The sequence below is a fragment of the Lissotriton vulgaris genome, chromosome 6 (genome assembly GCF_964263255.1).
Source record: "Lissotriton vulgaris chromosome 6, aLisVul1.2, whole genome shotgun sequence".
Taxonomy (NCBI): domain Eukaryota; kingdom Metazoa; phylum Chordata; class Amphibia; order Caudata; family Salamandridae; genus Lissotriton; species Lissotriton vulgaris.
Window position 1 is genome coordinate 708983766 of NC_141694.1, and position 144179 is coordinate 709127944.

Below are 144179 nucleotides of genomic sequence, written 5' to 3' on the forward strand. Positions count from 1 at the left end.
TCGCTGCCGCCAGCCCGGAGTTTGTCTCGAGGGCACTGGGCCCGCCTCCCGACCGAGGGCCGCGCTGTCATTGGCGGCCCCCAGTCACAGGAAGACAGGCAAGTTCAGGGAAGACGTGGGCGGGGCCTGATTGAGGCAACTTCCGCTTCCCCCTGCCAGGGGGAATCTTTTGTTTCGTTGCCGGTCTCCCATGCGATGGAGGTAGACCGGAGATGTGCCCGAGGGTAGCAGAGGCCGGCATGAGCTTTCACGGGGCTCCCATGTGGACGGGAGAGCCCCGCGGTGATGGCGGTGATGTGGCAGCTGTAGAGGCAGGCGGGGCTCCGGTGTCGTCGAGAGCCCCGTGCTGCCCAAAGGAGAGTCCCGCAGCCCGGACGGGAGCAGAGCAGCGGAGTCCCCCAAGGAAGCAGCCCGGTGAGTATCCCGGGCTGGGGGGAGCTCTGAGCCCATTGCGAGTGCCCGCGAGGAGGGCCAAGTTATGTTTAGAGCCCCATGTGCTTCAGAGCGCCAGTGCGCTCCACCAATGGGGCATTCTCCTTGTGAGCCCACGAGAGGCTCCAGTGATGGGGGCACTTATTATTGCTTTCAGAGCCTGGTGGCGCCCGGGGCACCTCGGGGCATTGTGTTTATGCCCGTCCCCTCCGGGGCCAGTGTAGTTCTAGTGCCAGTGAAGGCACCATTGTCGATCTGAGAGCCAGAAAGGCCCGGACTCCTGCCCACGCGGGGCATCATAGTTCCTAGAGCCACCCCCCCTATGCTATTTTGAGCTTCAGCCCTTACCTAAGCGGTTTCCAGAGCCTTGATGGCTCCAGCGACAGGCGCAGTTTTGGTTGCAGTTTGGCTGATGTCCCTGCTGCCCAGCAATTAGTGGGAAGCTGCACCGTTTAGGTCTTGTGATTGTCCCCAGGTGCCGAGCAAGTAGTGGGTACCTGCAACGTTTAGGTTTTGCACCGGTGGCGCATCCCTGACTGGCGCTGCATTGGCAGCGCGCCCTGACATTCTGGACGCAGGGCTCTTTTGTCCCTTTATTAGATGGGGGCTGGTATGTGATTTTATTTAGGCGCAATGTGATTATCTATGTGATGGTAATTGCCTAATGTGAGTTTTGCGCAATGTGATGTGGTGCTAGGAAATGTAATGCATGTAATATGATTACGCACCTTGATCTTACACCTCTGAATGTTTTTAGGCATCATGTGTTTTTGCGCTATTGAGTTATGTTCTGGCACCTCTGAATGTTTTTATGCATCATGTGTCTTCCTTGATTTTACACCTCTGAATGTGTAGGTTTATGCATCATGTGTTTTTCCTTCCCTGCACCTCTGAATGTGTTTTTGATGCATCATGTGCCTTGTTATTACACCGCTGAATGCATGTGCATGGCATACAAACTAATCAACGGCTCGGGTCCCGCGATTCTCAGCGGCCTGGTCACGCCATGCAAAGCACCCAGAGCTCTACGGTCCGAGAACGAGCACCTAGCCAACGTCCCCAAATTCAAAAGGACGCGCACCGGAGGCCGACGCTTCTCTGTAAAAGCATCCACTGGATGGAACTCCCTCCCACGTTCCCTCAGACTGGAACCCAGCTATCTGACCTTCAGAAAAAAGCTCAAAACCCTTCTATTTCCCAAATAAAGCCCTCCCCTCCTCTCCCTCTCAGCTGGATACAAATTTCTCATAGCGCGGGGATGCCCTCGGGTCACCAGGCGCTTTACAAATTGCTAATAAATAAATAAAATAAATATGTTTTATGCATCATGTGTTTTCCTTCCCTACACCTCTGAATGTTGTGATGCATCATGTGTAATGTGTTCTTGCTTACCACTAATTGTATTGTGATACTTAGGTGGTTGTTCTTTCTAGTACAGGTGGTCCTAGTGAGGTCCTGGTTCCCTGCGTGACATTCTCCTAACGTGGTTAGGGTTGCGTAGGTGGTACCTACCTGTTACCAGTAGTTACTAGTTGTGATTTATAACTGTTATTTTGTGCTATACTTATTCTAAGTTCTAGAAGTGCTATTTCTACTAAGTGCAGATTCTGGCAGTGGCCCATGTGGCCCTGTCCTGGTGTAAATAATCCCTTGTGAATATTGCCTGTGCCAGTTGGCACAATGTACACGTGTGACTACTATCTGATGTGTTTTGACAATACAAAAGTTATTTTTATATAACCTTGTGTGGAGTTCCTTTTGTGGTGTGCCTAGGATGTTGTTGCTGTTGTGTGCGGGCGCAAATGCTTTACACATTGCCTCCGGGATAAGCCTGTCTGCTCGTGCCAAGCTACCAATGGGGTGAGCAGGGGTTATCTTGGCGTGTGACTCCATTGCCCTGACTAGAATGGTGGTTTCTGCCTAGCTTTGGCGTTAGCCTTAGCCAACCAGAAATAGCCAGTTCTAACATTGTTGGACAGCGGTGAGGATTAGGACTTGTGTTTGCGCAGTGCCACAGCGACAGCTGGCTACATTACAAAACTGCATTTTTTAGATAGTCACATGTTTGGGATTATTGTTTGTGATTTGGTTTTTCCTCAAGAGTGTCATTTTCAGATGTGTTCTGCGCTTTTATATTTAGTGGCAGATGAGAGAAAATGACAGGGCGGGACGCCAGTAGAGGGGGAGGTTCCCATAGATGTGGAATTCCTTGCTGGGTCCAGTGCCCAATCCCTGTTCTTGTCCCCAGAGGTGTGGATAGATGGAAGAGAGGGAGTGTGGAGGAGAAATGGCGAACTCGGGAGGGTGGTTATCCCCTGAGTGTAGTGTGTGTGTCTGGATTCCCCAGTATGGTAGGATCCAGTGGTGGCAGCTAAAATATGTCCAGTGTGTGAAGTCCCATTCCCAGTTCCCAGAGTATGGTGCCTGGGGCTCAGTAAGAGGGGTACAGGTTGAGAGTCAGGGGCAGTGAGGAACTGTCTCACCAGTCTGGAGGGGGAGTGTGTGGATGAGTGGTGTGTTGAACTGGAGGAGTTGGTGTGAGTTTTTTTTGTAATAAAAGAAGCTTGCACAGGAGGTGCACCTCTGGTGGTGTGCAGGAGGTCCTGCAAAGGCACTGGATAAGAAGGTGGACGTCTGGCGGTGTGCTAGATGTCTTGCAGAGGCATTAGGAAGTGATTCTAAAAGTAGTGGCTTGTGTATCTGATGATCCTGTGTAGGGGAAGAGGTTCATGTGTAACCCAGCTAGGTCCCAGTAGGATGTTAGGGGTGTAGGGGCTCACGCCCTGTCTCAGTGGAGGCGGAGTGAGTGTGGGACGGTGTGTCCCACGTTGGCCCGAAACCCTGTCTCAGGGCCTGGAGGGCTCCCTAAGGGAGCACCAGGTCAGGGGCCTAGGCTGTATTTACAGGTCATTTGAGGAGGATCTTCCTGTGTCTAGAGGACGGGGAGTGTCTGTAACCAGAACTCCGGCGGTCCTAGTGTTGGGCAGTACCGCTCCTAAGTGGAGGGTGCAGAAGTCCTGGTTCGCTGGGCATTTGACCGTCTAGAGTGCTTGACCATTTGTGGGGCCTCTGGAGGTCGTTCCCCGAGGAGGGGGAGGCCAGGTTCAGGTTCAGGTTCAGCCTGATCTGGAGGGAAGGGCATCTGTAATCAGTGTCCTGACCGGTTTTGGCTTCCAGGGGTACCGCTCCAAGGTGGGAGGGTGCAGAACTCTGGAAGGGGGTGCAGAGGGACGGTGTACTTCTGACCCCGGTGCAACCTGAGGGTTTAGATCCTAGGTTGGGAGATTAGGAAGCTTCCAGGTCAAGAGGAATCTCTACCAAAGTGGATCAGCTGAAGAGACTGAAGGGGCTGCCCTTGCTGTGTGATCTGGGGCTCACCTGCAGTTTGTTGTTTCCACTAAGGTAGAGGAAAGGGGACTTTGCTGTGTGCTGTGTCCCCCCACCTGCTTGAATAGGGACTGTGCTGTGTGCTTTGTACCTCAGAAGTGAAATTGTTTCCAGGTGGTAGACCAGTGATGGAGTGAGGCCCTGATCTGGTAGGAGAATTGTGTTCTGGTGAGTGCTTCCCTGTGAGGGGGCGGAAACCCAGAAGTAGAGGTAGGGTGGGGCATTCTTGCCCGTGACCTCTGGTCAGCCTGAGGGTATGGTCCCGAGGTTGAAGGATCAGTGGTTGTTGTAGCTACACTGAGAGGGAGAGTGGAGAATGGCTATTGTGTGCCAGGGGTTACTGCCCCCCACTCTGTCGATTGGACAGGACCTGTGACATTTGGATGACTAGGGAGTACCAGTGGGGTATCCTAGTTGGGTCAGAGAGTTCTTGTTTGGAGGAAACCATGTTGGTTCAGAATGGCGAAAAACCAGAGGGTGTCCTTGCCGTGCGGGTCCGTGTCCGTGTTTTGTCGCCCAAAGCAAGGAAGCCCATCAATTGAGTGATTGGTCTACCCTGCGTTTTGGCTGCAAGGGGGTTGTGTTGGACCCGGCCCTTTTGGCAGGTTCACCCCGAAACTTTTTGCTTTTTTCTAGCCTGTTTCTGTGACCTGGTGTTGGTGATTTTAGGCCTCTGCGTACTTTTTCACTGTGGTACAGAGTAAAGTGCGTAAGCTCTCTGTGTATGTGTGGTGAGTGACCTGTTCTCCCATAGGAATGAATGGGGAATATGTATGCCCATGGTAGTTCCTGATGTGTGGGGAGTGCAGGGTTGAGTTTGGTATGTGCGAACTCGTGAGATTGAATGCTGCGCAATGATATATGCGGCATGATTGTGTCTAGTGTAGAAGTGCCACTTCTAGAAGTTGGAATATTTGTGTAATTTGTGTCTGGCGTGTGATTGGCTGAGGCTGGCTGGTGAGCCTGGCTCCAAGAGTCTGGGAGGGTCTGCCCCGGTGGTGAATGGAGTGTTTAGCATGCTGATGTGAGGGGAGGAGTGAGCCTGGGCCTGCTTGTGGATTGACCGTCTGGTTTGAGGGTCCTGAGTGAGGCTGGGTTTTCCCCACACAATGCTGGCTCCACCCCCTGGGGTGCGTCTGATGTCCCTAGCCTGGCCAGTGAAAGGGATTCCCTATAACCAGTTCTAGCTGGTTCTCACACTGCCTGCACCCTGCTACACAAAGGATTTCTCTGTATAAAAAGGGGCTGTGTCCCCTTACAAAATGTTCCTGTTTCTGACTTGAATCGTGCCAGGGGCGTGCTGCTGCTTGGGCCCAGGGGAATCCCTGGGCCCTGCCCAGCCCCTGATGGACTTGTCCTGGACCCCTGAAGGGTTTTTTGCTGGACCTTTGTTGCCCTAGCGCTGGGATCGCTTCTTGGGGGTCTGCCTGATGTCACAGCGCTTGGGAGCGCTTTATTTATGCTTCTAGTGCTTGGAAGCGCTGATTTAGTGCCCTTTTAGCGCTTTGGAGCGCTTTATTTCCCACTAGCGCTGAGGAAGCGCTTTATGACCATAGCCGGTGCCCACCGGCATTTTTGCCCGCTTTTTAATGCCCAGTTAAGCCCCTGGCAGGTGCCCACCCCGCCGGGGGCCTTGACGCTATATTTTTACTTTTCACGAGGGAGCCAACCCCTCGAAATCGCCGCCGCCAGCCCGGAGTTTGCCTCGAGGGCACTGGGCCTGCCTCCCGACCGAGGGACGCGCTGCCATTGGCGGCCCCCAGTCACAGGAAGACAGGCAAGTTCAGGGAAGTCGTGGGCGGGGCCTGATTGATCCAACTTCCGCTTCCCCCTGCCCGGGGGAATCTTTCGTTTCATTGCCGGTCTCCCATACGATGGAGGGAGACCGGAGATGTGCCAGAGGGTAGCGGAGGCCGGCGTGAGCTTTCGCGGGGCTCCCATGTGGACAGGAGAGCCCCGCGGGGATGTGGCAGCTGTAGAGGCAGGCGGGGCTCTGGTGTCGTGGAGAGCCCCGCTCTGCCCAAAGGAGAGTCCTGCAGCCCGGAGAGGAGCAGAGCAGCGGATCCCCCCAAGGAAGCAGCCCGTGAGTACCCCTGGCTGGGGGGAGCTCTGAGCCGATTGCGAGTGCCCACGAGGAGGGCCAAGTTATGTTTAGAGCCCCATGTGCTTCAGAGCGCCAGTGCGCTCCACCGATGAGGCATTCTCCTTGTGAGCCCACAAGGGGCTCCAGTGATGGGGGCACTTATTATTGCTTTCAGAGCCTGGTGGCGCCCAGGGCACCTCGGGGCATTGTGTCGATGCCCGCCCCCTCCGAGGCCAGTGTAGTTCTAGTGCCAGTGAAGGCACCATTGTCGATCTGAGAGCCAGAGAGGCCCAGGCTCCTGCCCACGCGGGGCATCATTGTTCCTAGAGCCCCCCCTATGTTATTTTGAGCTTCAGCCCTTACCTAAGTGGTTTCCAGAGCCTTGGTGGCTCCAGCGACAGGCGCAGTTTTGGTCGCAGTTTGGCTGATGTCCCATCTGCCCAGCAATTAGTGGGCAGCTGCACCGTTTAGGTCGTGTGATTGTCCCCAGGTGCCCAGCAAGTAGTGGGCACCTGCAACGTTTAGGTTTTGCGCCGGTGGCGCACCCCTGACTGGCGCTGCATTGGCAGCGCGCCCTGACATTCTGGATGCAGGGCTCTTTTGTCCCTTTATTAGATGGGGGCTGGTATGTGATTTTATTTAGGCGCAATGTGATTATCTACGTGATGGTAATTGCCTAATGTGAGTTTTGCGCAATGTGATGTGGTGCTAGGAAATGTAATGCATGTAATATGATTACGCACCTTGATCTTACACCTCTGAATGTTTTTAGGCATCATGTGTTTTTGCGCTATTGAGTTATGTTCTGGCACCTCTGAATGTTTTTATGCATCATGTGTCTTCCTTGATTTTACACCTCTGAATGTGTAGGTTTATGCATCATGTGTTTTTCCTTCCCTGCACCTCTGAATGTGTTTTTGATGCATCATGTGCCTTGTTATTACACCGCTGAATGTATGTTTTATGCATCATGCGTTTTCCTTCCCTACACCTCTGAATGTTGTGATGCATCATGTGTAATGTGTTCTTTCTTACCACTAATTGTATTGTGATACTTAGGTGGTTGTTCTTTCTAGTACAGGTGGTCCTAGTGAGGTCCTGGTTCCCTGCGTGACATTCTCCTAAAGTGGTTAGGGTTGCGTAGGTGGTACCTACCTGTTACCAGTAGTTACTGGTAACAGTTGGTGTGACTAGTTGGTGGAGAAGTGTGGCTCAATGGTTAGAGGCAGCAGACCCCGAAGCTGAGATCGGCCCGGGACCAGGGTTCGATTCCCAACGCGGTCTTGGGTCAAATGTCCGCGGGCCTGATAATTCTCGCCTCGGTGCCTACTCTAACCTTGGGTCCCACTCTGCAACTCTGGGCAATAGCTTGCTTAATCTTCACAACGGCCCCTTCAACGGCGGGGATGCCTGGTCTCACCTTGGGGGTGCCCAGAAGGGACCATCTTACAGGGAAAGCCAGGACGGGTTCCCCAGCGGTATACAGCGCCGGGACGCCCGCGGTGTGGGCAGCTGTGTGCTTTACAAGTATACAACATTTACATTTACATTTTACTGGTTGTGATTTATAACTGTTATTTTGTGCTATACTTATTCTAAGTTCTAGAAGTGCTATTTCTACTAAGTGCAGATTCTGGCAGTGGCCCATGTGGCCCTGTCCTGGTGTAAATAATCCCTTGTGAATATTGCCCGTGCCAGTTGGCACAATGTACATGTGTGACTACTATCTGATGTGTTTTGACAATACAAAAGTTATTTTTATATAACCTTGTGTGGAGTTCCTTTTGTGGTGTGCCTAGGATGTTGTTGCTGTTGTGTGCTGGCGCAAATGCTTTACACATTGCCTCCGGGATAAGCCTGTCTGCTCGTGCCAAGCTACCAAGGGGGTGAGCAGGGGTTATTGGCGTGTGACTCCCTTGCCCTGACTAGAATGGTGGTTTCTACCTAGCTTTGGCGTCAGCCTTAGCCAACCAGAAATAGCCAGTTCTAACACTCACCCTATACTTGTCTGTATTCTTTCATTCTCCCTACAAATCTTTATTGGTAAGCATTGGAATATTGTGACTGATGTTAACTATAGTAATTGATTAGCACATAATATTAGTGTTCTTTATAATAAATAGACGATGATACAGTATACATTGCACATTAATTAGAAATCTTTTTTATAGATATATAATTGATTCTTGGCAGATATTTGCGCTTAACTCAAATACTTAAATTGGTTCTACTTTATTTTCTCTTACCTCTACTATTTTCATTTTCTAAAAGCATCATGCCATGATATTGTAGGTTCTTTTCATATTTCCTCTTTCCTCCTTGGAAAAGTGGTATGAATGATACAGATGGTATGACTGCAGTGTATGTGTGCGGAGAGAGTCTTGATATATGACTGATGAGGTGGTCAATGATAAGAAATTATATTATAAATCTAAAAGACACCTACGAATGGCATGTACCTCAGTAAATAATAATGTCAGAAGTTTCTGAAGCAAGACTATCTTTTTATTAAATTCATGACATTCTTCACAGTTCACAACATCTTCAAACACTAAACTTTTCTTACTTAATATAATACAGGACAATTGAAACGAAAGCTACACAAGAGGGTGTTAGTGGCCAATTACTTGTTTTATGTGTATGAGATAGCAATTTTAGCGTTGAAACACCTGCCTTTACAGGGTGAGTAACATGATGGCAATTGCCAAACAACTGAAACATCTTAAAGTTTTATGGGGCACGGATTCTGATTTGCTACTAGATTTAAATGTAGATAGGGGTTCCCATAATGTATTCGCATACAGTCATGATTTCATACCAATACAAGATATATTGACTACATACATCTTTGTCAACCCCTGGTGATCCCCCCCAACCTAATAAAGAGTTGTATTTGCTTTTTTATAAACTGCCACAAATTGCACTAACTTACACTTTAGTGTACTTTTAAATGTTTTGGTATTTGCAAACTACGAGTTAATAGTAAGTTTATAACTTCTGAGATTCCACAGTTTGGCCGGAAAACTGTGCACATAAAAAGATAGGACAGGTCTATCTTTTTATGCGTGGAGTTCTCTGCCCTCGACTGAAGAGTCTTCGTAGTTTTAAACTTACTACTAACTCGTAGTTTGTCATAGTTTGTGAAAATAAAAAAAATTCATCTTAGACAAAAGTGTAAGTTCCCCTTTGTAAACCAGGCCCTCAAGATGATCTTTCTATGATTACCTCTAAACCATTTAACAGATGTAAAGAAGTAAAACACCTCCCATGGACATTAACAGATCACTCCCCTTTAGTCTGTATGCTTACTCAGATGTCTTGACATCAAATAATAACTTAGTCTCATTGATAAAAGACGTAGAATTACTCTTGATTGTCACACACGAGGTACTAATAATATTGCACAGATCAATGCACAACAGCTTCAGACTGGTGCCAGGAATAAAGTTGATAAACTTCTTGCATGGAGATTACAGCTATGCCTGACTCGGTTGATACATTTCCATTCAAAATAATCAATTTGTATATGAACCACCCTCTATCTAAAGGCCTACAATACAATGGCTCAGAGAGAAGCATACATTAATACTTTTACATAAAATTCAATAAGAACTACATCAACCAATTACTCTTACTGAAACTAAAACTGCAATTGATCGATGATGATGTCATAAATTAACAGGACCCAATGGACTCAATGCTGCATTCTAGCACTACCATAAAGCAGAAATTGCACCTTTGTGGACGGAATAGAAAAAAACGACTAATTTTCCAGATTAAGTGATTAATACAAAACATTCACCTGTACTTGATAAAAGGAAAACTTTAATGTAATTTGTATCATCACATTTTATCTTTTAATGAGGGTAAGAAGATCTAGGCTAGCATTCTCGCACAGAGAGTATTATCGCTATAGACATGCCTTGATCTGGAAGACAAATCACAGCATCATGCATGCCCAAGGCATTGTTCTGTGTAGTACCACCCAGAATAAAAACAGTTTGAAGGCAATAAATATCTCCAAAACATTTGATTCAACATCTCAGGGACAATGCTTGCAAATGTGGAATAAGGCAAGTATGTGTGTGTGTGTGCGTGTCTATGTGTAATAACTGAATCAACCTGAGGCGGATTGGAGGGGAGATCAGTTGGCCCCGCGCACGACAAAATGTGGGGTATATTATAGACCGGGAATGAGACTTATTCACGGCTAGTTTTGCAGTGGCAATGAGATTCCAATATATCTTGTTTGATGGTTTCAAAACGAATAAAAATGTATTGTAAAAAAAAAATAACTCAATCAAACTACTCATATTAATGGTATAAACTCTACCTAAAATACAATACAGTGAGGCATTTGTCAAGGACGCTTGTCTTCTCCTTTTATCAGTGTCATACTTTGGAAACCAATTATGACTGGTTTGGCAGTGAACATAGGATTTCATAACAATAATATTTAGTTAACTTGGTGCTGGAATAGTGCAAATACCATTGCATTGTTATGTTGGTGTATATATGTGTTTCTCCTGGGATTGGCCTCCTCACTCATTTGATGCATAGGTATTTGAAAATGTTAAAAATGGATGGGGCGTGGCTAGCAGCTAACGAAGATGGCAGCAGCCTGCGAGAGCTCAGAGGCCGATAAAGTCTCACCCTATCAATCCTGACAAAAATCCGCATACACATTGCCATCCGAACCCGGGAATGGGCACCGTAACGCTGCAGTAACAATCGCTGCCGATTTCAGCGAGCGACGAAAAACCGGAAGAGGGAAACACCGTGTGGAGAGTTAGTGGCCTGTACGGTACTCCTGAGCTGGAACCTGGCATAGATGTGATGCAGCGGTTGAGGAGAAAAGAGATGGAAGACCAAACTGCAACCACGTGGATTGTCCAGTGGAACGGGCACACCGAGTGCCCGGCGGAAGGCCCCGACCGGTCGCCCCACCCAGGCCTATACTGACACAAATGTTTAACTTTCGCGACCGCGACGCAATTCTGCAAGCGGCTCATATTGCACCCCCAATGCAGGTGGAAAACAGCACAGGCAAGCTCCTGGCATGGCTAGAAAAAAAAGAAAGAGATAATAGATGGATAGCCCAGCTGCAGACAGAACAGGGAATTACGACCTCAGATCCCCAACAAATAGTAGACACATTAGCGACCCACTATGAGACAATATGCACACCATTGGCCACGAATACACTGGAAGAGAACTTAGCCTTCCTAAAAGATATCAAAAGGCCAACACTGGACCACGAGGCCTCCCAGTCTTTAGAAGCAGACCTGACCCAGGAAGAGCTCATACGAGCAATCAATACCCTACATGCCAGTAAGGCCAAAGGACCAAATGGTATTCCAGTAGACTTCTACAAAAGAACGGCCACCATTCTCGCACCACACTTACTTAATATGTACGAGGACAGTAGAAAACAGGGGGAACTCCCTAGAGACCAGCACTTGGCCACGATAGTCGCTATACTTAAACCTGGGAAGCCGCCACAAGACTGCATGTCCTACAGACTGATATCCCTCATAAATGCTGAAACTAAGATACTGGGAAAAGCGCTAGCATTATGATTACAACCATATCCGGGAACGGTGATTCACCCAGACCAATCCGGTTTTATGCCGAACTGTAATACGGCATTAAACCTGAGGAGGCTCCACAGTGTGATGGTGCCGAGATCCACTATAGACATAACTATGTCCCTGGATGCAAGAATGGCGTTCGACATGATCGAATGGCCGTTTCTTTTTGCAGTTCTTCACCACCTTGGCTTTGGCCCCAAGTTCTGTCAATGGGTAAAACTGCTCTATACTAAACCCATGGGGCAGGTGGTGGCAAACGGGCGCATCTCGGCTGATTTCCCCTTGGGTAAAGGAACAAGGCAGGGCTGCCCACTGTCGCCGCTCCTATTCGCCATAGTACTGGAGCCACTGGTGGCGTGGGTACGACAAGACCCGGTAGTCCGCGGACTCAAATGGGCCATGGGATGTGAAGATCGCATTTCGCTCTATGCGGACAATGTGTTGTTATATCTAGCTTCACCTGCACGCTCACTTAATAGCCTCTTAAACATCTGTGCGTCATACGGCCGGGTATCGGGTTACACAATAAATTGGGCAAAACCGCTAATTTTTATACTACATCCCCCCCCCCCCCCGAGACTCCCACGTAATTGTGATATACAAATAGTTGACAAAGGGTTTAAGTATTTGGGAATCTCCAAAAAGCACCAAGACAAGCTCTTTACAGAAGAAAATATTATGAAACCCCTGACATGCTTTTGCCGGGATGTTAGCCACTGGCGATCCCTACCACTCACAATGCTGGGTAGGGCGGCCCTCTTTAAGAGGATGGCGCTCCCCAGATTCCTATATGCCTTACAGAACACACCATTCCCATTCCCCCTGCTTATTTTGTAGCAATAAGCTCTGAAGTAAATAAATTACTATGGGATGGCAGATCAACCCGTATAGCCACGCGCAAACTGATAAAGAGCTGGTACGACGGGGGGATCGCACCACCTACTATAAGACATACTACTGGGCGTCCCAACTTACAGTCCCAACTTACAGTAATAAATCAATGGTTGCACGAGCCACAAGGTGAAACGGCCTATCGCATGGACAGACATCTCTTGAGAGTAGACGGGAGGATGAGGGCACTCTATAATAATATCAGGAAAATGACCCTGACAGGACCAACAGCACATACAGATAAGATATGGCATGAGGCACAACGAGCATTGAGATGGGAGGGAGTCACGACACAGGCAACTCCACTATGGGGGGGACAAAAGTTGGGGAAGCTGCGTAACACTAAAGGATTCAGGCAGTGGGACCTGATCAGCATTTCAAGGGTGGGTGACTTGTGGAGAAAGGGTGGGGTTATTCCATTCACACAATTGCAAACGACTTATGGCCTGGCGACGACGGAAACGTTCAGATACATACAGATTGCACATGCACTCAGGGCCCTGATCCCGCCAGGTTTGCAATTACCAGAATCTTCACCCCTGGAAGACCGACTACTCACAGGTCATATGACAAAAAAAGCAGTCTCACAAACATATAAGAAAATAATAAATAACCAGCCAGACCCCACAACGACTCTTAAAACAAGATGGGAGGAAGATATAGGAGGATTACTTAGACAAAGATGACTGGCAGGAAGCAATAGCATCCCCTAAAGAGGTGGCAATCCCTTCTAGGCTGAAACTCATACACTTGAAGGTGCTACACCGCACCTACTACACAAGAATACTGTTACACAAACTGGGCAGGACAGACACCCCTCTTTGCCTGCGACAATGTGATGCGCTTGGCACGTTCTGCAGTGGCGGCTGGTGACATTTGAAATAGGCGGGGCGTAAAATTGGCGGTGGAGAAAAGTCCATACAGGAACAAAAACCAGAGGCTATTAGAATGTTAGAGAAGTTGGCAGGTGATTTCATAATATGCGCCACACGAGATAACAGTCCTGCAGACTTCCCACACACTCACACATGAAAAAGACAGCACATAAAGCAGGGGTACAAGCTTTACAGTCTGTTAAGCCTCCACTGGCTGCCGGGTCTCTGAGGATGGCTGCAGCCCGTTCTGGCACTCCGGAGACTTCTAATTTAAAACCTCTTTTAAATGCATGCCATGTTTTCAAATCTGTCTGACTCTTGCACAAGCTTGCCTTAACACCTTCACACTATTACTGAGGTGAAAACCTATACACGATAAAACGAAGACGATAAAATAAAAACAAACTGCAAACATGAAAGAGGGGCAAACGTGATTTCGAGTCATGGTGCTCAAGTGTTGGTGCAAGTGTTGCATAAGGGAGTTTTCAATGTGACAAGCACAAGGCACATCACACTCAGGCTGCTCTTTTATTCTTTGCTATGGTACATGAGTAATTTATTGAGGAATGGAGAGTAAACAAACAGTTTGTGAGCTTAGAAAAACATATTTTACAATTTAATGAGCCCTACATTCAGCAGTGTTCCGATTTTATAATGAAAATTATGCTCCTCGTGGGTCAAACACCAGTGTGCAAGTGTAAAACAGCACAATTGAAATATATTTTACGATTCCGCGCTCTGTGGGGGGTACATTCACATTTGGACTGTTTTTCCCAGCTGACTGTACCACATCTCGCAGTCAGAGTTAGTATCGCACATTGCCACGCACTTGATTTAAATTATGGGTTTTAAAAAATACTCTTCAAAAACTTCAAAAGAAGCAGCAGTCTGCCGCACCTCATTGGCAAGGGACGCTGCTTCTAATTGGACAATAATAACAGACTCGGACTGACTGACTCATAATAATAAAATAAATGTAAAAAAACTTACCTTGGCTTGGCTTCCCGTTCTGACTCTCGACTCGAGTCCTGTCCCGAGACTGCAGACTCCCGCGCGCCATCCTGGATTTTTTTGAATGCCTCGTCACCAGAGTCGTCACTGAAGGCTGCAGGCAGCCTCCCTCCCCTCCATGGCAGCCGTCGCTGATTGGTTCGGCCGGCTGCCCTAAACACGTCATTTCTCCTAGTCTGCATGCTGCAGAACGGAGAGTGGGAGGTGGCAGGGGGGAGCGGCTTGCCCACAGGCTGTCCAAACAGTCCGTATTCACAACAGTGGGCAAGCCACTCCCCCAAGCCACTCCCCCCTGCCCTGAGGCTCGAGTAAACAGGAAGTTTTGCTGACTGCTTTCTCGCCGTGCGAGAAGGGCAGGCAGAAACAAATGGTAGTTATAAATAAATAACTACCATTTGTTTCTGCCTTCTTCTCGCACGGCGAGAAAGCAGGGGGGGCGGCGCCCAAACGCCCCCATGGTAAAACCGCCACTGACGTTCTGGCATACAATCTGGCACTGCATAGAAATTGTGACATACTGGGAAGCAATCATGCGTACGATATCAGAGGTGACCGGGGTAACGGTTCAGCCGGAACCTAAGAGGTGTCTACTTAACATTTGGGAGCCCACGGACCTTAACCTTGCGGCTCGAGATTGGGTGACCCTGGGAATGGCAATAGCGAAGAGAAATATAGCGCAGCTCTGGGGATCCAGACCTACCCCAACCCTCGGACGGTGGTCCCAGGACATGGATGGTGTAATGATGGCCGGAAAATCTGTATACTTACATAGATGGTGCCCTAAAAAGTGGACCCGGGTGTGGGGAGGATGGAATAGATACCGGGGTAATATCTGCAAACCCCCTCGAGAGAAATCACAATCCGAGGATAGCGAATGATTAGCTATTGAGATTATGTTACAGGAGACGATGAACACTGACATACGTGAGGTGAAGGGTGCCAGAGAAAAACCCTGAAAATGTACCGTTTGAATCTAACGAAATGTTACCAAAAGAATTGTGATCTTGAAATATGTTGTGTGCACAAGCGAATATACAAATTCATTCATCGTTGTATAATAACAAAAATTGTTAATAAAAAGATTTTAAAAGAAAAGAAAATGTTAAAAACTGAGCACTCAGATTACTGGTAGTTAATTCAACTGTTTTATTGTAAATTATACACTTTTGGAAAATGATTTGTATATCTGGTTTTCATCTGTACATTTCTACTAGACATTATGTAAATAATGAGAGGGCTTTAGGTCAAGTCTGTTCATTTGTTGGTTAATTTGGGCCAATATCCTTCAGTCATTGCTTTTGATGCATTATCAATACATTTTGGATCAGTCCAGAGGAATAGTCCTCTCTCACCATCATGCTCCAGGCAGGTTAAAAGCAACACATTCCATGTGATAAAATAACAAACTTGATAACTAATTGTGGCACTTCTTTAGAATGTTCTCAACAAGCATTGTACATGAACTGAAGTTTCAAAGTTCTTGTTTATTCTTCATTTCATAAGCTTATCTTCAACGTCAGAATATTACTTCAGGGTCAATTTTCTTAGAAAGTCACTGTGCATAGGTAGGGATACACAATTTTTAGTTTATTATTGGAGCCTGGAAGATAGGGAGTAGTCAAGAGGTCTTCTTCTTTACTCTGAAGATGGTCTCCATGTACCCTGTAAAAGAGAGAAAAAGGTCTGTAAAGTATGTATCCACCCTATTGAACCCATGGTTAGCCCCACTTGCCTGTGAAAAAGAGAGATCTTGGTAATGTACCTCTACCTTGCTTTGTAACATCTCCCAGAGTCCCATTTTATAGGATGTACATTCCTATGGACCATTCCTTTGTTCCTGTCCATGGTTCTTATTGATAAATGCTGGCGGCTTTGCTTCATTGCTGCAGATGCAGGGGAATATCGCATTATGGGAAGCGACATTATTAATGAGTTTGGGTTTGTCTTTTCTGACCTATCCTTCTTTCCATTGGTTCAGCAGACCTGGTTGGTGCTTCAGCATTGGCTTGTAACAGCGTTTGGGTTCTCCTTCCTTGCACCAGTGAGAGCTTTGTCTTTTAAGAGGTTATTATACACCTAGGGGCAGATGATAGACTGACTCCCTGGCACACCTAAACACAATATTCAAACAATATTATGTGATATGCACTCCTTATTTTTAACAGTTTTGTATAACTTTCAACAATTATACCTGGTGCTGGCCCATATATTGACTAGCCCCTAGTCAAGTTAGTACAAATGAAAGAAATTCACAGAAGCCTGTGTTATGGGGAGCACTATTCACTTATTCACAATTACGTGATTCGTTTTTTCTTATTTTGCATGCATTTTCAATCCAATTTAAACATAGTAAATTTGTCAACCTTACACTTCATCAAAAAGTTCAAACAAGTGTAGTGTAGTTCCTAGTTTCCCACTAGGCCCTGCGCATTGGAATAACATAAACAGTAGTATCGACGTGGAACTGCGGATATTCCAGGCCTCCACTGACTATGCTAAACTTAATTGGGTTGTGTTACCAACTAGCTCAGAGGTCACTGGAAACTTTCTTCTCTGCATAGGAAGTGATCAGCTTCCTTGGCACAGACAAGAAGGGATTCAGTTTTCCAACAACCGTGCAACATGACAACTTTGCTCCTCAGATCAAGAGTCGATCTCTAGGGTCGTGTGAAACAATAGACATGTATTTCACTCAGTCAGTCTAGTGCAGTTTACTTTCACAGTATGTAGAGAATAGAGAGACGGGCGTTTATCAATAAAGGTTAACATTTATTGAACAGTCTTTCTTCTCGTACAAGAGAAATGTATTGCCACAATTGCAATAATTGTTATTATAAAAAGTACGTACAGTAAGATAAGTATTGCGAAATAGAACTGTAAAAGCATTGATATGGTTTCTTAGCCATACAATGGTTTAAAAGTAATAAAACATATATACAGTCTTATATACATTAGGCTAACATACTCAACTGGTGCTTCTAACTAAGCCTACCCCAGTGTGCCTGACCTAAGCCTAACACGTGAGAAGGGGAGTAAGTAAGTAGCTTAAGTTAAGTTGGTTTTGCCAAGGTTTGTTTCAAGAATTCTCGTCTAAGGGTTTAGTCAACACCATACCTCTGAATAGAATGATGGAGGATTGGTATCTCCTTCAGGGGTCTCTCTCGATATCCCAGTCACCTGCGAGGGTAAACCGGAAGCGCCGGGACTGGATTTCTCTGCACGAGAAATGCAGCGGCTTCTCTCAGCGCGTCGAGGAAGGAGGGGTGACAGCGTCCGCGGGCAGCTGGGCTGGATGTCTTCGCAGAGGACGGCTGCACGGCTCCTCAAGCGTACTGCACCATAGTTCGCGCTGTAGCGGCGATAATGGTAATCAGCAGCTTCACCACCACAGGATAGCAGGCTGCAGCGACAGAGTGCTAGTTTTTACCAACACAGGGTCATGCAGGCAGCTGGCATCAGCAACAGGGAACGAACTCGCAGCTCGTATCTCTCTCAGCTCACATTGCTTAAGGCAACGTTGGTAATATTTATACCTGACAGGTGCCGGGTTTGACGCAAGTTTGCTGGACATAAGACGTCAATTAAAGATGTCACTAGGAAGTGACAGTTATCAGTTGCTCATTAGAGTTCCATTACTAATCAAAACATAGCAAGCGGGGATTTCCAGGTTTGCTAAGTTTTTATCTTGTTGAAGAACTCGGAGTGTTATCTAGGAATATCAGATAGTGACTGCTGCTCTGTCATTGCACTAATTGGTCGCAAAGGAAGTAGCAGAGAGTCATGCTGGAATGTGGCTCTGTTCGTGTGAGGCCAGAGATGACTTTTCAGAAAATCGCACTTGAACGGTTATGCCAATATAGGGAATAAATGGATTTATAGCCGAATAGGGGCATAAGGTCACAGTATCGATCAGGAACCTAGATAAGCACGCAACACCCACTCCACGTTTTCATGTCCATCAAAATTACTAAAAATAAAGCAATTAGATGTATGTGTAACATTGCCCACCCCAAAATACATAAATGCATTGGAAATAGGCGTACTTGTAATACATGGAATTTTAGGTACTGTACGTTTCTTAAAGCATAGTAATCATTCAAAAGGTATTGCATATGAAATCAATGAACGATTATGCAAAAGGAATTACACATGAAGTATCTCTGACAGAAGAAATGCGAGATAAATCATCACATAAAAATGCATTGTAATAACATGTGTGCTAGAGGCTGGTGTTATTTTGTTATGTCTCTAGATGTGCTTAGAAATAGAAGTGTGAAGCTTCTGTTCTCTAAGAATAGTTTTTACGTTAAGCAAAGAATTTGTTCGTGCCAAAAAGGGTGAATTATTAAAAATGTCCAATATAAAAAAAAAATTTAATGCTTGAACGGGGAAACATAGAGTTCCAAAGCTTATTGCAGTCTTTGTTGATCAAAACTGAAGGCCGAATTCAGAGTTCATGGGAACGCTGTGTGTCGGAAAGCTTTTCAAAAGTTATTGTTTCTCTATGGGTGAGAACATCGTATCAGACAGGCTCGCAAAGAATTGGTCTACAAAATCAGGTGATAGTTCAACCAAATTAGATAGCGCTGTAACTTGGCAGGTGTGAGAATGATTGCTGTCATCGAAGGCAGGACCAGCAATGCTCACAGAACGTTGTACCTGGATGATGTTGCTTTTGTCACTCGCTCCACTGTTACCACTTGGCTGTAGTACAGGAGTCTCCACAAATGCCGTCATCAGGATTGGTAGCCGCTGGGGACAACACAATGCGTGAGCCGTTATTGGACTGAGCAAAGTATCGACGTCCATTGGTACTGCTGATGGAAGTGAAAGACAGATGTCCAACACGCATTCATCGCCGCAAAGCATACACCGTAGCACAGGTAAAATGCAATTTTGCCATATCGGTCTGAATGAAAGGAACCAGGTCATGTTTAGATCTCTCAGCCTGGCCAATCCGAGGACGTTAGTTATCCTGTCCCTGTAGCGCATTGCTAGGATTGTCTCTTCCATTCCCATGGGAGCTATGTCTGAGCCGAGGCTTGCCATATCGTAGCAGGATGGTCAAAAATAGAATCCCTGCAACGAGTCCCAAAAATAGTGGAATGCCGCCAAAAATGGAGTGCACAAAATTAGGAAAGATTCCCAAAATTGCCTGGAAGGGTGTTAGCAGTCCCGTAAAGACTGTCTTAAATATGCCTGGGATGCTTGTTGCACTAGACATGTTAAGGAGTTGGCTGAACATTTCTACGAAATGCACGGGGCAATTTGTTGATAAAAAGTCATGGACTTCAGTAGCCGTCCTTGCGACTAGAAGATCATACGTCTCTTTAGATGACGTTATAGGCACTGTTGTCTGTAAAAGTACAGATTTCATTTTGCTTAATGTATCAATTCGTATAGAATAGAGATTCAGACGAGGCCAGAGGGGAGTCACTATGTCTGGAGGCCCGCTCGGGAACAATGCTTGCATGCAACATTTGACCATGGACGTAACTTGTACTAGATAACTTTTCCCTGGCGCGAGGCCACAGCACCTGTGATCCGTTCTAAGAATGTAACTCCCGTTTGCGAGTTGCATAAAGAAGGGCTCTATCTGAGTTGCAGGTGTGACTAGCTGGTGGCATGAGAGGTTGTTTGAATTTCCATCACATGCTCCGTGTAGATTAATACCCTGACACAAAAGTATACCGCTTAGTGAGTGTTTACAGTTATTACCACTAAGAAATACATTTTTGTCGCTGTCACTATAGCAAGAATGAGTGTATGGTAATTTCCATTCGGATTTTACATATCCCTTACCCAATTGTTCATATTGGCCAGCAGGTATGTACTCAAGGCATTTATGAAATCGGAAAGTTGTTATCGGAAGTGTGATAATTCCGTGTATTATCCATTCAATGACAGGACTCTCTGACATTGTCAATGATAATCTCTCGAGTTTTTCGATGCTCAGGATTGTATAGTCTGCTCCTTTCTGTGCCAAACTGATCTGTTTATCAGTAAGGTTAAAACTGGAAAACAATGACGTTGTGTTGATTAAACGCCAAGGCACATAGCCTGAACGAAGGTTTTGCAGCGTCCAGCCTAATTCTATAATAGAGCGCAATTGAGATTGGCCATGTTGTAACATTAGCAAATCTCGGTCTATCACATCAAAGGCAGAGGATACAATATTGTCCAAAGAATATATTCTGGAAGACAGAGTCATTAACCCATTGTCTATCACAGAAAGTGATTTCTCCAAATTAATACAATCAATTTCTCGTATTTTTTCAGCAGTTTCAATTTGCTTTACTTTCCAAGCCTCGTTGTAAGCAGCATAGATACTGGTCGCTATGAAACGCTTTTGACGCTGTTTGCGTGGTCCAAAAATGAAGTCGCGCAAATCAGCACCATCTTTTAATAAAGACAAGTGTCGCTTAATTTCAGCCAGTGTGGATGTAGTTAGCCATTCTAGGCAGAGTTTCCCTACACTGTATGTTGTTATAATCCCTGGATGTTGTCTCTGGGAATATCTAGGGTCTAATCTGGTCATTTTTAACCCCTGTGTTTTATTCAGGAACCTATCTTGACAGCTATTTGTGTCTGTAGGCCAGATTAACCACTTTTTCCAATCTGGATGTGTTCTGTCGAAATGTAAAATTTGTGACACGTCTAACTCAATATCAGCTGTTGCATTTTCAGGTATTGGCTTTGGTATAGACGGTGTTTTAAGGTCTTTGTTCTTGGCTAGGCCAAGACAAGATGTTTGGTGTATTGTGTCATTTAAAAATAACATTTGTTCTGGTATCATGCAGGTTCTAAATAGTGCTTCTATGCCTTGCACCTGCCAATCTTTTGTACCCCAAATTGTTTTCGTTTCAATATTATTTTTCCAATAATCAAAACCAAATGTCATCATTTTGTCATAAAATGTTTCTGAATATATCAATTTAGAATTTGTCAGCATTGTTTTCATTCCTGTTTTATCTAACAGTTTATAATAAAATGTTTCTGCATCACTGGTGTTAAACCCTGAGAAGTATTTGAATTTCTCAAAAAATGCTTTAGAACTGCTTTTAGGTGGTGTAGAACAATGTTCCCATTGATTATACATAAAAACATTTCTAGGCTGTGCAGATTTATGCAAGTAATGATCCCCATAATGGGTGTAACAGAATAACTGCTCATAACTAGATGAACCTTGTAAATAATCATGATCTGTGAATCTAGCTGACATTACTAAATCAGACATCATGTCATTAATACTGTTAAAGTCCCAATCATCAGAGAATGTACTAGGTGTCACAAAGTCACTTAAGGAAACCTTTAGTTGATGAGGATACTTCAGGATTTCGACCGGACCATAGATCTCATAGTCTGTTTTCTCCCATACTACCCCACCAGGTATTGGAATTGCTGTGACATTTACTGTTGACAGTTCTCTTTTCTTCACGTGGGATGATCTGTGTGGTTTCAGGACTAGGTTGATGTTCTGACTTGCTGTGTCCATTGTAATATATTTTCCTTCAATGAATTTTCCCAAACACAGTACCATGATGAGCCAAAGCAGGAGGAAAAATACACCTAGACCGAACCAGAACTCTAGCCAAGGGGAAATTAGGTCGATTTCCTTCAGTTGATGAAAGAGTTCCGTTGCTTTTTCTTTAAAAGACTTTTTTGTTTCTGGCATCACTTCGGGGTCGTTTAAATCTTCAGAGAAGTTGTCGAAGTTGATGAAATAACCAGAGGCAGTTCTGTCAATTGATGGGATTGTTCTTTCAATCTGTCTCTCGGTAGCACTTTCTGATGCCACATCATTGTAGACTGGTGCTGTTTCTTGACGAACTGTTTCAATCTGTGTTTCAAGAGGCACGAGTTCCATGGCATTATTGCATAGTCCTTCATTGTGCACTGCAGGCTGATCGAATGTGATTAGTCTTTCAGTTTGAACCTCTTGGATTGTTGCAAGTTTGGGTATTCTGTTGTTTCTTGGGAGTCCACTGGGCCTACTGTTGATTATAGGCCACATGCTTGTGGTTTTACCAGATCGATAGACACGACTCTGTTCTCCTTTTTACCAGCAAGGGGCGGTAGCACAACTGATCTTGTTCCGGTGACTGCTAAGACAGGTACTGCTTTTCTGTAAGAAGGCCCAAATTCCTTCTTCACCGCGATCTTTTCTCTGACTAGATCCCCAATCTTTGGAATCCAGACAGGCCTTGCTGGGGCTGTTGCGGGTGGTGCCTCGTCAGTGGTACTTGGCTGTTGCTTTAACTTTATGTTGCTTAATGATTTTCTTGTTTCATTCAGTTCCTGTAAAACAGCCAAACGGTCTTTTACATCAAAGTGCGTTGTTCCTTTTTGTACCACTGACATCTGACTATCGAGGTCCTGAACGTTCATTCTAATTCCGAACAATAGTTCGTATGGGCTGAAACCTTTTAGAGAATTTCTTGGCATGTTGTTAAGACTAGTCTGGACACTTATTAAATGTTTGACCCACCCAGCGCCTGAAACTAATACCTTCGCTGTTATAGATTGCTTTATGTCACGGTTTTTTCTTTCTACCACACTATTCCCTTCGGGGTGCGACGGACAAGAATACCGCAACCCAATTCCCATGCTGGCCATGGCCTCCTTATAGGCTCGAGAGCTGAAAGCAGGACCCTGGTCAGAATGGAACGTGGTAATTGCGTATGTGCCGATAAAGACTCGCAAATCTTTTATAACCGTTCTAGCGTCAGCCGAGCGCTGGGGACCTCATTTTTTAAGTGCTTTTTGTCTTAACTATTAATAGGACGCAGGATGGGGTGTAGGCAGCGTTACGCTCTTTCTGATGGGTAGCCGGTAGCAAGGTTCGCTACTGCGATCCCTATTGCAGTTTTCACAGTTGTTTGCATATATTTGGTGTTCTACACTCATTCCCGGCCACCAGAATACTGATTGTAATTCAGTCAGTGATTCCTTGATCTCTCTGTGCCTTAGACCCAAACCCATGTGTGCGTCTGCTATTAAAAATATTCTCCTGTTCGTGTTTGGAATTACTCTGTCCCCCACTCCAGGGATTCGAGCAAAAGGAACGGAGTTTGCATCGATTATGTATGCATAATTGAGTGGATAGTTTACGGGTAGTGCTGCACAGTCGCCTTTTACGGTCGTTTTTACTGCCAGCATGGTTTCCCCGTCTATGTATTTATCTGTACGCTTTTTTGTGGCTACGGAAGCCGGGTTAGTTGCTTCCGCTGTGGCTGTATTAGCCAATGAATTCCCTGCAACGTGAACGCCATCACGCTGAAGACTCTGTGCGTGAATCACGTGAGTCTTTTGTAGTTCTTTACTTAAAAGAGCTACCTCGTTCCAGAGCTTTTTATGCTTTATTGTGGCACCTGTGTCATCTTTGTAGTCGTTTTCAATCCAACTCTGCAGTTTATTGTTGTAAGAGTTGACGCAAAAATGAGAATCGCACACTATAAGTGTGGGGAATTCGCGTTCTACATTTTCGAGCGCCATCTTTAAAGATCTGATTTCAGTTCTTTGAGCCGAACAGTACTTTACTGATTCAGTTTTTGTTATTTTCGGTTTGATTTTACCGCACAGCCAACGACATTTAATGATCGCACATGCTGCATCGTAGGATTTTCTCTCTACGTTGAAATGCTGTACAAAGCTATCTGTATAGATTATACAGGCATATAGTGGGAGAGGCAGAATTTCGATTGGCAGAGGATATTCTTCTTCATATTCTAAATCATTCAGTTCTTTGTATTGCGGGGCGAAATAGTATTTCACGTCTTCCGCTCCTAGAGAATCTATGCACTGTATCCATTTCGGATCCAGTGACACTGTAGGCAAGTTTACTGGGCTGAATAGCGCCTCGAAGGCGGATTCCGCTGTGAGGATATTAATCCGTTTGCCGTGTGCTAGTTCTCGTTCATTTGCTAATGCGATTTGCACTGCGTTCACAGTTCTTTCTGTGCGACTGAATGCTTTTTCTGCTTGTGTGTACAAGTGAGATTTAATTGAAATTGGTACCTTTTCTCCCTCATTAGAGGTTAGGTACGTGAATCCGCATCTTCCTTGGATGACTCGGATTACAAGATCGATCGTGTTGTCACGTGTATCTAATTTTGTTTTTGCTAACATGTCTGTTTGCAGTGATCTCAAAATTTCTGTGTGTTTTTGAGTCCAATTGATTTGTTTTAAATCAGGTTTAATTAGTTCGTAGAGAGGTTTAACCCTCTCTGCGTAATTTAGGATGTAAGTTCTTCCGAAATTCAGAAAACCTAGTATTGACTGTAAATTCTTCAGCGTTTTTGGAGCTTGGAGTACAGCGCACTTCTCTAAGAAGTTGTCCGCTAGGCTTTTCCCTTCACTTGATAATTCGTACCCTAAAAACAGTACTGTCAGATGGGCAATTCGGGACTTTTTAAAGTTGAATTTGTAACCCTCTGCTGCGAACCCAAGTATAATGGTGTTCACTCTTTTCAAGTGAGTATCCAAGTCGTCGTCTGTGAGATAAATATCATCTACGTAAGACAATGCTTCATCATCATAGATTTGTAGTAACTCTGTTACCCTAGCTGAGAATAGTCCTGGGCTGTTCTTGAACCCCTGTGGGAGTCGACAGAATTTTTTCTGTGACCCAAATGCGGAGAAAGCGGTCAAGTATCTGCTTTCTGGTGCAATGTTTTGACAAAAGAAACCATTAGAAATGTCTAATGTCGTTTTATATTTTTTCCTAACTATGTTATTCATTAGGGCTGCACTATGCGAGTTTTGTACTGCAAAGGTTTTGCAACAAGTATTAAGGTGTCTGTAGTCCAAAACTAGACGATATGAATTGTCTGGCTTGGAGACAGGAAACAAAGGATTGTTCATTTGAGAGGTGCATGTTTCAATCACCCCCTGGTACTCAAGTTGATCTAAGATCTCCCTGACCTGTTTTTTAGCTTCTTGCTTTATGGGATACTGCCGTTGGGCAGTTGGTTCACTTTTTAATTGGATTTTGTGAGGCGGTGAATCCTCATCCCATCCTACATGATTTTTATATAATGCAGGTGCCTGGGCTACTGCCCATTTCCTTGCATATGTGTATTTTTTGTGAATCGGAATGTGATTCGAGAAGGCAGGCATAATTACTTCTTCGCCACGAGGGCACTCCCTGACAAACTCCGGGGGCCAATCTTTTTCAGCTAACAGAATATCATAGCCTTTTGAGAGCTTATCCCAAAATAGACCCCTAATTTTCCTAGTCTTATCACCCTCCATACGCAATGTTATTTCGTATATTTTATGGGGCTCGCTAAGTCTGGCGTCGGCAGTTTCAACCTGAATGTATTCATTCGTGTCCACTGTCTCCAGATGACTCATCAAGATCTTGCGCGCTATACTGATTTCTGCTGCACTGTCCAACATTGTCAATGCCCACTCCCCGTTTTTCAACTGTGTCCTCAGTATTCTCGGCATGGTTGATTACTCTAATACTGGCTACCTTCTTTTTCTGAAATTGAGATTTCTTATTTTGAGCAGGTTCCTTGTCTTTGGACTTGGTGTGCTCTCCTGGGTCTGACCGTCCTCTTCTTTCCGAATTCTGTGGAAAAGATCGAGAGGGACGTGTATCAATACTTTGATATCTATCAGGTTTTTTTAGATTATCCCTATTTCTAAGGTTATATCTTTTCTCAGAGGGCTCCCGCTGGGGAGACTGGCGTTCTCGAGTCGGAGTTCTTTCCCTCCGTCGAGGAGACCTTCCTCTGGACTGGAAAACTTTTTCCTTGGGAGTGGATTGTTTATTTCCATCCCAGCTCTTTTTAGGAGTGTTTGAATTATTTTTAATAAATAATTTTTCAGGATTTTCGAGCAGTTGGGGCTTAACTGGTTTCCCACCCAAGCTGTCTCTACCTAATTCTTCATAGCATTTTTCTATGATTTTTGCTAGTTCAACAGGATCTTTTATATCTGTTTCCCTCAACTTCTGGCGGATCGCCACAGATGCTGCTTCTCCCTTTACGTTGGCTAATAATATAGCCGTGACCTGCTTGAAGTCTTTCAGTAATTTCATACCTAGATTTAAAGCGGGCTCTGGACCGAATTCATTTTGAATCTGTTTTAGCACTTCTGGTATTACCGCCATAGACGGAACACCGTGTGTTTTTGTGTAAATGGAAGCAAAGACTGTACCCCAAGTGTCACAGTCCTCCACGTGTGGTGCGATTCCCATAGGAAGGCAGATGGTCAAGATTCTGTGTTTCTCAATAGGGGTAGTATCAGGAAATACTGCCTCTATTTGAGTGATTTTCTGGGCTAACCAGAAAGGAATTTGTTCCCGTTTTACGGGTGTTTTACCAAGACATGACTGTATGTTCTGTGGTGTAATTTTATTTGTGTTCCCCTGATGAGGGGTCAGCTGTGGCGTATTAACAGCTGGCTGGACTGTTGCAGTCCGCATTACATATTGGACTAATTGCCTATGTATTTTTATTAATGTGTTTAGCTGTGCTAACAGCTCTTCCTTAGACATTTTTGCAATGTCAGGATGTGGTGTGTAGCTGGCTAGAACCGGCCACGTGGCTCCTGGTCTACCTAGTGGACCGAGCCTAGTTATTTGATCAGTGTGTTTTAGGGCGCCATTAAACCAGAGCAGGTGCTCTTGAAATTTAAGTGGGATTTCAATCTCCTCGAAAGGAGCGTACTCTCCCGGAGGTTCCTCTATTTTGTAATAGTGAAACTCCTGTGTTATAGCGTTTACCGCTGGAAAGTTTATCCATGAATAGAATACCTCTGTCTGCCGATACTCGTGACCCTCTATCACGAAAATTACTGTATCACCTTGAGGTGTCAGTCCGTTTTCTATAAGTTTTAAAGTTATAGATCTTCTTAACTGGACCGGGATGATAATAGCACCCGGGTCTGTGTATTCGGGACCTTGCTGAGTCGCATCTGCTGCGGCCCCAGTGGTGCCGTTGTTTTCTACTGACATTGTATAAATGCAGTTTTTGCAGAGTAGGTCTCCAAGGAGACAAAGATTAGGTGCACAATATTTTGGAACACTGTATCCTTCAACGTTGAATATACCAGAGCTTTACATAGGAATCTCTTCCTACTAAGGTCGGGCGGATTTTAACCTTTCACCCACTCCAGACGTCTATTGGAGTATTTACGGGAGAAAGGGGTCTGTGAAATATGCACGACTGAGTTACTCTATAAGTCTTGCGTTAGTTTATCGCCTTACCAAACGTTTGGGCGCCATGTAGTGTAGTTCCTAGTTTCCCACTAGGCCCTGCGCATTGGAATAACATAAACAGTAGTATCGACGTGGAACTGCGGATATTCCAGGCCTCCACTGACTATGCTAAACTTAATTGGGTTGTGTTACCAACTAGCTCAGAGGTCACTGGAAACTTTCTTCTCTGCATAGGAAGTGATCAGCTTCCTTGGCACAGACAAGAAGGGATTCAGTTTTCCAACAACCGTGCAACATGACAACTTTGCTCCTCAGATCAAGAGTCGATCTCTAGGGTCGTGTGAAACAATAGACATGTATTTCACTCAGTCAGTCTAGTGCAGTTTACTTTCACAGTATGTAGAGAATAGAGAGACGGGCGTTTATCAATAAAGGTTAACATTTATTGAACAGTCTTTCTTCTCGTACAAGAGAAATGTATTGCCACAATTGCAATAATTGTTATTATAAAAAGTACGTACAGTAAGATAAGTATTGCGAAATAGAACTGTAAAAGCATTGATATGGTTTCTTAGCCATACAATGGTTTAAAAGTAATAAAACATATATACAGTCTTATATACATTAGGCTAACATACTCAACTGGTGCTTCTAACTAAGCCTACCCCAGTGTGCCTGACCTAAGCCTAACACGTGAGAAGGGGAGTAAGTAAGTAGCTTAAGTTAAGTTGGTTTTGCCAAGGTTTGTTTCAAGAATTCTCGTCTAAGGGTTTAGTCAACACCATACCTCTGAATAGAATGATGGAGGATTGGTATCTCCTTCAGGGGTCTCTCTCGATATCCCAGTCACCTGCGAGGGTAAACCGGAAGCGCCGGGACTGGATTTCTCTGCACGAGAAATGCAGCGGCTTCTCTCAGCGCGTCGAGGAAGGAGGGGTGACAGCGTCCGCGGGCAGCTGGGCTGGATGTCTTCGCAGAGGACGGCTGCACGGCTCCTCAAGCGTACTGCACCATAGTTCGCGCTGTAGCGGCGATAATGGTAATCAGCAGCTTCACCACCACAGGATAGCAGGCTGCAGCGACAGAGTGCTAGTTTTTACCAACACAGGGTCATGCAGGCAGCTGGCATCAGCAACAGGGAACGAACTCGCAGCTCGTATCTCTCTCAGCTCACATTGCTTAAGGCAACGTTGGTAATATTTATACCTGACAGGTGCCGGGTTTGACGCAAGTTTGCTGGACATAAGACGTCAATTAAAGATGTCACTAGGAAGTGACAGTTATCAGTTGCTCATTAGAGTTCCATTACTAATCAAAACATAGCAAGCGGGGATTTCCAGGTTTGCTAAGTTTTTATCTTGTTGAAGAACTCGGAGTGTTATCTAGGAATATCAGATAGTGACTGCTGCTCTGTCATTGCACTAATTGGTCGCAAAGGAAGTAGCAGAGAGTCATGCTGGAATGTGGCTCTGTTCGTGTGAGGCCAGAGATGACTTTTCAGAAAATCGCACTTGAACGGTTATGCCAATATAGGGAATAAATGGATTTATAGCCGAATAGGGGCATAAGGTCACAGTATCGATCAGGAACCTAGATAAGCACGCAACACAAGATGTCTCCACAGTCTTATTGATCAGACTGCAAACATAAACCAGCAAAAAAAGCAAAACAATAAATTCTCATCAAACGATGATTGTATTTCCTTTCTTCAAGGTTGTTTTTATTCTTCTTTTTTCATCAGTAAATACGACAATTTGAGTTCTTCAAACAACTCTCCATCATTTAACAAATGAAGACATATCCCAATGCATTTCGGTATGCACCTTCGTCAGGGGAATGCACTATAAGTAACAAAAAATCTGTCATATATATATACCAAAGAGGATACATTATTTACAATCACAAACCAACAGTTTCATTATATTGTGAACTGAACAAAAACCAGAAGATCTCCTAGTGTCATAAACACATCATATGTGTGATTAAAAATCATGCTCACAAAAGTTCACCTGTCACCTTATAAACCAAACCGAAAATCAAGTGAGCAACCCAATGTTGACCTCACCTCCTACTAACTGCATGCAAGAAAGTAACCTAGTTTCAACATAAAGCCATGCCAATCACCAAACATTCCGGAATTTCAGAAGTGCTGTATCTATGCACTCTTACCTTCGATTAAAACAATAAAGCCGGCAAAAGTCAAAGTCCGTAATTTACTTATTCTGAAACAACATAGTCGCAAGACACTTAATACGCTGACTTCATAGTAACGTAACTAGCTTGTATATTGCTGCTGGAGCCGGTACGTACTCGGTCTTCCTGATCCCACTTTTGAATCCTTATACCGCTACTCTAGTAGAGTCATACCATAGATCTGTAACACATTGGAAGAAAAACTCTTTAGTATTTACGTAGTTTGTGTTACACTGTATAGTTGTCCCTAATCTTTGCTGCGTGGCCTTACCTTTCTCTTTCTATTCAATTGCGCTCCGTTGGAACTCTGAAGTGCGCTCACTATGTCGCTCTATCGCTAGAACGAACCGCGTTGGAAACGCCAGTATATGGCGTCTGACGTCAAGTTGTTAGAAACATAGAAAACGGACTACTAGCTTATTCGTACTCATCCAAAATGGCGCATGTGTGTTTACTAATCGGGAAAATACGAATGAAAAGTCGCCTAATCCCATTCCATATTGCTAAAAATGAAAATAGAGTTATACTCACATTACAATAGAAAAATTGAAAAATAATAAATGAATATCCCAGTAAAATTCGTGTAATTAAGCTGTGTGAGATTTTATGAGCATGAATGTCAATGACACCTGAATATAGTAGAAAAAACCATTAAAATACTATTACCAAGCATATATATTACAACACAATTTCATAGGAAACAAATCATTTCAATCTTGTCATTGAGACCATAGGGGGTCAGCGTCCTAAGGGACTTTATCCAATAAGTTTCTCTTTGTGCCAACAGTCTAACTGTGTCAACATGAGGTTTTTCCACCAATCTCTCTAACACAGTAAATTTCAATTGAGGTATCGTATGACCCCTCTCATGCCAGTGCACAGCCAAACATGATTTCATGTTTTTTTGTACGTATCATACTCTTATGTTCGGTCATCCGAACCTTCACCTTCCTTGTGGTGCGTCCAACATATACAAGTCCACATGGACATTTAATTGCATATACTAGAACACTTGAATTGCAATCAGATGTATGTCTCAAGGTTATGTGTCTTCCTGTTTGGGGGTGGGCAAATGAATTTCCTACCAATACATTGCCGCAATGGCCACAGTTTTGACATTTCATCATACCTTTCTGACCCAGGTCTGTACTTCCATGCCTACGACCTTTCAAAATCTCCTTAATATTCATTGATCTGGAGTGTGCAAATAGAGGTTTGTCTAGAAATACCTACTTGAAATCGGGTTCTTGCTCAATCATTTCCCATCGTTTCCTTATACATTTTTTTATAGCCGCTGTGGCTGTGGAAAATTTCAATACATAGACTTCCCTATCCTTGAGACATACATCTGATTGCAATTCAAGTGTTCTAGTATATGCAATTAAATGTCCATGTGGACTTGTATATGTTGGACGCACCACAAGGAAGGTGAAGGTTCGGATGACCGAACATAAGAGTATGATACGTACAAAAAACATGAAATCATGTTTGGCTGTGCACTGGCATGAGAGGGGGCATACGATACCTCAATTGAAATTTACTGTGTTAGAGAGATTGGTGGAAAAACCACATGTTGACACAGTTAGACTGTTGGCACAAAGAGAAACTTATTGGATAAAGTCCCTTAGGACGCTGACCCCCTATGGTCTCAATGACAAGATTGAAATGATTTGTTTCCTATGAAATTGTGTTGTAATATATATGCTTGCTAATAGTATTTTAATTGTTTTTTCTACTATATTCAGGTGTCATTGACATTCATGCTCATAAAATCTCACACAGCTTAATTACACGAATTTTACTGGGATATTCATTTATTATTTTTCAATTTTTCTATTGTAATGTGAGTATAACTCTATTTTCATTTTTAGCAATATGGAATGGGATTAGGCGACTTTTCATTCGTATTTTCCCGATTAGTAAACACACGTGCGCCATTTTGGATGAGTACGAATAAGCTAGTAGTCCGTTTTCTATGTTTCTAACAACTTGACGTCAGACTCCATATACTGGCGTTTCCAACGCGGTTCGTTCTAGCGATAGAGCGACATAGTGAGAGCACTTCAGAGTTCCAACGGAGCGCAATTGAATAGAAAGAGAAAGGTAAGGCCACGCAGCAAAGATTAGGGACAACTATACAGTGTAACACAAACTACGTAAATACTAAGGAGTTTTTCATCCGATGTGTTACAGATCGATGGTATGACTCTACTAGAGTAGCGGTATAAGGATTCAAAAGTGGGATCAGGAAGACCGAGTAAGTACCGGCTCCAGCAGCAATATACAAACTAGTTACGTTACTATGAAGTCAGCGTATTAAGTGTCTTGCGACTATGTTGTTTCAGAATAAGTGAATTACGGACTTTGACTTTTGCCGGCTTTATTGTTTTAATCGAAGGTAAGAGTGCAGAGACACAGCACTTCTGAAATTCCGGAATGTTTGGTGATTGGCATGGCTTTATGTTGAAACTAGGTTACTTTCTTGCATGCAGTTAGTAGGAGGTGAGGTCAACATTGGGTTGCTCACTTGATTTTCGGTTTGGTTTATAAGGTGACAGGTGAACTTTTGTGAGCATGATTTTTAATCACACATATGATGTGTTTATGACACTAGGAGATCTTCTGGTTTTTGTTCAGTTCACAATATAATGAAACTGTTGGTTTGTGATTGTAAATAATGTATCCTCTTTGGTATATATATGACAGATTTCTTGTTACTTATAGTGCATTCCCCTGACGAAGGTGCATACCGAAATGCATTGGGATATGTCTTCATTTGTTAAATGATGGAGAGTTGTTTGAAGAACTCAAATTGTCGTATTTACTGATGAAAAAAGAAGAATAAAAACAACCTTGAAGAAAGGAAATACAATCATCGTTTGATGAGAATTTATTGTTTTGCTTTTTTGCTGGTTTATGTTTGCAGTCTGATCAATAAGACTGTGGAGACATCTTGTTTGAACTTTTTGATGAAGTGTAAGGTTGACAAATTTACTATGTTTAAATTGAATTGAAAATGCATGCAAAATAAGAAAAAACGAATCACGTAATTGTGAATAAGTGAATAGTGCTCCCCATAACACAGGCTTCTGTGAATTTCTTACACCTAAACACAATGCCATCCTACTAGTGAGAGTCACAGAAATTTAGGAGAACAGTACCTCTGTTTAATGGCTTCTTGATGGCTATCACCAAACCATGGTATGTGTACACATTATTGATGAGAGTAGATGTTGATACTTTGGTCAGTATCTGCTTAACAAACATTCCTGAAGCCTGCATTTGTCTTAGAAGTGGGTGTCCAAAACATTGTACCTGGCTGCCTGTCTTCGATGTCCATGCTGTGAACTTCTAGTTTTATTACAATGCTTGCAATGGTGGGTTGTCTTTATTTTCTATTAAAAATCAGCACTTGTTTTGTGGTTTTGGCTGGCATTCCTTCTTTTATGCCAATGGTGTGGCTATTTGTTTTGATGTGTAGAACATTTTGGATGTCTATAACATCATCTCTTGTAACTCCCTGTGTTGATGGCTATCTTACCTTCCTATTGGTTGAGAGAAGGTTTTGCTTGCTTTCTTCTTTTGACGCGCAGATAGAAATGTATTAGAGTTCAGACTGAGTTTTGACTCCAACAGGCAGGGGGGGATCCAACAACCTTGACCTAACTGCAGATCTTGCATGTTTTGAAGCATGCTGTGTGTGAGTTACAAACCATCTACATGTTCCTTCTCTACTGTATTTAACCATAAGTGATTTTTTTCAGTTGATAGAGTATTTAATTGTAACAGTTTCATTCCAGAGCACAATTCCTACTTTTCTTTAACCACATCGCTGCTGTGGTAATTTTTGCCCTGTGCTGGAAATTGCCATTTTGCTGGTGTCATGACGAGCTCAGCTCGTCATCAGCACAGCTCAACTGTGCCTCATGGCGAGCTGAGCTTGTCATGAGCATGGAAGGGGTTAATCCAGATAATTAAAAGTGTAAAACATCATTTTTTTCCTGCAAAATGTTTACATTCAATAGGATGAATTAGGTGGATGTAATCAGGGTTTCTTGGCCACTCCTCTAGGCTGCTTTTGTCTGATCAATCCTGAAGAAGGGGCAATCTGCATTGATGTAAAGAGCTAAGGTCTTCTATGTATATCTTCTATAGGTTATTTCCTTCAGTCCAACTCTGCATTCACCAGCTCTTAAGGTTAACTCATACTCCTTAAAACCTCTTAAGAACACTCTTATCCATATCACTATGTAAATTTCAAGATCTGTTATAAATCAATGCGTCATCATCCTGCTAAAACTTCACTTCTTTGGAATCTCCGAGTACTGATGATATACTTCTCTGGAACATAGACACAACTGAGAAAATGCCAAAGGGCATTCTAACAAGCGTTATTCACCCCATTAGAGTTGTGAATAAAGTAAAGTCACATGATTCCTCCTGCAGGTTGATTTGGTGATATGCAGACACCAAATCGAAAGTGGTGAAGATGTTGTCCGCAAACAACAGCAACAAACATTTCCTTAACATAGGGAAGAGGAAAATGTATCTTCCACCACCTCTTTAATGATTGTTCTTAAATAAACACATCTTTTCTCTCCAATAGCATTGCGTGTCACTGCTATTGGAGCCTAACACTCCATGGCTTTCACAGGTTCTATGATCCCTGTCTTGCAAAGTTGATAAAATTCAGCTTCCCCTGCTTTATGCATTGCTACAGGCAACTTCCTTACTGTTGGCATCAGTGGCGTAGCTCCTAATTTGAGCTTTATTCATATCTAAGTAAGATTTTAATCACGCTAACTTTTCACTGACAATTGCAGGAAATGTATGTTCAAAATCAACTTTCCTAACCTTGTCTTGACTATTACTACGGAGTGGCATTGAGAACTAGCATTCCATTATTTTTTTCTGGTAAGGCCAAACTAACATCTCATCATCCTTGACAGGCACATAAACTTTCCCAACAACAAATCTTTCTTGGAACTTATGAGAGTTTGAAAGTACCATAGCAACACAAAGGTATGATGAACAGACGGCTGAACTTGGGAGAATTTTAAAGTGCAGAAACATGTTCTGCAGAAAAGTTCCCAAAACAATCCCATTTAAAAAAAAATAGCTGTATTTTTCAGTTACAAATATGGATGCGCGTCTACCAGACACTGTGTGTAAATGCAACACTTTGAAAAGGGAGAAAATTCAAATGAAGAGTTAACTTAATCATTAAGATAACTCTTCATTTTAATTTTCTCTTATTTAAAAGCATTCAAAGATATCATTTTGTTCTCATGTTCCAATACTGAGTTGAGAATGACGTTTATTTAAGAGTTAAATACCTCAGTGCTTCAGTTCTGAACGTCTGTAACCCACATGGGTCATAAATTTGAGTGGAGCACTGCTCTTTATCTACAGCCGGATAATAATGTAGATAGCTTGGAGAACTAAGCCTATGATTGACTGATTCAATGATGAACTAGTTTCACTTAAAAAAGCAATGTGAACAGTCGGAACGTATGTGGCATAATGTTTTTGATGAGGCTAGCAAAGTCCAGTATCGCAATACTTTCAAAATGTATCATAAGTGTATGTAACAAGTGAGACATGAATTCTATACCAACAAAGTAGAAGGGGCTCAGAATTCATCCTGGGAAATCTTTTCCATTGTAAAGACTCTGTCTTTTTTGGATCGTGTCTTAGCTCACACTCCTAGCTCCGAGGAAAGTTGTAATGTTATGGCTCGATTTCTTAGGGACAAAAATGCACCTGATGAGTTACAATCTTTGATGCACTCTGTTAAATGTAGAACTCCTCTAGATGTGGCTCCTCCTGATATTTTGGAATTGGGAGCCAAGGAGGTTTCCCCTGTATTGGGAAAGTTGATTCATATTTCTTTGGCTTCTGCTGAGATCTCCACCTGTTGGAAGGACGCCTCAGTGGTGCCGCTTTCGACTATGCCTTTGTTGGATCCATTAAGACCTGAGAACTTTAGACCTATTTCATTACCCCCTTTCTCCACCAAGGTCTGGAAAACATTTGTCAGCCACCAACGGTCAATGTTTGTTGAGACCATGAGCCTACTGCATAGTACACAGTCGGACTTCTGCCCTCGGTACAGTACAGTCTGCTCTGTTTCTGGCCTCTGAATCCTTGTGCCATATTCTGGATATAGGTGACACAGCAGAGCTACTGCTGCTGATTTTGAGCACTGACTTTTACACCGTGTCCTAAAGCCTTCTGTTGAAGTGACTGTGGAGCGACAGTTTATGTTATATGGCCCTGCAGTGGCTTGCGCCCTATCTGCAGGGCTGTACTTTTCAGGTCCTGCAGAAACCTTTTGATTCTGAGGTCTTACCACTGCAGCAGGGGGTGCCACAGGGCTCCTCTCTGAGCCCTACCTTATTCACTCTCTACATGCGCCCCCTTGTGGATATCATTGAGCGGTATGGTTTTGATATCACGTCATACGCCGATGATACTCAGATCATTGTCACCCTGTCTAAGAATACAACAACGGCTGGAGCCTCTCTCAGGGCATGCCTGTCCAAGGTGGGCCTCTGGATGGAACTCAGTCACCTGAAACTAAATGCAGGCAAGACCGAGATCCTTCTCCTGTGGGGTCAGGCTTCTATTTGAACGCCCGACTGGTGGCCACCATCAGGTGGCTCCCCTTCAGTGCCAAAGCCCAAGGTCTAGAATCTGGGCATCCTGTTTGACGTGAGGTTGACATTTGATAACCAGATCACTGCCTTAGCAAGCAAATGTTTTGGGATGTAGAAATCCCTTAAATAGATCATTGGAATTCTGCCTGAAGCTGCAAGGAAAGCAGTATTCTAGGTTCTCATCATCTCATGGCTGGATTACTGTAATGTCCTGTATTTGGGAGACTCTCAAGCTCGACTTATGAGGCTCCACATGTACATAACGCTGCGGTTCCACTATTGCTGAACCTTCCAAGACAAGCTTCGATGAGCTCGGCTCTGCAGAAATTGCACTGTCTTCCGATCAAGAAGCGTCTGTCTTTTAAGGCTCTCTGGTATCGATATAGGGCCATTAACAAAGCTGGTGCCAGCTAATTCAATCAGTTTATCAAACCCTACCTTCCTTCAAGGAGTTTGAGGTCTTCAGGTCCTTGCTGGCAGAGATTCCCACTTTCAGGAAGGTTCGAATTGGGGGCAGCTCTTTTAGCTCTCTTGTCTCCAAGTTTTGGACCTCTCTTCTGCTGCATCTCCGACAAGCTAAAACAGAGCTTTTATTTCGGACAAGCTCAAAACATGTTTTTTAGGTAGCTAATTCTTTCTTTTTAGCCCTTTGTTATATCTACATAAAAGTTAGGAAATATAATTTATTTTAGGAATGGGGAGGGAAAAGATGAACCTCTCAGCTGACACCACTCTCTGGGCTGACAGGTCCGCATAGAAGGATATGAGGAGAGACTGCCTCTCTTCTGAGACCTCGGTCTCAGGTGATGTGTAACCATAGTACAGTTTATGGAGGGACTTGCCTCTCCACTGAGACCCTTCTCGTGAATGGCTAATTTTGTAGTAGAGTGTGGGGAGTGACTGGGCTCAGCACGGATATCTGTGCCAATATCTCTCTCCACAGTGATGAGTATACATAGCAGGGTTTGAGGAGCAACTCGCCTCTTGGCTGACACCCCTGTCTTGGATGACTGGTATACGTAGTACGATGTGTGGATGAACTAGCCCCAATGTTGACACTGTGCGTGCTGGATACAGCATGCCATACTTCAGTCCAAGATTCCTCAGTGTAGCTTTCACCCCGTTACATTTCCTTCTGCCTTCCTGCACCATGATTGTAAAATCCGGGAACAGTGATAATTTGGAGCCTTTCCATATTGTTTTGCCGCGTTCATGTGCTATACGAAGCACAGTGTCTCAATCCCTGAAGTTCATAATGCGGGCTATGATAGGTCGAGGCGGGCAACCAGGATTAGGCCTAGGTGCAAGAGAACGATACACGTGTTCCACCACAAATCCAGCTGTAAATGCATCTCTGCCAAAAAGATCAATGAGGACCATTTCCACAAAGGTGTCCATGCGACCGGCGGTGGTGTATTCTGGCACGCCAAGAATGTGCACATTGTACGGCAGCTGCGCGATTCCATGTCCTTGTTTTTGATAGCAACCTCTTTTAGGATTCGTTCCACACGGTCAAGCCTCTTAAGCGTCTGTGCGGTGCCAACTTCTAGATCTGAGGTGCGAGACTCCACAACATCCAGGAGCCTGTCATGTGCTTGAATTTTGACCCCCATGTCTGCCATGTGTTTGTCCAATGAATCAAACCTCACATCCAGCGACCTAAAGCCAGCATGCATTTCTTGCAAGAGGGAGGTCATTTGAGTGGAGGGGTCACCAGTGGTGGACATTTTCTGCCCTCCCTTTGCCATGTCGCTAGATTGCCCCTGTGTAGTGCCTGATACTTTGTCGAATGTAAGTAGGTGCTGTTTCGGGTCTTTACAGCCCATGCCGCAGTCTGGCACACACCTCAGGACTAGAGGTGCAGGAGAAGTAAAGCGGGAAAATATGCCAAATAAAATATGAAAGCCCAACCACTGGGAGAAATGTCACTTTTCCTTTGCGCTGCACAATGGAGAATTATTGGAGACAAGATGACAGTATGCCAAGGCAGAGAGCAAGCAGAGGGAACCAGGGTTCAGGAATCACGCCACTCATGTATATGAGTAAGGCAGATACGTTCATAGTTCTGTGGCCTACCAGCGATAATGACTATATAATGGTTGAACTTTTTCTAATAATAATAAATGACCTTAAAACAAACAAATGAGTATCAATGTTAACTGTGTACCAACATTGGTTCATGCTCATGAAACAAGTTTTTTTTATTCTTTATATATCTAAGTGATTTATTTTTACTCACAATTATATAATGTATTGCATTCCATTAAACTAAACATACTGGTAGTATTCCGGTGTATAGAAATTATACATACTATATCAGGATATACTCAGTGTAAATGCAAACTCCATTATAAAAAGTACGGTCTCCCAAGAGGCCAACAAGAGCATACCAGGAAGCACTGCACCCTCGGTGTTCAAGGAATGGATTTTGTGTTTGACTTCCACAGGCCTCTTGCGAGAGTCACCATCTCTTATCAAAAAAATGAATTAAATAATATTACAACCATATTTTAAGGACTCTCATATTACAGAGTAACATTAAATACTAACTGAACACATGACAAAGAACTCTAAACTGTAGACTAAAACAAACTATAGAACTCTACAATCTCGTGAGCGCATTATGGGAGTAATCACACACTTAATAATTGATTTATATAATGAAAACTGATTACTCTCTTTCTGAATTATAATTATGACTTTTATATAAAAAGATTTACAAGTCAGTCTTCGATGTATCGGCTTGGCTTTGTGACATAGTACATCACCTTTACATCACTACATAAGCCGCTGCAGTTCTTTGCATGGCACTTGTAAAGTCCACTCTGTGCACACTATGCTGCATGATGGAGCCTTGAGACCCTCAGGGTGAGTAGTGCGCTCTATAAATCCCTGATTGATTGATTGATTGATTGATGGGTGTCGCCATGCATGACATTATACCTAGTTGAAGCGCACTGGTACATCTGTTCTACCATTATCAGCTTCTTTTCCTTGTAATGTTGACAATTAAAAACCCATTAGTTCTGATTTTCCATGCTCTGCTACAAAAGTCTGGATGTGCCTCACTGTTCCGTTCTACCCTTTGGCTCTTTACACAATCTCTCCTTCAGTTTCTCGGACAGTAAGCATGTTGAAGTGCAAATCCTAAGACTTCTTCACCAGAGTAAAGTTGGAATTCCAAAAAGTCTGAATAGACTCGCAGACAAACTCGAGTCTTAAAATGTTTATTGCTTGGCCAAGCCACCATCAAGCCACAACCACCTGTGTCTTAGAAGTTGGGTGTTACTTTTTTTCTGGTCAAATATGAAGTACAGTTCCTTCAAGTTTGATCAAATACGTATATACTATCTGGAATTAGAAAATGCCATTTGAAATGCCCGAGGGAAGATAACTAGGAGCAAGTCATGGAATAAAATAGCAAGCATGCCACTTGGTACAGTCTATACAGTGTCTGCCAAGGCAATCTCAAGCCTTGGAGGAGTTGTTCAGCCATGTTTCAATGAAAGACAGAATATCAAAACTGTGTGAGAGAATGAGTTCTACAATTTAACATTTAGGACATGGAAGAGAACCGGCATATAACAGGAGGCAATAAATGGCAAATGCCACAGGGGACGCAGGATAAGGCAGGGGTGCAGTAGAACAAATCATTCTTATTCTTATTACAAGTTTACTTATAGTGCAATAGGAGTTGTATCTATTATTGTATGATCTGAGTGCCTCTACTGTTTCTTATTCATGCACCCAGTCACATAGTTCAGTCACCATTGATGTACACTGTGGTCAATGTCAATGTATGTCTCAATTTTGTTTCTTATTTCTCTTTGTTATTGTAAGCAATATAAAAAAAGGGATATGAGGCACTGAAGTGCCTTGATCCTGCTGGCTGGGTTGGGCCTTCAGTGCACTGTTGTTTGCTTGCACTTGACTTTTGAAGAGTAGGCAGATTGCATGTAAGAAGAAGATTGGATGTACACAAACGCATTAACAGGAGAGTCAGCTCTGCCAGAGACAGTTGAGTATTGGAAGAACAAAGCAAATTAAAATAACAGTGAAAGAAATAAACACATCTTAATTAAAATTACTCCAAGAATTTCAAAACTTAAACATGAATGCACAGTAAAGTGGACACACAGCTGCACAACATCTTTTAGACCAATGTTACATGTTTATTGGTCAGTACAAACTCTTATTTTATAGATTATTCTATACTGTTTTTCACCTACCAAACAAACATGGAGTATCCTTCATGATCAGAACATTGTGCTCAGGTGCTGTGGCAATCCCGTACATATGTCTTGACGTTGTTCAAAGTTGATTCAATTGCTATGCTTTATTAATCAGTACGCAATCAATTGCACTTTTCATTGAGATTGGCCGTCTACCTTATCTTGCAACCCTGAAATTAGATTGATACAAACAGCCTATTAAATATTACTTTCAGTTGGACACCAGATCTTAAAATATTAGATAACTTCAACCCCATTGTCTTTTACTGAATTCAATATTTACTATACATTCAGACATAATATACATTTACCAAATATTCTTTCAATAAGCATGAGACATCTCTCAAAGCAATAGAAATTATTCATCAACTCTACGTGTTAAATATATTGAAACATAATAACAAATTGCATATATGAATGGGATTGAACAAGTGTTGTTTGTTACATCTAGTAATTTAGGTCTAGTTTTGCCTCAACCATATGGGAATGTATTGCCGATTCACATATGTATATCATATTCATTATAAAAGATTATGGGCCCGATGTAGGTAAAAGTCATTTACCGAATTTAAAATACCGATTTTTACCGAATCGGTATTTTGAATTCGGAAAATGATATGTAGGAAAAAAGAAAAATCGGTAAGATACCGATTCGGAAACAATCGGTATCGTGTTTCGATACTTACCGAATCGTTATTCACCGAATCGGTAAATACCGATTTGGTGAATACAGAATCGGTAAATACCGAATCGGTAATGGCAATACAACCCTATGGGCCAAAAGGCCCATAGGAATGCATTGTAAATACCAAATCGGTATTTACCGATTCGGTATTAGCCGAATCGGTAAATACCGAATCGGTAAATACGGAATCGGCGAGCAAGTAAAAGTGAAACTAATGACAACAGCCAATGAGGTGGAACCACCCTCCCCCACCCTAGCAGGGAGTGGCTACCCAGGCAGGTGCAACTCATTAGAACTTTCTGGAGAGGCAGCTTGAGCTGAGCATTCAGAGTGAGCAGCAGAGAGAGTGGTAGCACAATCCTGATCACTGTGGAAATGGCAAGCAGCTCTGAGAGCCAGAAGGCTGAGCGCAAATGCAAAGTCAAGTTCAGCAGCATGGAGCTTCAAGTTTTGGTGGAGGAGGTGGTGAGGGTCCACAGGCAGCTGTTTGGGAGGCTGTCCCTCACAGTCCCTGAGTCCACCAAGAGGAAGCTGTGGAGTGGCATCGGTGAGAGGGTGAATGCAGTTGGTGTCACCCCCAGGAGCCTGGACGACCTCAAGAAGAGGTTTTATGACTTACGCAGCCTCACCAAGAGGAAATTGGCCGAGCTGCACAAGCAGGCAGGTCTAACAGGTGGAGGCAGGAACCCCGCGCCACCCCTCACAGAACTGGAGGAACTGGTGTCAACCACGATTGAGACCGAGAGTGTGGTTGGAGTTGGGGACCTGGACAGCTCAGCCAGAGCTACATCAAAAGGTAAGAAGCATGCGCAGCATGACACACCCTACCAGACACCTCCCCTGTAGCCCCAATGCACAGCCAAACCCCAGCCCAGTACTGCTAGCAACATACATGAGCAATGCATCATGGTAAATATAGTCAGCTATTGTAGTAACAAATGCCAGTGCACATTGAACTGAAATGCACCTAAAAACAGAATCAGAGTATTGAAAATGAGATGTGCAATGCTTTTATTGTAGTGACTGTAAGACATTTGCACTCAGTTCACAAATGCTTCTTTATACCTAGGGGCACCATCAGGCAGTGGAGCAGCAGCTCCACAAGCTCCAGCTCCAGCACCATCGGACAGTGCGGTGGCAGGGCCAAGCAGCATGGTTCCTTCACAGGAGGAGGACAGCAGTGCCGTGGGCAATGAGGATGACACAGGACATACCCTCTCATTTCCCCACTCCCCCCTACTGTCACTAACTCCCCCATTGCAGTTCTCACCGGAGAACTCACCCACACAGACCCAGCCAGCACATGCCACATCTCCTGCCAGGAGGATCATTGTCGCCCCATTGACCATCATGGAGGGAGCAGCGGGTCAGGCACCAGCACCCACACCTGCAACACCTGTGGCACAGCAGCCCACCCAGCAGGGCAGCAGCAATCGGCGCCGGCCACGCACTTCCAGCAATGCTTTACCAGCACGGGAGGGCACCGTATTCCAAGGGCTGGAGGGGAGCATGGTGCGGATACAGCGGATGCAGGCCAAATCCATCCTGGCTTGCCAGCGCCAATTGCAGGAACACAACCTGCAGATGGGGGAGATGACAAAGGGATTTGTGAAATTCGTTGAAAGTAACAGGAAAATAGCTACAGGACTGGGGCGCATGACAACTGCCATAACCCAGCTGTGTGGCAAGATGGAGGAGCATGAGCACAGTAGGCGCAGGGATGCCCGCGTGCAAAACCGGGCAATCAACCGTCTTGCCGCAGCAACCGCCCTGCTATGCCGCCGAGGGGCTAACATGGAGGACTGCCTCACTCAGAACACTGCAGAGGTGACCAGGGGCATGGCCCGCATCACCACTGCCATGGAGGCACTCATAATCTCAAACACGGTGGTGAATCCTGCCCTGGACGTGGCCGAGGCTGGGGACAGCAGCAGCCGCAGCAGCCCGGCCAGCGCTGTGTCTGAGCCGCGCCGGAGCACCAGGCGCTCCGCTGAGGCAGCCGGACGCGCAGAAGGGGGTGAGCCACATCCAAGTGGGTCAGCAAAGCGCAGCAAGAAGTGAGACTGCCAGGGTGGGTGGGGCATCCCGGCCCATTTACATTCCCCACCTTTACTGTACTTATTTAATTTGTTGCACATCAGTGCTGTAACGTTGTGCCAACATTATTAAATTTCTTTTTGTTCACATCCATGACCTGTCTGTGCATCTGTACTCACTCAGAAATAGTTTTCTGTTATCTCCTCACGTCTGTATCTGCCATCACTTGGTGTAGACACCCCAGCAGGTTCTGTTTGTGGCACAGCAACGTCGTCGTCATGGTCCTCGTAGTCTGACAACTCCACCTCAGTGCCCTTCTTCACCGCAAGGTTGTGCAACATTGCACAGACAGCTATGATCTTGCAGCAGGTGATGGGGGTATACTGCCTTGCACCTCCACTCTTGTGCAAGCATCTGAACCTGCTTTTCCAGATGCCAAAGGTCCGTTCTACTACATTCCTTGTGCTTTTGTGGGCCCAGTTATACCTCCTTTGGCTGGGTGTAGAGGGGTTGAGGTAGGGGGTGAGTATGAATGAGCGGAGGGCATATGCACTGTCGCCTAGAAGGAAAAGGGGTAACATTACTCACATGCATACATGTACTTTACAGTGCTACTTTTTGTTATGGGGGTCTTATGATGTGTCTCACCTAGGAGGTATCCTTCACCAAATTCCCCAGCCGTCAGCCGTGCATAGATGCCGCTGTTTTGGAAAATGTACGAGTCGTGGGTACTCCCTGGGAATTTTGCTACCAGGTCTGTGATGGTGCACATAGCATTGCAGATCACCTGCACATTGATGGTGTGCGTAGACTTCCTATTGCGGTATATGTATTCTGTGTCAGCAGGGGGGCAAATCGGAATGTGCGTGCCATCAATGCAGCCGATGATGTGGGGGAATCGTGCCATCTGGTAAAAGTCTGCTTTTGTTTGTACCAGTTCCGCATGGGTTACAGGGAACGAAATGTATTGGTCCATCCTCTGTATCATGGCGTCAAGGAATTTGTTGAAAAACCTTGACAGGCTGCTCTGGGTCACCCCTCCTACCGCAGCGACTCCACTTTGATAGCTGCCAGACGCAAGCAGGTGTAGGCTGCATAGCACCTGCACGTGCGTTGGGATGGCGTGTGCCCTTGGGGTGGGGTGGTCCAACAGTGGTTTAAGGTCCCTGATGAGCTCCAGAATGGTGTCTGAGTGCAGCCTGTACCTCTGTAGGATCTCTGCCTCTGTGAGCTTGAACAGGGTGATCCTCTGTCTGTAGACCTGTTCCTCTCTTTGCCATTCCCTCTCTCCTTCCTGCTGTAGCCGTAGCCGCCTTGCAATGACATAAAATGCCGCCATCCTGCAAGTTGCATTGCATTTTGGGTCTCTTTTTATAGGTTGCAGTTGGTTACCACCTGATTGGAATCCATGGTAAATACCGAATTTGAAATACCGATTTTGAGGCAAAATCGGTATTTCTGTGCTTCCCTACATCTCTATCAGAATTTTTGGCCTGTCCGATTCGGTAATTTACCGATTCGGTAACTCTACCGATTCGGTAGCTAGTCCGATTCGGACTATTTACCGATTCGGTATATCTACCGATTCGGTACATGGTCCGATTCGGTATATTTACCGATTCGGTATGTTAGCGATTCGTTCTTTTACCGATTCGGTGTATTTCCGAATCGGTTTATTACCGATTCGGTACCTATACCGATTTGGTATGAATACCGAATCGGACGGATTTCAGCGTCCTACATCCCGATGGCTGGATACCGATCGGTAAGGGCCGAAAATCGGTATTTTCGGCCGTTACCGATCGGTATTGGGCCACCTACATCGGGCCCTATATCTTTATCACCTTTATTTCTATACCTTATTTGATATATTTGTGGTGTGGGAGCTGTGGCTTGCATCTAGCTAAGATGGGCATATAGGGCCAGATCTACAGCGGTAATCGTTTGCGATTATTAAATTGTGGATTTTTCCTGATTTGATATTAGTTCATCACAAATACCAAAGTATAAATGTGAATGTGACACATTTTGTGAATCCCAGTCGTGAAGAGACTTACCTCATTAATATTCAAGAGGTAGGATCAGTTTGAGACCTACTGAGAGTTGCAAACATTGCAGGGATGGTGGCCTGCTGGGGTCTGTGATTGCTTTTCAATAAAGCAATTTTTTTTCTAATCTAGCCCATTTTCCTTAAAGGAAAATGAGATGAGTTTCAAAAAAGAAAAATGAAAAGTTTTATTTAAAAATTTTTAAGAGTAGGCAGTGGTCTGTGGGACCACTGCCTGCTCTTAAAATGTTTTATTATAAACATACACACAGGGAAAGGGGTCCTTTGAGGGCCCCTTCCCATTTGCGAATGAGTTACCACCTACTTGAAGTAGGTAGGAAAAAGCAAATTTTTTGCGACCGCATTTCAGTCGCAAAACATTCATACATACCATTGCAATTCAGTATTAGGAAGGGCCGCCCTAAACACACCCCTTCTTAATACAGAATCGCAATCCCAATGTGTGAATTGGTAATTGGTTACTGAATCACATTATGGGCCTTTATACATTGAAACATGCTTTTTTTTGTTTGCAAGCAGCCTGACTCTGAGAATCGGGCCACTTGTGAATGAAAAAAACCTTTGTACATGACCCCGTATTCTCTCTGCTCAGTTTCTTCCACCCTGTTATGTGCGTCCTACGTAAACATGGCATACCTCCAGATGGAGAGTAGAAAAACCCTTTGTACCAACTAGTGTGCTGATCTCAGCCTTTAGGAGAGGTAAAAACATATAAACCAGTAAATCCAAATACTGACTGAGGAGCCAAAATAACAATTGGAATGATCTATCCTGTCTGAGCCCGCAAAGAAGATTACTGAGGACTGTAGAGAAAATACCAGATACACTGACAACAGAAAGACTACAATCGAAAATCTAAGTAACATGGACCCTGCATGCAAATATTGCACTAAAGTCCGAATACCATATGCATCAGCGATACATGAATTTATAAGTATCTGCACTGAATTATGTATAACAAATGCTGCTGAGATCGCTACAAACCTACTACACCATCCTCAAGCAATATAAGGAAGAAATATCAGACTGACTTTCAAACATTCTAGAAAGTTTGAAACAAGATGTTTTAACTCAACATGTTAAATGCAATGAAAACAAACTGACGGGCATATTCTCCTAAGCTAATGCCAGTGGTCAAAGTGGGGGAAAAAAAGTAGGGGAACTGTGGGCGGAGAATCAGAGGGCGGGCATAAACCAAGGATTGGATCAGTGGGCAGAGTCAGAGGTGAGGCCAGAATGCGCAAAACGTCCCAATTTTTAGTATTTGTTTGCCATTTCACAGATTAGTTACAGTTTATTAGGTTAGTTAATTCAACTAATGGATACACAATATTTTTCAAGGTTTTATATGAGTTGACATTAAAATACATTCACAAAGTGGGATATGCTTTCAATCATGGAATGTCCCAAATATGCTTAAAAGTGTAATCACAAGCCATTTGTCTCCAAGCGATGGAGTTTCTGTCATCAGCACTTATCCTTCCTTTTTCCACAAGAGCAGCTTAAACATGAATGCAAAATACCCTAGTTTACAAATGTTTTCTATGTCATAAAGGCTCTGCCATTTGTGCCAAATAATACAACATCTGCTGCATAATCTGACAATTTTAACTAATAAATTGTTTGTAGATCAAACGGATCAAAAGTTGCTAAAAAATTTGACTTGTGTTGCTGTGAAGTGGACGGCCCTTTGCAAAGGTCACCTTACTCACTTCTGCATTTGTATGTTATACTGGTACTAATAAGGCAAAATCTTTCCAGAGAAGGCAAAATCTTTCCAGAGATTATTACCATGTGTAAAAATGTCAAACTAATAAAGTATCGGAAAATATACTGCATTACGTTGCAGCCTTTTTTTGCTGCATAATTTAGTCAATACTGCAGCATAATTTCGTCCTCTTTTGCTGCATAGTTCCAGTGGCCCCAAAGCAGGCAGCACATGTTACAAATGCTTGTGCGTGAAGCAGAGAGACTGTGAAGTGTGCAAACTTAGTTTGGTGTGCGTGCAAATCCTGCATTGCCGATCCCTGGTGAGTTGCATCTACTACTGCGGAAACAAGGCCAATGGAGGTACCAATTGGCAAGGCAGATTGGCCTCAAGGGCAGGACCGGCTTTAGCACTGGTGGCACCCTGTGCAACAATGTTTATTGGTGCCCCCAATGACCACCGCTGCCACAGATTCCCTCACTAACACCCTTTAACAGTGCCCCTCAAGTCTCCATAACCACAATCTCTCTCAGATGCATTTATTTGATTTACGCTAAAAATTGATGGACAGAATGCAGAACAATGTCATACATTCACCCCAGTACAGAGATCTGGGCCTAAATCCATAGTTTTTTTGCTCACCATGCCATTCCAGTTTGGACCCGGCCATTTGCAAATCAGTCTTGACCCTGCGCCCAATGGGAACAGTCCAGCCCGAACTACCAGGCCAGGTCCTCCCTGGACTGGAAACAAGCATCCTAGGACCAGTTTCGGGCTTTCAGCCCACATCAGCCAGGATAGCTTGACTCCAGTGGCATGGAGAGCACAGTACACAGGACTCACGTCGGAGCATACCCGTCCCACTCGGGGTGACAAATGCAAAAAGAAAAATTGATGGACAGAATGCAGAACAATTTCATACATTCACCCAATACAGAGATTTGGGCCTAAATCCATGTTTTTTTTGCATCCCCTTTGGTTTTGCTTTAATATGATTTACAGCGCCACTCATAGCAGTGTAGGGTGTCAGAGCACTTTACATCACACACAATCAATTATTCGTGTGTAAATCACAGTATAAGAAATGTTACATAAGACAAAGGACTACAAGATGTAGGAGTCACATGACAACCATACTAGTAGGCAATATATTTTAATAGCTCATTGTTCTGTCAGGATTTTAACTTATAAAATGCAAGTAACAAAAGGATATCTCTGACAAGAACAGTAAACCACTGACTTATTTATATTATGTGCACTTTGTGATATGCCTGGTACATGTTCTTTGCAACAGGCACATTAACCCACTGCCCTACCTTTCCATGAGTAAAAACTTCTACAAGACAAATCTCTGATCTCCCTCTAGGTAGAACATTAATCATCAGAGATATCAGGACACTTATATTGCTGAAAATTGCAGGAGGCCAGGAAGGAGGCAACAAACTCATTGAAAACCATAATATACTTACAAACATAACGTGCCCACCCAAAGTCAGCTCTCGGTGCAGTCACACCGCCCTAGGGCCGGCCCTTCTCAAGGGTCCTGTGACCTCAGTGACAGAATCACTGTCGCTCTAGGGTGTGCTGCTTCATAGGGTTGCCCGCAAGACTGGAGGTGAACTCCAGTATGCATTGTGGTGGACAGGCCTTCAATGTTAACCCATACTTGCCACAGCTAGGGTCCACCTGCTGGTGCTAAGACACCAGGGGCCCGATGTAAGTAAATCTCATTTACCGACTCTAGAATACCGAATTTTACCGATTCGGTATTCTAGATTCGGTAAATGAGATGTAGGAAATAATTCGGTAATTTTTGCCGAATCAGTATTTACCAATTTGGTAATTGCCATTGATTCCTATGGGCCTTGAAGCCCATAGGAATCAATGTCAATTACCGAATCGGTAAATACCGATTCGGTAAAATTACCGAATTGTCAAGGGGGACAGGGTGTCACTTTGACACCCTGTTGCACCCCTGATTCTGGCGTATGTGTGCCACATGGCACAGGTGTACATGCACAGATGTGCATGTACACTGGAATTCGTTATTTACCACAAAATATTATTTTGTGGTAAATAACGAATTCTTAAGGGCCCGTGGCACTGTTTTCAGTGCCACCTACATCTAGATTTACTGATTCAGTATTTTACTGAATCAGTAAATGTACTGAATCGGTAAATTTACCGATTCTGTAAAATTAAAGGCTCCTACATATCAAAAACCAAATACCGGTCGGTAACGGACGAAATCGGCCGTTACCGACCGGTATTTGGTGTCCTACATCGGGCCCCAGGGCTTCTAAGGTATAGCGGGCCTTCTAAGGTCTAGCATGAGAATGTACTCCCCCAGTTGAGTGGTCTGGGGGACTGGCCATGAAGGCTGAACCTGGTTCCCCAGTTCCAAATTCGGCAGCTCCGACCATGGTGACACATCCTCTCCCCCACTGACCACCATACTGCCCCACTGAGAGAAACTCACACTGCCTTCAACTACAACTCAAATGTGCCCGCTATAAACACCTGGATGCAACTCAATTCAAATTACGCACTAGACAAGAGCAATATATTGCCTAAATAAAGTGACAACATCCTGGAAAGAGCAAGCACTCATTGGGAATGCAAGATTAATTAAAGCATGTTAAATATAAGCAGGAACAACATGGTTACCTTAACCCTTTTACACTCATTATTCAGAAATCAGTGAGTGCTTTTAAATGAAAAGTTAAGGACATGGCTACAGGGCCCGGAAGGGATCTGTTTCAATGTCTATTGCTTATATCCTTCCAAAAAGTAAGCAGTATTGTTTAAAAAGACCACATCCGTGAACAGAGCCGCTGTACACATTTCGTTTTCCACTTCACCCATCAATCAGGCATTGCAGTACCTCCAGGATTGGTGCACTTTCCCATCATTGGAAAACAATGCTGTTCTAAGAAAGACAAGAAATGAAAAGTAGTGCTTCACTGGCACACTCTGTAAATGGACGCTAATGTGTTTGGGTGTGAATAAAATCAATCTGGCCACTTTACAACCACTCTGTCTTGCTTTATTTGGTTATTTATCATATTTCGAACCTTTTATTCCAGAGGCTGCACTTTCGAATAGAAAAATTTCAAAAAGACAACATTTACAGCAAAAGTGTTTTTGGGACGGATCCATTTCACAGGGGAGCAAATAAATGAAAGGAGGATATAGAGGGTGAGAAGTGTTGGCTTCAGTAAGCGAGGAGGAGCTAGACAGAAAGAGGGATTAAGAGGCAGAAAGAGGGAGGGGGCAGCTCCAATTGGCAGAGCCAAAGTGGACACTATCCTTGTCTTCTCTAGGCAAGAAGGAAAAGACAGAATCCTTTTCCTTCTCAGCCCACCCGCCCGTCCACGAACGGCCACGAATGCCGAGCCTTATCTGTAGGCCTCTGATATTTCTGCCGTCCTGGGATACATGTTTAAAATAAAAAAGTAGGGGAATGCAATTTACAGAATTAATGATGTAGGGGCACGCCGACCCCTACCGACCCCGCCCACTTCGACCACTGGCTAATACTAACAGGTCTACCAACACTGAATAACAGCACCCGTTCCCGCCAAATTGGTTTTGCACTTCAAATAGCATCTTTAAGGAAGGCGGAATATATTGGCACCACAACAAACAAGTGCGCTTAAACAAGTTGTTCTAATTTATGCTGCTGAGCAAGTTGACAACAGTACCCTGTGTTCAGCCAAGAACTGAGAGCACACAACAGTAAACAAATGATAAGGTACAAAATATAACATCTCAAGACACCATACAAAGAGTTGCTGCAGTAATTTATGTAACCATAATGGATCAAAGTCAATTACATCAAGCAAATACTCAACAAATCTTTAAACTTTTCTGTAAATATGGCAGATGGCACAAACAAAAAAAGGAATACAAGCAGCCACAAAAGATTCAAAGAAGATCAACTTGAACCTTCCTCCAAATACAAAAAAAACCAGACCTCCAACATGTAGCCTAAACAGGGAAATAATCATGAAAGAATTTGTGGACACAAGAGAATTGATGTAATCAACAACGACATCCTACTACCCACTGAATTAGCGAAAAAGATAGAATATACAGGCACTGAAGCAGAAAACCAAGTTAGAATCTTCTGTGTAAATGTAAATTGTAAATTGATACTTGTATAGCGCACTACTCACCCGCAAGGGTCTCAAGGCACTTGTACGAATACCGCTGTGGAACCCATCCTGGCTTTCCCTGTGAGGCGTCCACTCCTGGGCACCCCCAAGGTGGAGGCCAGGCATCCTTAGCGTTGTGGGGGCCGTTGTGGAGATTAAGCAAGCTATTGCCCAGAGTTGCAGAGTGGGACTCCATGATTGGAATAGGCACGGAGGAGAGAATTATCAGGTCCGTGGAATTTTGAGCTCAAGACCCGCCAAGGCAGGGAATTGAACCCTGGTCCCGAGCTAGACCTCTGCATCAGGGTCTGCCGCTCTAACCATTGAGCCACACTTCTCCACTGTGCAGTAAAAGAGCAACCTAAGTTTCGAAACCAACCTGGAGACAATGAGTTAATACTTGTAAGAGCTAGAAAGCAGAAAGGCAAGTCTTAAAATATCCAGCCTCCCAGAATACCTCAGTGAAAGGAAAGAAGCCTGTGATAAAGTCATCGAAAAATGGATTCCAAAGTTTTTCACGCAGTCAATTGTGAGCAGTTTCGAAGAAGACAAAGTTCAGACTCCCTTTGAAGCCTCAAAACATCCAAGAGCTCGTCGTCTTCGGTCCACTAATTTATAAATCCTTAATCTCACTTTTACAAGCAGCAATCAAGGTTCCTTAACTAGGTATAAGATAACACATTTCGCAGATTGTTCTTATTCAGAGAACAGATATGTTCAGTTCAAAATATTTTATGGACCACCAGAAATATGTATCTTGACAGCACAGAGACATTCTGTATTAATGCTTTCAGAAGTTGGCTTTCGCACAGAAGAAGATAATGGAAGCAAACACCATGTAACAAAAGAAAAAGAATGCATAGGAGTTAAAAGGAAAGGAACATTGTTTTCTAAAACATAATTGTTTACACCTTGAAATGCTAATGGGAGGTGGGACATAGTCAGTCAGAGCCCATTTTATTAATCTGAAGTCGAGAACCTGTGGATATTTGCAGCCCAAGCAATTAAGTATTAATTGTTTCATTTCGGATTTGGACCCTCTATTTCACTGCTCCTTGCATCTATTTTTCAGTCTTCAACTACAGGCATCATCCTTCCTGTTTGACAAAGTCAACTGTAGGTCTGTGTCCTTCAGTTTATGTCTGGTCAGATTCTGTGAATTACAATGAAGCATCTAGCAGTCCCTTAAAATGGTGGGAAGTGTGATGTCAAGACTCTGATCCGATAGTAAGAGGAAAATAATTTCATCATATTTTGTGATGTAAGTTTCTCACTTTTTGCAGTGATTTCTGTTTTCAGATGTACTTGTTAAATTGGCAGTGGGGAATAATATGTTCAAGTGATTTTCTCATCTCCATTTCACAGAAGCAGCTATCACTCGTGCATGTATCTAGTTCTCAAAAATAAATGGTGATTTTCCTGGGATCTCAATGTCAGGATGTACAGGCCGATGTAACCATAAATAAATACCTATTTTCAAATAATTTGTTTACGTTTGCTTCATTGGCATTTTCTGTACGCAAAATACACATTTGTTTTTACAGTCTGCATTAAGGTGCTGTGTATAGAATAGGGCATGATATTTGGGCTGGAGAAGTTTTGCAATACTAAACACTTTGGCTTCTTTGTAGATTGTATCGTGCAAAAGTGTGGGTCCAGCTGCCTTTTCTTTCAGCACCTATCAACTAAATTGCTCTTTTGATGCCATAGATTATAGGTACCACATACACTCTTTCTTCAATTCTTGTGTAGGCTACATGGTGGCTCAAGATAGGTTCGAGTGGGGGGTGGGGCTTGAAGCATTTCTTTCCAGATAATCCTATTGGCTTTCCATATTCAGTCTTTACCTGCCTGAGATATTCCTATATCTGCCCCATTCGCAATAATTCATCCAATGAAGATGCTCATAACCTTACCCAGGTGGATTAGTGCATTGTGGGCACATTTCCGATTCCCAGAAGCATTCTAGGCCCATCTAATTGCTTCATCTAAATGTTCAGACCATCAGCAGTTGTTGATAATCTTTACACTGAGGTAGGTATGAGATAACACATTTTGCACATTCTTCTTTTCGAAAACGGATAGGTCCAGTTTCAATTATTTTCGTTGACATGACCAATTATCTTAGTCTTGTTCTCCTTTATGGTTAATTAATTCTGTACACATTATTTCTTTCAAAAGATCATGTGCTCAATTTTGGAGTTCTGTTTTAATGTACAGAATTGTGTACATCCTCAGTAAAGGATTTGATCTAGCCCAATCTGTGAAACACCCTCTATTACAGTGACCAGGACTTCATAGATGATATTGGCGTATAGGTTACAGGGCAGGTACAAGCGAGCAGACTTACTATACTCCATGGTATGACTTTGGCATATCAGCATTCAGACCAATCCTTACTTGAGTCGAGTTGTTTGTGTTTAGCTTCAGCATTGTTGATCCCATAACTGTCTCCACCCCACTTTTAATTTTGATCTGTATGATCTTAAGGTTTATAGTACTGAAAGCTACCCTATAATCGCTGAACACAAAATCCAGGGCAAGGTCTGGTGGCTCCAAACTATTGAGTGAAGTAACATTAAACTTGTTAGTCAGCACCAAGATGCCCTGAAGAATGAAGGCACAGCTTACAATTACAAATGTTATCTCTTTTCCATGCTGAACTTTGTGACCAGATGCAGTAGAATATAACTGGTCAATTGTTGACAGGCCTTAAAGGAAACAACTGTGCAATGTGAAATGTAGTAAGTCCAATAATATTCTTTATTTACTCAATACTATACAGAGGACTGGGACCACCAAACCTCTGCCCGTAACTGCCTCTCCCTGTAACTGCCGCCAACGTTCTTCCATCAAGCCCTGCTTCACTCACAAGCTCACTGTCTTCCACATTTCTAACCATATCCAGAATGCCACATATCTCCCTTCTTTAATAACAATGTTAAATAATAACAATACAAATAAAACAATAAAATAGAACAATAAAGTGGGAAGCAAAACCACGCATAAAAACAACAAAACCATACCACAATATAGCATATTTCACAAGATCAATAAGATACCAAATAATACATGAAATTTCAATCATTTTTCAATGTAATCATAATCTTTCAATACATAATACATGTAATTCCAAAACATTCTCAAAATGGTTCATAGTCTTTCATTCACACTGGTCTCCTCCTTATTCTTCCCGACAACCTATCAGTCACAGACTGCTCGTCACTATGCCTGGTAAACTCCTTCGACAACCTAGTCTCACTGTATACATTTTCCTTAATGCAGTCGTAATCAACTTCTAGCACCAACAGACACTCAGATAACTTTATTTTGTTTTTTTATATTCCACATTACCATCAGACAGTTCAACAATAAACCTACCAACTCCCTTCACTTGCAAGGGACTGGGAAATTGGGACATGCATTTTCTCACAAAATGTCCCAACTTAACTCTAACCCAACCTCTATCGTGCAAATCATGTTCAACAATCATTCTACTTCTTTCATCCACACTTTTCAGGTTCTTCCATGACTTAAGCTTCAGCATCCATCCTGGCCTCAAATTCAAAGATAAAGGTCTTCCCTCATCACATTATATGGGGTTTCACCTGCATCACGGAGGGGTATAGTTCTGTAGGCCCACACCAGTCTCCTCACAGCAATCTGCCAATCACAACCTTTACTCAGTTTCAACCACAAACCTTCTTTTAACACCTTGCGTGGTCATGACGAGCTCAGCTTGTCATGAGGCAAGGTGGCGCTGTTCTCATGACGAGCTGAGCTCGTCATGACCGCCGCAGCGCTCCCACCCGGGGATAATTCCCTTGCTGTGCTGAGCATTCTACAGAAACGGGCGTGGACATGACGAGCTCAGCTCATCATGAGCACAGCGCCATCGTGCTGCATGACGAGTCGAGCTCGTCATGAGCACCGTGCGCGACCCCCTCCCCCGCACCGTGGGGGAATTACCCCCACGACGAAGGGGTTAAAACGATTTAATCTCTAGAACAGCATTACCCTGGGGATAACAGACAAATGTTCTAGTATGACGAAGAGCTAATCCATTCAAAGATGATCTCATCTCACTTTATACCAACTGAACTCCATTATCCATTGCAATTTCTGTAGGAACTCCTTCTCTGACAAAAACGTCTTTCAAGAACTCAATCACATTCTTTGTTTCAACATGTCTTTCCAAAACTACCTCTGCCCACCGGGAGAATAGCATAGTGTTAGAAATCGGGTCTCTAGTTGGCAGAGGTACCCTGTCCACGTAGGGCCCGGAATTCTAGTCAGGTTAAGACAGACCATGCTCATCCTCTGGTAGCTTGGCAATGTGTAAAGCAGTTGTGCATGCATGGATATAGTAACATAGTGAAAAAACTACAAAAAGACTACACAATGAGGTATGAAAATAGTATCTCTTTTACTCTTCAAATCAAGATAAAAACGATAAGAATCCAATTAAAGCATCTCAAGTTTTAATACTTCAAGAATGTACAATGCTGAAAGAGCGCTTGCGCTTTAACTAGGTTCTTTACGGTTACGCTGGGAAAATGACAAGATCAACACTGTGGACCAGAAACAGACTTTCTCCCTGGGTCAGCACGAAGCAAAGCTTCCAAAGTTATTACAGTTAAAATGCATTATCAGGTTTGTGGGAGGCTGATCTACTCACTCTGCTTGGGCCGCCCGCGAGAGTGCTGGTGAGCGGCAGGAACCTCGAAGGTCCTGGAGTGCACAACGGGTCACACTGCCCAGGAAGACAAATCAGTATGCAGATACAGTGCCCTGTTCTTGTGGCTGTCGGAAGGGAATGCACGAAGTATAGCTGTCACCGTACCCCAGAAGTGTATTGAAGACAGTCTGTAAGGCACACAAGAGAGCTAAGAGCACAGAAATGTCCACTTTCTAAAAGTGGCATTTCTAGATTAGTAATACCAGATCCAACTTTAGTACTAAAGAGGATTTGTCATTACTAAGACCATATATGCGACTGTTTTAACCTAGTTCTCTGTCAGGTCTTGGAGGTTGCTTGTAGGATCTGTGGCTTTCAGCTGCTGGGCCTTTCCAGCCTTCTAAGTTCATAGACTCCAGCCCAAATACACATATAAAAGATGACTCCATTGATTTTATTTACACGTTAATTAATGCCTGTTCTCTAGTGAAACATGCTTTCGAAGTAGCAGAACTTATTGACTCTTACAAATTTGATGTCATGTTTATCATGGAAACCATGGCTACTGACTTCTCTATGCCTGAACTGCTTATGGCCACGCCCACAGGTTACCGTTTACATAGGCAGGACCATCGATTGAAAAGAGGAGGGGGACTGGCTGTCATCTACTGTGAGAATATTAGGGCCAATTTTACTACTATACAGTCAGAGGATTGTGAAGCCCTATCATTCAATTTAGAGCTCACAAAAAAAACATACCTTCAAGGGCTCTCTCATCAACCGCCCTCCAGGCCAGAAAGCTGACTTTCTAAGTTCTATCAGCTCATTTCTTGAGGCTGATATTTGTAATGCCAACTTTACCATTTTAGGAGATTTTAACTTTCATTTAGAGGAGGAAGACAAAGACACTTCATCCTTATTAGAAATTATTGATGCAGTAGATCTTAAGCTTCTTAGCACGATCCCCACACATAAAGCTAGGCACACGCTAGATGCACTTTTTTCTACCTTCTAAGACATTACTAGTCTCAAAGTGCTTCCCTTAGCATGGTCTAATCATTCAGTCATCTTCTTTATGATTAATTGCCCTGCAGTTAACACTCCCCAGAGCAAGGGGCACTGCTCAGCTCAACTTAGAGCTTGGGCTAACATTGACCCAAACCATCTAAAACAGCTGTTAATATCACCCCGGCTGTCGACATTCCTGAGCTTGCAGCAGAGGCATATACTAACTGGCTCAACTCCACCTTTGCCCAAATAGTCCCTATAAAGAAAAAAGGACCAATGCCCCCTGGTTCTCTGAGGCCCTCAGGTGTGAAAAATAAGGCTGCAGACGCCAAGAGAGGAAATGGAGAGCACAATATAACTAAAGTTCATATTCATTGGGAGGGAGAGGGGGGGGGGGGGTGTTCAGCTGCTCTAATTTTGCTGGACCTGTCTGCGGCATTCTATATGGTGGATCACTCCATCTTGATTCACTGGTTGGAAACAAAAGGCATTAAAAACCATGCTCTGAAACTAGTCTCCTCCTTCCAGTGAGACTGGGAAAATGTGATCAACATTGATGCCTTTTCTTCGCAGTCTTTCCGTCTGCCCTGCGGGGTTCCACAGGGCTCTTCACTTAGTCCCGCCCTTTGTAATGTTTATGTTGCAGATTTAGCTCCTATGGACCAATCCTTCGGGTTCACTCTTACATCATATGCGGACGACACACAAATTGTACTATCAGCCACTAAAAATACATATGACATAAGCCGGCACATTCATAACTGCATGAAATACATCTCTGATTGGATGAACATGCACTGCCTTAAACTCAATCCCGGGAAGACCGAGGTGATCATACTCAGCAATAACCCTAATTTCTGGTCTGCCCTGTGCTGGCCTGCAGACATGGGACCCCTTCCTGTTCCCACCTAGAAAGCCAAAGGTCTGGGGGTCATCATAGATGATCACCTACTTTTAGGCAATCAAGTAAATACAGTGGTCTCTTCCTCCTATAACATCCTGAGAATGCAAATAAAATTCTCATCTTTCTGCCTATCTCAGTTAGGAAGTCAATGGTATCCACCTTAGTATTGTTAAAAATAGACTACTGTAACGGTCTCTACATGGGGCTGCATGCCCAATACTTAAACAAATTGCAGGCCCTCCAGAACTCTGCAGCCAGACGTCTACTGGAGATACCCAGGCATCATTCAGTTTCCGCCGGCTGAAGGTCAAAAACAGAATTAAGTTTAAGGCCCTCTGTTTGATCTATAAAGCGCTACATGATTGTGGGTCCACCTTTCTGAGGGAAACCTTTAGTTGATACACTCCAATCAGAAACCTAAGATCAGCAGGCATTTGGAGGTCAAACCCCATTAGATTAAAAAAATCAAAATGGGGTGGCAGCAGCTTTGCGATCAGAGCAGGAACATCATGGAACCTCGTGCCATTCACCTTAAGATCTGCCCCTTCCTTGCTTCAGTTTAGAAAACTTCTGAAAACCTGGCTTTTCAATCAGTACGCTCCATAACTCTGCTCACTGTCTCTCACAGAATTAGCGCCAAGACAACTTAGGGTATACATTGCGCTTTATAAATTGGGTAACAAAACATAACATTACCAATCCAATGATATAAAACAGCTAATCATCTGCAATCAGGAATTACACTTAAAAAGGGTATTTAAGGAATTCCCAGAGTTAACCTATGAGAGGAGCAGGCCCAACAGCACAAATTTGGGAGGTTGTCACTACCAGGACATGTAAAACAAAAAGGTGCACGTCCTATCTTTTACTTACACAGCACCCTGCTGTTATGGCTACATAGAGCTTTCCTTAGGGCCGATATGTAATAAAAGGGGCGTGTTGTTAGAAATGCCAAGTGGAGGTGGCAGTAAACTGTGCCCCTTGTAGTGGAAGGCCCGAGTCAGAATTGAAAAGCTACTTATGTGAGTGGCACAATCAGTGCTGCAGGCCCACTAGCAGCATTTGGTTTACAGGCCCAGGGTATATGGTATACCACTTTACTAGGGACTTATAAATGAACCAAATATACCTATCCAGGCTAAACTAACTTTCATCACATTTTAGACAAGAGCACATGCACTTTAGCGCTGGTCAGCAGTGGTAAAGTGCTCAGGGCCCTAAAGTCAGCAGAACCAGATCAGAAAGAAAAAAATAAGTCAGGGGAAATCACGCTAAAAGATGCCTGGTTTAGCACAGGATTAGCACCGTGCCATCCACGCCGAGATGTAAAATAGCAAAAGGCTTTTACCACTCCAAGCACAGTATTACAGCTTGGATTGGTAAAATACCACTAAAGCCAACTTAGAATAAACAAAAGCAGCCCCCGAAATGTCAAGGGTTGCTTTTGCTGTAGAAATGTAGGAAGGGACTTGCTAAAAATTGCAAAAGACTTTGGGGCATATTCTCAAGGAGTTATGACTGAGTTATCGGCACTTTAGCGCAGCAAAAGTGGCGAAAGAATTATCGGGCCATTCTCAAGCTGGTGCAAACTGCTGATATCGTCAGTTTTCCAACAATAGCTTCCGCAAAAAACATCGCCATGGATGAGAGCGACAACTAACGCTAATGCAGAGTAGGCGTTCCCGTGCAAAAACACACGAAATCACCACTTTCTGATATTCTCAACGACCATCCAGGTCTGCAATCCAAAAGCAGGCGATAAGGCGCGTTAGCAGCTTGAATTTAACACCTGCCTTTTACTGGTGTAAAGCAGGAGTATGAAAGGGAGCCCAGCCTAGAGCAACATCTAAAGACCAACATATGTCATGGAGACACTGATCATGCAGCTCGGAGACCCACGAAGTCCACAACACCCACCGCCACCACCCCATTTCCTCCTCCTCCACCCGACTACCACTGAGGCAGCGCAGAACAGGACAGCGGACCTTCCGAAAATGGCATGGCCCCTCAGCCACACAATAGCAGAATGTGGGGAGAGGTGGGAACCAAGTATATGTGAAGGAGGCAAGTCACCCATGAATAAGAATGCACAAAATCCCAAGTGTGACGTTGATGTGCTGGACAGACCTCAGTATGCAGAGCACAGACCTGTCCATGTGGACATATACTGCTGGTGATTGTAGTGTTGTGGACAGTGGATGCAACCATGTCTCCTCAGGCAGTGGGGAAGACCTCCGTCATGTAGCTGTGTCGTCCCCTCCTGTAAGCGTAAGCGGAGTGGGCAGGTCCGGCGTACACCAGTCCAGCATATGAGCGTGAATGAATAGGCCGGGGCTCTGGGTGTGGTTCACTTCCGGGATGGCCAACGCATCTGCCAGAGCGGTGCCCCTCACCCTGCCACAAGGCTGCCGCCGTGACCACTGGCCTCCTCGACACAGGCCCCCACCCAGTATCGCAGAGTTATATCTGTGCTGCGTGCTGCCATCGACCTACACTGCAGTCAGCAGGGCTCACAATTCAGATCGAATCGCGATTGCAGATGACGCACTCCAGTAGGCAACAGACATTGCTACCAGTGCGGCCCGCCCGGACCACGCATCAATCAATCAATCAATCAAAGCATTTATATAGCACACTACTCACCCAGAGGGTCTCAAGGCACTAGGGGAGGGGGGTCCGCTACTGCTCGAACAGCCAGGTCTTGAGTTGCTTCCTGAAGGCGAGGTGGTCCTGGGTCAGGCGGAGGTGGGTCGGGAGGGAGTTCCATGTCTTGGCGGCGTGGTAGGAGAAGGACCGTCCCCCTGTGGTGGCTCTTCGGATGCGGGGGACGGCGGCGAGGGCGTGGCCGGTCGATCGAAGCTGGCGTTTGGGAGTGTAGAAGTTGAGGCGGCTGTTGAGGTATCCTGGGCCTTGGTTGGGTAGGGCTTTGTGTGCGTGGGTAAGGAGTCGGAAGGTGATTCTCTTGTTGACCGGGAGCCAGTGCAGGTCTCTCAGGTGTCCGGAGATGTGGCTGCGACAGGGGATGTCCAGGATGAGTCATGCTGAGGCGTTCTATATCCGCTGGAGTCTCTTCTGGAGTCTGGCGGTGGTTCCGGCGTAGAGGGAGTTGCCGTAGTCCAGACGGCTGGTGACGAGGGCCTGGGTGACCGTCTTCCTGGTCTCGGTGGGGATCCACCGGAAGATCTTACGTAGCATGCGCAGGATGTTGAAGCACGACGAGGAGACGGCGTTGACTTGTCTGGTCATGGAGAGGGAGGAGTCCAGGATGAAGCCCAGGTTGCGTGCGTGGTCTGTTGGTTTGGGTGCGCTGCCTAGGGCGGGGGGCCACCAGGAGTCGTCCCAGGCGGAGGGTGAGGATCCCAGGATGAGGACTTCCGTCTTGTCCGAGTTCAGTTTCAGGCGGCTGTTCTTCATCCATTCGGCTACCTCTTTCATCCCTTCGTGAAGGTTGGCTCTGTCGGTGGCGGGGTCGTTGGTGAGGGAGAGAATCAGCTGGGTGTCGTCGGCGTAGGAGATGATGTTGAGGTTGTGCTGGCGTGCGATGTCTGCGAGGGGGCTCATGTAGACGTTGAAGAGGGTTGGACTGAGCGAGGAGCCTTAAGGGAACGCCGCAGATGACTTCGGTGGCTTCAGATCTGAACGGGGGGAGGCGGACTCTCTGTGTCCTTCCGGCGAGGAAGGAGATGATCCACTCCAGTGCCTTCTCCTGGATTCCGACATTGCTGAGTCGCTGCACTAGTGTACGGTGGCAGACAGTGTCGAAGGCCACGGAGAGGTCTGGGAGGATGAGGGCTGCTGTTTCTCCGTTGTCAAGCAGTGCTCGGATGTCATCGGTGGCTGCGATCAGGGCGGTCTCGGTGCTGTGGTTGGCCCGGAAGCCAGACTGCGAGAGGTCGAGGGATCCGTTCGTCTCGAGGAAGGCGGCCAGCTGCTTGTTGACGGTCTTCTCGATGACTTTTGCAGGAAACGGGAGCAGCGAGATGGGGCAGTAGTTCTTGAGGTCGGTGGGGTCGGCTGATGGCTTCTTAAGTAGAGCGCTGAGTTCGGCGTGCTTCCAGCTCTCCGGGAAGGTAGCGGTGTCGAAGGAGGTGTTGATGATGTCCCGCAGGTGGAATGCGATGACAGCGTCGGCCTTGTTGAAGACGTGGTGAGGGCAGGGGTCGGTTGGAGATCCGGAGTGGATGGAGTTCATCGTGCGGACGGTGTCTTCGGTGCTGATCGGGGTCCAGGCGCGGAGGGTGGTGTTGGGGGCGGTGGTTTGGTCGTGGCGTGTGTCGGTTGAGTGCTGAAGCTGTTGTGTATGTCCGCGATCTTGTTGTGGAAGTAGGAGGCGAGGGAGTTTCAGAGGTCTTGCGAAGGGGTGATGCCGTTGTTTCCGGCGTTGGGGTTGGAGAGCTCTTTAACGATGTTGAAGAGTTCCTTGCTGTTGTGTGCGTTGTTGTCCAGTCGTTCCTTGAATGCGGTTTTCTTGGTGGCGTGGATGAGTTGGTGGTGTTTTCGGGTGGCGAGCTTGAGGGTAGTCATGTTGTCCGGTGTTGGGTCTCTGCGCCAGGTTCTCTCGAGGGCTCGGCAGTTCTTCTTGGAGCTCTTGAGTTCGTTGGTGAACCATGGGGCTTTCTTGCTACTGGGTCTGCTAGGCGGGGTCTTCAGAGGGGCGAGGTCGTCTACGCAGTTGCTGATCCACTTCGCGAGGTTGGTGGCCGCCTGTCTTGGGTTCGTTGCGCTGGTGGGAGGGTTCATGCTCAGGGAGGTCGCGAGCTGGTCGGCTGTGATCTTGTTCCAGCTTCTGCGTGCAACCTGTTGCTGGTGGTGGTGGATCGTGGTCCTTCTGAAGCTGAAGTGGACGCAGCTGTGGTCCGTCCAGTGGAGTCCGGTGGCGTGGCTGAAGGCGATGTCCTTGCTGGATGTGAAGACGGGGTCGAGTGTGTGTCCGGCGTAGTGGGTGGGGGTGGTGACTAGCTGCTTGAGTCCCAGGTTTGCGAGGTTGTCCAGCAGGGTGGTGGTGTTGCGGTCGTTGTTGTTCTCCAGGTGGAAGTTGAGGTCCCCGAGGAGGATGTAGTCAGTGGAGAGGAGGGCGTGCGGGCTGATGAAGTCGGCGATGTCTTTGCTGAATTGTGTGCGTGGTCCCGGGGGTCTGTAGATGAGGGTGCCTCTGAGGGTGGTCTTGGGGTTGATGTGGACCTGGAAGTGCAGGTGCTCGGCGGGTGCGATGGTGTCGTCGGTGTTGGTCGTGATGCGGATGGTGTTCCTGTGGATAATGGCGATGCCTCCTCCCGTCTGGTTGATGCGGTCCCTTCGGATGATCTTGTAGCAGTCTGGGATGGCGATGGCGATGTCAGGCGCTGAAGAGGCGTTCATCGAGGTTTCCGTGAGGAAGGCGACGTCTGGTGAAGTTGTGTCGAGCAGGTTCCAGAGCTCGACGGCGTGTCTGTGGACGGAGCGGGTGTTGAGCAGGATGGATTTCAGGTGGCTGCTGCTGTTGCTCGTCTTGGTCTTGGTTGGTGCTGGAGTAGTGCAGGTCCGGATGCAGGTGAACTTGCAGGAGTTGCAGCAGAAGGGTCCGAGGGTGCGTCTCGGGGTGGCTCGGTAGCATCCTGGGATTCGGCCGGCGTTAAGTGCGTTAAGGGTGGCGGCGTCGTACGTCCGGCGGGTGGGCTGGGGTCTGCGGGGGCCAGGGGTCCTGGCGCTGGGCGCGGTCCAGGCGTAGACGGGCGTAGACGGGCGTAGACGGGCTTACCTTTGGCGCACCTTTGGCTCTCAGTCGGCGCTCCCGCTGCGCGCGCCCGCTGCGCGGTCGCTCTGGGGGCGTCATAAGAAGGGGGACGGGAGGGCGGGTCAGCTGGGCGGCGGGAGCGGCTCGGCCAATGGGCCGGTGGTGGGCGGGGCCTGTGGCGGGCTGCGGCGGGAAACTGGCGAGCGGGCGGCTCTGCTGTGGCTGGGCCGCTCGGAGGTCAGGGGGGCGTCGGCGGCGGAAAAAGGCGGCAAGGCTAGCAGGCAGGAGCAGGAGGCGGCAGGAGGAGCAAGGGGGTGACCCGGCCTGGTAAGAGGCGCAGCGGTCACTCATTGCGGGCTGAGCACACGCTGAGCACCACAGATGCCACTAACTCTGTGCACCACAAGTCAACGGCACGTGGCCTTATTGAGGCAGAATTCAGCAGGCAAAATACATTGCTCCTAGTGCAGCCATCCCGGATGACGCATCATTGCTGGCTGTGCACCCCCTGAGCGCTTCAGGTGCCACTAACTCTGTGCAGCACAAGTCAATGCCACATGGCTGTGGGCCCCTGCTGACCTCTGCCTCCGGCCTACACTGCAGTCAGCAGGGCTCACACACATCAAATCCATTCCTGACCTTCACGGACGATGCATCATCGCAGGCTGCGCACCCGCTGACTGCCACAGGTACCACTAACTCTGTGTACCGCAACCCATGGACCCTTTATGATTGAGTTATGTACTGCGGACGCAACAATGTCACCTCAGGCAGTGTGGAAGACTGGGGACGATGATGATGAAGATGAGGCAGGTGTAACACACCCCACTGCAGCTGCAGCAGGAATACCGCAAAGGGACACAATCATTGGCAATTTCTTCACATGAGCACGCTCAGCTCTGGTGCCCCTACCTCAGTGCACCACAAGTAATGGCCCCTTCTGATTGAATATTGGGTGACCTCTGCACTTGCTCCGGCTACCTCCATGATGCTTCGCAGTTGTTTGTGTTATGTTGGTGTTTTTCTGTTTCTGCGTTAATAGTGATCACTGTTCAAGTTGTTGCCAGCACCAACCACTCCTTGAGGGCTGGCTCACACACACCCCACACCCATCCAGCACAGGCGTCACTGGATATGTGATCCTGGTAATAAAAAGGGGCTGGGCGCACGTGCCTGTAGCCAGTTCTACTACCTATCCAAGTTTGTCCGTGTGGTCATTATGTATGAATGATGGTCCTGGGCCCTACCACATTACATTGTGCTGTGGACAACGGACCCAACCATGTCACCTCAGGCAGTGGGTAAGAGCTTGGACGTGTAGCTAAGTCGTTCCCCCCTATAAGCGACAATGTGGCAATGTAGCATGCACCCAGAGGGCTGGCTCGCACGAACGGAGTAATGAACGAGCGCAAGACCGCTCGGGTCCAGGATCATACATGACAAGTGTTGTGTGTATCTATATTGCTGCATCATGAGCCAAATGCCTAGCCACATTAGCAGCGCCAGCTCAGCCAGGCATGTACTCTACATCTGTGTCCGCCCTATCCTTACCATAGGCCCACACTCCCATGGCCCACCACCTTCAACGGCCAACATCACAGTGTCGTTGTCAGGCTTGTGGACATGTGCAGACAGGCATGACAATACTGTGCAGTAGGAGTGCAAGTGATGCAATCGTGCAGCGCACATAAGTAAATGGGTTCGGGGGAGGGAGGAGCAGTTGTGAGGCAACGTAACACACAGTGATGCCACTCATATGCCACATGCAAGACATGCCAAAAATGAATCCCAAAGTCGCACTCATCCCACCCCACCCCCAACAAGCCACTTCACATTTCATGAATGCAAGCTGAGTACAAACTTACACTAGGGATGAAAGCTCCTTTGTCTGAAGTATCAGGCGGGAGCACATCTACACCTCCGACCTCGAAATTGCATGTGCCCGGCAATCCCTGACAGATACAATAGCAGCTGATGACGATTCCCACACTACGCACAGCCAAACGAGAGACCAACGTATACACACCCCACACACAGGAGTCCTTGCTCAAAGTTATCTTGCTTGGAATGTCCTTCACACTTACTCCCACAACATCCCAGGCGTACAACTGATGCACACTAAAACAACTCATTGATCCGAGATGTGGCATTACATCCACAGAACTGGCACAGGTCAGAACAGTGGCACTTCAACCAGAGCCACTAACGCAATGGCCGAACATCCCGGACACATGCACAACCCCTATCACGTGGAAATGTACCATGCACGAATGCTGCGTTTACTGGGGGCACTGCATTGGCAGTGCTGCGGATCAGTTACCGGCTAAGCTTCCGCCTTGTCAACGTCATCTGCGTTCAGCCTGTGTTGCATTGTCAATCGTGCATATTCGAGTGGTCCATGGCTGTCTGCTTATCCAACAGGACGGTAGCTGAACTGGATTTTGACATGTGTGTGCGCCCCCTGTTGGTCCACGACAAGGAGTGTCACTGTGATACCCGTTTATAGGATGCCTTGATTCTTGGCATACATGCTGGCAGCTGGAGCTGGGAGAATGCATAAATCCTTGTGTGCAGTGACCACATTGAACCGCACCCCTATTGGGCTGTAGTGCAAATTGGTGTAAGGGAGTGGACGCAGTACATGTGTCCAGACCTGCTAATGGATCGCCTCGCCGTCCTGTTTGATGAAGTCGACAACTACCTCATGTTGGAAATGTTAGACTACGAAGCTGCAATCACTTTCATGGACGAGTAACTACGTATCTGCAGCCACAACAGATTGGAACACATTGCACATGTCCAGACACCTGGCGGAAGCCGGGAGAGATTGAGACAAACCCTCTTTTTAAAAACGCTTGTGTGTGATACTCTGTAATTTTTTTAAAACAATCACCTCTTTGCACTTAGCAATTCACGAACAGCGAGCTCATCGCTGCAACGCTTGTCACTCCCACCGCCATTCTCGAGGGCGAGGCGCGACTAGAGACACGCCCACTTCAGGCGGCCACGCCCCCCTGACTACACTATAAATAGTGCGCGCAGCTGGAAAGCGCGACACTAAGACCGACGAGACTCCTGAGGCGGAAGCCGGGAGAGATTGAGACAAACCCTCTTTTTAAAAACGCTTGTGTGTGATACTCTGTAATTTTTTAAAAACAATCACCTCTTTGCACTTAGCGATTCACGAACAGCGAGCTCATCGCTGCAACGCTTGTCACTCCCACCGCCATTCTCGAGGGCGAGGCGCGACTAGAGACACGCCCACTTCAGGCGGCCACGCCCCCTTGACGCCTCTTCTCCTGACTATAAATCATGTGCCTCGCCAGGAAGCGCAGCGGGCGAGCGCAGCGGGCGCGACGATTGCGCGCCGAAGGCGTGCCTAAGGTAAGCCCGTCTGCGCCCGTCCGCGCCAGACCGAGCCCTGAGCCCATACCCCAGGCTGGTCATAACTGCCCTCGATTGAAATATTCACTCGATACTCTGTACCAGCTCCGGGAACCAGTGAACATTAGATGTAATGGAACTATCATGCCAGAAACCGATCCTATGGGCTGCCCAAACTGCGACTACAGGTTATCCCCATCCCCCCAACCCGAACCAGCTCATCTCGAGATGGCCCTGCTGAATTGTAGGTCACTCCCAAAGCATCAGACAGAAATCCACTTACTACTATCAGAGTTGGACTTAGATGCTCTGTTCTTAACAGAAACTTGGCTTTCCCCTAGCACAGATCCAGACATCAATCAAGCACTTCCTCCCGGATACCTCATTAAAACATTAAATAGACCGAAGGGTATTGGCGGGGGTATTGCGATCATCTACCGTGATAATCTTTCATGCCAACTTAAAGATAGCCCCATTCTGGATAGTGAAAACGTTCTGTTCTCCCTTCACCTGCCACCATCTACGACACTTTCTGGGGCCCTAATCTACCGCCCTCCGGGACAGGTAGGGGGTTTCATAGACTCACTCACGGACGCCATCTCTTCTCGTGCTTGTGTGACCCCTAACTTTACAATCCTTGGAGACTTAAATCTCCACTTCAACGATCAAGGCAACAAACTCGCAACTGACCTAAAAGCCGATCTGGCTTCCCTTAATCTTCATCTACTTAACAATGAACCCACCCATACGAAAGGTCGGCTACTGGACCCTATCTTTTCCAACCTTTCCACCCTCACTGTACAAACCCCTCTGCCCCTTCCCTGGTCAGACCACTTTTTGGTCCCTTTTAAACTTCAACTTCCAGGCAAATCGTCTGACATCCCCCTCCTTCGAGTCCCTTCTCGTCCCTGGAAAAAACTGGACACAACTTTATGGGATCAGGCACTGACGTCCACTGTACCCCTAGTAGACCCTAATCCCTCGTCAGCTGAAATCCAACTTCATAACTGGATAAAAGACTCCCTCGACTCAGTTTTACCTCTTAAAACTCTCTCTTCCAGTAGGAAATCGTCCAAACTACCATGGTTCACTGAAGAACTTCGTGAATTAAGAAGAAAGGGCAAAAGGCTTGAACGCCGTTGGAGAAAGAACTGGAACACAATTGACAAAAGCGACTATAGAACCCATATTAGACTTTATAAAAACGCATTAAAAACTGCACAGGCCAACTATTTTGAGGAGCAAATAGCCTCCGCCGCTAATTCCGCGAGAGAGACCTATCGAATAGTGAAACTCCTCACCAAAATACAAGACCCTCCATCTTCCCCAGACGTGGATGGCGCAAAATGCAACCAAATGGCAGATTTCTTTTCGGCAAAAATTGCTAAAATCCTGAATTCCCTTCCAGCCCCACCTACCACTCAAACACTCCTTGGCTCCACCCTCTCCAAGACACCCCGAGATTAACCTCTTTCTCCCAAATCACCATTGAAACGTTTCTCAACGTTTTACAGAAAGTCAAAAGTGGCTCCCCATCAGACCCAGCCCCCATTAGTAAACTGAAGCTAGTTGCTCCCACTATTGCTCCCCTGTTTACTAAGCTGATCAACGCCTCCTTTGAAAACGGTATAGTCCCGGCGAACTGGAAAAAAGCCACAGTTAAGGCTCTCATAAAAAAACCGCACTTAGATCCCACAGACCCTTCCAATTTCAGACCAATCTCATTGCTACCAGCTATGAGTAAAATAGCTGAACGAGTAGCAAATCATCAACTTTCGGATTTTTTAGAGACTAACCATCTTCTCCGCATGTCCCAGACAGGCTTTAGACCAGGACAGGGGACCGACACCGCTTTGTTAGCCGTTGTCGAGGAAGCCAGGGGCATATTGGACGCAGGAGGATCAGTGGCAGTGATCCTCCTCGACCTGAGTGCCGCCTTCGACACGGTGGACCATGCAACCCTTGTCCAGCGCCTTGGCCTAATAGGAGTGGCTGACTCCGCCCTGGCCTGGATATCATCCTTTCTCAAAGACAGGTCCTTCCAAGTGGCTGACGGGTACTCCGTCTCCACTGCTCAGTCTCTTAGGTGTGGTGTGCCTCAGGGATCTTCCCTGAGCCCCACACTTTTTAATGCTTACATGGCTCCCCTTGAGGATGTTGTAAAGCCGTTTGGCATTAAATCAATAATGTATGCTGATGACACCCAGCTGGTCGTCTCCCTTAACCAGGCTGACAACGCCTTGTCCAATCTGAGCAGCTGTCTGGAGAAGGTGCACCAATGGATGTGCGAATCAAGGCTAAAACTAAATGGGGAGAAATCGGAAATACTCCTCTTAGGAACCTCCAACAAAATTCCCACTTCCCTTCCTTGGCCACCATGCATGGGAACACCACCCATTCCCAAGTCCGAAGTCAAGAGTTTAGGGATATGGCTTGACCAGGATCTAAGTTTCAAAACTCAGGCGAGAAAAACGGCGGGAACCTGCTTCGGCCTGATAAAAATGGCTCGAAAGATTTTACATCTACTTCCGCTCCAGTCCAGGAAACTCTTGCTGCAGGGGCTTGTGAACTCCAGACTGGACTATGGAAATGTCCTGTATCTGGGGGCCCCAGCCTCGGTGATCCATAGACTTCAATGCGCACAGAACGCGGCGGCGAGAATCCTCACAGGAACTTCAACGAGGAATTCGGCCAAACCAGCTCTCAGAAGTCTGCACTGGCTGCCAGTAGAGGGTCAATTTTAAGACCCTGTGCATTACTCACAGAATTTTGCACAATGAAGGCCCTCCCATTCTCAGGACACTGGTGACTCAACAACAGTCAAGTCGCCAACTAAGATCCAACTCTCTTTCCCTCGCCAATGTCCCTAGAATTAGGAAGGCCAGAACAGGCGGCCGCCTGTTCTCCTATAACGCTCCTAGACTGTGGAACGCCCTTCCTCTTTCCCTGAGGCAAGAACATAACCACCTCAGGTTTAGGAAACGCCTAAAAACCCTACTTTTCCCTTGAGTTCGCCTTCCTGACCATTCCTTCCCTCAGTACCGTGGTCTTTTTCTCAGCGCCGGGATGCCTTAGGGTAGCTGTGCGCTCTAGAAAACATAAAATCAAATCAAATCAAATCAAACCTTGTTGCATCTTGGAGATCTGGTAACATATCCCACGACAACAGTGGACATGGCCGCATTCGTCTGAACTCCGACTACATGAGTGGACAACAATGTGGCTTAACACACACCTGTGAAAGGTGAGGCACTCCCCCGGAGTGGACAGCATCGTTTGGCAACATTCCTCATTCTGACATGCTGCTGCATTGGTCTGCATGTTGTGGCACTTATCTTGCCCATACTGACACGCATGTGCTAATAAAGTCTACGCACCTTCACTTGTATTCAACTGTGATGAGTGTTGATTTGAATGACAATGTGTGTCTCAATGCCTATCTGCGTCACGGCCATACCTGCACATTGATAGCATTACCCAGGGAGTACCTTATTGTGGAATCACTGTTCCTACATTCATCCATACTTTCATACTTGATTGGTCATGGCCATAACACATCTGTGTGAATTGGAATGTTTTATTCACATTCATGGAGTGTTGACACTGGACCAGTACAGGGCCATGCAAACACCACTTTACATTGTTTGCCGGTGGAGGGCCAGCCAGAGTGCTTTCGGGATTGACAAGTTCATATGGAGTGGAAGACAACAGTCCGCAGTATGAATACTGTGTCATTGGTAACCAAACCAAATATGGCAGTCCATGTCGAGGACCAAGGTGAGTGTCGCTCAGTGTATAGAGGGACAGTGGGAGGTGTTATTCCAGGGCATGATGCAGAGGGCAGAACCATGCTGAACCCTGCCATATGGCGTAGATGAATGCTACCACTTCATTTTAGCCTCAAAGCCAGATTCATCATCATCTTCGTCCTCTGATGTGTCAGGTGCCTCACATGCGGGTGGTGGTGTTTTGTCTGCATCACGGTGTATCAGGGGACGGAGATGGAAAATCTGCTGCACTGTGTGGCACTGACACTTCAGGGGGTGGAGATGTGGATGTAGTAATAGCACCAGCAACCACCCGCGCCAGGCCTTGTGGTGGCGATGCCATGATGAGGATCTGCAGGGCATGGAAGACCACAGCTACATCTCGCTGGTGTGCAGCCGTGGCAGCCATTTGTGAGGCTTGCATCCGCTCCATGTTCTCCATGATCATTCGCATGTGACGCAACTCCTTGCTGACATCACTGGGGCCAATCTGACTAGACAGTTGCTCTTGGATCAGAGTCATGACTCCAGCGGTCAGCCATGGCTTGTTGTAGAGCAAGGACCAGACAGTGGGTGTCCGTTAGGGACTGTGAGTGGTCCCTGATGGGACTTAGACACCCACGTATGGCATCTAGTTTGGCTGCCATGAGGTCCGACCCCACCCGCAGCTGGTCAGAAAGCTCCTCCTGGCACCCTAACACACAACGTTGGAAGGCCATGTGTTGGTCGTGGGGGTCCTGGGAGACAGCCGTGGTGGTGGGTGCTTCCTGCTGTGTGGTATGTGCAGGGGGTGGGGTCTCATGGATGCAGCTGGGATGCCCTGCTCCAGGAGGTGGAGTGCTGCAGCTGTCCCTGAGCTATTGGAGTGCGCTGGTGTAGATGTTGGGGAGGTCCTCTTCATCATCAGTGCATAGTTGTCGGGCCTGCTCTGCAGGAGGTATTGATTCTCCCTCTGCAATGTGAAGGGGAAATGTAGATTGACATTGTGTTCACATGTATCTTCACGCATTGTACACTTTTTCTGTCAGACTGAATTGCAATGTACATTATGACTGTTTATGAGGAGATGCCTATTTGAAGCGGGACAGTTGGCATTTCTAAACCATCATGTGAGGTTGTACTTGTACATTGTCATCTCAGTTTCCTGCGATGCCAAATGCAAATGGCCATATTCTACACACAAGCGGCAGCAGCTGCGTCCTCTGTTCTGTTGTGAAAGTGTTGCAGTTTGTACCACATTGTTGTCAATGTTGGGGTGCACTGCATCGTGTGTGTGTGTTGCATTGTGAGTGAGTTGCCCCTTCGGCTCTGATTTGGCTGGTCCATATCCCTTTCAGGCGGTGTGCCTTTCACTTCTGTGTTTATACAGTGCTGAGATGTTGCAGACTTGCGTAAATTGAGCTCTACGTCAGAGTTGTGACTCTTGGGCATGGTTTGTCCGCAGTTGTGCTATGCTTGTGCATATGTGACATTGTGCCCATCTCCTCATCCCCCCAGTCCCTGGTTGTTACTCACCCTGTTGCTGTTGGCTCAGGTCATGTTGTGCAGTATCCAGTCCCACAACTCCTGCCACAGTCTCCCCAATGATGGTCCCAGGCTGGTCCTCCGTGGGGCTTGTGAGGTTCTGGTTGTCCTCTGTACTTGCTCCGGCTACCTCCATGATGCTTAGCAGTTGTTTGGGTCTTGTTTGTGGTTTTTGTTTGCCGCTTTTATAGTGATTTTGGCTGCCTGACTTGTGGGACCTGCAGGCTGGCGCTGCTTCTTGCTTGTTTTTTTATCGCAGTTGTGCCCATCGCAAGTTTTTTCACGTTGGTGCTTAGATTTTTTCACCGTCCAGGGACTTTTATCGTGGAAATTTGACACGGTATCGGGTAACTATCGCATGTTACCACCGTGTTGTGAATAGGACGTTAACGCTGAGTTATTTTCCAGCGATATGAAACATTGCGTTAACCTATTTTGGCAATGATTATCGCACACTCTTGAGAATATCCGCCTTTGTCTCTTTCTAGCATGCATGGATGGAACTGTGCTAATCCCATGCTCAGAAACTTTGCTAGAAAAACTGATATTTGAGGTGAGCAGATTCAGAGTGTTGTTAGTGTTGTAGGGTGCTCTATACAGGAGCTGCTTTCGACCTAAACTTGGGAACTACCCAGAGTACTCTATGCCTTTTTTCCATAAGTGATGCAGCACTCTAAGCCTAAAAAGGTACTTTGATGTGCGCGTGTGTATATATATATATATATATATATATATATATATATATATATATATATATATATATATATATATATATCTATCTATCTCTCTCCAAACCAAGTTTGAAGACGCACTTCCAGGCAGATGTGTGTAATGAGGCTAAAAAAACGACATTTCGCACTGAAGTTCCTTTCTTTAGCCTAACGTGTTTCAGACCTTCCTTGGTCCTAGTTACAGGTAGAAATACAGCTTTGCACAGACACTCCTGCAGCACCTCCTATTAGCATGTTAATTGGTAGTATTGCCCTCTAGTGGGCTCTCAAGTGAGCTTCAAACTTTACAGAGCATGCTGGAATGTGTAGTGCTAACAGTTTTTTTCATTTCCTTTAGTAGGTGTGCACTGCCATATAAAATAATTTCTTAATTCACAGCCCTCCAGTGGGCATTTCAGTGTCATTTGTCGAATAAAATCTGCTCACAATAGGAAGGGTCAGCGGGAGGTCACCTTCGTGCAAATGGAGAGGTAATCATAAGGGGCACCCCCACCCTCGTACTTTGGATGAGGACAGCTTTGCAGGCTCCCGACTCAAGGGGAGTAGGCGTGTAGGGCTAGGTGGCGGCGTAAGGGAGAGATGCAGAAGTTGTGCAGCATTCTGAAAGGATCGTACCATCCGGCGTTTAGACTTCCACCGAAAGATAAGCGCAAACGGGTGGCCCCATTGATACTGAATGTTCAAATTTCTCAATTTATCCGTCACTGGTTTGAAATCCCGGCGCCGCTGAAGCATAGTGGGTGGAAGGTCTTGAAATATCTGCATGCTGGCACCTTTATAAGTGAGCTCCAGTTTGGAGCGCGCCGCTTTAAGAATTACCTCCTTTTCAGTGAAACAATGGACCTGGGTTAGAATATCAGGGATGAGGAACGACACGCGGTGTGCCCGGTCCAGAGCTGGTGGGGAGGCATCATCGACCCCCCAGATCTCATGTAGTAGCTGGGCAACAAATGTCATGATGTCCGTTCCTTCGGCCCCAACAGGAATCCCCCCTAAGGCGGAGATTATTCCAGCGGCTCCGGTTTTCCAAATCCTCCTGCTTTAACTGTAGGTCAATTTGTTGTTCTTCTAGGGCGTCCAAGCGTTGCCAGAGGTGTTCTTGGTCCTCTGTTCTCATGTCTACAGTCTTTTCAAGGCAATACACCTTTTCCCAAATATCAGTAACCTCCTTTCTGAGTTCAAGAACACAGGAGTGGACCTCTGAGTGTTAGGAGCCGATTTCAGATTTGAGCTCTAACATGAAGTTGGCCATGAAGGACTGGGTGACTGGTGCCGAATCTCCTCCAGCCGATGATGCCATATCTCCAGGAGCTGTAGTGCCCGGTTTATTCCAAAGCGCTATAACCGGATTGTCCTTTGAGGGGACCGCAGAATCCTCACTGCCTTAGTGCACGTCATCACCCTTCGCAGCCCAACGCACTCCGGCACCAAATAAGATGGTAAAATTGGGCAAGGGGGCACGGGAGATCAGTCACGTGCACCAACAGCGTCCAAAGAAGATCAACGGACTTCAAGATGTAGGGCCCCATGAATGGCACGATGAGTGGGGTCCCACCGTCAAGAAGGCAGAAGGGGGGGCAAGTGACCGTGCAAGAGTCGGTCCCACTGTGGGTGCCACCCCACCACAGCGTTCAGTTCCTGAATGATCAAAGCTGGAGGACTGGAGCCGCTGTATACCAAGCGTAATGCAGGCGAGTCAAAAAGAGGGTACAGGAGGCGAGTGCCCGTTCGGAGCCACAATGTCCAGGGCCACAGCATCAGTTGCACTAGGCAAGATGGAGGGGAATATCCCAGCCAGAGCATTGCTGGTTACTGGAGAATAATAAAGTTTACCACAGGTCCCCTTTTTGCGCAAAATTCATCGTCTGCAAGCCCCTGCAGCTAGGGTCCCACACTCCAAGACAGACAGCACATCCGCAAGGCACATCCCCATGGTGGTAGTGTCCCAGCCCGGACAAGCGTGGTCCCAGGAGTCCGAGGCGTGCAAGGAGCCCCCGCTACCGGAAGGCGTAGAGTTGGAGAGCTTTACGCTCCTAAAGGCAGCCAATCCTCCAAGAGCTCAGGCAGCAGGTCGGAGGGGGAAACACCAGCACACCGCTATGGTAGACCCCAGTCCATCCTCGGCGCTCGAGTGGGTCGGGCAGCTAGCGAGCAGTAGTCTACTGTGGGGGTCCGCCGGGTCCAGCCCAGTAATCACTGCCAAGTGGAGCTATTGTATGTGGCGTGCCTTGCCACTACTCCGCATCCATGGGGGCCCAGCACAGGGACGGAGTGAGGCCGGCAGGGGGAGATGCAGGACTGTGATCGGCCGCAGGCTCACCAGTTCGGAGGGTCTGCGATCTCAGTCCAAGCCACAGCGAAGACGAAACTGGTTCCTCTGCAGGCTAGCGCCCTTCAGACGCCCCCTCTTGTTGTCGCAGGCCGCCCGGGTGCACCAGGCGATGTAAAGAAAGGATTCAGGCCTCGAAGAGCCCCCCAGCAAACCGGTTGGCCCTGCCTCGCCCGGGGCAGTGGACAGGCCCAAGATGGTGGTCGCTGCAGATGATGATGCCGGAGCGAGCCCCTGTCAGCTCCCTAGTCGCAGCGGGCGTCCACACAGAGCCAGACGTCCTCCACAGGGTGGCAAAGTCTTCAGCGGGGCCCATGGGGGGGGGGCGGGGGGGAAACAGCAGTGCTCAGATGGCTCACGATCTTAGCAGGCAAGATGGCAGCCACTACAGTCAGGCGCTGTGACGGACCCACCAAAGCCATCGTCCGCACTTCGGGAGGTGTCCTGCCCGTTCCGCTGCCTGTGCACTTCGGTTAGCAGCACTGGTAGAGTCCCAACTTCGCTTTAAAAGAGTCTAAAGGCGACTGTCTGCCGGAGCTCCTGCTGCGTGCGTCTCACTCCATTCGTAGTGAGACCACGCCCCCCAGAAGACCACTTTGAGTTTCCATTGGAACACAGTGAGACCTCATTTGTTTAACAAGAACATTTTACTTTTTCAGCAACGCGCATGCAAAAATGATGCCTCGTATAATATGGTTTCATTTATTCTGCGATGGGCATGCAATGTTGTTTGATGCCTTTTTTTATAAATTCCAGTGCGATGTGCAAGCAATAGCATCCTTTATATTACTGACAGATGCACAACAACCAGCATTAAACTATTATTATAATGTACTTTGATGCAACAGTTATTTTCTCTTTGAATTTTAAGTGAACATTACCATATTATGTATATTTAAACAGTTGAATGAAGTTGATGTCAAGTTCTGTCATCATCATTGATCCTTTGGTACCCTCACTATATCACGGGACGATAGTACCAGAATTTCGGGAGCTAGAAGAACTTAATGTGTAAGTTTATTTAATCCTTTATTTTTCTTGTGATGTGGCAAAGAAATTATGGGAAATAAACATAGTCCAGTGCACATGTCTCTTGAAACGACAGATACACCAAGAAATCAGTGGGAAATGGTTTAGTGCATTTAACTTTTATTTAACTGTTACTGGTGGTGGGAAACTCTGCTCAAAGGAATTTTACCATTGTATTTCACCGTTTAGACTTAGAGGGTCAGAATATCTTGGCTCATTTTCCAGAGTACAAAGTTGAAACTGTAGCCGTGAAGGTTTACGAAGAAGTTATTTCACACCTAAAGAGCCACTTCATAACTGAAGCATGCATCACAGTAGAAACAAAAAAGTATTATGATATCAACCACTTCACAAATCAATTGGTCAATATGTTGCAGCACTCTGCATTCTGATTATAGACGCTTTGGAGATAAAATTATAAGAAACTAAGTAGTAGGTCACTGTTTTATGAAGAAAGTGCAAGAATATTTATTGGCTCGAACTAATCCCAGTTTAGAATAAACTATTGCAATTGCCAAAGGAACAGAAAAATCAATGCTTTCTTTTAAGGTTCTCAATTTATACTCGAGATGAAAATGTCAGCATGTTTGTGAATGTTGTAAACAGAGATAGATGCGGGACAAAGGAAAGTAGTTAAAAGAAAAGTGACCTTGGCCCAAACAAAAAAATATGCTTGAACAATCAAAACTACGAAAACTCCCTGTTTGTAGGCAAAGCCAAGTCTTTATGTTCTTCCTAAACCTGGCATAGTTTTCTTCTTTGCGAATGTGAGGGGGGAGTGTATTCCAGAGAATAGGCCCTAGGACAGAGAAGGATCTTCCTCCCATTCTTGCCAGTCTGAACCTGGGGACCACAAAGTTTGCTGCGGTTTGGGAGCGCAAATTCCTTCCCGGTATGTAGGGAGTAGCTAGTGATTGCAGGTATTCCGGTGCCGTTCTGGATTTAATCCTGAACATGTAGCTCAGGGCTTTGAACCTAATGCGGTTTTCCACCCTGAGCCAATGCAGGTCATTCAGGTGCTTCGACACACTGGTCATTTTTGGAATTCTGCACAAGAGTCTTGCAGCTGAATTTTGAACAAGTTGTAACCGTTTAATGACTGCCTGGTTAGAACCCTGATAAAGAATGCTGCCGTAGTCAAGACGAGATATTATAAGTGCGTTGACTACGGTCTTTTCGGTAGCAAGGGGAAGCATCCATACGCAGGATTACAGTTAGTTGGGTGTCATCTGCGTAAGAACAGATTTCGACACCCCACTTTCTTCCTATCACTGCAAGGGAAGACACAAACACGTTAAACAACGTTGGGCTCAATGAGGCCCCCTGTGGGACCCCATATTTGATGTTCCGATGAGGGGATGAGAAGTTACCCATGCGCACTGATTGCGCTCTATCCGACAGAAATGATTGCAACCACCCCAGTGCTCTGTCCCGGATACCTTTTGCTGCCACCAGCTGCCACGCTCTATTGTTCCACCAGTTGATTCCTCGCAGAGGAGTGTATCTTCAAACATGTTTATGTTTGAAGATGCATCCCTCGTGAGAGATCTTTCAGTTAGAGCCACAGTTGTTGTTAGTGTTTTTAAGCTGTTGGATTATCTGGAAGGCGGTAGCACTCCCGTGTTGATGCGGACTCATACTTGGAATAAAACTTCTTTTGGATTATTTCTCGTTTCTGCTTGCCATCGTTTTTGGATAACTCATCTTCTTTACATTTGGCGACGGGATTCATTTTAAAAATGAGGAATTTGAGCATCTTCACCAAAATCTTTGGAACGTTACACTGGTCAAAAAAGATCTGAATCTAAAGATTAATTTGTTCTACTGCGCACTTTTTAAAGCAAAACGTTTAGTTATCTCGTACCTCTTTAAAAGGAAGAAAACCGAGGAGATTTCAGCCGATAGTGCATTTTTGAGTGTTTCTGTGATTTTAGACTGAGCTTCAGAGTCGGAAACCACGCGAGATTTGAACGTGATGACATCATCACGCAACGAAGTAAACCATTTCTGAAGCCGATTTGGAAAGGAAAAACGCAACGCGCACTTATTCAGTTGTTTAAATTGATATTTCACTTGAAAGTCGTTGCGCAAATATTCATTTCTGAGTATATCTCATTACAAGAATAGAAACTACGGAATGGTATGTAAAAGTTTTCATTTACGAGTTAACAAGAGTGCATAAAGTTAAAAGGAAGCATTTTTCTTTTGAGGAGACTAGAGATACATTCATTTGATATTTTAAAGACTGTTAACTTATTAACTCTGAAGAGAGTAGAGGTACATTAAGAGACATGTTTCCTGCATAAAATTGAAAGCATATTTTTTTTGAAAGTACAATATAATAGACAATTTTAAAGAAAAGAAGAGGCATTTGAAGGAGGAAGGTTTAAAGGAGTGTTAATTTAAGTCTGGTTACATTTACTCTTATTTTACAAAGATGGCTAATAATCAACAAATGATTATATTGAACAATTTCTTACCTGTCAATGGCAAACCAGTAGAACCGTGGAAAACAGGGTTTTGTAGCTTCGAGAATTATCTAGTAGCAGTTGATGCAGAGGAATATGCTCCAAAGAGGAAACTAGCTCTTCTTTACAGCCACTTAGGAAGGGCTGGAAGACAAATATATGATAACTTGCCTACTTCAATTCCACCTCCAGGGAGAGGTGAGGGCTGGAATGTGTATACAGACGCTATTCAAAGACTAAACAGGAAATTCTTGGAACAACCAAACGTCATTCTTGGGCGTTTTAATTTTAGGAAAAGAAAGCAAAACATTGAAGAAAGTGTACAAGACTTTATCTCAGTCTTGAGGAACATGTCATCTGAGTGCCACTTTGGTGGTGATCTAGACATCTACATCAGGGATCAATTAGTTTATGGCTGTTGTCATAAAAAAATTCAAGAAAGAATTTTGAGTTGCAGAGATCCAACGTTAGCTGAAGTGATTGACATGGCTAAAAGCATCGAAAGGAGCATTGTTTCTTCAAAAAGTATAGTGGTTGAAAATGTCTCACCTGGTAATTTGGTGCAGAATGATGTATCTGTTAATGCTGTAGCCTTTAAAAATAGATCTAGTAGACCTCAACAGAGAAAAATTAACACATGTTTTTTCAGGTGTGGGTCAAGAACACATCTCAGTAACAGTCCCACATGTTTTGCATTAGGAAAGAGGTGTACAAACTGTCAAAGGATTGGCCATTTTAGTAGTGTGTGTAAGTCTAAGCGCACTGTTCACGTCAGGAATGTAATAACACATGAAGCTGATGTTCAGAATGATGTTATGTCAGGGCTTGATGTAATTCCTTTAGAGTCTAGTTTGCAAGATATGACTATTAACACTATAGATGTACCTTCATTTTCAAATGAGGTAAAAGAAATGTTAGCAATTGACTCATGTGAAAGCTTGCTTGATAATGAACATGTGACGGAACCAACTTGTGAAGTGCTTGTTGGAAAACATGCACTTGACATGATGGCTGATTCTGGCGCACCTGTCACAATTATTTCTGATCTTACATTTGACAAATTGTGGGCATCTTCAACTAAGCTTTCAAAAGTTGACATTATTCCAAAAGCATATGGAGAGAAGAGTATTGATATGCTTGGCTATTTCATGTCGGGGATAATTTGTTTAGGGAGGAAAACTTATACAAAAGTCTACGTTGCTATTAAGGGAAAAAATATTGAGGGTTGGCAAGATTTGGCTAAGATGAGATTGAAACTTGTCCCAGGTTCTAAGAATCCAGTTCAATTGAATGATATTGAGATATCACTAATAGATGAGGACAGTAGCTCCATTGTTAATGGCATCATTGAACAGTTTCCAGAAGTTTTTTATTAAAAAATTGGGAAAATTAAAAAATGTGAACATCTCATTAAATTGAAACCTGGCACAATTCCAGTTTCACATAAACTGAGATCTACTCCCCTTAGCGTTAGGGAAGATTTGAAGAAGTTATTAGAAAATATGGTTGCAGATAAAATAATTGAGCCTACAGACTCATCACAATGGGTTAGTCCGATCGTGATTGTACGAAAAAAGGATTCAAGTATTCGCCTTTGTGCGGACCTTTGGTCACTAAATAAGAATATACTGGTTGATTGTCATTCCATTCCCAAAATCGTAGCGCTTACCATCAGATTCCCTTATCTTCCCAGTCAACCGATTTGACAACATTTATAACGCCTTTTGGGGCCTACAAGTACTTGAGATTACCGTTTGGGCTGGTGTCGACCGCAAGCGTTTTTCAAAAATGTATGGACTCCCTGCTTAACAAGATTATTAACGTTCAGGCTTATAAAGATGACGTTTTAATCTTTTCAAAGAATGTAGAAGAGCATGTTAAATCTTTGAAAGAAGTTCTTTCACGTTTTAAGAATATAGGTATCACTTTAAGTAAGGAAAAATGTACGTTTTTTAAAACAGAAGTGGATTACCTTGGTCACTGCATTTCTTCAAGTGGCATAAAACCTAAATTTTCCCTTACAAAGGCTATATCTGATGTCCCAGTACCGGTTAATAAAAATACATTAAAATCTTTCCTAGGTATGACGGAGTACTATTCTAGGTTCATTTTAGGGTACTCACAAGTTGTACAACCTTTAAGGGATCTTCTTAAGAAAAATGTTAAGTTTGAGTGGTCTGAAATTGTTGATAAATCTTTTAATACAATCAAGAAGGCAATTCTTAATTCTCCAGCTTTGTCCTCTTTCACCCCAGGAGTTATGTGCACAATTTCGGTTGATGCAAGCCAGCTTGGTCTAGGCGCTATCTTGTGTCAACATATGGGTTCAAGTGAGCGTACAATAGGTTTTGCATCTAGGTCCCTTTCCTCTGCATAGAGGCATTATTCGACTATTGAAAGAGAAGCATTGGCTTGTTCGTGGGCCGTGGAAAAATTTAAGAGCTTTATTTGGGGAACACACTTCATCTTACTGAGTGATCACAAACCTTTACTTAACTTGTTGAATGGTAATGGAACTGGTAAAGCTTCTGCACGTCTTGTGCGGTTACTTTCAAGGTTACATGAATTCAATTTTACCATCCGGCATATTGCTGGTGATCTCAATGTTAGAGCGGATTGTCTGTCTAGGCTCCCTCTTCAAGAAAACTACTTAGAGTCAAAATTTAGCGATGTTGAATGCGTAGTAGCCTCAGTTGATGATGCAAGAAAAGATTTTCCATTCTTAACACAAAATATTTGGTTGAATGCGTATAAAGATGATGAGGTGTTACAAGCTGTGAAAAACATGATTATTAATGGGTGGCCTAGGGAACGTTCATTACCGGCTTCACTTAAGTCATATGCCCAGGTATCTCAAGAACTTTCGATTGTAAAGGATGTTTTGATGCGTGGAGACCAATGCATTCCGCCTTGTTCTACTCGCATGAAGTTGGTGGAATGTGCACATGAAGGTCATTTGGGTATAGGTAGCACATCTAGGAAGCTTAAAGAGTATTTCTGGTGGCCCGCCTTAAGACAAGGATGTTACCTTATTCATAGATAAATGTGATTTTTGTTTATTGTCAGATAAACACTGGAGGATTAATAAACTTCCTCGTCACCCTGTAACTATTCCACAGGAAGCATGGTCAAAAATTGCACTGGACTTTGCTGGTCCGTTTGATTTACTGCCAAGTAATGAACGCTTTATAGTGGCTTTGATTGATTACCACTCTAAATGGGTGGATTTGGATTTCTGTGACTCACCCACTTCTTCTGCTGTTATTAAATTTTTAGACAGAGTTTTTTTTACAGAAGGCTTTCCAAGAGAAATAGTCACAGATAATGGCTCACATTTTTGTTCCCTGTCCATGCAAGAGTACTTCAAAAAGCATGACATCAAGCATTTGAGGGTGGTCCTCTATTCTCCTGCTTCCAACGACCTTATCGAAAGGATGAATAGGTTTTTAAAGGAGGGTGTTCAGACAGCTTTGGCAAGCAATTTTGCAGTTGAAGATTTTTTAAGAAAGAAAGTATGGTCATATTTGATCACTCCACATTAGACGACAGGGATTTCGCCCTTTAGACTTTTGAAAAAGAGGAATCCTAATGGTGTAATTTGCCCCAACTGATTAAAGGATTTGAGGAAAGACAATTCTGCTTGTATTTCATGTCAGGATAAAAACACTTGGAAGGAGAATGTTTTAAAAAAACAGAATTTGCAAAAGAAATATTTTGATGCTTCTTCTCATTTTGTATGATGTTGGGGATTGGGTCCAAATAAGCTTAAGAAGGGTATGCCCAAGTTTTCATCTCCCATTCAGGTTGTAAAAGTTTCTAAAGGGTCAGTCTTCCTTGAAGGGAGAGGGTGGTGGAATAAGAGAGCTATTGTGAAAATTTCCAATGATCAAGCTAAAAGAATTCTTTTATACAAATCTGATTCTGCTCTTCATGAATGTTCACATTTCCCTTTAGGAACCCCTTCTGACAATGTTTCGGCAAATGCTTCTTTTTCTGTTTTTCCTTCTACTTCGTCTGAAGGTACGGATTTGCATTCTACTCCTGTTACTGTTCAGAGTAGCTCTTCTACAAATGAAATGTTTAAACCTCCTAGGGCTCATCGTAATTGCTCTGTCCCTTCAAGGTTTAAAGATTTTTATATGTCATAAGTTAACTTTATATTTTTTCAAATTGTGTTAATGTTATAGGAAGGGAGATGATGTAAGGTATAGTCTTTCTTCTATGTTTTATTTATTTACATTCTGCTGCACGCTTCATTATTCCACCAGCTGCCACGCTCTATTGTTCCACCAGCTGATTCCTCGCAGAGGAGTGTATCTTCAATCATGTTTATGTTTGAAGATGCATCCCTCCGGAGAGATCTTCCAGTTAGAGCCACAGTTGTAGTTAGTGTTATTAAGCTGTTGGATTATCTGGAAGGCGGTAGCACTCCCGTGTTGATGCTGACTCATATTTGGAATAAAACCTCTTTTGGATTATTTCCTGTTTCTGCTTGCCATCATTTTTGGATAACTTCATCTTCTTTACACTTTACTAGGCACAAGGTATTATTAAATTAAGGCTACCACAATAACGTCACACTGAGGAGGGGGTAAATATCCCTGTTAAAAGTACTTGATTGTACCAATGATGCAACGCATATTCCCAAAACTACCATTCATTTACAAGGGTAATAGGTTAGTTCTCTTGGATTTCTGGTGATATGCAGCAGGTTTAAGAATTTCTTAGAGTTTCCTGTTGTTCAAATGGGTGTCATTACTGATATTTATATGTTTCATTTGTCTTCATGGCTTTATTTCCTTGCTTGATTTTGCTCGCGAAAAAGTGTCACTCATAATGGTTGAAATGTCACTCATGATTACACCGATTTTAAGAATGTGTCACACATAGCAATCTGAAACCTTGGCAGCTATGCTTATGCCCTGAGCCTGACAGAGAGGGGGGCACGGCACCTCCACACCTCACGCTGTACCTCCACACCTATTCCTGGATGCCGAAAAACTGACGCAGGGGGGAGCTTATGAAGCATCTTGCCCTAAGCAGGTACTCCCCCCGTTCCTTTTCAGCGACGGCCAGCACAATTTACACAATCCACCTTCGGTAACTCATGGGCAGTTACTTCGGGAACATGATGTGCCGCATACAAAAATCTGCAACCAACACAAATACCACCTCGGCCCGCTGTAAAGAGCAGGCTGCTGTTTACGCCGCTCGTTTACATTTTCTCCAAACAACGCCTGAAAATCTGCCTTGACATCGTCATTGTCTAATCCTATCAGCCCACGGGATGCTGCTGCTTCCTGCAGTGTTCGCCATCCCCCTCCTCATAAGATGATTTTGCATGGTTCGTTTCCGACTCCGGACTGTGACAAGTTTTCGTCCAGCTGCTCCGGGCGCTGGCATGGCCTCGCTCTGATGTCCTGACTGCCGGCTTTGTCTTTCTCCCGCAGGTGGGGCTTGCTCTGCCAGTGCCACGGACCGGATGTCCTGGGGTCAGTCTGTTCACACGCCTCCTCGGACAACAGCGTCTTAAGAGTCAGCTGAAAATCTCGCGGACCAGTCCACGAGTAGTTGGACAACTACTTCCGGTGTAGTCAAGTTACCGCTTCCGGAGCAGCAGCTGGGGGCGGTTTCTTCCGGGCCGGGTGGGCCGACTTTTCCGGGGCGGGCCATATTTTCTAACCAATGGCTAGATTTATGGGGAAGTACAGCCACAAAGACCCCTCCTAGTACCGATTACCTCCCCTTGCCTTCACTTACTGATGTTGGTTAGAGTCGAAAGCAAAGCGGAGGCAATCGGATTTTTATAGATCTTCTGTCGGGAGGCGGGAGGTAAGGCCCACGTTCGGGAACCTCCCCCTGATTCGGGAGGGTTGGCAATGATTTGAGAGCTAAGTTTTTGCCAGGCGTTGGCAGTATATCCTGCACAGATTTAGCCCTTTCTCACACCTAACGCTCCTGAGTCAAGACACATACTTTCCTATGTACACTTTTGTGACAGTGAATCAATGCAATGTGTTGTTGCAGTTTTTTGGTTCAGTTATTGATCCTGCCTTACCATACGTTATTATTTTTAATCACCAGACTCCATATATAAATTAGACAGTGCCTTTTAACAATATGTTCGCATGCTTTGCACTAAGAGATTGACAATCAACTATTACAGTGCATTGATAGCCCCATACTAACTGTTTCACGCTAACAACAATGATCCTAATGCAGCATTCGAGACTTCGCACAGCTATTTGATCTTTTATGCTTTCAGGCTATTTAAGATCTAAATGGGCTGGTGAATTTTTATTTATGATCGAACAAAGCATGGGCGTGTATGCTGAGTTTGAAATGCTTTGCTATTTGAAGAGCTACATTTCTTGAAATCTCACACCTTTAAGAGACTCTTCTAAAGAGCATTCAAGAAAGGCATACACTAAAGGTACTTCTGAGTGGACAATTTAAAGAGAGGTAATCTGTAACAGCCATGTTTCCTGCAGGGCAACAGTGAGGTCGAATTGCTGAAAAATAGAAGTGGCAAAAATATGATTTACACAATTCGAAATTGTGCAAACTACTACCATTCATAAACCATTCTAAAAGTTGGATTTGTAAATGATTGCACATTCATGAATACAAGCTGAATTGTGTGCAAGAAGACTCCCATATTCACTAATGCATGTGTCTGGTGGCTGATGCAAGTGAATAGTGCTTACCATACGGTGGTGAGTCTGTTTCTGGAATGGCTGTATGCAGAAGTATTCCTGCTTTAAGCATAGTCTGTTTGCTTCTTGTAAGTAGTTATGGCAACTTTGGCTGCTTATTCATGTTCCATTCTGTGGACCGAGTGATTAAACTGGAAGTGTGGAAAAGGATATTATGTGGAGTTGTTTATGTGTTTTGGATCATGCTAAATTTTAAGATTAGATTTTATGAAAAGCTAGCTCTATGTCTAACGTAAGTATCTAAAAAACAATAAGCACCCCCCACATGGACTTTTTGTAGCCATTGATAGCATGACTATCATATAACATGATAGAGGAGCCAGAAGGTGTGGTTTCACAGCTAGATCATTCTAATTAAATAATGCAGGTGTCACAGTCTGTTCGGTGTCTAACACAAGTGGGTTAATTATATAGCTGACTCAAAATCAGTGTGCTAATGGCCATTATTAGCAGGATGTTCAAACTCTGAGCGAGATCCTTGGTGACAGTGCTATGACCTTCTTGGGCGATTTAGCTGCACGTTCATCTAGCTGGTGGACTTGATTTGCCAGGTGTATGGTTGATTGTTCCTGATGTCTGACAAAACTAGAATGTTATGTTTGAGTGAGGGCGATGGAAACTGAGTGTCTCACAGAGTGAGTCTTAAGAGTGGTAGGTGTTTTTGCACCCGCTTTAACTTGAGGTTGCCAGGTAGACTCATTGCAGCTTCAGTAGCATAGTGAAATGGTGATGGGTGGTGACATGGCGCAATGGATACTAGATGGACAATCATATGTTGGTAGGCATAACTGTCAAGTCCCCAAAGCCCATGGGCCCAAACATCTCTAATCTTGTCTGAGTGGTTGTAGATTGTCCAGCCAGACTGGGTCCTAACACAGGAGTGATAGCATCCCACTCTCTAATCATTACCATAGTTTGGTGGAGGGTGAGGCAGCTGAAAGGGTAGTGGTGACCCTTTACGGATACAGCAGCCCTGTATTGTGCAACCTATAATCTTGCTGTCAATCATATGGGTCGCCCAGGAGCCGCGAGTGTAACCTGTAATATCAGGTACAAAATAGCTTGAGTGTCCTCTCGTGAGAATAGCAGCATGATTCATCATTGGGGCCGTTTCTGAGTGGAAATCCTTCTTCACTCTGTGGATCTATGAGCACAGTCGGCTGATGGGAATGGAAAGCAGACTGAAACAGAAGTGGAGGGAACCACAGTGCAGCAGGGACGGTTGGTAGTGCTGGTCTCGTGGTTCAGGGATGGTGAACACCAGAAGCAGTGAGTGAATGATAGTACTGCTAACTGTAGATTGCACATGTGCTATACTGTAGCAGTGGCCAGCTGTCGAAGACCGCAGGGAAACAACTTGAATAGATATTGTGACCAATTGTTAATGCCCAGTATGAGATGCGTACATAAAAAATGGATGAGGGATACAGCTACCTAACGAAAGGAATAGGGAAGCTTAACTTTACTAGGCATAATAAGGGCCATGGCTAGCTCTTGAGTTCAAAAGCCTGATCTTTGGACCAGGTTAAAGAGGTTTTAGACCTTTTGACCTAAGGACGCTGGAGTATTGTTTCGGGACCCAAGTAACCAGGTGTGAGCTGATTAATATTCTTTATAGCATTGTTGTACAATAACTCATTTTACATGGGCTGACCAATTACATTTGGAATAAAAACTGGCATAATTCATATTTTGGTAGCGAAGCCTGTTTTTACAACTCTTTTATCACAACTTCAACTAACTTGACATGTTTGTTGTGTAATTTCACTTCAATGCCACAATCATGTCACCTCCAGCTGTTAACAGGCTTACTGGGTGCAAGTCCACTCGAGATGCATGGCCTCTGTCAGCAGTGGCTGACCCTTCCTGTCAAGATCAGTGTATTTAAGCAGAAAGGTTCACTCCTGCTGCCAGATAAATTCCCTATTTCTCTGCCAACAGTCTTTTGTTGGCATATTACTGCAATGTACAATCAAACAAGTACACCCATACTACAGTAATATATAATGCCAGGTGTTGAAACATTGCTACCTCCTGTGTAATTGCAGAGGGGTTATCATGTTATTGAAGGCTTGCTACTCTGTATTCAGTATATTGTTTTCACCCTTGTATCGACTGTGATCAGATTCTGTATTTATACTTATCTAAGCCATACATCTTAAAGGCCTGAAACGTTGGCTACCATCCCTAGTGAATCAAATCGGAGAAACTTTTTTCACACAGTCTCTGCAGTGACAAAAATCCGACCGTGTGGATGACACCAGCTGCCATCTATGTCTCACAGTTCCTCTCTGCAGTGTCTGATGCACTGTTTAGCATTAAATAGCCCTTTATATAGTGGGGCAGGCATCGTCTGCACTTCATCTTGGTGTATTTCATAAATTCAGTCATTCTGTTTTGTACCTGCGTTCCAACTTTACCCTGAATGTGCAACTCCAGACTCCGCCTCTGTGCTCTAACACTGGTGAGCCTGTCCTATTTTTACATGCAGTTCACTCTGCCAATCTCCACCTTACTTCCCCTGCCTAACCAGCATGCCCGAGCCGCCAATCTGCTGTTACTTGTTATATACAGCCCTTGGTCCTTCCCTCATTCATGTGCTCACTTATTCATGTACCTATCCATCAGTGGCCTTTCCCTCATTCATGTGCTCACCCATTCCTTTACCTATTCACCATTGCACTCAATAACTCACTAATTCTTTCATTCATAAGGCAGTGCTCTCACTTATCTGTTCATTCATCCAACTACTGAATCATTCTCACATTCACATAACCACACGCAAACAATTCGTGAAGATTGACTACAATTTATGAAGACTTACTTCAATTTATAAGTCAGTTGTTTTGGTTTTGCCGGTGCTTGTTTAGCTTTTTTACTGTCCCGTTTTCCGCTGAGCTACTCAAAATGATGGTCCCAAAAACAAAAAGAGCAGAGGGAATACTTAGATAACACAAACCTGCTCAGTCTGATGAGTGATAATCCGAAACGTTTTAGCCTCAGACAAAGCTACAACCCAAGTGGACTACATAGACATCAACATTCTCGATATTTGAGGAAAATTAATTGTGAATACATTTTATCAATTTTAAGAAGCCTAATTAGAGTTCCATATGTATTTATTTTGAAGTTTCATATAATATGCACCCGATCTAAGGGGCATCAGAGCATTTGCCATCAAGAACATAAATATAATGATGACAAATGTTTGCCTTTCAGCCAAAGCAAAATGTTTCATTACTTATTTACTGACAGCAAATTACTAGATATATAGATGTATCAAATGCAAATAATATTAAAAACAAGACTGTGCCATAAGGTAATTAAAAAAATAGAGAACAATTTAAAAATATCAGACGTAACATCTATATTTTGTGCAAAAATCTGACCTCTCACAAATAACTTATCTGTAATATGTACACAAATTTGAGATTTCATTAATGTCGATTCCAGGTTGTCTGTACAGGTGAAAATCATACTTGGCTATCTTTGAAAAAAAGCATTTAAGAACTTTGTTGAAGGTCGTGTAGGAGGAGCTAATATGGCTAGCAAGAGGGAGAAAATTCCAGATTTGAGGAATACTCCCAGAGAAATCTGAGTGATGGTATGCTTTCAGGAGTTGGGTGGTTCAAAGGAAGCCTCACAGCAGGGTTCGACCACCTGAAAGGAAAAGTTCAGAGCCAGATAATTATAGGTGGCTGAGTGTAAGGCTTTACATACATTGTAAGCTCCTTGTTTCTATAGTAAACTGTAGAAGAGACTTGAGATTAGCTATGCTACTTTATCAGCTGTTACTCCATGTGGCCAGTCTGCTAGCGGACTACACAGTACTTTTTATAGGAGCAAGGTGAATTTAAGGAATAACCATTCTTAGAGAATTTCCAAAATAAAGTTGCCATAAGACTGATGATTGTACCACAGTGTAGAAACGAGTTCTGGGATACAAGCTTTTATAATGGGTAAAAGTATTTATTAAAATTTGGCATTCCTAGCCAAGTTTCTAAAATGTGCAGAGAGATTTTGTTTGTTAAGAATGAAGTCAAGAGATTTTGAGCATTCACTGTGGATGTATTACAATTGAAAATATTGATTGAGTTTAGCCAAGACTAGATAGGTTGTCACTTTAATGGGATGAGATAAGCAAAATATATACTTTTACTGAGTTTACTTTGAGGTGACTTTGAGACATGTAGGCCTTAAATTTGAAAACAAGTTCATATTATCAGGTGAACATACCACTTTGTAGAACTTAGTATCATCAGCACAAATATAATAAAACAGCCAGTTAGCAAGGATCCTAGTGGTTCACATATAATTTAAAGAGAGTCGGTTCTTGAATAGAGTCTTGAGGGACCCATTGTTGAAGTGGAAAAGGGGTAGACAAGTGTAACCTATTTTTACTTTGTGAAAACAGTTAGCAACTGCCTTAAATGTATTGGCTTAGTGGCAGTTATTAGCAGGATGTTCAAACGAAATGCAAGATACTGGTGGCAGTGCTGTATATAACCTCCTTGGTGGATATAACTACAAGTTCATCTAGCAGCATTATGGTTGCTTGCCGAGGCAAATCAGGAGTTTTAGGAAAGACGTATTATAGTCGGAGCAATGAACCCTTGGCTGTCATTTCATCTCAAAACTCAGCATGCAAAGCACAGCATGAGAGATGCGAGAACATTTTCCCAAGAGCAGACCTGCACCGAGGCGTGAGAGCAAGTCCATGCAGCTGAATGGTAGGATGAAAGTACGGAGCTTGCCGGGCAGGTGAGAGAAAAAAAGAGTGAAAGAGCATCGAGCAAGGTAGCAACAGAGAAGCCCAGTGAAGACCTCTGGGTTCCCTTTATTCTTTGAGAATATACAGATTTATTATGCTGGTCTATGGTGATAACTAAAGCAGAGAGATTTGCGTGGCCCTCCCCAACAAGGAAATGAAAGTACCTTGCAGATCTCCTATGCACAGCCACCTTTCTTGGCTTGATGGTTGCTGTTTATCTCTATTAGTCTAGCTGGAAGAAATCCTGCACCCTAGGATGACATACAGCACAAAATAAAAGGTATGTACCATAACATACCTCGTATCTTTTTGACAATGGTGAAGTCGCAACAGTACAAATTGCAGACTCTATTTGGCTCTGGGCCACTGTATCACTGTCTAAAGATGTTCAGCTGACAATCTAAGGTGATTAGTGTACTGAAATATTAATTTCTTTAGAACTTTTATTTACACAGAAGAGATTCTTCCAAAAATATAGGCTTTCAAATCTCAAAACAGTTTGGCCTTCCTTCCTCCAAAAACCTGCAAGAAGGCAGACTGACCTTTTGCATTATTGAAAGAGGGAGGTAAACAGCTTGCTCAACTACTTCCAAGAAACACTTATCATTGAGTTTATCAAAGCTTTCTCAGAGTAAGAAATATTCTATTTGTGTATTTGTTTTTAGAATGTTTCATCTTAGGGATGTGCAAAGACGACCTTTGTTTAGATGCTAAAAACACCTTTAAGTAAATTTAAGGACAGTGGTGTTTTTTGTAAATATTGTGAGATAAAGCATATCACATACGGTTGAGAATGCAAAGTTACTTTATACTATTCAGTAGAGAACACATGCTTTCAGTGAATTGTCTGTGCAGAAAGATTTCAGTTAAGTACTCCGAAGAAGTAAAGATTCGCAACTGCCTTGCAAGTACTATACAAACGATTTTCGGTATGTCAGAAACTACTGGTGAGATTTCAATTTCCACGGCATAATTGAAAGTAGCACACATAAGAATATGGTTCTAGAAAAATACAGAGATAGAAGGGGTAAATCCAGATATGCCAGATGTGATTGTGCTTCATAGTTGTAAAGAAATTCAGAACTTAATTGGTGAAATGCAAACTGTAGAAAAACAGAAGAATGAAAAATAAAGGCAATATGCAATTGATTGATTACTGTGTAAAATATTTTAAAGTGAAAGATTTACTATGGAGTTTTAACTTGGGCACAACATCAAAAGTGAAGCAAACATTATAACTCTATAATCAAACTTCACAGAGTAGTGAAATGTTTCAAGCAGCCAGATTCCTTAGTACAGATAAGTGCTATAGAAAAAAGACACTCAACTAAAATTGAAATGGACACGTTTACAGAAAGTAAAATCAGAGCAATAGCTGTAACTGGGATGCGATTGCTTATTTCAAGATTTTCTTAGAAAGTGTATGCACAAACATTTACCAAGCCTGATAGCGGAAGAGGCTCACAAACCCCCTTCACAGAAAGAAGCCAGAGCTTTCCAGAGCTCAGGAGCCAAGAGAATCAACCATAACTTAAAAGGACAATCCAGGGAAGGACACCAAGCCTTAGTGTTTCTGTCACAAATATGGTGAAGAAGTGCAAATTCTGTAAAAGTACTAACTATAAAAAAAATGCTGCCCATTACATGAAAATGACACAAACTGAACCCATTCCTTTGGGCAAAAAGTAAGTGGTTTAGGCTAGCAAAAACCCAACTCTCAGACAAGGGATCTGAGGTTTATACATTGTTATCAAGAGTTTAGATCCTCTCAACCCAATGATATTAAATACGGATTGATTGAAAGAAAGATGGATGCACCCATATGGAGTGAAAGCCAAGTTACTCTCATCTGTGAATCTACTCCAAGAAATAACCTGAAACGATTATTTTTGGAACCCTTAGAATGGTTGGTTTATCACAGATTTGGAGATGCTGTCTGTGATTGGATTAGACTAATCAAGGTGAACATTCACCATCTGTCGGAAGTTGCAGAGTCCTTTGAACACCTAGGTAGTACGTTTTATTAATAAAATGTGAAAGGAACCTGGGGAGTAGTTGGAAAATGGGGAATACTTCTAAAGAGAAGGGGAAAAGTGAAGGGTTTTAACCCACCACAAAAGAGTAATTACATTTCTATTCACAAACTGCACTTCTAAAATTACTATAGTAAAAAAAAGACCCAAAATAGTCATGATTGTACTCCAACCCAGCTTTACAGCACCACACACGGCCACGCACAGGAACTGCAATGCACTCCCATAGAAAATAATGGAGGCAGGGACTTATAACACCCCAGAGGAAATCATGTTAATAAAATATATTATTTAAAGTTTTGAATTACATATAAAATATTCGTAAGTGTTAAGTTGTATTCAATTTGTTTAAAATGTAATTAATATTACATTTTTTGTTTAAAAATAATGAAATAATACTTTTAAGCTTTTAATAAAAAATGCAATTAATTAAAATTAACTAAACCCATACGTTTTAGTAACTTTTTCTAAACAATAATTAAATATAAGACTGATAGGGTGTTTTTTTAAAAACATTATTTCAAACAATAATTATTAGTAATATAATGAAATAATTAAAAAAAAATGTAATTGTTAAACATTTAATTGTGGAGTTATTGTTCTGCTGCATTAATTTGTTTTATCCTGGATGCATAATTATTTTAAATAATTTACATATTTATTTTACATTTAAATATTTTCACCATTTTGTTTATAAATTAATAAACAGTGATTATTTTTTCCTATATTTCACAATATGGAAGTCGCTGCTTTGGGGGTGGAGACATCCACCTACCTGTGAAAAATTACTAGTAGTAAGCTTACACTTTTAAATCCTGTTCTGGTTGGCACCACCTCCTGTGTTAATGAGTGGAAATGTGTAGGTCTGCACCTAGTGGCAAACTTACACTCAGGATTGGTGAATAGCAAAAAAAAAAAAAGGTTACTACTTGGTGCAGGAGCACGTTTGCATGCAAGTAAATCTACACGTGCAAATTTACTTTTGTGAAAAGGGCCTTGAATTTTGTGTGAACTAACCGCAATATATTTTGAACATTAGCCACATTTTATTGACACATTGCTGGGCCCAACTATGTTCAGCCTTGAACATTCATCCTTTGTGTCAGTACGCTTATCTGAAGAAGAAGGAAGAAGTAAGAGTAAAACCTGAAGGGCCAGTGTTTTTTCAGCAAACAGCCTTTGAAGATGTCACAGACGACAAAGAAAGATGTTATGAGTTGTCTGTATGTGTGAATATCACAATACAAGTCACTGGTGATGTAATTAACATACAGAGATACCATAGCTGGACGACTGGTGGTGAAGAGAACATTCTTCACACCATAGAAGGAAAGAAGCTAGACTATACATGTCCCTGTGATAAACTTGACTTAATGCTGATGAGATGGAACAAAGATAGCAGAATTCCCACCCTATGGCACTATGTCAAGTTGCCAGGGTACTTAAAGTTTCTTCGAGGATACATTCTATGAACTTGTACGATTGAGATTCTTCATCTGAGTGGGAAATGGAACAAATATGGTAAAATTATACAAAGAAACTGATGGGTTACTAACATGTTAATGGGATGTTGGACACACACTTAAGAGTAGAGCACAATTCTGGCAGTGTGATGATCTACTATCCTATCCACATGGAGAAAGGTTTAGAAGCATTAATGTCATCTGGAATTATATAAGAACCCAGAAAAAGTCCTAACACTTTCCCAATTGTCATTTGCAGGAAGCAGTACAATGATGTGAGAGTGTACATTGATTACCACAGGCTGAATACTGAACAGTCCCTGATAAAGATGCAACTCCTAGAGTTGAAGGTCCATTAATCTGCTTAACAGAAAACAACTTGTTTTGTGTTTTACATTTCAAATATGGACTTTAGGAAATGTCCACGATTCCAGAAAAGAAAGAGAAAACTGTACTCATTTGTCATGTTGAATTCTACAAATTCCATGAAATTTCCAGAAGCATATCAGTAGCCCCCTTCACCTACTGTAAAACATTGTCAGAGATGTGAATCTTGTGGAAGTGCTCGTATATCTAAATTATATCATTGTGATTGGTAGGACTCGGGGTGAACTCAACATTAAATTGGAAAACGCGTTAGACAGATGAAAGCACAAGGGATGTAACTGTCTCTTGACAAAAGTCCATTTTGCCAAAGCAGTGTCAAGTACATTTGACATACTGTATCAGTAGAAGGAATAGCTGGGGAGCACATGAAAATGTAGACCTCAAACATGGCCAAAATCAATCACCTTGAAAGAGGAAACTAAAACACCATAGCACAAAGTGCATGAACCCTTTGGACTGTACATTGTCAGCAAGCATTCAATCAGTTGAACAAGGAACCTTTAACAGCCCTAGCATTGACTTATGCTGATCTACTGTTACCACACTGTCTGCATATAAATGGAAGTGAAGATGGTCTAGGCACTAAGCTCTATCAAGGAGAAGGCAAGAAAGACCACTTACATGGTCAACTCTACGAAGCCAAACGTAGAGTAAATACAACAATAAACCTTTAAAGTATATACGAAAGAAATCTTATTAGACGCAACTGGGCACAGATGACTCAGTGCTTTACCAATGTACAATTTCCAAATCCAATATCACCTTAGTAAGGCTGACATTGATGTGGAAGCTTTATGTAGTAGAGCATGTCTGCTTTTACTACCGAGCGTTTGGCAGAACTATATGTCTCAGGAATAAAACCTGTCTGTAATATAATGACAAATGAGCAAAATACTGAATATCATAACCAGCCATGTGCTGTAGACTGGACATAACATCCGAAGCAGTATCCGATTTACACTCTAATGGTAAAAATGTGGAAGTTTGAGAACTATTCAGACTAACAAACAAGCACAGATATTGAGTCCAGGAGTAACTGAGGTGCTCGGTGCCAAGAAGTACTTTCAGATGAAAGGAAAATGAACAACCTAGAAACATGCATACTGTTGAGTTAGGGATGTGGAATACTTTTACTAAATACCCAGGACATATTCGTTGGGGTCAAGGGCAACACGTAGACCCAACCTTGTTCAACACAAATTCTTTGGCTGCTAAATTGCAGTGTTCTGTATGATTATTGGGAAGAGAAGTGTCTGCTGTTAGGGCACGATATGAATCCACACAACTAAGATGTTTAAAGTATATATGGTTCATAAATGTAAAACATTTACCATTACAACATATCCAGCAGCAAGTTCAGCTTGCATTATTAACAGTGATTACATTGTAAAAACATTTACACATCTTTGCAAAACTTTATATAATGCTTCTTAATTATATGCAAAGACATGCATGAAGGGAAGCAAGATTCATGATTTGTTGCCTTTAATGTGCTCACTTGGGCTTAATGTTTATTTATTTAGTCTTTTTTCATTCGTATGTTTTGTACATACCGCGTTATTTTCTATCATCCATGAACTGTTGGGTACAGACTCTCTGTTTTATGAGTGAGCAACTTAGGACAATATGACAGAGGGACCTCTTGTATGTTGATTTTTCTTTAATTGGTCTTCATTTTAACCAGGGACACTGATTGTCATTATACATGCTTTTTTGTTTGAGGCTCTGCGTCTCATAATTGGACTATTTTTTTGCCACCCCCTTTAAATGATCTCACGGTTATTATCTACCTTTGAGCATGCACAGTTTCTCTGTTCTGTTCAGTTTTCTGGATCTTATACCCTATATGCCAAGATCTCTATGCTAAAGTGTGCAGATATTTTCTTCTTGCACAGTTTGCTGATTTCGTTATACTCAAACTTTGTTTATGTGACATTGGATTTGCTGAGATTTAGGGTGACCATTTAAATGTGCGAATTTGCTTTTGTAAACGATTTCCTCACATGGGTGGCATGCAAGTGAACACTTTGCCTTTTTAGGTTTCGTCTGCACAGTGCTTGCGAAATCCTTGTGTTAAAAGAAAATCTTAAAAGGGGCTTAGAACCCAACCACCCCATGCATACCTGTACTTTCCATTCGTTGATGCCAATGTCGCTCTAATTTACATGCTTCTGATAGGCAAGCTCGTCGTCTGTTTTCACTTCCTGCTGTGCTTTGCCATCCATGCTGTGGCGTGTTGCTTGGCTCAAGTACAGCTTCTGGTCACTGGCTACAGGCCAGTACCTTCCACTGGCTACTCACTTTGAAGGTACTTTTTTTTCCGTTTCCAAATGAGCACTCCATGCGAGTGCATCTGCAGGCTGTCTCCTCTCCTCCAAGCTTGCTTTAATTATGCATCTGCAGGCCATCTCTCTCGTCCCCGGCGCTCTCCCCACATCATTGCATAGTACCCTCCACCAATCTCTTTACCAAAGCAAATGGATGTTTACAATCATTTTTAAATAGGCGGCTCAAGGCAGAGCTCCAACCCCCACTTTCTTTGCTCGCCTCTTTGTTCGCTCTCCCTGTCCCTTATCATGCTTGCTTGCTTACTTTCATTGTTCCACAAACCTGTGGTAATTAGAAAAATACCTATATTTTTTCAGGGCGTCGTAGCTACCATTTATTTGCAGGTCGTTTTACTCTTAAACAAGCATTGGCAAAGGCAATAAGTTTCGCCTCAGCAAAATTTACTGGTCTTGTCAGTGTTTTGTCAGTGTTTTTTTAGATATGTTGCACAGCAGCGTGAGCTGCTGTGCTACATTTCTCAAAGTTTTAAACAAATCGCTATAAGATGATCAACACTGGGCCTTTCATAGCGCTTTTTAAAAATCGATAAGACATGCTGCATTCTAGCTTGCGCTGCTGTTATACATATCTTAAAAAACATTGATAAAACCAATAGATTTCGCAGAAGCAAAACCCTTGTGGCTTTGCCAATGCTTGTTTATAATGACACCTTGCGGGATGGAGGCCAAACGTTGTTCTTTCTTTTGAGGATGGCTCTCCGATTTGGGTTGCATCAGGATATTACATGAATTTTATACATATAATCGCCTTGACTTGTTTCGTAATTTATTGTTGGAGATCTCCTTCTGTTATTTCCATGATAAATAGCTTGTTTTATCTTGTTATATGGTTCGTACGAAACTAGTAGGCTTGTGTATATAGAACAAAGCTACATAATACAGAGACTGATTCTTCTTATATAATCAGTAAATGTTGGTCCGTTTGCCTTGCTCACAGCATTGCATCTAAAGTCCTAAACCTACAGACTTAAAGATGTTGTCAGTAACCTAGAACATGCCTCTCGGATTCCCAAGGAAATCATAGTAACAAATGTAACCCTTTGATTGTGTCTCACAAAGAAAATATATTGTTGCATTTTCAAACATTTATTGAAAAGCTTTATTCTTTATTTATATAAAACATAACAGCTATTAGGAGAAAGATGAGATGCCTCATTGTTATAATCATTGGTAGAATGGTGAAAAATACAAACAATTCAACCATGTTATTTGTTCATAATTTTACTAAGGTAATGCTCATCTATTACTTTTCTCTATACTGAAGAGAACATATTGGGAGTACCCATCTGCCTGTCCTATTGGAACCACCCAACTCCATGCTTTGGTACTGTATGTCAGGAAGCCGGTCTCCGTGCATTAACGAATGCACTTCTGTCTAAGTGCATCTTCCTTCTTAGGATGAAGGTCTGGAACAGCTGAATTCCATCCCAGTCACAGTTCACAGCAGCGTTCCATGATGACTCAGGAAGGAAGTAAACCTCTCACCGACTTCAACATGGATGCTGTTTAAATGATAAAACTACAAATAGCACACTGTGCCAAAGGTGCAGAACATTGTCTTACTTTGTCTGGGGGGAAATACTCCTCTCCAATTAATAAAATAAAACAAGGCATCATATTCTCAACTTGGCAACCCTGGTATTAAATGTGCATACTACAGGGGGGAAATGCCTATCAGAAATAAATGCACGCATGGGCCAGTCTCACAAAGTGAAAAACATGTGCAAACCACCAGTAGAAAATGATGCTAAGTTAAAACGAGTAACTAAAATGGAGGCTAGATGGAAGCTACATAAGTATTTTCCAGTATGGCTCCCAAAGATACGCAGTCTTTCCCCTATGTTTCTAGCAGACCAATAGCAGATTGGCTAATCTGCATCGTGCTGTAACTCATTCTAGCCGAACCACACAGACTACTTGGCCATTGCGCGACAACGCCACTGGCTTCAAATCCTCCAGCCTGCAAGGGTGAGTAACCTAGCTCTACCTTTCACTTACAGGTGTAAATCACTGCACCACACAGCCTCTCTTACACACACAGTGTCATTATTTATTTCAGACTGTGTACATTTAATCCCCATATCCTTGTCTTGAGGAAGACCCGCTGTGACCACCAACAGGGGCACCACAGGGTCGAAACTTCGACCTACTTTTAGGTCCAGGTTGGCCGGGTTTCTATACTAGGGAAGAAACTTTTGGATCAAACTTAAGCTCTGGCCTTTCTCGAGGAAACGATTGTAGATAGAACTTTGTTGACACTGTACATATTGTCCACTTTATCACCATGCACAACTGTCACCCATAGACACTATAAGAAAAACTTCTTTGTACATAATTGTGTTTCACGGTCCTTTTTTTAATAACTGTATCGCTTATAATGAAATGAAGTAACACTGAAAAACATTGGAACATAGAATTGATTTATTGAGTACTGTGTTTATGATTGTTATCTTGTGTGTTAAGAGAGCATACCATTTTTATTCTACATTCAGTGTACTTTGAATCAATGTCATCTACCCAACAGAACCATTTTTTCTAATCATCCCAAAGATACGCAGGCAGGATGTTGTTTGTGTCATCACCCTATTTATAGCACTGTGTCTGTCAAGTGGTCATGTAATCAAGACCGCCATGGCCGAACCGCGTCTTCTCCGTGTTATTCGCAATAAATGTATTTTACTGCTCTGCAGCCGCCCTGAGTGAGTGCTGCTCTTTTGGATGTTGGTAACACACCTCCAGCACTGCGTAACCTACCTTCCTAACCATTTCCTCATCTCTGCTATTGTGTGTTTTCGCTCATTCAAATCCCTGAGACCACAGAGATAAGCCTGTCCCCCAAGGTTAAAGTATCAAATTCTCCCATGAATCCATGTTCAGCTACATGCTAAAAAATCTGCCTTTCCTTCCTTCCAACAGACACAGCTAACCGGATAAATGTCTCCTACTGTTTGAAGTTGTGCCCAGCCCTCAGAAACCCACTATCATTACCCCCTGTTTAAGCAAATCTCTATTACCCAAATGCCCTGTCTAAATACTGCCATATCTCCAACCTCCCATTTTTACTCAATATCACAGAAAGTAAGGCGATGAGACACCTAGACACCTGTAACAATAATTTGAGTAGTATGTACTACTCCATGACTTTCAGTTTGAATTTAAATATTTAAACCTCTTAGGGGCACGGAGGCGGCACCAGCCAACATAAAAGATGAGTTCCTCCTTTCCATGGATGATTACCAAAAAACAGCCCTTACTTGTATTGACCTTTCTACGGCCTATGGACCTATCTACAACACAATACTGATGGAATAGTTGGAACAGGGGAAAGGAGTATCTGCATCTGCTTTGTCCTGGATCAGGTGTATTCTTTTCTTTTTACCACAGAAAAATTGGGTAGTTTGAATCATCAACGTCCCCGTTGCCTAGCAACATCCCCCAAAGATTTTCCCTTGCTCGCTTGCTGTTCAACATTTCCATGCGTAAACCCCAAATCAACTGTCAAATGTTTTTGGATGATACTGAATTTCACTTCTAGCTCAACATTCTTCTGAACAGTTGCACCAGCAATGGCGCATGCTTGAACCATGTACTGCATGAAGAAGAGCATTGTGTGCATGCACAGAGACAAAACTGAAAGCGCAGTAGTGGGATTAACTGAACCTTGCTTACCAACTTTCAGTTGGCTCCAAGGTCTGAAAGCACCATCAAACGTCTAAAAAGCCAGGATCTAGGGACACTTTTGATTTGAGTTCTTGTTCACCCTCACTTCAAAGTCAATTCATTAGTCAAAGGTATCATTTTAGCTCCTCAGACTTTGCCTAAATCTTTGCTAATGTGACCACACTAAACATGCTATGAATTTTCTCACTTTCATTCCATTCAGGATTTTATGTACCACCCATAGGGGCAGAGACTCAGATTATCTTTTGAAATTCACTCCCCACTACACCCAGCCAGAAACCTTCCATCGTTACATCTTCACGGATGCAGATTCTTTGGAGACGCTGATCCTTGGGAGTGCTGGGCATACCCCACTCTGAGATCTGAACCCAACTACTTGCAATTTAAGAAACACCTAAAAACTGAATTAATCACACATTCTTTGTCACTTAACTCCTCAGTGGCCGTGTGTCACAATTAAAAACATTGCATTTAGGTGATATCCACCAAATTGTAATTCATTTTAACATGTTTGTTTTCATAACTATACCACCTGTTCGTCATAGCTCAGAAGCATCCAAGCGGAAACACGCAGTGCTATAAAAATCTCAATGTAAATAAATACATTATCTCAATATATCTGCAATCAATTTGAGTTGATATTGTGACATCCAACATTCTACTTCTTTGAGGCCATTTGTTTATTTTTTTATTTTTTATTAAACAGATATAGATTATGGTGTACATGAATTGTGTGTAAATTGTAGCAGAGAGCAAATTAACGATGTCAGTAGCTCAGTTAAATGTTGAAAAGTAGTACTGTTTAAATATAGTAATTACAAAGTGGACCAATGTGAACTTCCACAATCCCAGCAATACTATTTAGAGTAGAAAGTTCCATGAGATAATATTGGGGACTGTATCTTCTTTGGAACACCATTGTTGATTCCCAGACCTCATGAGCACATTAAGAGCATTTTGCGGTTTGCAACACACAGACCACATAGAGGTCAAGGAGTACAAGAAAGTACATGCAATCTAGGTAACCCTTTTTCTTGATATCAACCCAGATGTAGAGAAGGGCTGCATCTGTGATATTACAATGTCTAAAACCTATATGGGCTTACCTCTGGTACGCTATTGGCTTCAAGGCAACATTGTTGTTGATCATTGCATACTCAAGTTTAGCCCCATATAAGAGATAATTCTGCATCTGTTAGGATATTTAGGTCCAAATCAGGGTTTTTAAGTAGAAAAATTAGGTGAAGGTTTATATTCTTTTGGGGCTTTCCAAGGTGTAGTAAGTAATAAAGGATCCTTCTGCAGAATTTTGTAAGTAGGAAGATCAATATGTTGTGATGCAAAGGCCGGGTGGCCAGCCTGAGCTGAAGCTAACTCATTCTTTTAAGAGCAAAGGTGTAATTGCTTTAAAGTAGTCAGAGTGAGTAATTTAGGTTTTAACACAATGAACCCATGCTTCTTGTTCTTTGTTAATGGTTATGTGTTTGGGATATTCAGTTTGCCTCATATTTGTGTTATTTTCGTTTAAACTATTTTGCGGTCTGTGGTAATATCACAGAGCAGTTGGGATGCGCGAGAAATCATTGGCACATACCTATAGATTCCTCAAATTAGTTTCAATTGTTCTTTTCGTGTGCATCACATTGCGGAACTGATGGCTGTTTGCTACAATGCAGTGGGAAGAGAGCAGAAAAACGTGGACTCTGACACATTGTACTGAGTCGTCTTTCAAATGTTTAACAATTTAAACATTGATGACAGAACATAATACTCTGGGTACAAACGTGGTTTCCCTCTTGACGCTATGATTTAATGCTTACAATGAGAATAGGCGACAGATGGCTATCGTCCTGATGAGAATTACAGATTAACATTATTGAGTCAAATGGTCAACATTGTATTTAGGGTTGACCATCGATTACACTCAAGGAAGCTCAAAATTCAAATTTTGGACTAGTTATGTTTACCTTTGATCCAACACCCCTTTATTGATTTGTGTGTAAGATTGTTTAAGTCACACATTCACTAATACTGAGCAGTGCAACTCTGTACTTTTACTGATTTTCCTAATCCCTGAAGCAAAGAAAATATAAGAGCTTTTTATTATGAAGAGAGGCTTATGCGGACATTTGTATGAATTTGTTCAAATGACCTCACTGATGTTTAGAGTTAGATATATGTATGGTACCTATGAAAAGAAACCCCAAACGACAATTGTTCATTATTCATAACTGTCCTCCTTTTTTCTGCCTGGGTAAAAGGGTTAGTGCTTTGTTATATATCTTTTTAAAATAGTGGCACACAAAATTCAGTTTAAACAAAGGGCATTTTTGCTTCCCATATTAAGGATCTATAATAGTTAACATGTCCTTTAGGTATATGGGCTAGTCATACTGTCTAACAAGCTCTCTCAAATAATTATGTGATTTTCCTAGATCTAAAGATCCCCAAATGAGTGAAGAAGACTTTCACGACATGCCTGCTGGGAGGCATTGAGACCCAAGAACGTTCGCACTATCCAATTGGGATTCAAGCTGGATCGTTTCACATCTGTTGCCCATTGGGTCAAGGAGAAGACTCCACAGGTGAGGAAAGTAAACTTGACAATCCCCAGGAAATTCCAGAAGGCTCAGGGCAACTTGCCTGACACCAAACTATTCTGTGAAGTTTCTGCACCCGAATATTATGTCACTATTCTTGGATGCCTTACTAGGTCCACCTCAATATCAAAACTACAAACAAGGGTGTGATTGCCTGTTTTGTCCTGCAACATTACCTCCAAGGAGCTAAATACATTATGTTTTCTCTATTTATCTTAATAGAAACCGAACTAGTGGAAACATCTGTTGAATTAGCAAGGATATATCCCATACTTCCTTCAATTCATAACACAAAGAACATTTATTTAACCAAATAAGCAGTTACTCTCCTTGTTTAGGTGACCGTTGGAGGTGCTTTCCATATTGCACCTTGAGCTGCATGATCCTCTATTTGGGCCCGCCATATAGAACATTTGCACTAAACCTTTTCCAATCATTATCATGACGTTTCGAGCTTCGGCTTTAATATTGACCATTTCTGGGTTGACACATTTAAAATCATATTGCTATACTGCCTATGAAATATGTATAGGTCCACTGTAGTCAAGCTATCCTGGCTATTGAAGGCTGATAGCCAGAAACCGGTCCTAGGATGCTTGATTCCAGTTCAGGGAAGACATGGCTTGGCAGTTCGGGCTGGACTGTTCCCATGAGGCACAGGGTCAAGACAGATTTGCATATGGCCATGTCTGAACTGGGGTGGTTTGGTGAGCAAAATAATGATGGATTAAACCCAGATCTGTGACTGGGGGTGAATGTTTTGCCATTGTGCAACATTCCGTCCATCATCTTGTGTGTTTTGCTGTTCACCCTATGTGGGAAGGGTATACCCAGACGTGGGTCCCGTGCTCACTACGCCACTGGAGTCAAGCTATCCTGGCTGAGGAAGGCTGATAGCCAGAAACCGGTGCAACATTCCGTCCATTATCTTGTGTGTTTTTAAATGTATAGATTTATCATATTGGTATCTTTAACATTAGAGGGTCAGTTCCTTTCATTACAGGCATACATTTTGATCCCTGTGATGTTTGGATGTAGGCCTCGGAAAGTCAGAGAAATATTTCTAGACCTTGAATTATCTACTCGTCTTAATTGTAATACGCTTGACCCACAAACTTGTCTCATATTGCGTGATCCTAGGCAAAAAATGTTTTTGCTGAGTCATCTCTTTCTTCATTATCACATATGAGAACACTTTCAAATATGTGGTTTCAGCATGTCTGCTGTATAAAAAACTCTTGTTGGAGTTAACAGACTAAACCTTTGTTCCATGTATAGTAAAATTGTAGCACACATACAGGGTACACATGACCGACTTTCCTCTTAGATCACTAATAGTATTGCCATCAGGACGGGGCAGGAATGTTTCTCATTTCATATTTAGAAGCTCGCACTTTCAATAAATATTCAACAAAAACATGATGTTGTAGTGTGCTGTCATTTACAGACCGACATTTGCGATTGAAATGGCCTCAAACATTTCCACTCATATGCAGCTTTGCTGATAAAACTATACCGCGTACAAACAATAAAGTGTGGAAATCGGGTTTCAGCAAATGTCATGTGTTTTGATCCCATTAAAATCTTTGTTTCCATCTCATTATATTATTACAAAAAAGTGCTTTAATAACTACTGAAATGTATTTTCAAATATTTGCACAATTCATTTACTAGCTATTTAAATTTTATGTGACCAGCATGATTGTCAGACAGTTCACTTTACAAAATCCTCTAACGTGGCAGTCAGAGTAAGAAATGTAAGCACCAATCTCCAGGATAAAATTAGCAGTATTTGTTAGAAGACATAACTGATGTTTGACCTCTGTTTGAACACATAGCAAATGTGACAAAGAAAAACAAGTTTTAAAAGCATCTTAATTGCTCATTTTGCTTTCAGAATGAACAGAACATTTGTTCTTTGGCAGCCCAAGCTATTTTGCGAGACAATCTGACTCACCATAGTGAGTGAGCGATAAATTTCTTGAGGCCTGGGATGGTGTATGACCAACTGTGTCACACTCTGTAATTTAGCTTAGTTGATCATTATAGCTTAATCTAATTTAGGACTACCATTTCTGCCTAGACTTGCTGGCCACCAAAATAAACTGGAAATTAATGTATATGAAAATCAGTAGTGCTCCAAGATTCCTAAATGCATAGTTCAAATGATTGTTTAACCTCAGATTCTGCAGTCGCGTTTCGCATATTATACAAACATACAAGCTTGTTGTAGATTGATATGGAAAACTGCTCAATTGTCTCACATCTTGAGCTCTCTTTTTGACCCTATACAGCCTAACACGTCTCTAACATTCTTGTTGATGTTTGTGACAATTAATGTAATATTTCTTGCAGTTACATATGTTTTACAGGATTCAAAACATCAGATTATTCATACTATTTTCATTCATAATTTCAACTTTCCTTTCCAGAATCCTTAAGAAGTCTTCCATTTGATCTTATCATGTGAACACCTGTCCCGATATCTCTCAAGTCATACAGAGGTACATTGGTGAACTCAAACTCACACCTAGGTACATTTGCCATTCAAAAAGTAACTTTAAATCTAAATTGATTGATTGAGTGACAGATAAGTGCCCATCTTCCATCTTGGTACTGAAGTCTAGCGACCTCATGCATCCCGTGCACTTCTGCAAATTATATGAGGGCAAATATCTGAGGTTTCAGCATACGGAGTAGGGAGGCAGAAAGCAAAATTGTCTTTATTTAAGACAATTTTGCTTTCTGTCCCTCTACTCTCATTGATCTTTCTAGTGAATAAAATAAATAGATTATGAAGGGAACAGAATGAAGGAAAGTGGATCAGCAGTCTGTTTTACAATTGCAACCATTTTTTGTCTTTCTATTAATTGACGTAATACTTAAATTCCCTAGTTCGTATAGCTTTGTGTGTACATTAGAGGTGGGCCAGTAAGGAAATTCATAGAGAGAAGGGAGCCAGGGTCTGGCTCTAACAGACAAAGCACAAGCTTAGCCATCGCTCTATCTGCAATGTAAATGATACATCATACATTTAAAATATAATAAAGACTCTTTCATAGTTCAGATTAAAAATATGTTTCTTGAACACTTGTTTTTCCCCAACTCTGCCATAAGTTAATCAAGAGATGTTAGTTTGTCATGTGTTCTCTATACATGGCCTAGAATGTTCTTGCTTGTGGAGCAACACTATTGTCTATTAAACAATATATATATGAGGTTTTTATATAGCATACACCTGGTTTTGAGTTTCTTTATGGTGATCTCAGATGTGACATACAATTAAAATGATTTACGTATGGCAGGGTCCAAACTGTAATGATATGGTAAACAAAAAAACAATGGATTTAGGCCCAGATCTCTGTTCTGGGGTGAATGTATGACATTGTTCTGCATTCTGTCCATCAATTGTTCTTTTTGCTTTTGTCACCCTGAGTGGGACGGGTATGCCCAGACGTGGGTTCTGTGCTCTCCATGCCACTGGAGTCAAGCTATCCTGGCTGATAAGGGCTGAAAGCCCGAAACCAGTCCTAGGATGCTTGTTTCCAATCCAGGGAGGAAAAGGCCTGGCAGTTCGGGCTGGACTGTTCCCATTGGGCGCAGGGTCACAACTGATTTGCATATGGCTGGGCCCATATTGGAATGGCATGGTGAGCAAAAAAACGATGGATTTAGGCCCAGATCTCTGTACTGGGGTGAATGTATCACATTGTTCTGCATTCTGTCCATCAATTGTTCTTTTTGCTTTTATGCAATTAAAATGAGGCACAGTGAAGTAAAGTGTTTTGTGTAGTTTCATACAATTGGATCAAGTGGATAATCCATGAGTTGAAACCAAGTTCCTGAATACTCATTGAGCTATTCACCCACTGGATGACTACCTCCTTCTCTCTTACTTTTACTCATTACAGTGCTTTGAGTTCAATAATGTCATGACCTACATTTGTTCACAATGTTTAGAAAATACAAGTATTACATGCTGTTTTAATCTGACAGGTCATGTACGTAAAACTACAACAAGTCTTTCTTGAAATAAGAGCAAACTTACATTTCAGGGACGGGAAGAAACTATTTTAATGTTAATATCACTGATGTCCCCTAATTTAACACAGTAAAAAAGTAGAGGGTCAGCACCTCCCTGAGGCAGTTACTGTGATAAACAAACCCAATGGGCAACTCTGACTTCCCGCAGATCTTCAGAGCCACTTGTGCAATCAGTAGATCAGCTCGGTTGCAGAAATACCAAGGCATCATTTTAGATTTTGTGTTCAACTGTTGTGCGTGAATTTGAATGGAATATTTCCCTCAGATATTATTTAGGTCATCAGACTCCATGGGAAAAGTGCCAGATTAGAGCTAGTTATTCTCCCAAGCCAGCCACAAGTCAGGCTCAAGTGTTGCTTGGCCATCCCACCTCTGATGTACACTCTGGATTTATATTGTGCAAACCTAGCTACAGGCAGGGTGTTGTACGTGAAAGAAACAGGGAGTGAAGACTGTGGTGAGGGTATAGAAAATCAGCAGCAAGGATGCCCAACATGAGCAAGACAAGACACACTGATCTACATGTAGCACATGTTAACTAAAGACCAGAGCCTGCTGTTCCTTGTGGAGTGGATGCGAATGGCTGCTTGTCCATTTTTAACTGAGATGATGTTCCAGATTATCTGGCCTAGGCGGAGAAGGCTTACAGTCTCGTCTTTCCTTACACGTTTTGGTCTCAAGCCTGGCGATGGTGCTTCTGCGGGCTAAGTGGGATTGTCTGGTTATGTTGATCTTGGCAGCAAAGTGTGCTTATGGCTTGTATGCTCTGCATTAACTCTATTAAGATGGGCAGAACCAGAGCTTGGTGCTAGGACTGTCCTGCTCTCTATCTATCTCTGCTCTATCAGTTTACAAATAGTTTTAGCACATCATTTGTACCTTTGTGGTTAGATCTTCACTTTTGCACAAGGAAATTGCTAATCTTGGTTTACATTTGTGCATTCTTGAATGTGCAAGTTCTGGTGTCACAATTTTAATTGCAGGATGGGACCCTTTTAAAAGTTGGTGAGCACATAGGTCTGTAAGTATTTGTCAAACTAGGCAGGTAGTTTGTCAAGGACTGTGTTGGAGAGTAGCAATTGAGAGGGAACTCTTCTGTATAAAATAGTTCCACCAAAGGGAAAAATATTTTGAGAAAGAAACATGATAGTTAAATATGCTAATACCTATTTGTGTTAAATCCAAGTGTACAGACATTTGTAGCTTGCACAAATACACATTTCACACTATGGGAAACAGGTCAACTGGAGCATAAAAGATACAAAATGTTCCACCTCAGCTCTTTAATTTAAATATCATGGCAGGTGGGAAACAGAGGAGCGGTGGCCAATCCTCCATTGAGGTCATTAATTTGCCCGGTAGCAGGGTTTGGGTAATTGCTAGGCCCTTCAAAAAAATTAGCAAGTTTGAAAATAGTAACAACAAATAAAAAGAGGAAATGAAATTAGATGGATGGAAGCAAAATGTGGTTCACAATTTAGAATCAGTCGTTTTTATTGTGTGGTATCCAATAGATATATACACAGCTATGCTGCATACATCGGGGTGCGGGCAGAGCATGACATAAACAGAAATACACAGTGTTCAGGTCTACAACCCGGAGGTCGACCTCGCGGTAATTTGCAAGCGTAGGTTATAGCTTGGTTCACCCATCAGTGACAACCACATTTTAGAAAGAAAACGAACAAAACAATAGAACACCCCAACCCACCTTCACCCGCCCCACCCACACTCTCTCCGCATCAGTTCCAACGTTTGCCCTCAGGAACCTTTGCTTACCCAATAGCATATCGAGGCATTACTTAACACTCCAATCTTTCTAGCGGTATGAGCTTGAGAATTTGCAAATATTTAGGACAAGTCACTTCTATCAAATCTTTGGTGAATATCTGTAAGTAAGGGGCCCACAATTTCGCTAACTCGTTGCCCTTCCCTCCCACACTGATCAAAAGTCGCTCCATGGCCAAAAGCTGCTAAAGGCGATGTATCCAGTCAATAGCCTCAGGCAGTGAAGGTGACCCCCATTGCGCTAGGATAACCTGTTGCGCCGCAAGCAGTGCCATCGCGATCTGTCTGCCCCTCAACGACTTCAATGCGAATGACTGAGGATGGGAGAGACCCAGCAGCGTGCATTCTGGGGAACGCGGCAATGTAATCTGAAATGCAGCTTCAATGTCATCAAGAACCTCTTTCCAGTAGCGCACCAATTTCAGACAGTGCCATAGCAAGTGAACTAGAGCGCCCGTTGAGCCACACCCCCACCAGCAGAGGTCCGTCTTGCTCTTATACCAGCAATGCACACTTGCCGGTGTGTAATACCAGTATGTGAGCACTTTATAAGCGGGTTCTGCCCTGGCTGTGCTGTATGCAGTGTGATGTGTTCTGTATAGTATATGGTCCCACTCCTTGGGCGATAAGGGCCTCCCCAGTTCAGTTTCCCACCACACTTGCACCTTTGCACAGTGTCCCTTCCTGTGTGCGATGATCATAGAATATATGAGTCTACGATCATCTTTTTTGCAGACCAACCATTTTTCAAACATAGTACGGGGTAGGGACTTTTGGGCAAAATTAGCAGCTTGTGTAACCCAGTGTGCGACTTGTTGGTAGTGGAATGCGTCAGTAGGTAGTAAGTCATAGTCTTTACGCAATTGGGCAAAGGGGATTAATCCTTCGGTGTCAAAAAGGGAGCCCACTCTCTTGCACCCCTCCTCCCTCCAACGGTGAAATACCGGAGACGCTTGTCCCGGTGGAAAATCAGGATTGTCCACAATGGGACACATGGGTGAGGGGAATGTTGTCCAGCCTTTCGAAACAGCCAACCGATCCCAGACCCTAAGAGTTGGCGAGGTGACGGGCAATGAATATAGTCCCCTCACCCTATGTTTGCGAAGAAGTCACAATTCCCGCCAGATGTTCATTCCCGCTACGGATTGTTCCATAAAATTCCAGTGTTTACTGGCGAGGGGCCTGTTCCACTTAACGAGGTATCGCAGACAAGCTGCTTCCTAGTACGCGCTTACCAGTTGAAGGCCCTTCCCAACCTGTGTTTGCAGGGAAGTAATGTGTGTTAATGAGAAACGCGGCTTCTTGCCCTCCCATACGAACTTCGTAATGAGCAATTGCAGTTTCTTTATTGTGCCCAGTGGCAGAGACAGCGGCAACATCTGTAAGATGTAGAGGATGCGTGGTAGCACCGTCATTTTCACCACAGCTATTCTCCCGAACCATGCCAGCTTGAGACGCGACCAGTCATCCAGCGCCTTGGTCGTTTGATCCAATGTTAAAGAGTAGTTGAGGGAGACCGTCTTATCAATGGTCGAGGTAAGCCTACGGCCTAAAGAGGTAATGTCTGTGTGCTCCCAGTGGAATGCAAAATCTTGCTGCAGGTCCAGCATCTCGCTCGTAGGAACCGAGATGTTAAGAATCTGAGATTTTGCAAAATTGACCTTGAACCCCGCAGCATTCCTAAAGGCTGTAAGTTCGCTGGTTAGAGACTGCAGAGTTAGCCGGGGTTGAGTAAGCGAAAGGATCACGTCATCGGCGTACATGCTAATTTTATGCACATCCGACCCAAATTTTAGACCGACTATGTCAGGATTTGACCAAATCCGCTGGGTGAACAGCTCCAAATAGAGCGCAAATAAAAGCAGGGATAGAGCACAGCCCTGACACATTCCCCGGGCGACAGGGAAGAGGGTCGACCTGCATTAATTAACCCGCACAGAGGCCTTGGGGGCAGCGTATAGGCACTGAATCCAAACGGACAAAGTTGTCTCCAAAGCCATATTTGCGCAGCACTGTGAACAAGTATCTCCAATCGCGGTCGAAAGCTTTCTCTGCGTCGATGGAAAGCAGAAAGGCCTGTTTCCGCGAGCGATGCACGAGATCGACGAGGTGTAGCAGTCTTTTAGTGTTGTCTCCCTCCTGTCTAGTAGGTATGAAACCTGAGTGATCAGCCCTGAAGGGGTTAAGGCACAATGCTAAAATGCCCATGAACAACTTTGCGTCGATGTTAAGAAGTGAAATGGGTCGGCAGGACCCACAATCCCTGGCGTCTTTCCCAGCCTTCAAAATGACAGAGATCAATGCTTCCGAAATCGGAGGCGTTACTTGCCCCGTGTCGAGGAAAGAGTTAAACAGCCGGGTTAAAAAGGGAGCCAGCTCTATGCAAAATGTTTTGTAAAAAGTGGCTGGGAAGCCATCCGGTCCTGGCGACTTAGCTATTTTTAACCTTGAGATGGCTGATATAACCTCTTCTATGCGGATTGCTTAATCCAGACTATCTGATGTACGTTTGGGTATGGGGGATATGTCACAGGTACTCAAATATGCATTAGGGTCGTGCAAGGGGGCGCCTCGATCTGCATAGAGGAGGTGGTAAAAGATACGGAAGGTGTCCACAATTCGGTCGTCTGCGGAGTGTTCTGTCCCATCCTGATCTTGTACTGATTGAATTACAGACATCTGCGTCTTTGCCCGCAGTCTGTGTGCTAGCATTTTCCCACATTTATCGCTGCTAAGGTAAAATTTGTGTCACAGCTGCAAAAGAGTGTATTCTGCTCTATCTAAGTCTAGGTGTTTCAGCATTCGTCGTCGATTTCCTAATTCCCGCCACACCCTTGGCGTACCCGTACGTTTGCGGACCGCTTCCAGTTCTCCCACCTCTCTTTCTAAATCTGCGTGCTTCTCCCTATGCAGGGCTGAGTATGAAGCCACGACCACAATGAACTCTCCCCGCGTCACCATCTTCAGCGCCTCCCACGCTGCCGCAAGAGGGGTGGACCCCACATCATTGTCTTGGAAGTAGTGTACTTTTAGTATGTCATATCCGCTTGACTACCTCTTCAGAGTGTAGGAGGTTTTCTCGAAGTCTCCAACCTGGGGGAGCCGAACGCTAGCACCGCACAGGCAAAAGAACCGAAATGAGGGCATGATCTGAGAGAGAGCGGGGTGTCATCTCCTCCAAGTGTAGGCTAGCCATAAGGGAAGGGGAGGCTAAAAAGTGATCAAGTCATGCATGTCTTGTGCGCTGCGGAAAAGTATGTATAGTTGCGCTCGTTTGGGTGTTATGTTCGCCAAAGATCGCTCAGCCCACAGTCCTCCACCACTCCCTCCCAGTCGGTGAGAGCGCCCCTGTTTGGTGCGACCTCTGCCCAGATCTGTCTAAATCCGGATCCATCACTAAGTTTAAGTCGCCCCCAACCAGGATCGCAGCATCGGGGGAAGCAAGCATCTCTGCCAGCGCAGAAAAGGTTTTTGTTTTTCATTAGGGGCATATAAAGTTACTAGTGTAAGGTGCGATTCACCCCATTGAACCCTGATGGCCAGTAGCCGGCCTTTGACTTCTGCAATTGTCGAAATAACTTTACATTGGCTTCGCACGCTGAACAGGACCACTACTCCATTCTTTTTGGATGGCCCAGAGAACCAGAATTGTTGCGGGAATCTTTTATCACGCATGCCCATGGTGTCTTTAGCGAGGAGGTGAGTTTCTTGTAGTAAGCAGATATCACTATTGATGTTTTTCATGAGGGAAACCACTGCCGAGCGTTTTACTGGATGTTTCAACCCTCGCACATCCAGACTAATTATTTTCAAATCTTTACCCATTGGATCGTTGGGGGGGGGGGGGTGTGAAGCCAAACACGTGCAGAAGTCTAAGCAGCTCTTGTGCCTCCAGAGGCGACATGAGGAGCCCTATCGCCTGCCATTCCCACCTAAGAACTGATGCGGAACCCCTAATAAAACCCAAACAAACCCCATCCCCAAACAATAATAAACAACTAAATATTGAGAAGGAGAAGTATAATCTAGCAAACATGACAAAAGTTCATCTAAGTGGTTAAAGTCCAGCGGGGTTGTGGCAAGGAAATAGTCAAACCAACAGTTAATATTCTCTTACCACTCCGGTACCAGGGGAAAGTTGACCGCTCCTCACAACCGGTCCTCTCCGACTCTCAGACGCACATTATTGAACCCAATTGAATGGCACTAGTTAGGAGGATCAAGGGATGTCTGGGCGCTCTGTAACCTGCGACAGCGATGAAAGAACTGCCTCCCTTTCTTTTTTGCTTGTAGATAGGTCAGGCAGTGGGCTTGATGACGGTTTCCCAACCTGCTGCCATTCTGAGGTGCGTCATCTTCGTCTAGGAGTCGGTCTATCCTCCCCTTCCGTAGATGGGACTCTTTCGAGACCCAGGGATTCCAGCGCTTCTTCCAAGGACCTGATCTGGAGGAACTGGCCCTGGTACTTGAAAATAAGACAAAACGGGTGGCACCAAGAGTACGGGTTATTCTTTTCTCTGAGTTGGTTGGTTACAGGCTTGAACGCTCTGCGCTTAAGAAGCGTGGAGGCCGCCAAATCCTGGAAGAAAGCGGGTTGGTGCCCGCAAAACTGCACAGGGTGCTGATCACGCGCTTTCCGGAGGAAGGATGCCCGATCCATTTGGATATCCAAACACTCTTCCTCGCCGAGGATCTGGTGAAATAAGGCACAGACGTAGGGACGCAGGTCGTCATCTTCCCCCTTCCATGGGACCACTCTAATCCGTATATTGTTCCGTCTGGAGCAGTTCACCAGGTCCTCTGCAGGGGCCTGGAGATTGATATTCTGCTCACGAAGGCGTATCATCTCTTGCTGCAGTTGGTGGAGGTCTCCTCCCTACCGAGGTCATGTTCCTCCGGGGTCGCCACCCTCTCACCGATGCCATCGACGCCGCGTCTAACCTCCCGTAGTTCAGCAGTTAGTTGAGAGCGGAGTTCTTGAATGTCCTCTTTTATAGCCGAGAACAGTTTGACCATGAAAGCTTTGGTAGCTGGGGAGTCGTCGCCTTTCATGTGGCTTGCCTTTATCTCGTTTTGGGGGTTCAATTGCCCCGCTGACTTCTGGAGGAGCTCTTTCAGCGACTTCTCTCTCCGGGCCCTCGCCATGATGGGTCTGCAGGACCACTGCGCCTCCCGGTATCACCCACCACACGGGTCCGTAGGGCAGAGACAGATCTCCTGGGCCGCAGTCTGGTCCCCACTTCTGCTGTTATTGGCGAGTCCCTGCATTCAGGTCACCACACCGTTGCGAGGTCTAGTGCCAGCTAACACCTCTTATTGTGGGCAAGACTGGTGCGCGCTCCACCCTGGGCGAAAGTAGGCCGGAGGTTACCACCCACGCATGCACCGTCCGCCGGACCGCAGACCGACTAGTGCCACCATCTGTTCCGTTACGCCCTACAAAGGTTACTGTGTCACAGACCCGGCCCCGGTCAGATAAAGGTGGGATCAATAAAGGGCTCTCAGTTAGGCCTCTCTCCTGAGGAAGTACTTCAGCGCTCCACTCCTGCCGTCGCACCACTTGCTCTCAAGGGGGACACCGGCGTCATTCATGGTTCACGTCGAGGCACTATCCGGCCGAGTCCCCCTGCAACGCACCTGTTCCCTTTCTGCCACTTAAACAGATCCCTGGGCGGGGGCGCACCTACAGCTTCACAGGACAGTTACAATCCGTAGTCGGGCCTATGGTCGCCCACAGAAATGCCTAGATTCACTGCCGGCTGCGCTGGGAGGACACCACTCAGGGGTTGAAGGCGGATTCAATCGCCAGAACGCGTGGACCGAAATCTGCCTCCCCAAGCGGCGACTCATACACCCGGCCGCCGCTCCTACCTCTGACCCTCTCTAGCACTGTTAGGCTATGCAGCAAACACCACAGGGCCCCGTCATAGCCCCCAGGGTCTCTGGTGTCTTCCTCGTCTCGCGAAACGGGGAGCGAGCGGAGGCAATCTCGCCAAACTGCTAGGTCTGCGTTCCCCTGTTCCGCGTGCTCTGCCAGCTATCAGGCCAGGCAGTCACGGCGTACTCCAAGATGGCGCCGGTTCCAAGCTCCGCACCACCGCGATGCCGCCAGCCACCTTGCCGCTTTACCATGCCAGGCGCTCCGTTCTTTGCCCACCAGCGACTCCCCAATCAGCAGTTCGCAGAGCACCCATGCAGTCACAGCTCGAACTGGGCCCACCAGGCCGTCGCAGCTCAAAGGCAGGAAAGTCCGCAAAGAGCAGGCAGCGGCAAGAAAGAAGCGAGCTGCTGACGCTGAACTGACCTCTCGTATCGATCCGCTCGTGGGAGCTCGCAGATGGACATCAAATCATGCGATATAACAAGGCTAAAGTGTGGTGGCGCCGGAGGGACAGGAACCCACGTCCTATCTCGCCCCCATCTTGGCCCCGCCCCTCGTGGTTCACAATTTAACAGAGCAGTGGATGGAGAGAGCTGATCTAAGGCCCTTGTGTAATGTAGATATGTATGTATTGTTGGTTATGATTTTTTGTATTATATCAGGCTGGCGAGAGAGCGCAACTGTGTGCAGACCAGACCTAAAAATGAATTAGCATACCCTGTGTATATTGGCCTAGTGAGGAAGATTTCTGTGACTATATATCTTGAAAATAATTGGGAGTAATCTACCTTTGGCTGCTAAATCCAATGAGAAATACTACATCTGTTTCAAGGTAGAAAAGCAGGACATTAGGGAGTATTACAGAAGGTTTACTATTTTTAAGAATATGATGAAGCATCCATTTGTGCCTTGTGAAACAGGTTTGCAGATGTCACCCCGGAAGCTTTGTTTGTCCGAGTACTAGGTCACACTTCTGGGAAGTTTTGTTTCCACAGCCTCTTAGTCCTGGTGTGCCATAACCGATGGTGTGGATTTGTGGCCCTTTTGCAGTGGTATGATCTGAGACCCAATGTGTATAATATTTAGTGCTTTTGTATTTCATGTACAGGCTCCTGGCCACTGATGAAATTAGAACATCTATTATGTGGTGACTTTGAACAGCATGCTTGCTTATCAGTATGTCCCTTTGATTTCGTGGCCAACGTTTTTTAAGGTGATCTATTTCAGAAATGACCCAGTGATGCTCCCTGGTGGCTTTGGAGGTTTCTCTTCTGACTGCATTGTTAATCAGAAGCCAGTTCCCTTAAGTGTCATTGATGAAATGTGGAGACTGTGTTAGCATGAAGGAAGTTGGTTGGAGCAGCAAAATGTGAGTTTTGTACTAAAGACATCAGGAGCAGAAACAGAACTTACACTAGTAGACTTTTAATTGATGAAGTGCAGTTTATTTCTGCTGGCTCTTGTCACAGTTTTTGTATATAATAGTAAACTATCATGAGAAGAGGCTATTAATGGCCTTTGAAAAACCTTACAATGGATTATTATCTGCAACCATCGAAATACTGATTTTGTCTGTATTTCAGCAGTTTTCCAAGTCATTTCAGATCTGTGTATTTTGTATCCTGTCACTGCTCAACGATCTAAACTGCTGGCTACACAGTTCCATTGTGGCACTGTTGGCATGTTACTGTAAGTTGTCTATGACAGACCCACAATTGCCCAGTCAATATTATTATTTTTCAAAGTGCATCACCATCAGAGATTAGCCTCTACACTCCCCAGTGCCAATCTCTGTAACTACAGCTGACATTGTAGAAAAGAATTGCACTAGTATATAGTGGGAGGCACACTGTAGACATATATATGCTTGGTATGCGCTCATAGTCCGTATTGAGCAGTCCAGTAATAAAAATGTTCTGCAGCTCTTCGAATGTCAGTCTTTATTTCATATTCCAAACAAAATTATTTCAGCCAGCACATTTCAATTTCATTCTTTGTTCTCACTCGAAACGTTTAACACATTTTAGTGTTGGTTGGTGAGAACCCAGTATCTTATATATAAGCATAGAGGAAAAGAAATAGGATATGGTGTGTGTGTGTATATATAATTCTATCCATCTTCGTTAACCTTCATTTAGATTCATTATTTGTCCTAACGCAGTTTAACACATTCTAATATCAAATTATATATGATTTAAGAAGACTTTGGTTCCTTTAAACACAAGTATTTAAGGGCCTGATTACTAGTTTTGCAGTCCAACTGCCCAAACACCTAAGCCTTTAGAAGACAGCAACGTCAGCGGTATTCCGACCGCTATATTACGAGTTGACCACTGGGCCAGCTGCAATCTTCCTGGCAATGGTCAATGGTTTTCCATATTTTTTGATGCCTGTGTGTAAATTTTGACTGCACTTGTGTCGAATTTACTCATATGTGTGATACATGTGGAAAAATACCACCTACCCATTGTCTGAGTCTGGCCCCTATGTGGCCAGTGCAGTCAATGTGTATATGGTACAGAATGGACTTAACTAGATTTCACCGCAAACAACGGCGTATTCTTCAGGGTGAAGAAGCTGCTGTGAATGGCGAACCTAGTGAAAGGGATCCACATCGAACTCTTGACGGGAAGAACAGGAAAGGGGTGAGTATGCAACCCAAATCCTTTGATACTTCTGACTGAAAGCCGGTGGTCCCACTGCCGTGGTCGGCTTGTCAGAAAGCCAACTCATAATACTGATGGCATTGAAACCTCTCTGTACTGCCCTATGGCAGCTGCTTTTCACAGACCCGACTCGCAGCAGTGTGCGGATGGGTGGCGGTGTCAGTGGAGCGCCAGTCGTCTTTCCAACAGCAATCTCGTAATACGGCAGTCGGACTACCGAGGTCGCAGCGGTCCGACCACAACCGCAGGTACCAAACTCATAACCAGGCCCTGAATCTTTTCTTTCATTACACTATAAATGCTGTTTAATGGCCGAAGGTCCCATCTCAAGCAAGTTGACATTGATTTTAATTCCTCATTTAAATGATAAGCAGGTATACAAACAAAAATATATAACATAGAGGAGGGCTCTTATTGTTAATGTTTCTTTATACTGCCAATGCCTTCTAATGAGGCATCTCAATGTAAAGCTTCAATTAGTGTATTCGGTATACCAGATGTCCAAATATGCCATCCTAGAAAACCTATATATATAAACCCCTTCATTTTACAGCTAACGTAGGCACTGTATTAAATCAATTCTTGTTTGTTAAATAGGTCCTTATAACAGGTATATAGGATCAATATAAACAAGGTCTCACTTAATAAAAATTCAGTATGCTTTCAGAATACTATGGAGTGTTATAATTCAGATTCACCAAACTACTTTCGAATCATTATCATATAATATCATGTTTTAAACACTTTAAAGGTTTATGTTTCATATTCCTCTTTTAACGCTCTATAACCGTAATGTATTTAGTAGTGCATTCGCTTCGCAATGAATCTTAACCCATTCAGTGATGCGCTCTCAGATTGTTTATCCCACTCTGCACATGTTCATGGAGCCTCAACTAGGCACCATCTTGGATCCTGTATTTCTATGCCTTGGCCGCTTCCTATCAGAGCCATCAGCATGTACGAGGTCTACTTCTGTGTAACCATAAGTAGACCACACATTACCCATGTATAGTGGTGAATTTAATGAACGACATTCATGGAGTCTCAAATGAGTTCCATCATGGATCCTATTATTATATACCTCTGCTGGGCCTTCCAGTGCCATAAGGTTCTCTCCAACCTGCTTCTGTTTCACAGATAACTAGCCCAAACATTTCATGTATAGTGGACACCATCTTGAGCTTGTATTTGTGTTCCTTTAATTTGCCATCGTCCTATTTATCCGAAGTCTAAACAGTGTGTTACGCATATGTCATTGGGTGCATGCTGTGCCCCATCGAGTACCTCACTTGATATCTGCCAACTCAAGTTTATGTATATAGCGCCACAGCAAATAACCACCCTCTATATTTAGAAATGTATTCCAGATTAATCAAGCATTGTGCTTACAATATGTTAGGATAGCTCTATAAAAAGTGATGTAATTGGAAATCTGTACTGTGCCCAAGCATAATCGTCCTTAATCTACTGACCCATTTCACCTGTGATCCTGAGGTACAGCTCTCTGTTCCCTAATTTACTACGCTCTGTTAACCTCAATCCTCAGGGCTATGCTTGAAAAAGTGAATCGCATGACACCAAAATTCCTTGCAGCCATTATGACACTTTGTGTACTGTACAGCTAATGGATATTTCATATCACCATTTTGAATTGTTCTAGCATGTTCTTGTGCTTGCAATTTTATTAGTTTTTTGTGTGCTTTCAACAGATATTTTATTGCAGGTACAGCCTATGACCTGCATAACACAACCATTGTAACAATTAATTTAATCCGCTATTCTATACAATTTTTCCATTGTAACTAAATTTCTAAATTTTTGTTTCGATCAGGCTGCACACATTAAAGCCACTGCAGATATAGAAACGCTTCAAATTCTTTTTTATCGAGTTCCTAATCTTGTAGCCTATTCTTTTTGGTGTGACATAACTTGGGGTGTAAGCCGTTCAAGATAGTTTTACCACTAGGTGTCTCTGGAATTTCATTTTAAATTTAGCTTAGAGACTCTAGCTGTTTCACAGCCTCACATAGAAAACAAACATAAATCAAAAATATACACATATGTTAATACGTAGATGGAGGGGTATTGGAACAATCCTCTTATTCTATTTCTCTGTTCATCTGTCAGTCCCATTGCTCCCCCCCCCCCCCCCCATCGCATACAGCTTGGGGTGATGGGTCATCCCACTTTAACGATTGGCCGTCTTGCAATGTGAGCAAGGGCATTTTGTCTTATCCCTTGTACACATCCCCCTGAAAATAGCCCTGTCCGGTCATTGCTTGTATTTGCCAGCTCTTTTTCCTTGCCATTCTGCATCCTTTTTTATATTTTAGTCATGCTTGTGTGTCTAAACTGTCGTCAGTCTTCAATAATTCAAACCCAGTGCTAACTTTTCCACGTGCCAATAAAAATCATATTTACAATAATGCTAAGAAGGGTTCCAGTTCCTGTTGTAAGTGTACCAGCCTGCTAGTCAGCGCCCATACTGCTATATTAAAATTATATGCAATGGTTATATATTGTTTTAGATGTACATTTTATACTGCAAGCCCTTGATTGCCATGTGTAGGCCGCATGTTATTTTCTTTAATTTTTTAGGGTGTATGCTTGGAACAAGGCCAGACCTGTTGGCTTTGCAGGTGTCCTGCATTAAAAGAAACAAACTGTAACTGCATCTTCCACCACTCATTGAATTGCTTTTCTAATCCTCCCAATGCACCAGGTCAGGCCTTGTAATGCAGCAAGCTTGCACCTGCTGGAAACTAGAGGCCTTTCTACCAGAAGGTGATATACTAAGAACCAGATTGATTTATTTTATATCATATTACAGTGTGCAGTCAAGCTAGGTAGATAGTTGGGGAAAAGACAGCAGGTCCAATTGTCAGTAAAATTGTCCAACAGTCTCGATTTGTTACCAAAATACAGAGTTTTACAAGCCTTGGACAGCCAGATTTCTATGTTTTATGTAACCTGTGAAGCCTGTGGTTCTATAATGACTACAAGAGGTGCTTGCTTCCGGCGAATATTTACCCTAGTGTGAGATAAGAGAGTCTTGTTTGCAGTGCAGGCTTCACATTCCTGTGCTGAAAAGTGATTTGCATGCTTACATGAATTTTTCTTATATTTCAGTGGCACTGAAGATGAATTCAGTTGAATTCTGTAATAAAGACGAAGGTAACACGTGCCTGATCCTGGAAATTTCCCATCACCGCAAAAGTAAATATGCTCAGTTACATTTTTCTTTCCATGTTTTTTTTAATAAATGTAATGATTTTTCCTCCTGGTGTAGGCTGTGGTTGTAGCTTACGTCTTTTGATGGAGGTTACGCTCTCAAGTTTGCGATGAAGGTTTGAGTGCTGGTATCATTAGTGATCCTATCCAATTCATCATTGTGCGTGTGTACCTACTGGGTCCCTAACTAGTCTGGAAGAGGTACAGTGAACTGATATAGCCTTGCTCTTTTACTAATTGGGTAATGTATGTGCTGCACTGGCTCTAGAGGTTCAGAGAAAATGTTTCTGCAGGTAAAAATGAAATGTAGTTCCTAAATTACTGGACAATCAGTGCCTTGGCACCTAACCAGTGTTGAATTTACAAAATACTAAGTTCACCTGCAATAACTGTACAAGTTATGCATTTTGCCTAGCTGTATTTATACATTACAACTTCACAGTTTTGAGCTGCACCAGTCTGTACAATTTGAGGCTACAATTACAGATCTGGCCTTGCACCCAGGGACGGCTCCCTCGCTGAGGCAGAGGAGCGTCGCCCCGTGCTCTCAGAGCAGGTAAAATAAAATGATAATAACCTCGTTATTATCATTTTATTTTTGCCACATGGCTAGGTTAGGGCGGGTGGGACTGGGGGTCACATCAGAAGGTCAGTGGTGAGCACACCTTAAGTGCGCATGGCGGTTTGGCCGGCCGTCTTGGACCAGCCAAACAGTCATGCGCACTTTGCATGCTCCCCACCAGGCTGTAATACACAGCCTGGTGGGGAACATGCATAGGCTCCCATTCCCCACATGAGCTCCGAACCACAGCGCCCAAACCAATCACAACTCTGCATTGTGATTGGCTTAGGGGAGCCTGTGTATTTCCAGTACTGAAGCTGAGAAGACACAGCGGCGGTGAAAAGATAAATGGTATTGTTTTTTTTTGTGTCCCCCGCCCTGCCACCTCCGTTCCCCGCCAGCCATCAATGCTTGCACCTCTGAGAGGAGACAACTGCTTCTCACAGATAAGGGCAACATTTCTGTAGGCAAGTCCTGATTCATTATAAGGACATGCCTGCCAGAGGAGACCAAGATTGGTTGTGAAGTGTTACACAGCCATTTCAAGCCTGACCCTCCTTGAATAATAAAGTAGCAGTCTGCACCTATTGCAGGAATTGGGGAGGGATAGAGAACTGCACACAATCCAGTCCTCCATCCACATGAGCCAGGGAGCATTATTTTCTGGTACACCTTAAAGAACCAGTTGAGGGAAATATGTAGAATATCATATCTAACTTTAATTCTTTCACATACTTCTGTGACTGAGGGATGCACAAGGCTCAGTGTCAGTCATAAACATTGCCCGCCTACTAGCAAACATTTTCACCTTAAACAAAGACACTGGTCCTTCACATTTGATCACCAGGTACAGCCTTCTTTTCATCTAATAACTAGGGCAAAACGGGTTCTGGGTTGCTTTGGGTCTGGAACAGGGAGGACCTGTCTTGGCAGTTTGGGCTGGAGTTTTCCTATTGGAGCCCAGTTAAGACTGATTTGCATATAGCTGGGTCCAAACTGAAGTGTCATGGTGTGCACAATAACGATTAACTGGGATGCGACCCAAGTAATTACCAGTGATTGAGATTAATTCAAGAATTCCATCAATCACTCTTTTGTATACTTAACTGCTGTCATTTGTGACATGCCTTGCTCCAGTGTAACACAGGACATAAGTAGAGTCAGACAAACCACATTCCAATTTGATGATATGAGACAATCTGTCACATTACTTTCTTTGAATTCAAATCCTAACCAGTGACAAATGCCCCTATGCCACTTTCATTGTTTATTTGATTTATCAATATTTCCCCAGAATTCCCTTTAGTATGCTGGTGTGAATGTATGTTAACATAAACTGCTTCTTAAAGCTTCCCATGACCAGTCTGCCTACCCCTTGGAAGCCTCAGCTGTTCCTTGTTTCCAGAACTTGCAGAATTAGAAATCTCCTCTGCATGCATCCTAGCAGGTTAGAGGTAGAATATGCTATGTTAGTGCACCGGGAATCTGAATAACTTAGGAGGAGCTTGTCCTTTTTAGGGCTCGGCCTACATCCCACGAAGACATTCCAGAGAAGCACGTGAATTGTGTTAGTTATTTATGGCAGCTGCATGGCGATTGGCCATCGCATGGCTGTCTTTTTACAAGGCAGCACGCAATAGGCCATAGTTTGTGGAGTTTCTCCACTTCCTGCATATTCTGTTCGGAGACGCGCACCAGAAGGCTATAAATGATCAATTACCAGCTGTCAGGGGGCCCGTAATAGAATCCAGATGCTGGGCGCGCGTGCACCATTCTTTGCTGTCTGTTCTCGGAAGCCTTGGAACTGTATTTGGCATTCCTGGAGTGTGTGCATTTAGTGTCAGGACTGGATGATGCTGGGCGCGCGTGCACTCCAGCCTCTCCTCCTGGGCCTCGGCTCGGCAGAGGTGCGTGCCTCGAAGGCTGCTCGGGAGTCTGCCGGGTCAGGCACAATATGTTTTTTGTTGAAATCTGCAAGTTATGCAACAGGTTGCGGTTTGCGTGCAAGTACATTAACGGAAAGCGCCACTGGCGCGGAAGCAGAAAACAATGATGTGTCCATGAACATAAGTGAAAACAGAGCGGTAAATAATGAGGCAGTGACGTGGTTGCTAGAAAGCAAAATCACTTGTTAGCAGTGTTTAATTTGTGCCATAATAAGTGCCAGGGCCCAAGATATTTCTGAGGAGGCCACTGCTGCTTGCCCTACTTCAGGCCACTGCCAGTGATGCCAAATACGAGAACCAACGGCACCTACTATCCAGTGTAGGACTTAAAAAAACAAGTGTGTATACCCAGTCGTGCATCTGCTCAGAGTGTGAGTGCAGAGTAGTGAGTGCAGAGTAGTGAGTGCAGAGTAGTGAGTGCAGAGTAGTGAGTGCAGAGTAGTGAGTGCAGAGTAGTGAGTGCAGAGTAGTGAGTGCAGAGTAGTGAGCGCAGAGTCGTGAGCGCAGAGTCGTGAGTGCAGAGTCGTGAGTGCAGAGTCGTGAGTGCAGAGTCGTGAGTGCAGAGTCGTGAGTGCAGAGTAGTGAGTGCAGAGTGGTGAGTGCAGAGTCGTGAGTGCAGAGTGGTGAGTGCAGAGTGGTGAGTGCCTGTTCCAGAGAGAGCAGGATATGCTTGTTCGCTTACACTGTGCACTGACACACAGGAGCTAAAACAAAGAACAGCCGAACACGTGGGAGCTTCATTGAGGCAGCCGGCCCTCTGTGAAGGGAGCAGCAAGGAGGGGATGCCTCAACCAATCATTCTGAGCTCGGATGGGGCAGTGAGATAAATAACGGTGATGGATCAAGCCCTGATCTTTGGACTGGGTAAGAGTGGTCTGCTCAATTCAGACACTCTGTTCATCACCACCCCCTTTTGTAAATCGATTTTGGCCACTATAGGTGTGGCAGGGTATACTCAGACATGAGTCCCTTTCTCACTGCTCCATCAGGATTCAAGCAAGCCGGGCCGAAGAGGCTGAAATGCCAGAAACCGGTCCCCAGTAGCTTGTCTCCTTTCTGGTAAAGAATTGGCTTGGTAGTTTAGTCTGCCCTGTTCCCATGATGCACTGGGCCAGGGACAGACTGATTTGCATATAGCCAGATTCTGAGCTCGGATGGGGCAGTGAGATAAATAACGGTGATGGATCAAGCCCTGATCTTTGGACTGGGTAAGAGTGGTCTGCTCAATTCAGACACTCTGTTCATCACCACCCCCTTTTGTAAATCGATTTTGGCCACTATAGGTGTGGCAGGGTATACTCAGACATGAGTCCCTTTCTCACTGCTCCATCAGGATTCAAGCAAGCCGGGCCGAAGAGGCTGAAATGCCAGAAACCGGTCCCCGGTAGCTTGTCTCCTTTCTGGTAAAGAATTGGCTTGGTAGTTTAGTCTGCCCTGTTCCCATGATGCACTGGGCCAGGGACAGACTGATTTGCATATAGCCAGATTCTGAGCTCGGATGGGGCAGTGAGATAAATAACGGTGATGGATCAAGCCCTGATCTTTGGACTGGGTAAGAGTGGTCTGCTCAATTCAGACACTCTGTTCATCACCACCCCCTTTTGTAAATCGATTTTGGCCACTATAGGTGTGGCAGGGTATACTCAGACATGAGTCCCTTTCTCACTGCTCCATCAGGATTCAAGCAAGCCGGGCCGAAGAGGCTGAAATGCCAGAAACCGGTCCCCGGTAGCTTGTCTCCTTTCTGGTAAAGAATTGGCTTGGTAGTTTAGTCTGCCCTGTTCCCATGATGCACTGGGCCAGGGACAGACTGATTTGCATATAGCCAGATTCTGAGCTCGGATGGGGCAGTGAGATAAATAACGGTGATGGATCAAGCCCTGATCTTTGGACTGGGTAAGAGTGGTCTGCTCAATTCAGACACTCTGTTCATCACCACCCCCTTTTGTAAATCGATTTTGGCCACTATAGGTGTGGCAGGGTATACTCAGACATGAGTCCCTTTCTCACTGCTCCATCAGGATTCAAGCAAGCCGGGCCGAAGAGGCTGAAATGCCAGAAACCGGTCCCCGGTAGCTTGTCTCCTTTCTGGTAAAGAATTGGCTTGGTAGTTTAGTCTGCCCTGTTCCCATGATGCACTGGGCCAGGGACAGACTGATTTGCATATAGCCAGATTCTGAGCTCGGATGGGGCAGTGAGATAAATAACGGTGATGGATCAAGCCCTGATCTTTGGACTGGGTAAGAGTGGTCTGCTCAATTCAGACACTCTGTTCATCACCACCCCCTTTTGTAAATCGATTTTGGCCACTATAGGTGTGGCAGGGTATACTCAGACATGAGTCCCTTTCTCACTGCTCCATCAGGATTCAAGCAAGCCGGGCCGAAGAGGCTGAAATGCCAGAAACCGGTCCCCGGTAGCTTGTCTCCTTTCTGGTAAAGAATTGGCTTGGTAGTTTAGTCTGCCCTGTTCCCATGATGCACTGGGCCAGGGACAGACTGATTTGCATATAGCCAGATTCTGAGCTCGGATGGGGCAGTGAGATAAATAACGGTGATGGATCAAGCCCTGATCTTTGGACTGGGTAAGAGTGGTCTGCTCAATTCAGACACTCTGTTCATCACCACCCCCTTTTGTAAATCGCCTCAACCAATCAAGCGCAGCTACTCACAACCTACAGTACGATTACAACACAGGCCGAAGGGCAGAGCTAGGTGTTTTTGCATTACGCAGGGTGAGCAGTGTGAGAGTGTGTTGGGTGAGCAGAGTGTGAGCGTGCAGGGTGCACCTCCACAAAACTCACGCTATATACGGCTGAAAAATAGCACTAGGCGACGATAATGAAATTCAACAGTACTGCGAAAGCATGGCTTATATTACAAACAAAGTCTTGCAGTTGCCCATTGTAAATAACAATGCCATTTATTTAACGATTAAGCTATTGGCAATGTAAATGACAATGCCATTTATTTATGATTTAAAGAAATGTCATGAGCAATGCCAATAGCTCTACCTGTAATGATGCTGAGACCATTGCATTGTAAATGCTTGTTATAATGTTTTTATGATGTCTAGAGGCTTATTGGATGCTTTTGCTTTGTATGCCATTAAAAGAAATGCATAAATATTATATCTGTGTATGAATCTTAGAATGACTGTTATTATTTAAACTGAATATATTTTATTTTATTTCAGGAGCAAAAAGTAGCATTGTAAAGGTAGAAACTAGCATCGACGATGATGATGTGCTGGACTGCTCGATGACCGCCAGGACAGATGAGAAGCATGCCTTGGACTCCTCCTTTAGTTTACTACCTCATTCTAACAAGCGAAAGCAGACCTACCTTGTGTGTGAGAAGTCAAGCAATGATCAAGCGATCATCAACAGCGTTAAAAAAAGGCGGCTTATACCTGAGGTGATTTGCTGTTTGTGGGCTTAATCATTTTAGGACAGTTTTCTCATGCACCCTTCCTCATGTGGGACCAATTCTTTTGTGAACAGGCTCCAGAGTTGCAGACTTAACCTCTTTCTTTGTCATACCTGACTTGCCACCTCTTTGAGGTAATTATAGTCCTACTCTGAGAAGCCACTGACTTTCTTTGACTTGTATAGGTTCCGTAGATTTCCAAGGTTAAGAGCCAAGTTCCAGATTCATAAATCATGTTCTAGAACGCTGCTGGTGCCTCAAGCTAATTAAGAAGCAGCAGTCATTCACAATCGAAGACAGAGCCCTATGTGGGGAAATGTGTCATGATTGGTTTCTCAGGCAAGTACTCTGAGAAGTTATCATACTGTTGTGGCTGTCCTGTATCTAAGCGTCAGCAGGGTATACCTGCTACTCACTTACCTCAAAATACTTCGCCATAGTTCTTTTGTTTACAGACTTAACCACAGAGTATTCACTGGCTCTCTGTTCACGAGGACACTACAGTCCCTTAACTCCTCATCAAGCCCTGAGGAACTCTCTCTACCGTTCAACTGTTTTTTAGGTCGAGGCAGGCATGCTGTATTAGGTAGGGACTTGAAGCTCCACCCACTCTCCGCCCACATTTTTCATTGGCTTGTATCTTTGTCCACTGTAAACTGTGGCTGTTCATTGGCCAAAAGGCTTAGTAGTCCCTCATTAGTACCGCCTTGTCTCATTTTGTAACCTCCCATGGCGACACCCCCTATTACATGTGTTGTTGCTCAGTAGGCTTTAATTACAACCTCCGAGCACTATTTTCTCAAATTGCAGGCACAACACGCTCTCTCCTAATGCTTTTCAAAGGATTTCTATAGCACACATTTACAATGCAATAGGTCTCGCATTTGCGAGAGTTTATGCTATTGGCGTTGTAAATGACAATGCCTTTTATTTATCTATACCATACAAATAAAAGGCATTTTCATTTACAATGCCAATAGCTCAAACTCTCATAAATGCGAGACCTGTTGTATTGCAAATGATATATTTTCTTTCCAGCATGCCAAGCAAAGTCCTTGATCTCTGGTCTGATCCTCCCTCTCCTCTGGCTATATTTGGGCACTGAGTGCTTTGTGCCAGCTGCCTGCTGTTAGTGCAGTGTCGACCCCATGCCATTGCCAGCTTCCTTAGCGGCTTTGCAGTAGAATTCTTGTATGGGTTTGGGGCACTACTCAGACGATGCAGAAAGACACATCAAATGTTTGTTAGAGCCTATTAATAGCACAACTTGATCAGCTCGATGTGGACACTTGGCTTACCATTTCCATGTTCACTTCTCAAATTCATAATACATTATTCCAAGAATGCACTTCAAAATTGATGCCCATAATTGCTAACCATCAAGGTTATATTTTATGCCTCTGAATATTTCTTAACGAAGTTTAAATTAAGGCGGTTTGGGGTTGCTGGTATCGAATTTGTTGCGATGGATATAGTGAGGTATTCTATAAGGCATTACATAGAGAGCAATTCAGGTGTGAATTCCAACAGCTTGTTTGTTTTTCTCTAGTTATCGCTTTGCCAGTCTCTCATTTCAAAATATATTTGTCCGTCTGTTGGGTCTCGGCTTTTGGAGTCAGAAAAAGAACATTTTCCAAACAAAAGTCTTATCTCTCCTTTGCACAATTTTCCCATAATGTTTTACAGTTAAGATGAGGGGCATCAATGCATTTTATTAATTTTAAATTTTTTCTTTCCTAGGGGCTACATTCGAGTTCCAAGACCAGGGAGGAGCGATCTGCCAAGCAAACAAACTTAGATCGTGGAAAACGGAACTCCAATTCTATGGCTTTGCTTAGTGACGGTGAAGAAAGTGTCAGTGAAATAACCACAGCATCATACAAGAAACCTCTTTATAGCATTTCACACAAAATAACAGAAAAGAAAACCCCTCTAGCATCGGATCAGTTTGCTTCTCATGAAGTCTACGACAAGATAATCCCCACCATCCCTTCTCCGCTTGACATTCTAAATGATGAGCACAAACAGGAATGTGGCAGCAGCATGGTGGGAACACCGGTTGTGGAATCTGAAACTAATATGTACTCTTTAATACAGAAAATGTTTGTTACACTTAACACACTGAACTCCAACATGTCAGAGCTTCATAGCAAAGTGGACCTGCTGTCTCTTGAGGTGAGCAGAATCAAGAGAATAGTTAATCCTGAAGAATCCGTTGCAGAATTCCTGCCCCCTCCAGAGTATCAGTTAACGAGCACAGAGCTGAAACAGTTAACCGATCAAAGTACGTCTGCCGGAGATCTAGCATGTCTCTTATTGGTCCAGCTTTTCCCAGAGCTCTTTGGTGATGAAGAGCTCTCGCTCAACTGTAACACATGCAGATTCGTGAGCAAAAATAAGCTTCAGTCACTTCATCTTCAGCTGATTCGGAACTATGTGGAAATTTGTTATCCGTCAGTTAAGAACTCCACCATTTGGCAGATGGAATGTTTGCCTCAAGTGAATGACTTCTTCACCCGCTTTTGGGCCCAGAAAGAGATGGAGAGCAGTCAGCATAGCGTGCAGTCTTCCAAATTTCTTGAATCTGACCAAGTCGAAAATCCTCAGCTTGTGGAAGACAAAGAGCAGGACGACTTCTCACCACTGGGCAAGTCCAGCAGCACTGCCAATGATTGTGTTAATGCTCAGGACATTAATGATTTTTTAGATGAAGCATCATCTCCAGGTGAGTTTTCTGTGTTTTTGTTGCACCGATTGTTTGCCGAAATCTTTGAGCAGTCAAAGCCAGGTGAAAGATACAGTTGCTATGGTGACTCGGAATCCTCTGCTCTCGATCCTCATCGCCTCCAAATAATCCGCAGATACACGGAAATCTATTTCCCTGATGTCCAAGAAGAGGATGTCTGGGTGGAGCAATGTGCTCAAAGAATAAACGATGAGCTGGAAAACATATATCTGGACAACAGTGATTATGAAGAGATCACAGATGACTGTTACGACTCCTCTAGTTTGCCTGATGATCTTTCTATTGTAAAGGTAGAAGACGGTTTCGATCACGATAGACCTGGTAGGCGGTCGAAGAAAATTTGGCTTGTACCAATGGACTTTGATAAGCTTGAAATTCCTACTCCTGATTTCGAGGTGCCTTATCCAGAATATTTACTTAACAAAGAACAAATGAAAAATATATATGACAGTAGTTTGTCTATAGGCAACTTTGCTTCCAGAATGCTTGTTCATTTTTTCCCAGAACTTTTTACTCCTGAAAACTTGCGTAAGCAGTACAACTGCAGTGGGTCTCTTGGTAAGAAACAACTAGATCCTCTCCGTGTAAGACTTATTAGACACTATGTGCAAATTCTTTACCCAAGGGCGAAGAATGATAGAGTGTGGACATTGGAATTTGTTGGAAAACTGGATGAGAGGTGTAGACGAAGAGATACCGAACAGAGACGTTCGTATCAGCAACAGCGGAAAGTCCACACACCTTTGCCTGAGGCAAGAGAGTTAATGGGCTTTGAGTTAAACCCTGACAGATTCAAAGAACTTTTGGAAGGGCCTCCTTTGCCACCAGAAAGAAGCAGCAAGGACTTCTGCAAAATACCCCTTGATGAACTCATTGTGACTATCCCAGACTTTCCTGTGCCTTCGCTATATATACTGTCTGACAAGGAGGTGAGGGAAATAGTGCAGCAGAGCCTCTCTGTGGGAAACTTTGCTGCTAGGCTACTTGTAAGACTTTTCCCTGAACTCTTTACTACAGAGAATCTCAGACTGCAGTACAACCATTCAGGCGCTTGCAACAAGAAGCAGCTGGATCCTGTTAGATTACGAATGATCCGTCATTATGTTGAGGCAGTTTATCCAGTGGAGAAAATGGATGAAGTGTGGCATTATGAATGCATACCAAGCATTGATGAACGATGTAGGCGTCCAAATAGAAAAAAGTGTGATATCCTCAAAAAAGCAAAGAAGTCGAAAAATTGACTGTTCCCATTATGTTGAGGCCTGTAAATTATTTCATAGGCAGTATTCCTAGGTTTACGCTTGGATAGTTGACTGCTGAATTGCATTTATGTTATTGAATGCATCAAAAGGAGACAACCAATAGGACACAACTTTCTACACTAATAGCTACGGCCACACTTTAATTACAGAAGTGGCCCAGTATGTTCACTGAGGAAAAGAAACTTTTTTCAGCAATTTGTTTTGCCAGCCCGAACACTTCTTTGTTATTGTTGTATAGCATTTTGTATTGAACTGAGACATTTTTTAAACACTGTGTCCCTTTCTGGGCAATTTTTCATGAAAATGAAACTATGGAAAACAGGTGACATTTTGAAATGTGTTTTTTAAAAAAAATATTGCCGTGTTTTTTATTTGTAAAAGTGCCATTTTCATCACAGACTTGAAAGCAGGTTTGGTTTCAGGATGCTTAATGTAGCAGTTTTTTTTATATATTGTTAATTAAAAAGAATGTTGCAGTAATGATGATGATGGAGCATGTTAGGGTTATTGTATTTCCCTCATTGAATTCTTTTTACGTCCCACCAAATATTCGCCACCAGTGTCAGGCTATCTAGAAATACAGAATGCACACTCACTGCCCCCAACGCTCACCCCGTCCCAATCTGGAATGTACAAAAAAATACCATTTCCTCTCAAAATCGTTTGGCGGATTCCATAGACAGACCTTTACTTTTCTTTGAAATTCGTTTCTGTGCCCTTTATGAAATATAACACCCCAGTTAATTAGCAAAATATTTTCTTGGGATAAAATGGTTATTTCTAGCTCCCTTTTAAAAAAATGTATTTTATTTGCTCATTGCCAGGACATTTTCTAAAACCCCGCTTAGGGTGAGCTCCTGTTAAGTAAAAGATGTTCATACATAAAATGCAATTTAAGATCTGTGGCCTTTTCCTGGTCGGAGTGAAAATCCATAGAAGCCATGTTTGTCCTGTATGTGGTCCAGGAAGAATACTAAGAACTAAATGGATTGTTCCCTGTTTCCGCCATAATGCCTCTGTATAAGGATTAATAGAAAGTTGTTTTTCAAAATGGAAGGTAACAAATGCAATTATTCCTAACATAGACCTAGAGGAAGAGGATCTCCTCCTGCGATGTGTCACTATATCTTTGTATCTTCGTGTGATTTTCTCCCCACATACATCTTTGGCATATTTCATCGAAGCCATTTCTGGATGCAGTGCTGAAGTGGTCACAGGCGTCCACGAAACAGAGGATTTCTTGCAACAGTTAGAAGAATTCCTGTACCTCATCCTAAATTGTTCTGATGTTGTAAGCTAAACAATTAAGGAATTCTAGGCTTTTTTATCATTTAGCTCAGGTGCGTCTATGGCCAATTGCTGATGCCAAACCGTGTAACCTTATTTGTGATGGATCTTCCATTACATTGATCCTTCATTGCTATTTTTAGAATCTGCATCCTTGCAGTTCAAAAGCTTCTCCAGGGTATATAGGAACAATAATGGTCTGATGTCATCAGCAGGGCCATTCGATAAAAGGCTTCAATTAAGATCTAAGTGGAAGGAACGAACAAACCGATGGGTCTTTAGGATCTTCTTATCCTTTTCCTTGCTATCTCAGTGGGTAATAGGTATACAAGAATCAGCAGAATGGTGCATACTATAGGAACAAAGCTTTGCAGCTAGCCGAGAAGAAACTCGTTCATCCCGGTCCCCAGATCAAACATTTGAGTACTTAGGCAAAATGGAGTTTTGCCGACTTTGTGATGGCCTTTTCGTGGTTCTTACATTGTGTTATTCTTCATATATAAGATGCCCTTTGGACTCTGTCCTTGGTGCCAGATAGCACCAAAACATCCATGTTGGTTGGACTTTTACAGGTAACATTAAGATGATCAGGACCCAAAATTGAATGTATTTGGTTAAAAGCAGTCTTCCAATGAATACATTGTTGTGAAGAGGGAGCAAAAGATGTGGGGAAGGTTGTAATTCACCTTACCCCTTCCAAAGAATTGAATTGTGTGAACTTTCCCTTCATTATTAATCCACATCCTTACGCTCTTGTTCTGTCCACTCTCATTTCGCCACTAATGACCCTTTTGATCAGTGAAATGTGTTACTATTTTTACTCAAATCTGTAATCCGGTTGGACATAAGGTGCACAATTTTAGTCAGTCCACAGGATTAACCCCTTCCATGCTTATGACGGCCGGGAGCCGTCATGGCACACAGTGCTCGTGTGCTGATGACGGCTCCCGGCCGTCATGACCGCACCCGGGATCGGAATGTGCCGCAGAGGCACAGAATCGCGGCTGCGCCTAAGGGGTTAAAGCTTTTTCTGCTGATACACACTTTTCATCGGGAGATGGTGGTAACATAGAGATGGTTCTTATATATTCATCATGAAGGTCTGTCCTCAAACTTCATTATTGCAGTTATAACTTGCTTCTGTGTAGCGCTGCATTGGGTGACCTGTTCCTATAGGCATCAATATTTAAATGTAGATTTCACTACATTGTCTTCGTTTACAAGCTTGCAGTAATGTGTCAGTGCTTGTTACACTTAGCAAGTAAGAAGGCATGGCTTCCATGACAAAGTTGGGAGGATGCAACCTGCTGTCCAGTGGATTTGTTTACTACAGGTAGACTAAGACAATGTGACAGAGGTCTGTATTGGCTTTGCAGCCCTCCAGTATGACTTAGTTAGAATTTTCAGTTCTACCTTAGCTCATGAATTTAATTGGGTCTTGCTACATTTCATATTTAAAATATTGAGACCCTTTTTGAAGGACGAAATGGTGTACCACTAGTCCGCAAAGTTCCGTTTTCTTTTCATATGACAAACAATCAACCCCCTTTTAGTCTCCTTTTCATTATTATGAATTATTTTACTTTGCCGGACCGGGAAACATAAATGTAATGGTGTTTGGTAACGGGCAGGATGGGCGCACATTCATGACGCAGTCACTGCCTTAAAGTGCCACCCAGATCTTGCCTGATATTAGGAGGAAATTGCATCTGGTGGTAAAAGTTTTGCAGAAAAATACTCTGAATGTGTTGTTATAAGATAAATGTAACCTCATTTGCTGCTATCACCAGGTCTACATTGTTGTGAATAGGAAGGCTTGCTTATGGAAGGTTGGTGAGACAGTAGGTCTGTTGACATGCCAGGCTGTATCAATGGGCATCACTTGTTTAAGCGAGCATTAGCTCTTTCAAGACAAATTTCCTATCATACAAACTACTGTAAAGCATAGCTGTGCCGGAATGTAAAATGAATCTTGCAAAGTGTTTCAATTTCCCTTTATTTTTAAAATGTCCCGAACGTTGCTGGAACTGTTACATACAAATATTAACAAATCCTGGCGTTGTCCACTGTGGGTTCTGTTCTTGTTACAATCCTATTTACATGTCTGTGTCAAACTTCCAGTACCCTTTAAACGGTTGTACAATGGTACAACTGAGGTAATTACTTTGCATGCCTTGGCCACGCTTTTTTGGCGAGCATGTGTTTACCGCGAATATGCATTTAGAACGCATGCCAATACCACGCATTGTTTTTAGATTTAAAAACAAGGTATTTGTGGGGGGAGACCCCCACACTCCCAGACTTACCTTAAATGCATGGTATAGGCATGTCAAAAAATGTGTGGTAAAGGCACAACGAGGTAAAAACCTTGTTGTAAAAGCTGTTTCTCCTTTAAACTGAAAGTGTGCACATTGTTGGAGACAATCACATTTTCTCAGTGCGATTTATCATTGTAATTGTAAAGTCTCAGCAGTTATATACAGTACTCATCCTACGACTAAATCATTTGAGCTAACGAGACCCTACCATTATAGTTACCATTGGCAATGACTATTGACCCAGTTTTTTAAGTTAAATTTTAACGCCTATGCCTTAGAAAATAGATCAGATATTTTTGTCTTAAAATACGCCACTTGAAATTGTATTTTTTTTTTGCATCTAAGTATAACATATGGTGAATAGTGCAGTATTATTTTTTTACTATACAGTTCTTGGAGCTTATCACAGTTGTACACCTTCATTAACAAAATGGCGATGTGTGGATGTGGTAAGCAGAAAATACCAAGAAGAGCCAAAATAATTTTTATATCATTTGTCCCTACGTTTTCTATTTCAGATTGCTAGACTAGATGTGCTTAAATTGGTTTGTGATGGCTTTGAATATTAGCCATGGTGGTTATGCCGCTGCATTTAAATACAGCACTTGTACAATGGTAACTCGGTTCCCAACAGAAGAGTTCGATTCACAAAGATTTTGGTGTGACTTACTCTCGTAGTAACCCTGACTTTCTCCTGTATTTGAATCCCACTTACTCACAGCAACATCTTTGTGAATTAGGCCCTGAGTCTACAGCGAGCACACATTTTAACAATATGGTTAGCAATATTCTAAATGAATGTATGATTGTAGAAATGAATGTAGCAACATTTCGATGCGTTTCAGTTCACTGTAGTTTTTCTTGTTGTAGCAAGAACACAGTACTAGGCCATGCACAGGCGAGATGTCCATTTAAATGTGGATCAATAAAATGAGATTATTTTACCAAAGACGATAAACTGATATGGCGTGTTTGTGTGTGTTATTTTCTTATCATTCTGGATGTTCCCATGAAAATACAAACAAAAAAGGTGTTTAGAGAGCACAGCGTTAGGATTTTTGAGTTTGCTTGAATACATTTTGAAAATATATTTAAAAGGTTATTGGAATGAATTGTGAAACGTAGAGCTAATTGGCAAAGCTCTGGTTGTGAAAGTCTGAAATGTTGTTCCTGAATGATTTCTCCTGTGTAGAGCAACTTTATGACTTTCATTGGAATTACAAACGATTCCAGGAGTACTTAAGGAAATATACATTTATACCTGCTTTTGCACACTAAATTACATTCATGTTACACATGTAGATTCTTCTCCAGGTAAAAAAATGTGGATGTGTGAACTAAGGAAAATATGCCTTTTCATGCTCATGTTTTGTCTCTAACTCTTATGACCTGGCTCTTTCCCATTCTCGACCTGGGTGTTTCCATGGCATATAAAGGTGGACCTTAGACTTTGTCGTCAGCTGTTTTAATACAGATACTTGTGTGTCAGTACTTGGTATGCATACCTTATTCCTGCATGCATGTGTCCAGTTCCCTTTTTCTGCTGAAGGATGTGGGTCAGAGGGACACGTTACTTACCTTTGATTATAATCTTTCTGGTGGAAACTCTATCTAACTTGAAGATTCTACACCAAAAAATGCTTCCCATGAGGCAAACTGGATCTGAAAACTTTTTCCAGAAATGCTCTCACTCACCACGAAGTGGCAGCGTGGGGCTTCATGTTTGCTCCATCCCGTCCAGAAGTGACAGGGTGGAGCCGAATATAAAAAGCACACCCCTGCACGCTATCAGTTTCTTGCTTATGTCTTTCTGCTTGCTCAGGCATGAAGCATGAAACATTGTAAGTACCAGTGTACAGACTCTTAAGTTGGGACTTTTTATATGTTAATAAGAGACAAATCCACAGAACTGGAATGTGGGAGGGGAGTGAGAAATCTGTGATTATATAGAGTATCCTCCAGAAAAAGGTACCCCGAAGCTAAGTAACTTGTTCTTCTAAGTAACTTGTTCTTCTGAATGAATACTTCTTACTGGAGATTCCTCACCTTAGAATAGTCACCAAAGCACTCCCCAGGTGGAGGGTCTTTGGAGTGTACTCAGACCAAAAGGTCTTGGAGGACCAAGCGGGCAAAATGACCTTCCCATTGTCAAGGCTGTAGAGCATTGTAAACGTATGCATTGATGCCCACGTCACAGCCTAGCAGATGTCAAAGACAGGCACTCTGCATGCCAACACTGTGGTGGTAGCCTTAACCGTGAGCTCTCAGACCTTCCTGCCATTGCTTCTTGGCCAGTAAGTAGAAAATCTTAATGCAAAGGACTATCAAAAGGGTCCTCTTCTGCTTACACTTTTTTGAAGAAAAGCTGATTGTCCACATGATGTTCTTTGGAACGATCAATGTAAAACCTTAAAGCCCTTTTGGTGTCCAGCCTATAAAGCCTCTCCTCTTTTGAGCGGTGGGTGGGGAGCAAAATAATGCAGGCAGGGTGTTAGATTGCCAAGTGTGTTAAGAGGTCACACATTTAGGCAAGTTCTCAAAGCCAATGTGTCTGGAGAAAAGGTAGTATAGTGCGGTTGCGTAGACAGTGCTTGTAGCTCACTCACACAACAAGCTGAAGTAATCATAATGAAGAAGACACTGTGTACAGTCAAGAGATGCAGTTAACAGCTATGCATCGGCTCAACGGCAAGCACAAGAGAAACATTGAGAACAAATTAAGGTCCCAATGTGTCTTCACAAATGGTTTGAAAGGAATCATGTTTAAAATGTGTTATAAACCCTCGTAACAAGAAGCTGGTCTTGTAGACATAAAAAGACAGAAAGGGTGTACAAATAACCGTTAACATCGCTCACCTCAAGGTCTTTCAGACTAAGAAAGTGCAAGAGGCTAAGAGGTCAAGAAGCTTCAAAGCTACTCTCACATAGATCTAGGACCGAGGCTTGATCATAGCCTAAATGTCATGGATTTGTTGCAGTGGAGGGACCACCTCGAACTATACTGTATCCAGGAGAGTTCCAATGAATGCCAGTCTCTGAGAAGGGCTCAGGTTCGACTTTGTCATGATGAAGACCCGCCACAGATGCTTATGAATCTGCACTAAGTATTAGGGTCGAAACGTCGACGTGTTAGTTCAACTTGTCCACGCAACTCCTCAACTAGAATATGGAAATATTATATCCTGTTGTGGCTTATGCATTCAATGGTGGACATGCTTGTGAAATACCGTCCATATTCGTAAATATGTGTTATTCATGTCACTTCTGTATAGCACCTTGTCACTGATCAAGACCAGTCACTAATTGATTCACCAACCACGTGCTTTATTGCAGTTTTATGTTTTGGACAGCCGATTATTTGCATATATATCTAAAAAGTAAGAACTCATCTTTTGAACTTAGCTGTGGTTGATGTGTTGTGTGTTTCTTACATTTGATGATTAATGTAATTTTATGATACGTTTTAAGTACGGTAATAACCAACTATATGCGATTCTCGACAGAACCATTGTTTTTCTTTTGTTGTCAGATGATATTGGGCTGAAGTCTGTTTCAGTCGACACTTCAGAATCAGCATCAGATCCTCTTCCAGTACCGTTGATACAGTGTTGATAGTGAACAGCTGGCACAGGTCCTGGAACCGGAGTAGACATATGTACCATAGTAAGGGACCAAGAACGAGTCCTAAGGGATCAGACTGTGTGGGGAAAGTACCCGCAAATGGAATCCAACTGGAGTGGAGGCCCCTATGCTGATTATCTGCAGCATGGCCTGTGAGATGTTCCTGATCTGCTGTGGTGTCACTGATAGCCCTAGGAACCCAGGGTGCACTGCTGACTGACATTGTGGCGCCCAAGCGCCCTCTTTTTGATATGGCGCGATCATATAGGATTGAGTTCCACCTCTCCTATTTATGTTTTTACTTGACCTTCTATTTGGATTTACAGAAGGATTTCAACCTCACAGGAACAGCTCCAGGAGCAAGAACGAGTCAGCACCTACAACCTGCAGCAGGAGCATAATTTAAGCAAGTGTCTTGATTTCTTTTGTTCGGCAATGTACAGCTTTGCTTATCGGACCCAGATGCATGAGGGCACACTTTCTGTATGACTTCAAGTTATGTCCTGAGCCCAAACACTAGAGATATAACCCATGCAGATCTGTGACTGACATCTGTTTTCTACAGACACAGCATGGACTGAAACCTGTAGTTTCAGGAGGGAACATCATTTCCTAGCACAGTGGATTTCGTTTTTTGGAGTTGGTGCTTTCCAATGAATTTGGGAGCTGAGCTCCGGGACCAAATTAGAAGGAGTGAAAAGAAATTAACTGACGTCAGCACGCAGATGTGGCACTTATAAGCTCCTCCACACTGTTACTTATAGGGCGGTTCGGAGCCAGAGCAAAGCCGCACAGCACCACCTAGTGGCGCATTGAAGCATTGCCTGAAAACACTTCCAGATCCAGTCTGATGTCTAGGGAGTGAGTATGTTATGGTGAGGAATCTGCTGTTAGAAGTACCTTTAGACTATGGTTCGCTCATGCTCTGCAAATTCCCAACACGGTGCCCAGCTCTGATTATTGGGTGCTCTTCCCACCTTCTAGCTTATTCTACAATTTTCCTCCTTCAATACATGCACATGTTGCAATCCATCATTTACAGTAGCGAACCCGATTACCGTCTGAATCCTTGGAGTATAGTCATGTGATGCATGTCTGCACTCTGTGCTACCATCAGTACAAGATCCCTCAGGTATCACCTGTCTTGCAGGCATGTAGTATACGTGCACTTACCCCTAATGAGATGTTGGATTTCATCACTAAGACCAAGAATCAGGAGGTAATTTCAAGTCACGTGCACCAGTGCGGTACTAAGCACCCTTCGGTTGGTGTGCTAATGAGCCATCCCTTGAAGGTTTCTCCCCGTCCCAGGTGGTGGTCACTCTACAGAAGTAGTACAAGTCTACTAATGAAGGTAAAAAGACCATCTATCTACATGATGACTTGGCTCACCCAGTCTAGGGTGAGGGAGTGAAGTGAACTCCAGTGGATGATCTTTCTAGGTCCCTTAGTTTGGATATTCTGTTTCACTGTGGAGCAGAGCCCAGTTCCTGTCGGGGCCCTGGGTCCCAAGCTGCTGCTCAAGCCTGTATTTCCCGTTGGGCACGGTGGTGCAAGTCTATTACACACAGGGAGATCAAGCAAAGCTCCATACCCAGAAAGAGAAAGGGGGTCCATGTCTCCACTGGCTCCAGTAACAATGGAGACATACCCTGGAAAATAACTCCTTTTTTTGTCAGTCTCTGTTGCTGTCCCAGTCTGATAGACTTGGTTTGTTTCCTATTTTTCCTCAGTCCCCGCAGTTAAGTACAGCATCTATTCAGTACAGGTGGCTGCTGAGAAGAGAAACCCCAGTCGGTCAGTGACTGAAGATCCTCAGCGTAGGAGGACACGTATGAAGTAACTTCCTCCGAATCCCAATATGCATAGGACCAGCCCTTACTCAGCCAGGTCCGCTGTAAATTCAGCTTTGTCAGTCATGTAGGATGGTTGTCTTGAGACTGAAAGTGCACCACAGTGTACACCACACCACCTGTTCTGCCTAAATATTTCCTCGAGTGGCAGAAATTTGATCCAGTCTCCCTGTTGCTGATGTTGGGCTCTCAAGTGTAGGTGCAGTTATTGGCTGTCATTTCTTCAGGTCACAGTCCCCAGATAACCCTCAAACTCACAATTCACAGAAGGGAATACAAAATGTGCCCGGCGCTATTTCTCAGTTCCCCGTTTCTCTCACAGGGAATAGTACATATCATAGTTCATCTGCTGAGTAAAACATATATCAAACTTCAAATATCCATATAATGTCTTTTATTTCAAGTTTGTCTTCTCTTCAAACACTTGAAAAATGTATTCTTATTGTATGAAGAACTCTGATCAAGTTTTGGAAGCTTGAATGCAGATGTTACATTAATTGAAGAATTATTTTTTTCAAGTGTTTGAAGAGAAGACAAACGTGAAAAAAAGACTTTATATGAATACTTGAAATTTGATGTTTTTTTCAGCACATAAACTTCAATATATATATATATATATATAGAGAGAGAGAGAGAGAGATAGATGCTTAATAAATATATTTGATTTGCCTACTTAATAATCCTTTATTCTGAAGTCCATTTTCCAGAACAAGAAGTGCAATATTGTGATTTGCCAACTTCCATGTTGAAGCTCCAGGGACAGAGGAGTTAAAGATTCAAGGCGTGTGTAATAAAAATACAGGCGCTATTTGCAGCCCCGCAGAACTCTGGGTACAGATTAGCAAAACATCCACAGGAAGCTCTCAAATAAAAACATCCCAAGAGAGAGGCTCATGCAGGAGCACGTGAGCAGCATCACAAGGGAAACAGAACAAAACATTGACTCAACACAGTCTATCCTTATTTGAATAAGATAAACAGCTTGTGTGAAATGCTATCAAACAGGAAAACAATGATACAACAATTGTCCTTGAAGTTGAGAATTCTGAAAGTAAAACTTCCTATTTTTAATCACTTCCACTAATCCCTCTACCTACCTGTCTCCTGACTGTCATTTTCACATCCCTCCCTGGATGTGCTACTTGAGTCCACTGCCCAATAAATTGGCACGGTCGGACTGGGGACAGAAACCAGCCCAACCGGGCCCAGGGGGGGGGGGGGGGGGGGGGGGCTACTGAGGAGCACCGGCCCAGGGTGAGGGTGAAGGGGAGGCTAGTGTCAAGTACTGCTGCTGCTTTTGTTACAGGGGCCATATTGCAGCACTGCTGCAAAACCAGCCCACAGTAACAAAACCATCCCCCACCCTTCTGGCCCACCAGAAAACGCTTGGTGCCCGCTACGGCCAGTCCGGCCCTATAGGTAGGGATCTCAAAGTAATCCAAGCGCAACAAAGGCTCATTATCGCTTCTACTTGCAAACACACTGTTACACTGTGCTAAACTGGCCAAATTCAAGTTACAATTTCGGAAGACTTGGAAACACAATTTGACACGGCCTGGAGAATTTAGACAAACCGCCGAAAACCAATCTGGGACTTCTTGACCTATCAAAATCCCCCACTTGGATTGCGTAGTACCATAACATTTCATCTTTACTTTCCAAACTATTGTTTCATGCATGTCATTCTTTTTAACTCACAACATGGAATTTGGCTTCTCAGCAACACAAGATTTTCTCTTTTTGTAAAACAGCATGGAGAGGGCCGATACCACCAATTTTTAGGGCTCGGCCTCCGTCACCACGAAGTGGGGCGGAGCTTCGAGCTCTATTGTTATTAAAAAAAAAAAAAAAAAGGTTTCTTTAGAGCTCTGGCCAGAAACATTCCAAACATTCCTTAGTGCGCGTGGCTGTTTTATGGCATCTGCATAGTGATTCGTCTTCGCTGTGCTGTCTTTGTAGTAGCCTTGATGCAATAGGCTTCATGTGATTTGCGTCCGCCATTGTAGGCATTTTCTCTGCGGTTTCGCGCACGGGCGTCCATAAATAAAAATTAGGAGCTGTCAGGGTGCCTCATTAAGTGAATGCAGACGGCCGGGGCGCGTTCACCATTCAGCAGCGCTCCGTGCGCTGGCTCGCTCTGCACTGCAGCCTCAGCCTCACCTCTGCTCTGCTGCCAGACGCTCAGTGCTGCTAGCTCAGTGGGTTAGGCGCTGGTAGCAGAGGTCTATCACTTAACTTTCCATTCTTCTTTTGAGTTTGAATTGGAATACGGCAATACAATTTGTGTGTTTGCATGTGTCTGCTTTAAAAATTGTACTAATAATTACGTTTTGTCACCTGTAAAATCAATATAGAATATTAGTAAACTTTTTGGTTTTTCCAGGCTATGCCTCCAGGCTCATCAGCACAAGGCTGCATTCATACATCCTTTCCATTGCTTGTTACCTCATTAAGAATGCGGAAGTCGTCTGCTGTGAGTGTGTTTACGTCTGTCTTTGTTGCTCGTGGGACATGAGGCGTGCAGAGTGGCGGTGAGTGCAGAGTGGCGGTGAGTGCAGAGTGGCGGTGAGTGCAGAGTGGCGGTGAGTGCAGAGTGGCGGTGAGTGCAGAGTGGCGGTGACTGCAGAGTGGCGGTGACTGCAGAGTGGCGGTGACTGCAGAGTGGCGGTGTGTGCAGAGTGGCGGTGTGTGCAGAGTGGCGGTGTGTGCAGAGTGGCGGTGACTGCAGAGTGGCGGTGACTGCAGAGTGGCGGTGACTGCAGAGTGGCGGTGAGTGCAGAGTGGTGGTGAGTGCAGAGTGGCGGTGACTGCAGAGTGGCGGTGAGTGGCGGTGACTGCAGAGTGGCGGTGACTGCAGAGTGGCGGTGACTGCAGAGTGGCCGTGAGTGCAGAGTGGCGGTGAGTGCAGAGTGGCGGTGAGTACAGAGTGACTGCAGAGTGGCGGTGACTGCAGAGTGGCGGTGACTGCAGAGTGGCGGTGAGTGCAGCTGCAGAGTGGCGGTGAGTGCAGAGTGGCGGTGAGTGCAGAGTGGCGGAGACTGCAGAGTGGCGGTGAGTGCAAAGTGGCGGTGAGTGCAGAGTGGCGGTGAGTGCGGAGTGGCGGTGAGTGCGGAGTGGCAGTGAGTGCAGAGTGGCAGTGAGTGCAGAGTGGCAGTGAGTGCAGAGTGGCAGTGAGTGCAGAGTGGCAGTGAGTGCAGAGTGGCGGTGTGTGCAGAGTGGCGGTGAGTGCAGAGTGGCGGTGAGTGCGGAGTGGCGGTAGTAAACTTTTTGGTTTTTCCAGGCTATGCCTCCAGGCTCATCAGCACAAGGCTGCATTCATACATCCTTTCCATTGCTTGTTACCTCATTAAGAATGCGGAAGTCGTCTGCTGTGAGTGTGTTTACGTCTGTCTTTGTTGCTCGTGGGACATGAGGCGTGCAGAGTGGCGGTGACTGCAGAGTGGCGGTGACTGCAGAGTGGCGGTGACTGCAGAGTGGCGGTGACTGCAGAGTGGCGGTGTGTGCAGAGTGGCGGTGTGTGCAGAGTGGCGGTGAGTGCAGAGTGGCGGTGAGTGCAGAGTGGCGGTGAGTGCAGAGTGGCGGTGAGTGCAGAGTGGCGATGAGTACAGAGTGACTGCAGAGTGGCGGTGAGTGCAGAGTGGCGGTGAGTGCAGAGTGGCGGTGAGTGCAGAGTGGCGGTGTGTGCAGAGTGGCGGTGTGTGCAGAGTGGCGGTGAGTGCAGAGTGGCGGTGAGTGCAGAGTGGCGGTGAGTGCAGAGTGGCGGTGTGTGCAGAGTGGCGGTGTGTGCAGAGTGGCGGTGTGTGCAGAGTGGCGGTGACTGCAGAGTGGCGTTGTGTGCAGAGTGGCGGTGAGTGCAGAGTGGCAGTGAGTGCAGAGTGGCAGTGAGTGCAGAGTGGCGGTGAGTGCAGAGTGGCGGTGAGTGCAGAGTGGCGGTGTGTGCAGAGTGGCAGTGACTGCAGAGTGGCGGTGAGTGCAGAATGGCGGTGACTGCAGAGTGGCGGTGACTGCAGAGTGGCGGTGTGTGCAGAGTGGCGGTGACTGCAGAGTGGCGGTGACTGCAGAGTGGCGGTGACTGCAGAGTGGCGGTGACTGCAGTGTGGCGGTGAGTGTAGAGTGGCGGTGAGTGCAGAGTGGCGGTGAGTGCAGAGTGGCGGTGAGTGCAGAGTGGCGGTGAGTGCAGAGTGGCGGTGACTGCAGAGTCACGGTGAGTGCAGAGTGGCGGTGAGTGCAGAGTGACTGCAGAGTGGCGGTGACTGCAGTGTGGCGGTGAGTGTAGAGTGGCGGTGAGTGCAGAGTGGCGGTGAGTGCAGAGTGGCGGTGAGTGCAGAGTGGCGGTGTGTGCAGAGTGGCAGTGACTGCAGAGTGGCGGTGAGTGCAGAATGGCGGTGACTGCAGAGTGGCGGTGACTGCAGAGTGGCGGTGTGTGCAGAGTGGCGGTGACTGCAGAGTGGCGGTGACTGCAGAGTGGCGGTGACTGCAGAGTGGCGGTGACTGCAGTGTGGCGGTGAGTGTAGAGTGGCGGTGAGTGCAGAGTGGCGGTGAGTGCAGAGTGGCGGTGAGTGCAGAGTGGCGGTGACTGCAGAGTCACGGTGAGTGCAGAGTGGCGGTGAGTGCAGAGTGACTGCAGAGTGGCGGTGACTGCAGAGTGGCGGTGACTGCAGAGTGGCGGTGAGTGCAGAGTGGCGGTGAGTGCAGAGTGGCGGTGAGGGCAGAGTGGCGGTGTGTGCAGAGTGGCGGTGTGTGCAGAGTGGCGGTGAGTGCAGAGTGGCGGTGAGTGCAGAGTGGCGGTGAGTGCGGAGTGGCGGTGAGTGCGGAGTGGCGGTGAGTGCGGAGTG

The 144179-nt window shown here is 44.2% G+C and overlaps 1 protein-coding gene and 1 long non-coding RNA gene across 2 annotated transcripts; one reads left to right on the forward strand and one right to left on the reverse strand.

Annotated features, from left to right (window-relative positions):
* Positions 1 to 15395: 15395 nt before the first annotated feature.
* Positions 15396 to 80954, reverse strand: LOC147707879 (uncharacterized). The gene is made up of 4 exons (XR_015296476.1): positions 78725 to 80954; positions 40520 to 40692; positions 38681 to 38760; positions 15396 to 15932 (listed from the first exon to the last, which is right to left on the reverse strand). It is a non-coding gene; the product is annotated as an uncharacterized LOC147707879 (long non-coding RNA).
* Positions 80955 to 84455: 3501 nt separating this feature from the next.
* On the forward strand, positions 84456 to 134829 carry BEND3 (BEN domain containing 3). The gene is made up of 5 exons (XM_086926696.1): positions 84456 to 84544; positions 102547 to 102696; positions 120220 to 120306; positions 126025 to 126245; positions 127998 to 134829. The coding sequence occupies exons 3-5, from the start codon at positions 120231 to 120233 to the stop codon at positions 130242 to 130244; spliced, it is 2544 nt and encodes an 847-aa protein (XP_086782822.1). The 5' UTR covers positions 84456 to 84544; positions 102547 to 102696; positions 120220 to 120230; the 3' UTR covers positions 130245 to 134829.
* The last annotated feature ends 9350 nt before the right edge of the window (positions 134830 to 144179 follow it).

What these genes read in the sequence shown, in the direction of transcription:
- BEND3 (XM_086926696.1), top strand. Translation starts at nt 120,231, where the DNA reads ATGAATTCAGTTGAATTCTGTAATAAAGACGAAGGTAACACGTGCCTG. An exon ending in AATTTCCCATCACCGCAAAA is followed by an intron (nt 120,307 to 126,024) that starts GTAAATATGCTC and finishes ATTTTATTTCAG; the next exon opens with GAGCAAAAAGTAGCATTGTA. An exon ending in AAAGGCGGCTTATACCTGAG is followed by an intron (nt 126,246 to 127,997) that starts GTGATTTGCTGT and finishes TTTCTTTCCTAG; the next exon opens with GGGCTACATTCGAGTTCCAA.